General features: G+C 43.7%; 3 protein-coding genes and 1 long non-coding RNA gene across 5 annotated transcripts; 1 reads left to right on the top strand and 3 right to left on the bottom strand.

The window, feature by feature from the left end:
* Positions 1 to 31,561: 31,561 nt before the first annotated feature.
* On the top strand, positions 31,562 to 36,079 carry IL10 (interleukin 10). Of its 2 annotated transcripts, none has more exons than XM_077157623.1 (5): positions 31,562 to 31,862; positions 32,728 to 32,787; positions 33,064 to 33,216; positions 34,281 to 34,346; positions 35,251 to 36,079. In XM_077157623.1, exons 1-5 carry the CDS (start codon positions 31,698 to 31,700, stop codon positions 35,341 to 35,343), a joined length of 537 nt encoding a protein of 178 aa, XP_077013738.1. In that variant the 5' UTR covers positions 31,562 to 31,697; the 3' UTR covers positions 35,344 to 36,079. The 2 variants fall into 2 exon arrangements, with proteins under 2 accessions (XP_077013738.1, XP_077013739.1); XM_077157624.1 differs by lacking the exon at positions 31,562 to 31,862 and adding an exon at positions 31,890 to 32,406.
* Positions 33,975 to 38,268, bottom strand: LOC143680970 (uncharacterized). The gene is made up of 3 exons (XR_013174271.1): positions 37,974 to 38,268; positions 34,385 to 34,644; positions 33,975 to 34,294 (listed from the first exon to the last, which is right to left on the bottom strand). It is a non-coding gene; the product is annotated as an uncharacterized LOC143680970 (long non-coding RNA).
* Positions 38,269 to 54,507: 16,239 nt separating this feature from the next.
* Positions 54,508 to 78,860, bottom strand: LOC143680272 (uncharacterized). Its single transcript, XM_077156804.1, has 3 exons — positions 78,741 to 78,860; positions 78,388 to 78,492; positions 54,508 to 54,951 (listed from the first exon to the last, which is right to left on the bottom strand). The coding sequence occupies exons 1-3, from the start codon at positions 78,858 to 78,860 to the stop codon at positions 54,508 to 54,510; spliced, it is 669 nt and encodes a 222-aa protein (XP_077012919.1).
* MAPKAPK2 (MAPK activated protein kinase 2) lies at positions 77,382 to 143,089 on the bottom strand. Its single transcript, XM_077157622.1, has 10 exons — positions 142,613 to 143,089; positions 83,061 to 83,200; positions 82,782 to 82,846; positions 82,378 to 82,457; positions 81,729 to 81,855; positions 80,966 to 81,041; positions 80,450 to 80,574; positions 80,016 to 80,101; positions 79,816 to 79,896; positions 77,382 to 79,095 (listed from the first exon to the last, which is right to left on the bottom strand). The coding sequence occupies exons 1-10, from the start codon at positions 142,892 to 142,894 to the stop codon at positions 78,952 to 78,954; spliced, it is 1,206 nt and encodes a 401-aa protein (XP_077013737.1). The 5' UTR covers positions 142,895 to 143,089; the 3' UTR covers positions 77,382 to 78,951.
* Positions 143,090 to 144,179: the final 1,090 nt, after the last annotated feature.

Here is a 144,179-nt window from a genome sequence, read left to right as displayed (position 1 = left end):
AAGGAGAGGCAAATGTGGATTTTTTTCTTCTGGGTATTTATTTATAGGGTTTTTGCAATCTTTTAGTTTTAAAAATTCCTCCCTGGATTAATCTAAGAATTGTTCTTTTATTAATGTGCTCAAGATGTTGTTATTTTTGAATACCCATTTCCCTTTGTTGTGGGATTAGTATCCCCATTTTCCTATAAGAAACCGTCTCTCCCTTACTCACAGCCCATGTGTATTCGGTAGGACTGATCCACCCCCTCATTCTAGAAAAGAGTGTGTTGCTAATGAAATTACTGCCACAACCCTCTTCAGCAATACAGATTGATTTCAAGTGCGAGCACATGACCCAAGTCAGGCCAACCAGAGTCAGTTAGAATTAACTGGAAATATTTTGCCACGAAGGCTGGGAAGGAAGGACTCTTTCCACTGAAGTAGTATAAGCTAGGAGAATGTAAATCTGGAGCTGTGGGGTGCCAGCCCAAAGAACATACCAAGAATAAAACCACCCAAGTGGAAAGCAAGGCTAAAAGAGCTGGGGAGATAGTTCCTGGTAAATTCTTGAACTTCATCAGGTAAGTCAATGAAATTCCTTTTCTGCTTAAGCCAGTTTGAGCTGGGACTCTGACACAACCCAAAAAATCCTGATTGATATAATAAGCACACAATTATTGTGTCTTTTTTGCTCATGGCCAACACATTTTCTATAAGCACAACTTCTGCTCCAAATGTTTTTGCTAATTATTTTAGAAACTCCTATCGTTTATGGATTGGTTCTCTGATATCTACCTGTGATGTTTATTTTATTCTTTCATTTTCATTAATCTTTTGCTTTCATATTCTAGGAAATTTATCTTAAGTTTAATCACTAATTCAGCTTTCTGCAGTGTCAATTACAAGTCATGGCTTCCATTTTAGAGTTTAATTCGACGATCATATTTTCCATCCCTAAGGAAATTTCTTTTCAACTTAGATCGTTTCCTTTGTGTCATACCTTGCTCTAGTCACGCAGACGTAACCTTATGCACACACAAAGCCTTCTAAAATTTTCATATATTTATATAATAAATCTACCACTTGAGACTCGGCAGAGCTGGCTTTGTTGACCTTAGTTTTATGCTGTCTTGGGGGTGTAGAAAATTCTAAGATTAGCTGCTGGATAATGCCCTTGGAGTGAAGCAGCACTCTTTCAGTGTTGGTAGACACATCACAAAGTCAAGCCCTCTGGGAAGTTTCCTTCTTTCTGTTCCTCTGCTCTGGTGTAGCTGCTTAAGAGACAGGAAAAGGACAAGACGCAAAAAGGCTTCATGTCTTTGTTGAGCTTCTGCTATTTCCCAACACCCTTGTACGCTGCGAGGAAAACACTGAAAGTTCACTTTTCTTGACATGGCGTAGAGAACTTTCAAAATCTGATCACATGATATTCGAGCCATTGATTGTACACCATGTATGGAATGTTTGTATGTTAAGAATGCATGTGCATGTACTTTGTGGCATCAATAAAAACTTAAAAAAAAAAATCTGATCACAAAGTAACATTTTCAGCCTCATTTCTCACTCCTCATCATCTAACCCAGTTCTCCAGGAACCTAACCAGCTCAGAGCTTCCATGCGTCCACACTTAATCTATATTATTCCTTTATCCTCCTCACCTAGAGAGCTCCCATTTAGTTTTCACTGCCCAGGTCAAGTGAGAATTCCTCTGACACTTCTTCCCTGAATTATCCAGGAAGTAACAGACACTTTGTTCTGGAGTGCCCACAGCCCGGCAGCCTTAACTCACTACTTTATGTGTAGTTGCTCACAGATTTGTCCTTCCAACAAAACTATGGACTTTCTGAGGGCCCACCCACACTCATAGCTAGAACTGCATGTAGATTCACACTTAACTTTTAATCCTTACCATTTACCCCAGCATCTATCATATACTGTTCTTCGATAGAAAATCTAATTGAGTGGTCATTCATTTTCCTGATCAATCATTTCCATGATCATACTATATCTCCCCACCTCACCTCCTCATCCCCCTCTGCTCCCCTTAGCCTGAATCACACCCACACCTAACATATACACACAGTTTATTGTCTGTCCTCCTTCCTCACTGGAAGGTACCTAGAAGAATACCTGGCACAAGTTAGTACTCAATAAATACGTATTTGTTGAGCATATACACGGATGAATAGGGATGGGCTCCCACTCTTAATTTTCTCATCAATTAAAGTCAAACTAGTACAAAGAGCTCAATAATCATTGAGAAGATCCAACTAGCCCAAAAAGCTGATAATCCAAGGCAGCTCATCGTAGCTGTCAGAAACATACATTGAGCCGGGTGAACGGTACAGATACAAGTGTGTACTCAGGAATTAGAGCCAGATGGGGGCATGGAGAGGCCAGTTCGTGCTCGAACGCCCAGGACGGCAACCCAGAGGGTCCGCAAACTGAGCGAAACTTAGACGGAGGGATTTGATTTGGAAAGGAAGGGGGCAGCAGTGGCGGCTTCTTCCAGAGCACTCCCTTGGGATTCAGATAGTTCTTGCCAGGAGAGTTAGTACCCATACCGACTCCGAAGGCATGATTTCCTATACTGTAAGAGAATTTCAGCACCCAAACAGATTGAAATTCCCAGCCCATCATCTACCACTCCATCCCCAAATGAAGGTGCCAAAAGCAGCCAAGGAAACAGGTTGAAGGAGATTGCTTAGAGGGTTACACTATTGCTTTCTTTTTGAACCCTGGGTTGTTCTGTCAAGCCTCTCTGATCAGGAACACTTTTAAGCACCAACTCTCTTTATTTGGGATTGTACAATGCCTGCAAAGCAACAAAAGCTCGTTATTGCGAGAAAATAAGCAGACTATGACTCAAATGATACAATTTGGGGAGATTTCATGCTCTCTAATTTCTTGCGTATGTAGTCACTTTCAGCTTCTCACTACCCAAATGATTTCAATGCACCCAGACTGGGGCTTATCCCTGCATGGGAAATCTAAGTAGTGCAGAAAACAAATGAAAATCAAGAAAACAAGAATTTAATGGTTTAACATTGAAGCCAGGAGATGTCTGTGTTGGAAAGGACCTCAGAGTTCATTGGCCCCACCAGTGCAGGGACCCCCTTCACTGTGACTCAGACAAATGTCATCCAACTTCTTCTTCCTTGTCATCTGCAAACTCTGCAAGCAAATGTAAATGGCAAGTAACCATATTTAAATGTACCTCCGGCCCTTCTGGATTTTACACACCTGCTTCTCCCTTTGCTGCCTTGCCAAATAAATGGAATGAGAAGATTTTTTGAGTCTCCTGGGAAGAGTGGGAAGAGAAGGGAAGAGACAAAGACAGGGCAAAGGAGAGAAAGCATGACTTGATATTGTAATTTTCAATCTGAAATGATATTCCCTCTCACCTTAGTGTGGCTCTTTCCAAATGCTAGTCTCTGGACGAATACTAGGCTGGCTGCTCCAGAATCCCTAAGAATGTTTTTACAGATTCCCAGGCCACACTCCTGAAAGTCTAAATTTTGTAGATCGGGGTGAAACTTGAGCATCTCAATTTTTCAAAGCTTCAGATCATTTTGAAGAGCATCCGGGTTGAAATTCACTTCCTTAGAGTGTGCTGGTCTAGACCATTCCATCCCTATTATTAAAAACAAACAAACAACTGTGTGGTCCCTAAAACTCAGATAAGCAGATCACTCTGATGTCCTCAAGCAGTGCTTTCTGAAAGCACAGTAAGGTACCGTTGAAGGCAGTTCAATTAGTCCCTGGGGCAATAATGCTCTCCTCCTCTCCCCAGACAGCCATACTCAATAAGATCCCAGGGCCCGGTGTCTGGCCCCCTCTATCTCAACACTGCATCCAGCTGGCCCTCTTTGTTGCAGACCAGCAAAGATGCTGACAGTAACAAAAGCAACTTGTTTTTGAGAGTAAAGATACAAGCTATGACTCAGATGACGCACAAGTTTTTGTGGAGAGAGACTCTCATATCCGACCTACCTTCTTCCGTCCACAGAAAGTCACGTTGCTTCTCTAACCACATGAATAATTCCGAAAGATGGGGACTCCTACACAAGGCCCCAGGTCAATGCCTCTGAGTGAGCATTAGGTCAGGGTACTGGAAGGTGTCCAACCCCAAGTTCCTGGAACCCCTATTTCTCTCAGCAGCAATCGCTAACATCTATGGATGTAATTGCACAGGAGAAGGCCAAGTTCTCTATTTGTAGAATCTCTGGGGTCCTTGTTTAAAAAGCTTTATTCTTGGGCCTCCCTGAAGACTTTCCCTATCTAGGGAAGGGCCAGGAAATTTACCTTTTGAACAAGCAACCCCAAGTAAATCAGAGCAAGTTTGGTATTTGAACTTTACTCATTCAGGACTAAATCACTGAAAAGTAAGTGTCTGGAAGCTACCTCCTTCCTGCCCTTCCTGAAATCATTCATTGATACATCTCTTCTTGAGATCTTGGTTGCATCTCCTATTTCTTTGACATTCCCTTCACGTTCCTATCCCATGCTGTCTTCCAGAAGATTGGTCTTCTTTTAAGGCTCGCAGTTAACCTTGCTTGGGAGTCAAGTTCTATACATTTGGGTAAAGGGGACAGAGTAAGAAGGCAGAACTGAAGAGGGAGGGAAGAGACAGGGAGCCTAGCCTTAGAAATTGCCTATGGACAAAAAAAAAGGATACTAATTATACCTGTACCCCTATTATGTCATTTAAAATTGAATTATTAGGTTGTGACTCTCCCATTAAGCTCTTTCCCAATGAGACTGGGTTGTGGAATCAACAGACCAGGATTTAAATCATGGCTCTACCACTAATTGACTGTGTAAGCAAATTATTAGACCTCTCTGAGATTTAATTCCCTCTCCTATAATATGAGGATGAATACTAATACAGCTGTTGTTGATTTCTATGAAGTGACATATTTAAAATGCTTAGCACAGGTTTTGGCATGGGCTAGGCAGTTGAAAAAAAAAGTTAGGTTTTATTAATAATATAACTCTGTAACGAACACCTTTCCCCACTCATTTCCTCTTCCTGGCTACTTACTCTAGGCTCCAGACAACCTCAATTACTTACTGTTCTCTAAGGGCCAAATAAACCATAGACTTTAGAGTCTAAGAAAATTGGTCTAATTCTCTGTGTACCACCAACTAATAACCCTATGATCTTTCTGAGCCTCACTTTCTTCCTCTGTGTGTGAACAATAACAGACACCTCACCACATTTTGTAAAAGCCTAGGGCAATTATGTACATAAGGAGCCTGGCATCATTGCTTGGCACTTGACATCCTTCCAACCTTCCCTCTTCACCTCCAAGCTCCCGTATATTTTTTTCCCAACTCTGTGCCTATGATCACACTGTTTCTTCCACATGGAATGCCCTTACCCTTTTTCTGGTTATTCGAGTTCTTCCAAAAGCTATCTTCGTACTGCCCCAATTCCAACAGACAAAATATCCCAGATAAACCACACCTCGTTAACAAGAGAATATTTATTAAATCTATTATGTATTGGGTACTGTGCTATTGCTGGGGATACAGAGATGATTATGGTCTAGTCCCTGACTTCAAGAATGTTCAGTGTTTTATTTCCCTAGGCTACTCAAAACAAAAACTATGAAATGGTTCGACTTGAACCATGGAAATATATTCACTTATGGTCAGAGTCTAGGGAAATGTCCAAATCAAGGCATCTTCAAGGGGATGCTTTCCTCCTGAAGACCAGCTGCCGGAGGTCCTTGGCTCCTTTGTCACCTGGCAAGGAACACAGCAGTTCTGCTGGTCTCTCCCTTCTCGTTCAGATTTCATTGACTTCACCTTCTTGCTGCCATGGCTTTTTCTCTCTTTGTCAGAATTTCATTTTCTTATAAAGACTCCAGTAAGAAGATGAATACCCATTCTGATTGAAGTGGGCCACACCTTCTTAACTGAAGTAACCTCATCAAGGGGTCCTACTTACAATGGGTTCACACCCACAGGAATGGATTAGATTTAAGAACATGCTTTTCTGGGTTACATATAGCTTCAAACCACCACAGTCAGACTACTTCAAATAAAAATGAATAACTGTAATACCACGTGGTAAGAGTAGTAATAGAAGTCTAAAGTGCTGGAAAGGAACAGAAGAGGGAGCTCTTAGGTCTGACTCAGATGGTGTAGGGAAACCGTTCACAGGGATAGGAAACTTTGGGTTTGACCTGGAAGGATGAGTGATGTTTGACAGGAAAAGAGGGAATGGGCTGTGAAAGACAGGCTCAGAGATGTGAACATTTGAGATAGGCAGAGCAACCAGCAAGGTTAGAGGCTAATCTGGGGGAGGGGAGATGGAAATGTTACTGGAAAGATAGGAGGGGACTAGAACCCTCCTAGTCTTATTGATTAAGGGACTTGACTTTAATCAATGAAAAATCCCAGAAAGTTAGCTCCGTTCCACCCATTACCCAGGCACATTGGTACAGAGAAAAGCAGACATGTGGTTCCATGAGGAACATTACAGGGAGCCCAAGCTGGAGAAATCTTTTCTCTCTAGAAAACTTTTATCATCTCTATCCCTGCTCATATCACTGGCTAAGGGGCCATAGGGTTAGGATTGCAATTCAAATGATGTGGGATTGTAGAGACCCACTTCTGCTGGCTTGCTTTTTATTTTTAGCTACAGACAACTTTTCTTTTGATTTCTTAAAGTCAATTGCAAAATTTAGAAAATCCCACTCCGCACATGAGGAGTGAAAGTTGGCAGTTTCAGTGCCTTCTGAGATAATTTGCAATTCCGGAGTTAAAAATTTCACCAACATTTCACCCACCCAGCCATTGCTCTTCGTGAGCCAGAGGCCAACGAACAGAGGGCAGGAGTGGTGCCTCGCCCTGGGACAGCGCAGAGTACGTCTCCGGTCAGGAGTGATGGCTTTGCCGGGCCTCTGCCCCTGACGTGGCCAACGTCATTGATCTCCAGACCCCAGGGCAGCTGGTGGTTGATACTTACCCAGCGCCTCCTGCGCTTAGCATGCAAATCCAGGCAGTGTCCATGACCAACTCACCATTCCTTCTCCTTACACTCCTCGCGATCCAGACACAGACAGGCCCTTTCACAATGCTTGAAATTTCCTTTGTGTGAGCTTTGTCTGGAAGGGGCTGATCACTGCCATCTCCTTTCCGCTGTCCCCACCCCTCCAAACACACACATGTATATTCACATACCCAACTCACACTCTCCCTGACGGACTCCTACTCATTCTGCAAATTCAGCCACATGCCACTGTTCTCAGTGACACCTCCTTTAGCCTCTACGCCTTTTGTCACGCCTTCTCCCACCAGCACTAATTCACTCTGTCTTTTGGGGGAGGACTTCTCCTCTATCCTTGTGATAGTACTGTCCTGCTGTGCGGTAACATACCTGTCCATTCATTTATTATCTCTAAGGAAATTAAGCTCCTTCAGGGCAGTACTGGAGACTTATACATTTCTATCCTCAGCACCTAGCATATAGTTCAGTTCATTGTAAACCCTAGACATTTGTTTACTGATTGCTTCCACCACACTAGGTTGGAAGCTTAATGGTGTAAGAACTTTTTTCTGCCTTGTTTAGTGGTGTATTCTCAGCAGCCAGGATACTGCTTGTGCTGTAGAAGGCATTCAATAAAAATGTGTGGAGTTATCTCCAATCAAGTCTGCCCTTACCATCGCTCTCCTTTTCTCTCTACTGCAGCTGATGTGGTCAGAAGACTGCACCCTTCCCATCACAGAAGGAGACTTTTCCCTGGTGAACCACAGATGATGGTATCATCCAGCTCTTTTTTCAGCCTCTTTCCTCCCACTTTACCTGGGCCCTTTCCTTGGTCTGCATTATGCCAATGACAAACAGACCACTAAGGCTGGGATTTGGGGGTAGGCAGCAGCAGTGGGGAAGGAGGCTGCTTCTCTTTGGTCAATTTTTCTCTTTTTCTGGGAAAACTCTAATGATCTCCCATTTTTCCAAGGTGGTAGTTACTCTAGGTGACTATAAATAATGCTGGGATCCTTTGCATAAACACTTGGGCTTTTCCCAAATCTTGGAGCTCAGCAATTTCCACCATAGCATGTGCTGTTCCTACAGCCTTACCCCCTGTGCTGGTTTGAAACTATTATGTACCCCAGAAAAGCCATGTTTTAATCCTGGTCCAATCTTGTGGGGTGGCTGTTTCTTTAAATCCTGATTCAATATTGTAGGGCAGAAACTTTTGATTAGATTATCTCCATGGCAATGTGGCATGCCCAGTTGTGAGTGAGGTCTTTTGATTAGACGGAGATGTGACCCTGCTCATTCAGGGTGGGACTTGATTAGTTTACTAGAGTTCTTTAAAAGGGGAAACATTTTTGAAGAAACCTCAGATGTAGATGCTTGGAGAACAGTTGCTTCAGAGCTGAAAGAGACAGGGATGTTTGGAGATGCATGGAATGTCCACAGAGAGAGCAGATGCCTAGATATGGGCAGAGCCCAGCAAACGTCACCATGTACTTCCCCATGAGAGGCTAAGCAAGCCAGAACCCAGAGCTGTGTCCTGGAGGAACTAAGTGAAGGCCCACAGATGCTTAGAGAGGAAAACATTGGCATCAGAAGCTGGAAGCAATGGAATCGGGAACAAGGAACAGCAGATGCAGCCACATACCTTCCCAGATTGGCCTTCCTTAAGCCAAGATATCTTTCTCAGAGGTGCAGAGGTCTGGAGAGAGTGTAAGATGCAAGGGCACCACAGAAAGGAAAAGCAGGCATGTGGCCTTAGCGAATGGAAGGAAGAAGCTGGTTTTCTGAAAACTTTCACTTCTGCTTCCAGCTCCCTGTGGCCTGTGGCAGTTCATGAATATTCTGAGACACCCCAGGTCCTTCCAATAAATCCTCCCTTTTTGCTTAAGTTAATGGAGCACTCCACTGCAGCCAGAAATCCTTATTAAAGGTTGTGTAGCTATGAAGAAGTATGTTATGCTATGATGGGATTCCTGGGAAAGGAATAAAAATGGACTCAGGCCCTTGAGGAGTGAGAGCACAGTTGATCAGTTCTTCCATCCCACCCCACAATTCCCTCACTTCTCTTCAGTACCTCCAGTCCCGGTGACCCTCCATTTCCTCCTAATCTGGTTGGCTGCTTAGCATTGAGGGACTTGCATGGCTTATGCAAAGGTAGTCGTGGAAATTCTTGGGTGTCTAGAACCTTAGACTTTCAGAGCCCCTGAGTAAACCAGACATCCCTTTTCCTAGAAAATGACCCGACAGGATCCCTGTAACAGAAGCAACTGGCCACATGGAACCGAGCCGAGCTCCCCTTGTTCTGATGCGTGCTTATGTGTGTCCACCACAGGTGGACAGTGAGGAGCACACAGATTTCCATGTCAGTGCTCTCTGGGATAGATCTTCTTGGAATCATGTCTGTGTATGCAAGCACCTCTGTATGGAGAAAAATCATAGAGAGTCATCATTACAAAGAAAGTATACTAAACTCCAACCTTCTCGTGGCTTTGAGGTCTGTAAAAGTGCACACACTGCAACCTCTTTACAAAAAATTAACCCAACTATTCTGAGCCGAAGCACACCCTCAATCAATGCTCGTACTGTGTGGGAGGGGACCAGTGGGAGAGGGGTCCGCAGCATTTCTCAGAGGGTTGTGGGACTCTGACATTTGGCTTGTCGGGTGGGGGAGGGGAGGATCGGGAGCAGATCCAGATATATATATATATATATTTTTTAATATATTGTAAATATAAGCTATGTACAGGGTTTTAGAAAGGGCTGGTGGTGCAAATGAAGGATCCCGAAGCATAAGCTTTATTAACTTCACAGTAAATTGACTGTGGGATGGGGGCACAGGAGTTCAAACTTAAACATTATTTTGCTTTCTTCTGTCCTTGTCATTTCCATTCAAGTTGAAGTCCCCAGAGGATCCTGGTTCAACAAAAGTGCCACTTTCTTCACAGAGGTGATGCCTGGGCTGTAGTGCCAACTTGGGCAAGCCCCCTGCAGGCTGTAAAGGGCAAGATTGTTTGAGAGGGAGAGAAATAATCTGTGTCTCCCTCCTTCTGGCCATTCTTTTAATCCCACAGTTCCCAAATTTCTTTAGCTTTTCCCTTTCTTATCCTTTCACCTGTACCTCTCACAGATTTGACCCCATTCTTGACCCTCTCCCCGAAGTCACACAATCCTTCGCTTTGTGGGGGCAAGGAAGAAACTTGTGCTCACCTTACAATCACCTATATTTCTAATATTTGTATTGCCACCCCGTCAAGATTTAGGAGGCAATATAACTAAGAATGTGAGCTCTAGAGCCAGGCTGCCTGGGCTTGCACCCAACTCTGCCCCTTAGTAGTTGGGTGACCTTGAGCAAGTTGTTTCAGCTTTCTCTCTGACTTTCAGCTCCCTCTCTAAAACTGAGATAAAATTAAACCCAGCCTCACTAGGTTATTGTGCGAATGATGCAGAAAAAAATGCCTAACACTATATAATGTAAGGTCATAACTGTCCACCTTTACCACCCAACAACTACTGGATTTGAATGTTCTGGCCTCTCCTGACCTCATAAGGATCATGTTCTCTTACTGGAGAAATCTCTTCCCTCACCACTCTCTCTGAGGAACTTAAAGCATTTCTCAAATAAACTGCCTTGGCATCTCAGTTTCTTGGAGCAGTAGGCAAGGAACTTGGGAAGACTTTCCCATGTAATAGTTGGCCAAATTTGTGAAGTCCCCTTGGAGGATGGGGGAGATGGGAGAAAATATTGAACTTCCCCATATGGGGAGTTCCTGATGTTCTCACAAGCAGTGGGGAGGGTTAATTCAATGGGCTAAGACCTTAATCTTGGTGTTCACCCCTATGAAACTTATTCTTGCAAAGGAGAAGCTAAGCCTATGTATAATTATATTGGGAATCACCCCCAGAGAGCCTCTTTTGTTGCTCAGATGTGGCCTCTCTCTCTAAGCCAACTCAGCAGGTGAACTCACTGCCCTCGCCAGTGCATGGAACATGACTCCCAGGAGTGTAAATCTCCCTGGCAATGTGGGACAGAACTACTGGGATGAAGTGAGACCCAGCATCATAGAATTGAGAGAGGCTTCTTGACCAATGGAGGGAAGAGAGAAATGAGACATAATAAAGTATCAGTGGCTGAGAGATTTCAAACAGAGTCAAGAGGTTTTCCTGGAAGTTATTCTTATGCATTATATAGATATCCCTTTTTAGTTTATGGTGTATTGGAGTGGCTAGAGGGAAGTACCTGAAACTGTTGAAGTGTGTTCCAGTAGCCTTGATTCTTGAAGATGATTGTATAACTGTGTCGCTTTTATAATGTGACCATGTGATTGTGAAAACCTTGACTCTGATGCTCCTTTTGTCTAGGCTGTGGACAGAAGAGTAAAAAAAAAGGGATAAAAAATAAATAAATAGTAGGGTGGGATAAGGGGTAGGAAAATTGGGTAGATTGAAATGCTGGTGGTTTCTGGGAGGGAGGAGAGAGGGGGTTGGGATTTTTTTCTTTTTTCTTTTTGTTTCTTTTTCTGGAGTGATGCACATGTTCTAAAAAATGATCATGGTGATGAATGCACAACTATATAATAACGTTGTGAGCCACTGATTGTATATTATGGCTGGACTATATGTGTGTGAAGATTTCTCAATAAAAATATTTTTAAAAAGTAGTTGGGCAAGATAAGGCCTGGAGCCTAAGGGCAGGGCCAAAGCTTCAGAGAAAGGCAAAGGAATGTCTTCAAGTGGAGCCTCAGTACCATTCTTTGTGCTGGGAAGAGGGATGGGATGGGCTTCACAGAAGACTTTGCCCTGCCTGGGACCCTACTAGGGAGGAAGGGTAGCAAGTGGTCCAGAAGAAGTCACCTGTCCCCATGGCCTGCAGTAGATGTGTTCTGCTTCCTTCTTCAAACCCAGCTTAGCACAACCAAACATAGATGGTTCTGGCTTCTCTGAACAAGGACTGCGAGTCAAAGTCTGTGGCCCTGATCCATTTCCTAGCTCTACCACTAGCTAGCTCTGAAGTTTTAGCTCTTTCATCCATAAAAATCAGGGATTGGGCTGAATGGCATCTAAGGTAAACTTCTACAGAATTTGCTTCATCTCAAAGTCTCTTAGAGAAGGAGCTAGAAACCAATGTCCCAGAATGCAGCACCTCTTCCCAACCACTCCAACTTCTTAGGGCTCCCATCATGCCCGAAGCGTCCTGATCCCTGAGCAGACATGGACTGAATTGGCCAGCTGTCCTCACCCTTTTGTTATGGAACCTCTAGTGATTGTGTGTGATAACAGTAGATACAAAGAAGGCAGTTGGAAGCCTGTTTGGGCCTAGCGCAAGGAAAAAAAATCAGGAAAGTGAGGTGTAGAGCAATTTTTCAAGTAATTTTTTTTCTTTAAGCAAATGAGCATAGGTATTGCCCATTCCCTTATTTGCCAGAAAGACAGATTGGCTCAGGATCAAACTATAACAGCATAAATTTCGACTTTTGTAAGAATAGCTGAAATTTCTAAGGCATGAGATGCCAAAAGAGGTGACTACAGGAAAATATGGAAACCCCTTGATGCCTCTACCTTGTATGTTTTCTGTCAAGAAAGCTGTTTAATGTGACCCTCACCCCATCCCCTGCCATGGGTTCCCTAACTGCCTGAGAATTCTAGAATTCTGCATGAGTTGAGCAAGCATAGTATAAAAGAAGATTGATTTGGCAAAACGGGGCATTGGTGAAAGGGGCAGGTTTGGCAATGAATACGTCACAGTGTGACTCTAGAGAAGTGACTTAACTAAATCATGCAGTAATCGAGGATGGTAACATCCTGTCCAGGAACAAAACCTCAACATGACCCTTACCCTTAGACGCTAACCCCAGCAGAAAGGTCAGGGAAGGCTCTTCTTCTTTGCAGTCTCATTCCAGCCTCATTCTCACAATAAAGAGGTTTTGTGACCTAGGTCATCTGGCAATGCTACCCACCTCCTCCACTGAGCATCCTGAGTTAGAGTTCTTGGACTGGACCAATGACAAATTTCTAGAGAAAGAATAGGCCAGCCTCTGCTTTCTGGGCTCCTAGAATGATGGAGGAAGTAGTGGTCTATGAGCTCTGTCCCTCAGGAACTGCCAGACTAAGGAGGATGATAAGGAGCACATTGAATTAATCCTACAGGAACTCATGGAGAAATGCCAGACAGATACACAACACAGGCTACCCACCAAATAAAGAGTGGAGAATGAACTGAATTAATCAGAGAAGGTTTTTTGGAGAAGGTGAATCAGTCACAATTGATAGGATGAGAGTAGCAGGGCTTCTGATTATGGAGCATAGCCTAAGGACAGACTCTGAGTTAGGAGCAGACAAGCCCATGGTTATCCATGCAAAGAAACTATATGAGCTCATGACAAGTTACTCCCAATCCCTGGGCTTATCTCCCTATCCATAGGACAAAAGGGCCAACTAGTTTGTCCCTACAGCTCTGTATAGCTTCACCATTCTGTATTTTATAATCCTAAATTATAAGGAAGAGTAGGAAGATGAGTTGGCTTTGGGTGAGGTGGTGAATAGGAAGAGAATGAACCAAGTATGGCAAAGTCAACCCTACCCCTAACCAACCATCATTCAGGACTGGTCCTTATAGAGCAGTCCTGAGCAGAAGGCATCCTGTGTATATGACAGAATCAACCCTGCTGGATGCAGAGAAATTAAAATGTGCCAAGAAGGCAGGGCTGTTCTAGAAGGAAATTAGAGCTTTGAGATGACTCACCCATCCCCTCTATCAATCGACCACTGTCCACAGACTATTGCCCGTCTGAACAGTACCAGCCCTAGGTGTCAGGTGATTCTCCAGTTCCCAAATTCTTCAGCTGATCCATGTATCTGGAACTAGACTGGCCCCTATGGCTAAGCTGTTTGCACAGAGAGAAGGAGGCTCCTGAAAAAGACATGGGCCAGGAAAGGACAACCAAGATTGCTTCATTAGGTGCAGGGAAATGGAGGTGAAGTTTGGAGAGGTCCTTAGATGTTCTGAAGAACACAAAGAAGTGTTTGGACCCGTCATCCAGCCCCAAAGGATGTACTCCTTTGCCTTTACCTTGAAATTTGCAATGTTTTCCATTCTTTGCCAAATCAAATGGGCGGCATAAGCAAAAATGGGTATGGAAAGTGAAGAGCATGGAGTGTGGAAGGATTACAGCTTGACAATGGCACAGGACTGGTTACATGTCATGAAGCATGCCCAGGGAAATCCCCAAACAGAAGTGCCCCAGCTGGTTTCCCCATCACTTTAGGTAACTTTCCATTGCCAATCCCCCCTCCCCTAGAACGCTACTAAAGAAACTACTTCTCACTTAATGAACCGTTAGGTGTAAAAATCAAAAGAAGTAATGAATTCAGTTCCTTAACTTGAGAAGCTACACATGCGAAGACAAAACTTACACTCATACCACAAGTAGGGAGGACTCAAGAGAGGATACTGTGATCAAGGGCCAAACTGCAGTATAAGAGGCACAGAAAAGGGTATGGCAATGAAATCTGGAGCAGTGAGAAGAGACTTCATGGGGGAGAACCATCTAGTGAATAATGGTGGAAAACCAGTGACTGCATGGGAGGCAGAAAGGGCTGGTTTAGGGAGCAAAGAACAGAACACTGGAGCATACAATGGGGACAGAAAGAGAAAGAAAGTGGAGTGAAATAAACTGCCATTTGTTGAATGCCTACAGTATACTACATGCTGTGCCAGGCATTTTCTATTTATGATTTCTTATTTATCCTCCCAACACAAGTGATAGTATCTTTATTTTCATTTTATAGCTGGAGAAACTGAGGGGTTTAAATGAATTTAGGCTTGTCCTGATGGCCAATGAGTAGCCAAACTGTGAAGGAGCTTGATGGTAACAGCAGTAGTGTGTGATAAGCTGGCACTGGCATCCAGGATGAGGAGAAAATTGTCCATCTACCACAAGAGGAGACATAAACCAGGAGTTCCCTAGGTATCTTTGGGCCATTGAGGATGTTCTCTGACCTGGGGATGCACCCTCATGATTCAGGTGCACTAATCTTAGCCTTGTCCCCAAGAGCCTTTACCTACACCTGATTTCAACCCTGTCTCCACTCTCTTTTCTTTGGTACTCAGTTTCTCTTTCTTGTCAGCAAGTGCTCTCCTTTCTGATCCTTCCCAGGGGTTGGCTGGATGATGTAATTAATCATCACTAACTGTTAACAGGCCAATGAGGTGTTATCATCACAGCCACCCAAACTGCAGCTATGACTAATCAGGTGGTGTTAGAGCTTCAGAAAGCATTGATAATTATTATCGTTATTTTTTTCAGCCTTTATGTTTTTCCTATTTTTGAGTTTCCAGATGTGAGATGGAGAGTGAAAGGAAGGCCCAGCCTTTCCTGGAATTGAGAGCATGCACGGTTTTGTTCAGCCTCTCGCCCAAAATTGTGGTGAGTGACGGGGGTGCCTGCCAGGGTCCTATTTGACTGTCCAAGCAGCACCTTGATGAAGGTCTAAGCATCACTGAGTAATCTAGGGGCTAGATTGAGTCAGGCCAGAGGGGGGAATCGGAAGCATTCTACCAGAGTGCAACTGCCGGGGCATACCATCGGGGAATCCCTCAAGGGAAACTTGGACCCACGCTTACCAAAGACAGCCTGAAGGAAAATCCTGTCTTGCTACATGACTCCTGATTCATGACTTTTCCCTCCCAGGGTTTGGCTCACGTGCTGCCCCTGAAGCAGCCACCATCAGCTGCCTCATATAATTTTTTAAAGTCACCCCCAAAATTCCACAGTCAGCAAACCCCACCTGAAATAGTGACTCAAGTGCCAGTAACCATCAAAATCATCTGCAGAAGGCCTGGTTAGGACCCCGCTCTGGGTATGACTTTGCAGGCCAGGCTGACCTCCCCATGCAATCATCCGTGGACAGCTCGGTACCCCACAAGCACATTCATATACACAAACACTAACACAAATCCTTCTGGCTCTGTAATTGATCCTGAAAGTCCTTCATTCCATGATTATTAAAATACAAGCCATTCCCAATAGGGGGACAGAAAAGGGGTAAGGGAACAAACATTTATTAAGCACTTCCTACATGCCAGGTACCATGTGGGGCATTTTAAGTACTTCATTTCAATTTGTCTTCACACAAGCCTATGAAATACTCTTTGATTGGAAAGCATTTCACACTCTCTTTGACCAGGCCTCTTGTCGTGTCACTTGACTATGATCCTACGACTCTTTGAGAGGAAACTGAGGCTCAGAGTTTTCGTGGTGTACCCACAGCCACCCAACAAAAGCTAGCAGAGCTGGAATTAGAACCTAGATGTCTTTGATTCCAAAGCCCATGTTTTCTTAATATGCCAACTCACCCCCTACCCCCACTCAACCCCCGTCACTCTGTAGCCACACCACCTGAGTTCAAATCCTGGTTCTGATACTCACTTGCTGTGTGAGCTTGAATTAGGTACATAACCTCTCTGACCCAATTGTAAGACAAGGATAATGGTGGTAACCACATCGATTATATATTATTGTGAGGATCAAAGGAGTTAATATATACAGCATTTAGAACTGTCTCTGATATGTTCCAAGGGTTAGCTGTGGTTTTGTCTTTATTACTTATTCTAAAAAAATACATGCTACCCATATCAGACTCAGTCCAGAAAACAGTTCTTAAAAAGGGAGGGAACATGAACATGCCAAACCTCAAAGGGAAAAAGCAGGGCATCACTTGTTCACAATTATCCAAAATTTCCTAAGGTAGCCGCATCTGAGTACATACATCACTAAATAAATTTAGCTTTTAACTGGGAGCAAGTAGGAGACTGAGGCCATGCCCTGGTTGGGACTGGGGAAGGAGAAGATGGTCTAAGGAATTCAGATCTGCCTCCAGGCTTAGGAACATCCAGCAGTGTTTACTCAGGAACTAGATGAGTGGTTGGTTGGTTTGCTTGTATATTATTCCCAGGGTGGACTTTTCATGCAGTTTCCCATGCTTCCTTAGAAGCCTAGAACAAAGAGAAGGCATCTCAATCTCCAGAAGCCCCAGATATGACCAGGATGGGGCAGTTCCACAGAGCGGGGCACCTGCCTGTGACTGATGCTGTTCATCTTTCATATTGGGAAAAACAGGTGAGATGATTAACCCAACCAGCCTGGGAAAGCCCAGAGCATCCCACCACCGCCACTCTGCCCTACACTCAAGTGTGCGCACACACACACGTATGCATACACACATAGAGCCAGGAATGTGCCACTTTATTTGATGTTTTGTCTGGGACGCTATCAGTTAAAAACACAGGAATTTTCCTGGGAGGGTGAGAGCGTGCAGTCATAGCCTAGTTCTAAAAGTGTCCAGCTAGTCAGTTACCATTGAGAAAATGGAGCTTTTGCTAGGACGGGACAATGGAGCTCTTGGTGAAGGGTGAAGCTCTATGTGAAGAAGTCTATAACTGAGGCTTTGGGATCCACAGAGCTGGTGAGAGAGCTCTGGAGGCCTGGTCACAGCATAGGAAGAGGAGAACCCAAGTTAAAACCTAGGGAGCCCCTGGGCTGACTTGGTGGCAAGACTACTGAGGATTTGTCCAGCCCTGTCCTGATAATCAAGAAATCATTTTCAGTGGGTAGTTGCCTCTCTCCAGAACCACAACTATCCCTTGAAACAGTCTCCTTCCAAGGGAGTAAGTGGAAGAGGTCACTCTGGGGCTCCAATTGGGATCTGATGACTGGTGGATTTGCTGGGCACTACTCATCTTTCATATCATGAGTAGCAGATGGATGGCAGAACGCCCTTGCCCACAAATCTCTCACACTCACAGCATCATAGAAGAGAGAACAATGTAGAAGGAAAGGACAAAGAAAGACATCAGATTTCATCTATCAAATCATCCTCAACCTCCTGAATCTGTGCTAAGGGAAAACCCTGTGGAATCAAAGGTCTTACCTTCTCTCTTTCCTGAACTGCATTGTGGCTGTGAACACACATTAAGGGGATTCTGGAGATGACAAAACTCTAACTCCTTTCTAGCACCTCCAAATTCTTTGCCCCAACTGATATGGCCTTGTCAGAGAGGGAAGGGGAAGTTGGGGCTAAGGGGATGAGGTGTCTGAAACAGGAGATGGGTTCGTAAACCCCCAGACACCTGCCAGAGTCCTAAACTTACGTCAGAGTCTGTCTCCATCGAAAGGAAAGAGAGCAAGGTGCCACAACCAAATCACAGTAGCCCGAGTGGAAAATATAGCTCTGACACGGGCCGTTGGCTCTGGGGAAAATTCTGCCGATGAACCATATTGAGACTCAAGGTTGTTTATCTAGTATGGTTGCCTAGATTTGATTCTCTCTCTCTCCCTCTCTCTCTCTCTCCCTCTTTCTATTAGGGAGGTTGGGGGTATCTTCCTTTCATTGTTGCTGAGATGGCTGCTGTGCATGCCCCTGGGCAGACCACATACAGAGAAAGAGGCTGGCTGCCCTTGGGATGGAAGGTCATGGGGCTCAGGTTTTCTTCTGGGATACTGAGAGGATGAGAACCACAACTTTTGTGATGCTATTTTAACCTTTTAAATCTTATTGAAGCTACGTTTTTCATCTTAGCACGGTAATATGGGTAAAGAAATGAACTGGGTATCAGGAGACCATGACTCTAATTCCTACCCAGCAAGTCCCTTTGTGGCTCTGGACTTCAGTTTCCTCATCTGAATAAAAGAGAGGATTGATATGGAAATAATGTGGACAAGAAATTCCAACATTCCTTCCAGTTCTGATAGTTCTAAACATTTAACTTGGAGCCAAGTCTTAACTCTGACACATTCTGGTTATATGACTTTGGGCAAGTCAGCTATATTAGAAAAGCTAAACTCTAATAAGTTTAGAATATTTACTATGCTATAAAATGGGATTAATAATAGTTTAAACTCTTGAGAGTGTTGTAAAACTTAAAATGAAATTTAAAAGTGCCCTCGTAAAGTAAGAACTCAAAGAGCCTAGAAAGAGAACAAACCAAGTCAAGTAACAGTTGGCTACAGGCTCCAGCAGGGGTCCATGGGCTCTGGGCTTGGGGTCAGGATGTGTTGAGTCTATGGCACAGAGTAGGAGCACAATCCTAGTATCAGTTGGCATTAATTAGTCATAGAGGACTTGCAAATAGTCACACACACACACACATACACACACAAGCACACACTCACACTCTCACCAGATAAGATTGCTTAAGCTTGCCATCCCCGGGATTGAAAAGATGAATAACAGGTCTGCAGACCAGCGTGGTTCCCCAACCATGTCACAAGGAAGGAAGGCCTACAGGATTCCTGCGAACCCTGGGCAGTGGGGGATTTCAGAAGGAAGCTTGCTGAAAAGTACAGATGTCTATGAATGCGGCTGGCCGAGAGGAAACTGAGGCCTGTCTGACTGTACCACGTGGTGCCATGGAGATGCTAGTGCAGCCCAAGTAAAAACCAAGTAGCTTGATGGTGTGCCACACAGCTTCAGAGGGGAAACTCCTGGGTCCTATTCATGCTGCTGGCACAGGGCAAGGCCACCTTGCCTCCCTTCTTAAGTCAAGAACAAAGACCACAAAGTGGCTAACTCTTTGGTATTATTAGCTAGTTTGTGGCATTAAAGCATTTTGACTTATTGGCAATCCTCTTTGATCTCGTGCAAGGGAGGAGAAAGGACTGAGGGGTCTCCCCATTTCTCAGAGATGGAAACAGGCTCATTCACCATAGGAGCACAGAAGAAAAACTAAAACTGAGGTCTCCTTTTCCTGGACCCAATCTTTTGCCATTTGAGCATCTTCATCTGCCACCCTCCCCTGGCCAAAATGAGCAAGATATTCACACCAAACAACATTGTCCCTTTTTTTTCACTTTTGCCAGAAACATAGGTCCAGACCCCAAGGACAAAGTACACATGTACATATGTGCACGTATGTGTATGCACACATACACACAGACACACACAAGAAGAGATAACTCACAATTCTAGGTAGTTTACCCCAAGTGCTGCCAAGTATGGTCATAAGTGCTGGATGAAAATTTCAGGAAAAAATGAAAGCTTGATGGGGCCAGGTTGGTGAAGAAAGTCTCATGGAAGAGGTGGTGCAAAACTGGAAAAATTCTGTTGGATAGAACAGGAATGGGTTAGGGTGACCTTTATAGACAAAACGCCACGAGAGACAAGGAAATGGGAGAGTACAGGGCAAGTTCTAGCAATACGTAAGAACTCTCTTGTTTGAGCCAGAGACTTTGTGCAGAGAATTGTGGGGAACAAGGCTGCAAAGACATTTGGGGTTCCAAATGCCAAACTAGGATAGCTAGGCTCTGTTTTGAAAGCTCTGTGCTGTCAACAAATGTTCATGAGAATAGAGGTTTGGTGATGAAACTGGTGCATTAGGAAGATAAGCCTGGTTTGGTGTGCTGGAGAAATCCAAAATGCCTAAAAGAATGCATTCAGTTCTCTGGGGTCCTGAGTTATGGAAGGCACAGTGAAGAAAGGAGCTAACTTGCTGCCTCAGAAAGGTAACAGCAGTAATACCAGCTTCAGTTGAATCTACATACTGCCTTTAGCTTTGCTAGGTTGGAAGGTACAGGGACCAAAGTTGGGGGGGGGGGGTGCACAGTGAAGAGCTCAGTAGCCCTTGTGCCATTTCTATACACCCAGATCATGACTGCAGAGGTCTAGCAGCCTCAGCCCAACTATCCTTCCACTACAGCCTGTGCAGAAGCAAACTCAGTGTGGTCTGCTGCAACCCAGCCTCCTCCTCCCTTCTAGTTTATTCTAAGGCCCTCTGCTTTTACATGAAATGACCCAGAGGTCCCAGCTGTGGTCATCACGACCAGAAGCTCCTGGGTCCTCTTACCCAGCTCGTCTGTCTCTACCACAGGCCCTACCAGCTTAGTTTCCAGCAGACCCAACCACACAGAAAAGACTCAGGGGTAATAGCAACTCTTTCTTCACTTATACCAACCTTTGGATGTTCAAAGTCATTTCAGCAAGCCCAGAGGGAAAGCAAAATTCTTGTGGTATCAGCAGCAGTAGTCATTGTACTTCCATTGGCCATGTAGTTGATGATCCTACTGTGATTGGATCAGTGTTCAGTCAGTGCCAAGCACTGTGACATGCATTTGTCCCATTTTCTCCTTAAAATCCAGAGGTGAATATTACTAATTTTTCCATTTACAGGTATAAGATTTCCTAGGTAGAGGTACATATGGGGCTCTGAATTCCAGTTGGAGAGATATGACGAGGTTGGTATGCACCAGCACCCCTCTACGGATGTCCTATCATCCCTCCCCTTCCACCTCTCAAGACCCAAGCCCCCATCACCACCACCCCCAATCCATATCTTGTGAGCCCTTAGACCAGGAACATATTTATGCACTTTAGTGCAAGCAACTTTCAACTTATGCACAGATGTTTGTTAAGTCACTTTTTTTGGAACCTGGAAGAGCATCTTCACAGAAACTCATTTTGTAAGTGCTGATTAGTTCCTAGCCTACAATGCAACTGGATTATACTAGAAATGGCACCAACCTCAGGTCTGGTTCTTGAAAGCTTATTCTGTGAGATTTACAAAGCATGGTTTCTTTCTCCTAGTAGACATACAACCAGCCTTTAGCAACATTTGAAACCAAAAAAGTGGTCTTAAGTAACCTCCTATCACACTTTACTCCTTCTTCATGAGACCCCTCTCTGAAGGACCCTGTCCATTCTTTCCTATGAAGTGCTTTAGGTCCCCTAGTGAACCCCTCAGCCTTCCTTCCTGTTTGGCAAAAAGAGACAACTTCCTCTCCTTCCCACCTGTCCCAGCTCACAACCCAGCCCTATCTGGGGCTCACTACCGGGGTCAGCACACCTGAGAGATTCCTGCCTCTAGCGCATGGCTTCTTTCCCACCTTTGAACCTGACCCAGTTGGCTCTCTAGAAGCTTTTATGAAATAAAGCCTTCTTCAGAGGATGCATAAGGAAGATTCAAGAGTCGCCATATAAATCTATAGAAAACAGGCATCTCTAAATTGGGGGGTAGCTATATATTCTTTTGCACTCTGTGCTCTGTAGGTCTTCAGCCTACTTGCTCCTTGGCTCTTCCTTCATGGAACCATGAATCTGCTGATTTGTAGCCTGCTTGAGGTGAATGTTCATCCACAGTGATTTCTCCACAGTGGTCAAATATCCTGCTTCTGGCACTAGCCTTCCCTACCCACCTTCTCTACTTTTCCTCACAGGATACAATTAAAGGGTTGGGGAATTCACTCAATGCTTCCAAGCCTGTAGCAGCTGGCAGCAATCCCCAGCCGTGAAGCATCGCTCTAACTGGGTGCATTGGGGTCTGTCACTGGAACCCAACACTGATGTGCGCCTCCATCAAGGAAACCCTATTGTCTGAGTCCCATTTCGTGAGCCAGCCACACCAAGACACTTCCTCCTTGGTGCACACCTGCCCTATGACAGACATCAAAATGACACAGACATTTTACCACACGGTGCAAATAATTTTTTGAAACAGTGAAGGCCCTTCTGAAAGAGCTATGAAGCGATCTCTAGGGCTTTCCAGTAATATTCTTTGCTCCCTGAGACAGTCAGTGTGAGAAATCCACTTCCGGAAAGTGATCACTTTCCTCCCACGCCCCCTCCGCCCCCGGCCACGCTCTTGAGGAAAAGGCAGATCACCTCCTCCCTGCCAAGCTGCCAAGCGGGAGGCCCCTCTCATTTCCACTGCTCTCAGCAGGACTGACTCACAATGAAACTGCAACCTCAAGAACTGGGGCCAGGATTGCGAAAAGGAAATACAGGTGAACACACGTAAAAGCTGCCTGAGGAAAAGATTTTGCTTCTCTTACAGAATGGCACTTCCAGGGCTGGGCAGATGCCATGAATTGGAAGAGGCTGAAGGGGTGGGTGCTGGGCTGAGTTGGTGGGTTTGGCAGGGAGGAAAGTATGCCTCAGAACCACTTCTGCCAACCAACCTCTGTCAAGGGTGGGGGGGGGGAGATAGGGGAATCACAGAATTCTAGAATGTTAAATTTGGAAAATATCTTAGAAAACAACTCCGTCAAGCTTCCCATTTATAGGTACAGAAAGCAAAGATGGAGGGATGTAAAGTAGTGTGTCTAGAGCCTCAGAATGACTTTATGTTCAAGGTTGGAAGTCAGGTCTCTTAAACTCCTCAGCCAGAGATCTTTCTATTATGGGATTTGACTTCTCTGTCCCTCTAGCCTCCTCAGACAGTATTGGGGTTGACAACCTATCCTGCTCCACGTCATCTATGAAGAAATACATCCAGCTGTAGCAGCTGAGCATTCCCACAGAAAAGCATCAACTACAACTCAGAGCTACTTGTTGCTTGCTATGTGCCAAGTGCTCATCTAAATACTTGTATGCATTCATTTTTTCATTCCATCCTTATGAGAACCCTGCTGTGCCAATCATCATCTCCAATTGTAGGTTGCGCAGCACAGGAAAACTCAGAAATATTCCCAGCATCACACAGGTGGTAAGTGGCAGAGTTGGGCTGCAAATTTGGCCTGGCTCCAAGACCCACACACTTGACCATGAAGCTCTGCTGCAAAAACATCAAGTGATGTCCAATGAGAGACACTTGGACCCAGGGTCACCAGTTAGCAAAGTGGGGAGGGCAGGCCTAGCTTTTGCTGCCTGAAGTATAGGAGAACTGTCACCTCAAAGAAATTTCAGTGCCCAATCCATAGCCACTTTTGTGAAACTAATCAGTGACTACTTGAAAGAATAATATTTTTAAATGCATTGATATAATTATAAAAGAAATAGCAGAACTTTGCTGGGCTTCATTAAACTTACTTTATAGCTCAGTGGTATTTTTTTCTTCTTAATTTTTATTGTGGTAACATTCATAAAAACACAAAATTTCCTATTTTTAAGCATACAGCTCAGTGGTGATAATTACATTCACGATGTTATGCAAGCATCATGGCAGTGTTTTAATTTAAACTCCATTTGTTCGTTAGAAGAATTTAAGGTCCTCACAAGTTCTTAATCCAACGCTAGAAAAGGAGTTTCTGTTTCCGTTCACTCTGAGGAGCCTTCATCAAGGATCCAAGGAATCAAGCCTTAATTTGAACACACATTGTTTGACCTAGTTCCTAAAAGGGTGTCCACCTTATCAAAGCAATTTCTAAACTAGCCAGATCAGCAAGTGCCTTCCTCTTGCTCAGCCAGTCCGTTTTGCCTTGGGCGAGAAGAGGATGGAATGCAAATTGAATTGACTGGATTGCACAATCCTGGCCAGGTGAGCTGGAAATGTCCCTTTCTTTTTCCAGGTCACTCGAAAATTTGAGAAAGCCCAGGGCTGACCAAAGAGAAAGTAGGGTTTTTGTTTTTGTTTTTTTAAACTCCTCCCCAGAATTGAGAGGAGAGAGAGAGGATCAAAAGTGGAAGTTGGAAGGAGTGTCCAAAGTAAGCATGCAGCTGAGCCCTCTAGTAGCGCTGTGCCGTCCAACCCAGTCCAGCTCCAAAACCTTCTCTTAGACCTGGTAGCCCTTGGAGAAGGGTATTTACGGCAGTAGGTAGGGCACTGCATATCAGCTCCCAAACTCCCATAGGTTCTGACTTGAAACCACAAACACTGCGTGGGAGATACTTGAGCTTCCATGGCATATGTATGTTCACAGGGGCTGCTGAACTGATGGACTGCTCTGGCTATTTGGAAACTGAGTAAAGACAGCAGGGGCCTTCTCCCTTCTCCTCCCAGCCAGATGCCTTGTGGGCATATCTCCTACCTCTTCTTCTGAGGCTTAATGTCATCCTCCTCTCACTCATTCTCACCCAGAGCTTTTTGCTAACCACTTAATGCAGCAGTTCCCAAAGTGAGGTCTGAGGACCCCTGAGAGGTCTTCCCTTTTCCAACTCCACGTGTATGTGAGGCTGGATCCTCTTCATATACTTCAACCAAAACCACATTTTGCAATAGATTAAATGTAGGAGGTGGTGTGAGAATCCAGCCTCTTCTATTAAACCAGATATTAAAGAGATTTGGGGATAAAACGGAAAACAATGCCACTCAACTCTAAATGCTTTTTGTTTTGGTAAGCATAGTTCTTTTTTCATTAAAAATACATATTGTTTATGTTAACATGTAATGGAAAATGCTGTAATAAATAGGTAGTTTTAAAATTTCTCCATTTCTGTTTCCAATATGGTAATATCAATAGCTATAAACCCACATAAGAGCTCTTTTGTGTCAACAATCCTGAACAGTTTAAAGAGGCTCTGAGTCCGAGTAGTTTGAGGAGTGCTGACATCAGGGAAACCAGTACTGGCTGAGCCGCTGCGGTCCACACCCAGGGCCTGCCCCTGAGGCTTTGTGACCTAATCCCGGCACGTGTGAACCACGAAGGCACAGGGAAGCCGAGCCCGGGTCCAGGGCGGGAGGAAGCCCTGGTTCCTAACATGTAATGCAGATGAGCACACCACATCCTTTCACCAAAAAACACGTCTCTAAATAAAGTCTCAGTGGCTGAGAGATTTCAGAGTCAAGAAGATATCCTGGAGGTTATTCTTATGCATTATATAAATATCCCTTTTTAGTTTATGGTGTATTGGAGAGGCTGGAGGTACTTGAAACTGTTGAGCGGTGTGCCAGTAGCCTTGATTCTTGAAAACGATTGTATAAAGATAGGACTTCTACAGTGTGACTCTGTGATTGTGAAAACCTTGTGTCTGATGTTCAGACTGCATGTGTATGGATATTTCTCAGTAAAAATGTAAAAAAAAAAAAAAAGTATGTGTCTGTGGCTTAGGATTTAGGGTCAGAAGTGCATTTAGGGATCTTAGGTTTCTTGAAGGTGATGAGATGAATCTTTAGGGATAACTGAGGCGGGAAGACTTGGAAAGCATGATTTTCATTGCAGCTGCAGCCATGTCTCAGAGACAAAATATAGTAGGAGCACTTTCATGTCTGAAAATATTCCAAGGCTTGAAATATTTCCCTGAGACAAAAATATCTAAGCCACCTTCACTCCCACCCCCGGTTCCAAATCACAGTGCTAAGCACACAGAGTGCGCACAATGAGACATAATTGTCTGATGGATGGAAACTTATTGTCGCAGATTTTCAACCTCTCCTCACCGCCACCACCCCACATACCACACGCATCTCAGGCAATTCCTCCCAGTTGTTGGTGCGGGCCCAGAGGATTCATAGTGATTTGATATTCTCAGTGATTCATGAACCTTAGCTCTGATTAGTTCATGAATTCATACTGATTTGATAATAATAAAGAGAATTGGGTTTGGATCCTACCTTTGCCATTAACCATCTCTAGTTACTGGGGAAAACCACCTTCTCCTCTGGGTCTCAGTTTGACCATCTGTAAAATGAGAGGCATAGACTAGACCATGTTTACAGCCCCTCCTTTTCTGACACCCTATGACACAGGCCATTCTTAACCCTCCAGCAACCATGGAGGATTTGGTTAACATTGCCTGACTATTGACTAGTAATCAGATCAATGATAATTTTTAAAAACTGGAAAAGCTACATGTGAATAGGCATAGACATTATGAGGATAGCTTTACACTCAAGGGAATCCATCCCCCAGTTTGCATGAGCTGTAACCATGTATAGGCTACACAGAGTGTGGTAAGCACAAACTCACTCAATCAGCCAATGTTAAGTAAGAGCCTTGGATGTCCCAGAACCGTGCTAAGTATTGGGAAAACAAGGATGAGCAAAAACAAACATTTGTGCTCCCCTTATGGAGGTTATAGCCTTAAGGGGAGAGAGGGTGATCAGTTAAATGATCACTTAGCCAAATGTATAATGACCAAGTAACATAAGGACTAGAAAGGAGAAGAATAGATGTTTTGAGAAGATATACCCAGAGGACCTGACCCAGTCTGGGGAATCAAGAAAAACTCATTTGAGGAAGTAACATATGAGCTGAGTGTTGACAATTGGTGAAAGGGGAAAGAGTAGTGCAGGAAGGGGGAAATACATGTGCAAAAGCCCTGTGGTAGGACAGAGAGCATGGTTCGTTTGAGGAAAAGAAGAAAGCCAATGAGGCTGAAGTACAGAGGGAAATGGAGAGTGATGAGAATGAGAGTTGACGCTAAGGAGACACGCAAAATCAGACAATAAAGGGAATTGTAGACCATATTAAGATTATGGGTTTTTATTTTATCAAACAAAAAATATGTGAGGAGTTCTCAAAGGGTTTAAGCACAAGAAGAGTGCTGATCAGATTGGTATTTAGAAATAACCATTCTGGCTACCAAGTGGAGAACAGTTTGGAGAATGAATATTAGAATATCAACTAGGTGTTTATTTTGGAGTCTAGGAGAGATAAGGTGACAACTTAAATCAAAAGGTCTTTGCTGCTGTTGATGAAGATGAGACGTGCACAGATGACAGAGGTATATATGAAGAAAACTTTAGAGAACCTGGCAACAGATAGAATATAAGGTGGTAAGGGAGAAGGAAGAACAAATAAATTATTCCTAGAATCCTGGCTTGAATGATGGGTTAGATGGTAGTGCCATTTACTGGGTCAGGGAACACTGGGAGAAGGTGAGGCCAGGGAGAGAGGATGATAAAGTCTGTCTCAGATACAGGATCAACTACAGTGTAAAATGAAAACATAAGGTCCCATGTTCAAAACTCATTAAAAATTTCAAGACAGTAACAGTAATAGCAGCTGCATGGATCTCACCCCTACAAAGCCATCCCTGCTCAGATCTGCTGGGTTTGAGGTAACAGGCACCCAGTGGAAATTGGAGTGAACTAAACTCATCAGGGGGATAGTCCTGGAGCTGAGAGAATCTACTTTCTTTTTTTTTTTTTTTGCCCTAGCCTACAATTTATTCTGGGTTGTCTTAGAGACAGAACAGAAACAGCTGTATACCCTGGGTGTCAAAAACTCCAACACCTGGGGTCCTGGCCCCTCATAAGCCAAGTTTCTCATAGAAGTTACAGACTACCGTGTCCATGCCCTAAGGAAAATCCAAATTGCTTGATTTGGCGCCACAATTACACAAAGGGGAATTCCATGTTGGCTGTCCAAAGATGAGCCCTTCCGCTGTGGTTTGCAGCATCTACCAGCCGCAATCCTCAGAAGGGTGTCCAATCCAGTTTACATAACTCTCGCTCCATTCAGTCCAGGGGACGGCCCCAACTTAGGCTCATCATCTCATCCACAGGCCTTTTTTCTGGGGTACCCCAACCACAAGACCTAGTCAGGGAAGCCCAGACGAGGACAGCACCCACAGACCTTTTCCCCCAGGCCCCCACCCGATGCTGTGGCTCTTGACCGGGACTATTGCAGCACAGCCACTGAAGATCATTCTGTCCAGGGAGCTGAGGAAGGTTATTCAAGGGAATACTAGAAACTTCAAACTGGGGAAACTATTTTACATAATAAATGTCCCAGATAAGAAGAAATGAAACTCCCAATATCAGCCTTAAAATTATAACTTCTAATGGCAAGAACCAAGACACAAGGAGATTCTGTGCCACAGCATCCAGCTGATCGCTTGAGAAAGCAGGGTCCCCCTTTTCGCAGGTGGGTACCATCCCACCCGTTCTGCCTGTATCGCTGACCTGTGCTCCCTCTCAGCTGACTCTGTAGCCCGGCAAGACCAGAATCCTCCGACTTCCCTTTGCAACTCTACTGCAGTGCCACAGGGCTGGCTTCCAACCTGTTCCCGGTACTTGGGTCTGACTCGCATGATTACTTTAAGGTGCAGGACAGCTATATCAAGAAGGCTGCCCTTTGGCTGAGCATAAGGGTAGCTGGGAGGTGGATTCCTTATAAAATTCTGTGCATTGTAGATTGGGCCCTCCAAAAATCTCTTCACCTACACACAACACACCTGCAGCTCTTGCCTGACAGTTCTTGTCGGTCTTATGCAGCTAAGGTAGGGGAATCCACTGGGTGGAACCTCCCAGAAAGGTTACTAGAAGGATCCCTGGGCTGGCATGCCTTTGAATCTTGCCTTTACCTATCCCCCTTCACCCTGACATCTCGCAACAAAGGATAAGGGAGCAGCACAGCAGATAAAGAAAGCCCTGGGTGACGTATAAGAGTTGCTATATCAGATAATCAAAAAGTATTGGCAAAGTCCCTTGAAGGATAGGAGGAAAAATATGGAACTATTAAACTTTACCACTGGGGAAACCCCTAATACTGTCTCAAACATTAGGGACCCACAAGTCAATAGGCCTTGATCTTGAGGCTTGCTCTTGTGAAGCTTATGTAAGATGCAGAGAAACTTAGCCTGCTTGTAGATATGCCTAAGAGTTACTTTCAGAAGACCTCTTGTATTGCTCAGACTTGGCCTCTCCCTCTCTAAGCCCAACTCTGCAAGTGAAACCATTGCACCTCCTCCTATGTGGGGCATGATATCCAGGGGTGAAAGTCTCCCTGGTGGCATGGGAGATGACTCCCAGAGGTAAGCCTGGCCCTGGCACTGTGGGATGAACAATTCCATCCTGACCAAAAGGAGGAAAAGAAGTGTAACAGATAAGATATCAGTGGCTGAGAGAGCTCAAATGGAGTCGATAGGCTACTCCAGAGGTCACTCTTACGCAAGCTTCAGTTAGCCATTGCTACTTATCATAGCTTGCCAAACCCCAACCAAAACCATTCCTGCCAATCCTAAAGAACACCTAGGTCATTATATAAGATTCCACAAAGGTTCCATGCACTCGGGTAACTTTCTAGAAACCTACAACTTCCAGATGGGTCCCCAGACCAGCTAAGTCCTGAAATGCAGAGAGCCCAGTCTCTCCAGAACATCAGCTAGTTCCATCCCCCCATCCCATATTATTGACAGCCCCTTCCAACATGAGAAAGTTAGAATGGGCATAGCTCAAATATCCCTAAAGAATGGGAGAAATCAAAGGTGATGGTGGATTTACACAGAGAAAGTACGGTTTAACAAATGAGTAAGATTGCTGAATCATTATATTGGTATTTCTTTTAATCTCCAGTATCTAGAAGTAGAAACCTAAAATTGTGGAATTGTAACCCATACCAAACTCCGAAGTCTGTTCTACAACTAATTGCTGTGATGTGCCTTGAAATTTATTGCTTTTTTTATGTATAGAATTTTTCACAAAAAGGACAAAAAAAGTCGATTGTGATGATAAATTTATGGAAAATAAAATTAAATTTAAAAAAACAAAAGAGTTGCTATACCAGCCGTGAACTGCCTCCCTCTAGACTTCTTATTGGGTATGACAAAAAAATTAAATCCTTTTCTTTTTAAAGCCATGCTTAGGTTTTCTGTAATTTTCAGCTAAATACAGAAATTAGGAAATATCTTGAAGCAGGAGTGGAAGAGAACAGGTCTTTCCTCACCCACAGCCTTTCTCTGCTTTCCCACCTCCAGGTCTGTGCTCTTCCCAGCGCAGCACTGTCCTCGCTGCGAAGGGGGAGGAGCCCCTCTGGAAGGCAGATTTCAAACAATGGCCAAAGGACCCTCAGAGACTTTCAGATACTTGAAAAAGCCCTGATGTTACTGCCACTGTCCTTTCCCAGCTAAAGGTAGAGCAACACTGCTCCGTCACCTGGCTAAGCTGCCCCTGCACTCACACCCACACATACCTAATCCAAAACAAGATTTCTAAGCCTTTTTTGGGAAGGAGAGGGGAAGAGTAAGAGGAAAGAAAGGGACCTGCTATGTAGACTTCATGGAATCCTGACTTAGTTTCCTTGCTTATCTCTACTTCTCCTTCCCCCTCTTTGAAACTTAAGTTGGAGACTTAAATAGCAGCTTACTGTTAAAAGAGACCCTAAAACCTGTTTAATCCAACCGTTTCATTGCGCATGCTGGGGACAGTGTAGAGTTGGGTGGGGAGCCTGGGGTTGGTGTCAGGTAGGCCTGGGTGCTAATTCTGGGTTCCCAATTTTGGTAACCATGGGGAGGGTACGTAACAGCTCTATACCTCCATTTCCTTATCAATAAAACGGAGATTAGAGGGACAGAGTGAGGGCTACCCCCTGGCCTGTAACACCTTTCGGCAAGTGTTTACTATTATTCCTGAGAATCTAATCGAGGCTTGGGAACACCTGTGACCCTGCCTGTCCTGTGGGAAGCCAGCCTCTTCACGGGCGGTCCTGGTTCATAAAACAGGAGAAAGGGATGGGAGCTTTGAGGATACCAGACTCCTCTCTCATTTTTCACTTGGGGAAATCAACGGCCGGAAACTGAGGTGACTTCCCAATTCAGCAAGGAGAAACCCTGGATATTCAACCCAGGTTAAGGGAGGACCTAATTATTTCTCAATCCCAGTGTATTCCGGAATGGCCAATTTGTCCACGTCACTAACCAAGGCAGACGCTGATGGAAGTCACAGCTGCGGGTCCCCGTGCACAGGGCAGCTGTTCTCCCAGGAAATCAATTTTTTTATTAAAAGAAGCTGAAAAATTATTTTAAAAGAGAGAGAGAGAGAGAGAGGTAACCCATCCTAAAAATAGACAATGCAGAAGTTCATCCTCAACCAGACTTTTGCTTATGATGCAAAAATTGAAAAACTTTAAGAGCAAGAAGTTTAACCAATGCAAAGTTGAAGAGCACTAGGGAAGGGAGGGGCTTTAATCAGAAAAACTTTTGCCAGGAAATTTATGACTTTGTGGCTTTTTTATAAATGGGGAGGCCCCACAACTATGTATAAAAGGGGGACACAAGAGGTGAAGGTCTGCACATCAGGGGCTTGCTCTTGCAAGACCAAACCACAGGGCACTCTCACAGAAGGCAGAGCACCACCATGCCCCGCTCAGTGCTGCTATGTTGCCTGGTCTTCCTGGCCAGGGTTGGGGCCAGCTGGGGCCAGCATGCCCATTCTGAGAACAGCTGCACCCATTTCCCAGACAGCCTGCCCAATATGCTCCGAGAGCTCCGAGGTGCCTTCAGCAGGGTGAAGACTTTCTTTGTGAGTATGATTCCCTCCTACCCTTTCTCTCTTCTTGGGACTCCCAGAACTAGGTGTTCTGCTGGAGCTATGAAAAGAGTTGTCCTCCTTCCCCTCTCTCCCCAGCATGCATAACCCCAGACTTAAATTCTTAAGACAGTCCCAGTTCAGGCCATGGATTCAGTGAGTTAAATGAAGCCAGAGGATGCAGTAGATGGGCAAGAAAAGCTGCCTAAAAGATAAATGTGTTCTTTCTCTTACGCTAAGAAACTTTTGTAAAATTACATAGGAGCTCAGATACTTTGTTTGCTGGGAAAAATCAAGAAGGGTCTGATTCAAGATAGAGATGTTCCCTTACCTGGTTTCAGGGAAAAAACAAATTATCTTAGATGACTTCTAGAATCTAAAAGAATGATGGTTTGGGGAAGCTCCAAACATGGGGACATCTACATTAGCAGATGCTTCCCGTTCCCAGGCCTCTTTTGGTGCTGGAGCTGGATTGCCAAAGTAGAGAGAAACAAAAACAAAGAGAAGGACACGAGCAAAGGGCACCAGACACTGAAAGGTTGGTGTGAATGGCCCTTTAAAAGCTGAGTGCAACTCTGCAGGGGAAAACAAAAAGAAAAGACCAGAACTGAATCAAGCTTCTGCCTTCATTTCAAACCCAACCAGATTTTTAAAATAACTTGATCCTGACGGGGAGGGCCTGATTTAACTAAGGGTTCCAACACCATTGAATTTTCTATTTAAAACTCTCCTTTCAGTTTCTGGAGCCAGAGTTGCTTTGATTAAAAATCAGAAGCTCTATAAATAAAAGGAGATCAGGAAGGCATTCATTTCAGGTATCTCCCTGGACCTCAGATTCACTCTACTTTTGTCCTTACAGCAAAAGAAGGATCAGCTGGACACCATGTTGTTAAACGGGTCCTTGCTGGAGGACTTCAAGGTGAGAGCAGGGATGGGTAGGGGCAAAGCACGGCCGCCCGGATTAAGGGGAGGATGGGGCTTCCTGACTGCAGAGCTGGGTCTGCTTCCTTCACTTTGAAAAGGAGAAGTGGGAAGATCTTAACTCAGCACACAGCCAGCAGCTGGGGAGTTACAAAGGGCTCGATTCTGGGGGGAGGGAACTGGTTAAGGAGATCCGTGAGGACAGAACTATCCTCAAGAGAGTGGCCACAGCCCTTCCTCCCCAGTCACCCCAGCCCCCTGCTCTCACCCTTAGGGTTACCTGGGTTGCCAAGCCTTGTCGGAGATGATCCAGTTTTACCTAGAGGAGGTGATGCCCCAGGCTGAAAATCACGACCCGGACATCAAGGAACATGTGAGCTCCCTTGGAGAAAAGCTGAAGACCCTCCGGCTGAGGCTGCGGCGCTGTGTGAGTAGAAGACCAGGTCTTTCCCTGGCAGCTCTCTCTGAAACACCTCTCCTACAGACGGGCAGGGACCCTCACATCCCAGAGACACACCACACAAGCCAGAGACACAGAGACACAGACTGACAGGGGCCAGCCAACTCGGAAGGGCACAAGGAGTCTTGCTCATTTCTCTCTGAGCAGAGGGTGGGGGGAGCTGCTAAGCATCTTACATGTGAAGATTTGCAAACAGCTTTCCTGTTATTTGTGAGTCATTTGTGAGTTATTAACTACTCGCCTCTCTCTCATGAAAGGGGCCCAGAGCTTCAGTGAGGGCTCCCTTGTCCCTTTGGACCTGAGCTCTGGGCCTGTCAGGAGAGACTTCAGAGGCAAGACTCCTGAACAGGTGAAATATGACTCACCTCTTTTTCTCGACCTTTTGAAAGCAGAGCTCCAAGGGGTGGAGGGGCCTGAGTGACAGGAATCCCCCACCCTTCCCCCACTGAGATTTTAGAAGGGCCTGGAGGCTATTCAGCTCTAGGCTTGAGTACCTGTGAATAATTCCCCCAGATAATTTATTTCTCCAACTGAAACGAGAGCCTCAGCACTGGTTTCCTCTGTTCTTTCACTGATATGGAAAATCTTGGGATTTGCAGGACAGGATATGCAAAAGGTTTCCATTCCTTGGGGTCTTAGAAATGATCCTCAGTGGCTGAGTCTGAAGGAGAGGGAGAGGACCGGGGTGGGGGGTGGGGGGGGTGGGGAAGGACAGACCAGAAAGTGCCTAACTCAGCACACTAAGAGACACTGGGGCGATCTCCGGGAGGAAGCGCCACGAGCCAGGATTTTCATCAAGCTCTGCAAACATCTGAGTGTCTCCTAGAGAGTTGCACATCCTCCCCCCTAGCCTAGGTTTCTTCTCTGTCCCGTGGGTGAGGATAAGGGATGGCCCAGCTCCCCCAGGGAGATGTGCGGTGGGGTGGGAGGAGGCATTTGGGAAGAGTCTGGTCCCATCTTGGTGCAGCTGCCAACTCATCCCCCAAGAGCTAAGAGCCAAGGTCATTAACATCTTCTGTTGAATTCCACAGCATCGGTTTCTTCCCTGTGAAAATAAGAGCAGAGCAGTGGAACAGGTGAAGAACGCCTTTAATAAGGTAAGCTCAGCTGGTGGCAGAGAAGGTTTGGGAAGTACAACCTCTGTCCACTCCCCAGAGGATGATGAGGGCCTGGGGGAGGTGGTGTGAGGAGTGGCAGGTGCTAGGCAGGCTCAGGTCTTCTCTCAGTGGGAGTGTGGGAACCTGCCAAACGGTGTGACCTCTTCAGCAAGTGAGGAGCTGCCACTTTGGTTACATTTGTTTTCTGTGAAGTGTCTTTGGGGGTTTCTAAATGACTGCTCCTCGCCTTTGCAGGCCTGTGGGTTGGGCCGCCCAGCCAGTCTTTGAACACCGTGAGCTGGGTGGTGGGGAGAGTGACAAAGGAAACAGAAAGTACAGAAAGTAGCTTGTTGGGAATCCAGGCTGTACCCACACGTGCAGAAAGCTGGCACGTGAACGAGCACATTAAAAACACACCCAGGGGTTCAGACTAGACTCCCCAGAACTCAGAGCAGGAAGCAGAACGTTCCCTTATCTACAGTTGGCTCTAGCTCACCCTCCATCTGCCACTCACACCTCTGCAAGTTGCCTGAGAATGTCAACTCCCAGACCAAATGGGGGTTTTATGCTTCCATCTGTCCATGAACTTCTGGGAGGTTTCCTGGAAGCCATGTGGCCCATGTTTCCTAGAAGCCATGTGGCCATGTTCTCCTTGTGGGCTGGGGACAGATGCTGGGCAGGGTTCTACTACCAGGCGGTGTGAATCCCTGGAGGGTAGGCACAAGGGGAGGGACAGGGCAGGGCCTGCTCAATTGTTTGGTGGGACTTCAAAAGGTCCTCCAAACATGAGGAAGCAAGTAGTCCTTCTGAGCCCCAGGGTCATACCTCACCCAAGTTGGGGAGAGGAGGAATGACATTCCATCAGATGGGATGTTAATTAAATACTTCTTTTCTCCCTACACAGCTCCAAGAGAAAGGTGTCTACAAAGCCATGAGTGAATTTGACATCTTCATCAACTACATCGAATCCTATATGACAATGAAGATTAAAAACTAAAACATACTAGGGACCAAAAATCCAGGATGGCAACTCAACTAGACCCTAGGATGTAAACTGGAGGTCTCCAATCTGATCCAGGGTTCTGGGAGCACTGAAACAGCTCTTGGAAATCCCCCATCATACCTCTCTCCTGGAATATTTATTATACCTCTAATACCTCAACTCCAATTTCTATTTATTTACTGAGCTTCTCCATGAACTACTTAGAAAGAAGCCTAATATTATATTTTTTTCAATATTTATTATTTTCACCTGTGTTTAAGCTGTTTCCATAGGGTGTCACTCTATGGTATTTGAGTGTTTAAGAGAAATATATATATATATATATATGGAAAAAATGTTGCGTGGGGAGCCAACTGAAGCTTCCATTCCAAAGCTGACCACACTTCATGACTGTTGAGCCGTTCATCCTGATCTGGCTCTGATTTCTCTTTCTCTGAGCTTGGGGGTCCCAGAGCATTACAAAGACTATTTCCCTCTTAGGAAGGGAAGCCAGGGAGCCCCTTTGATGATTAGATTCCAGTAGTTGGGAGGGGTTCCCTTGACCTCATTCGCCAACCCCTTCATTTGTGAAAGCTGTGGACAGTCTTTTATTTATAACACCTTAAAGTTGGTTCTAATAGAACTCAGTTATAACTAGAAGCATTTCAATTCCTCTGGGAATGTTATATTGTCTGTCTTCAAAGCAGATATTAATTTTTAATAAATAAATGCATCTTATTAAAATAATGTTTTGGTGTCAGTTGACTTCTCTCCAGCTAAAATTGCTCCCTCAAAGCTTCCAAAATAGAAGAAAATAGGCAAGTGATTTCTGTATACCGGAGAGGGAAAGCCAGCTACCCTTTCCCAGAAGAGAGAGTAGTTTCCACATCTACTCAGGCGGAAAAGCTATTCTTTCTTTAAAAGCCAACAGCAAAACAACCATGGATTTTCCCATAAATTCAATTTCCTTTAAGAAGATATAAGATCACGCTAATTTTCAAGACTAAGGACAAGACTTGTACATACCAAAATTATCAGCAGGGGACATTTTTTTAGCTTCTTCAAGTTTCAAAAACCCATGAGTGAATACTTTCTTGCCAGATTTTTCCCTTGGAGGGTAAAAGTGAGGATTAAGTAATATAAAGTGCTAACATAGCTCAACCACACTAGAAGGTGGTACCAGTGCACACAGTTGGTTGTTTCTGGTATTCACAACTAAAAACTGAAAAACTCCTACCAAATCCTTCTTGAGCTGAGATCAGAGACAGCAGGGCTAGACTCAATCGAGTGGGATAAAAGCAAATTAGCCCACCTGGCAGGATATGCAAGTGCTCAAGCTGCAGTCACTCTTCTTGTCCCTTCCCAAGCCACCAGAGAAATGTGAGAATGGCTTCTAGCCATGGTCTGTTAGAAGGGGTATGATAACTAGGGAAGCTCTTTGGTTTGGAGGACAGAGAGGGGAAAAAATGGGCTGAATAAACACTGACCCCCTCACGCTCTACCCAGGCAGCCCTGCTCCGGGGAAGGGTGGGAGCTGGCTGGCTGTGGTCAGTTTTTCAGTAAGACCTGACTCACTTCGGTTAAAGTAACCATAGGAAGGAAGTGGGAATCATCAAAGCTCAAATTTTGAGATGAAAGATTAGGGTTAAGAATTGAGGCTAGCAGAGACAATGGGAGAGGGGGACTGCGGCTGTCTATGCTGAACTGGAGAAGATGTCCTGAATCCCTTGGCCTGAAGGATTGTCCCCCAGTCAATGCATTCTAATTTAAGATTGAAGTTGGCACTTTAGGTAAGGGAAGTGGGAACAGGCAGAAATTCACCTAGAGGAGCTGTTGGTAATAGCTACAATTTGTTGAGCACTTATTTTGAGCTGGTCAGCACTAGGGATATATGTATAAGGTATACTATATGGTGTGCTTATTGCTTTTTTATACAGGAGGAAACTGATGCTTAGAAATGTTGATTTGGTTTGGCCACCTGGGTGATGCAGATAATGGAGAACACTTTTGCCTTTGTATTCATTCTCTATTACTGCCTTCAAAAATGTGATGGCTTAAAACAACACACATTTATTACTTCGTAGTTTCTGTAGGTCAGGAATGTGGTAGTAGCTCAACTAAGTGGTCCTGGCTCAGTATGAAACTGTGATGTACCCCAGAAAAGCCATGTCCTTAAATCCTCATTCAATATCGCTGGGTGGGATCTTTTTTATTGTTTCCATGGAGATGTGACCTACCCAATTGTGATTAGGTGGTTTCCATGGAAATGTGTCTCCCCCCATTCAAAAGTGGGGTTGCTTACTGGAGCCCTTTAAGAGGGAACCATTTTGGAAAAAGCTTCAGAGCCAACAGAGCCCATACAGCCAGAGACCTTAAGCAATGCAGAAAGAAAGCATCCCTAGGGAAGCCCTTGAAGAAGCCATAGAGAAAGCTAGCAGATGTTGCTATGTGCCTTCCCAGCTGAGAGAGAAACCCTGAACATCATTGGCTCTTTCTTTGGAGTCAAAGTATGTTTCCCTGGGTGCCTGGATGCTTTAGTTAGACATTTCTATGGCCTCAAAACTGTAAACTTGCAACCTAATAATTTCCCTTTTTAAAAGCTGTTCTGTTTCTGGTATATTGCATTCTGGCAGTTTAGCTAATACCAGGTCTCTCGTGAAGTTGAAGCAAAGGTGTTGGACAGGACTGCAGTCATCTGAAGGCTCGGTGGGGGTTGGAGGAGTCACATCTAACATGGTTCACTCATGTGGCTGTGGCTGCAGACAGGAGACTCAGCTTCTCCCCAGTCAATGGCAGACAGCCTCAGGTTCTCCACACATGAGCCTCTCGACAGGGCTTCTGGAATGTCCTTATAACTCAACAGCTGCTTCCTCCAGAGCCAGAAGTCCGAAACAGAGAGAGTGAGCAAGGAGGAAGCTACCAGGTCTTTTATGACCTTGTGTTAGAGATCTTACATCACTACCTCTGCCAGGTTCTATTCACTAGAAATAAACTACTAAGTATAGGTGACACATGGGGGGAGGGGAATTCATTTTTACCTTTTGAAAGAGAGAGTGTCAAAGAGTGGCCAAATTTTAAAACCACCATATTCTTCTAAGAATTTCACTCTTCTAAGAATGGCATATCAGGCTCCTGGATTGGGGAATAGAGGGTTGGGTGGGCATCAGTGTGAATGGATGGGTCATTTTCTTGGACACCACCCTGCTTTAGGCCGCTCTCTTTTAGGCAAAGTCTAATATAGTCACTTTTCTGAATCTCAGTTTCTCATCTAGAAAAGTAGCAAAGCTTAAATTAGGATTTAAGGGATGATTTTGATTGCTGAATCATTATACAAATATTTCTTTTTGCGTCCTGGTACATTGGAGAAGACAGAGGGGAATACCTAAAATCCCTAAACTATAATTCGGCTGTCCTGATATCTGAAATGATTGTAAAAGCCCTTATCGTGTGTCTTCCTGACTGTAAGAGCTGTTGCTCCTTTTATCCAGTCACTTTCTTGTAAGGCAAAGGCCCTAATGCTAATGAAGAATTTGAAGTCAGCCATTAACTAGTGCCAGGCCCCTATATTTGTAAATTGTACCAGCTACACTCTGCTCTTGAAAAGAGAACTTGCCTCCCTTCCTTTCAGCTTCTACCTTTAGTATTGAAATGATAGCTCTGCCTCCCCTCCTTTCCAATTACATTCTCCTATTGAAATGATAATAACACTGTCTTCTTTTCTGCTTAGAACTTGCTATTTGAAATTGTAATGACCTCCTTTCCCATTACTGGAATCTATAAAAATCTTGAACACCCTAAACCCATGGAGAGACAGGTTTTAGGCCAATAGGCCATCTGTGCTCCTACTACCTGCCTAGCAATAAACTCTTTCCTCTCTTTGAAACCCCAGTGTCTTAGATATTGGTCATTAGAGTACATTGGATAAAAGAATCCATGGCCTTTGTCTGGTAACATTTCCATCCAGGTTGGATATAAGGGTTAAATCTTGAGTCTAAGTATAAATGTTCTGAACAGAGTGTAAAGATGAGGGTTGGATGGGGCCTCCTTTTTGGTCAATAAGCCTTTCTTCTCCGAGGAGCGTGGTCACCTCATCTCCTCTCGCAGCCCTTCTATCCTTTCACAACCAGAGTTTGGACAATGGAGAATGAGAACTTCTGTTTAGATGTGGTCCCAGGTGCTGAGGTGAGGAGGGTAAAACCAGTCAGAGAAAGTTCACAAAATCTATGACAGTGTGGTTAACTTACCTAGCCATGGACAGAAAGCATGCAAGTAAAAAGCAGGGAGCTTCTTTTACAGTAGAAGTGAGACACATCCTGGAAGGAAGGGGATGAGAGCAGAGATGAGAAGAAAGAAAAGAGAGTAGCACTGAATCAATGGCAGAAGCTGCTGATTGTAACAATTTTCTCCCTCGAAACACTCGTATGAGTGGATTTAATTGTGGCATTCTGGGGGCCAGCTTTAGACTCGGAACGATATGGAGAAAAGCAGACATAGCACAGCAATGATGTTGGAATTGTATCAAAAGAACATAAACCCAGGAATTAAAAATGACAAGCAGAACTTTGAACTCTCATAAGCTATGGAACTGGCTACAGAATAAACCAGTAATCTCTATATCTCTAACAGTCTAGTGGGTCCTGGTGTAACCAAGAAATTAAGATTTAACAAATACATATGATGACTAAATCATTGTATAGACGAGTTTTATTACTTTCCACTGTATTGTAGAATAGCCAAAAGAAAAATACCTGAAATTACTGAAACCCAGTGAATTGCAAATTGTAAAAACCCAGTAACAGGCCCTACCTGTACCCCTTTATCCTGACCTACAACTTTAGAGTCTTATGATCACAAAGACAACTTCCTAATGTCAATGAAGGAACTTGACTCAGCCCAGAACTAACCTCTGGCTACAGTGAAGTTACTTGTTATTATAACGGTTACTCTTGCTTACTCTATCTTAGTTTGGCTTCTTTACACTTGTAAATTATAGTCCTTTATACTTGTTATCCTAATGGTAACAACTCCATCTCCCCTTGTTTGCATTCATAAGAACCCTAAACTCCTTAGACTCTGGGAAATCGATTTAAGGTCTACAGGCCATACCTGTTCTTGCTTCATGTTGCAATAAACCCTTCTCCCTTTGGAACCCCAGCGTCATAGATTGGCTGTTACATGCATCGAGCAGAAAATCCCGCATTTGATCAGTATCAATTCGGTGATTCTGGCCAGATGTGGATGTCCGTAGAGAATAAGGAGCCTGACTACTCAAAGTTCTGAAGCCCCAGCAGGGCAGGTAAGCACAGTGATCAAGCCTTTTGTGGCCACTAGACCCTTTTAGTGTACAGGTACAGCAACGGGGTTTTCTTCGGTCCTGCTGGCATTCTGGCCTCCTCGGCCCTTTACAGCTTCAGATGGAGAAACAATCCCAGAGTTCCAGGTCTGGACATCGGATTGGGTGAGCAAATCAACAAGGTGGAAGTGGATGGTGACGTTCCTGCGATGGTTTGAGTCTCCTGGACCTGAGTTTGCAGCCCTGGGTCCTGCTTCCAGAATGATCCCCCTTGCTCTGACCTCTACACCTTTCTAATTTACTATTCTGTACAGGATTCAAGGCCCTGACCTGAATTTGTCTGCTGAGTATATTCCTGAAATAGAAGTAATCCAACAATTCATTGGTATTTGATGAAATTCAGTGTTTAAAATCTAATTGCTAATTTGTGTGTTACTTAGATATAGTGTTTACTGTCTTTACTGTCTATTTGCTTGTTAATTGGTGGGTTACTCAGATATAGTATTTAATGTCTGTTTAATTTTTAACTGATGGGTTACTTAAATATATAGTAAGTGTTAAGTATATGTTGGTGTTTTACTGAAGTAGTGAAACCCCGTTTTCCCAAGAAAGCATATGTATTGTTCAAGTGTTCCTAATTGGCTAGTGATTACTGAAATTCTTTAAATTGGGCTATATTTTGAAAAACTGAAAAGATTTTAGTAACAAGCCTATGAAAAAAATAGTGTATTTTTGTGACTGTCTGGCCTCAATATGATTTAGAATCATGAGAGAAATGGCCTGAGAATGGTTCTATAGGAAAGAACACTGTATTATAGTTTAGAGTTGTTCTATAATTAAGAGCAGAAATGGAATGAGATGATGTATAGTCAATACATTATTTGCCTCTCAGCTATCAGTGTTGATGAAATAATGTAAAATTTTCCCTGTAAAGATTATTGGAGAAAAGAAAAATTGTCCTGCCTGATTCAAATCCTGAGGATCAAACAGGGCTTTTATTAACTCCTTCATCTACTCTACTAACACCCTATAACGTAGGGGCTCATAGTCAGGAAAGAAGGAAGCTTCCCTACCTCCACCTCCTCCTTCTCTGCCTCACCCTTTAACAGAGGCACAAAAACCTGAGATAGAAATGGTCTCCCCATCTCATAGCCATCAGGGTACTCAATTTAGTCAAGCCTGCTCTCTGAAACTGCAGCCGAGCCTTGGCAAAACTTCTACCCCTCTGGCAAGTGTCTTTAGGAGTAGATAAATAGGGAGGTCCAAGAAGATTTGTAGGTGTGCATACCCCATTTTCCACACTGGATTTATTATAATTAGAAAAATAATGCCTCACTCTATAAAGGATCCAAAGAAAATTGAGAGCTTAGTTTTTCCATATTTGCAACCCATAATCTAAAATTGGGTTGATGTTCAATGCCTTTATAGCAGGAGAAGAATGAAGAATGATAATGGAAAAGGAAAAACAAGAAGCAGATAAGAAACAAGGAGAAAATCCTGGCAACCCAGCATATGCTAAGCAAAGTTAGCAGCACCAATAAGAGATCCTGAATAGAATCCAAATAGTGCTAATGATTGGACCAAATTAGAGCATTATAAAAAGTATATTACTGCAAGTCTGCAAAAAAAGGGTCCCTAAACCTATAAACTTGCAAAAAATTAATGAAATAATGCAATAACCAAAAGAAAGTGCCTAAGCTTTCCTTGAAAGAATGTATACTACTTATCAACAATGTACTAACACAGATCCAGAAAGATCAGAGGCAGCCAGTTAAATATGACCTCTATTACTCAGAGTTTTCCTGCTATAAGGAGAAACCTACAGAAAATAGACAAACAGCTAATGATACCTATTTCTAAGTTAGTTAAAATTGTCTTTAAAGCTTATTACAAGAGGGGTCAGGTTTTTAAAAAGACCAGTACTTCAAAAAGCAAGCAACGATCCTAGGGGCTGTAGTTAAAGAAGCACCACTTCTCTCAATCTCTCACCAGAGGCCGCAGGTAACAGTACAGGTGGGAAACCATTCATTGACTTTTTTAATCGATCCAGGAGATTAAATTAGAAACCTAACACAATTTCCAACCAATCAGCTACTATTACAGGGATACCTGGTAAAAATGCAAAGAAACCATTTCTACAGCCACTAAACTGTCTAATTAAAACAAAATATTTAAAGTATAGCTCCCAATACATACCTAAAACGTCCAGTTCCCTTGCTAGGGAAAACCTGTTAATCAAGTTTGATGTCCAAAAAATTTTTCTCCGGATTGTTTATCAACAGGAGTGCCTCCAGGACACACTTGTGCGTTACCAGGTGGCACTGTTGTCCACTAAGAAAGATAAACTAATCACCCCTATCCCAAAAGAAATCTTTTAAAACTATAAAACCAGAAATCTAAGCTGATGGAAAATCAGGATGTGCAAAATAATGAGACCAGTTCAAATGAAACTCCAAAAGCCAGGCGCTTCATGTCATGTTAAATAATATCCACTTAAACTAGAATCCAAGAAAGGAATTATTCCATTAATACAGTATGTGGATAGTTTCTTAATTACAAGTCATACCAGACAAGAAGAAAAATTATAGTTCAAATTAATAGGTTTTATATTTCTCTATTTCTTTGTCTGTATGTGTCTGACTTTCTATTCGTGTCTATCTGGTCAATATATATTTTCCTACCTCCAAATGGTAACGCCAAATTAACAAAAGTCCTTAAAAGAGCTCTATTCAAATTAGTCAAAGATAAATAAGTGCTTATATACATCACCTAATCATAATCCCTCTACCCTTTTTATTTAAACCTATAATTTTCAATTTACTTATTAAGCTTATTTTTCGGAGACTTAAAGCCCCTGAGTTGTTTCTATGTGCCAGTTAAGCCCTGAAACCCAGAGGTACCAGTCTGTCCAGGAGCAACCAGTTTCATCCCTTTTTCCCAGAAGTTCAATGCCCCGTTTCAGCATGAAAGAGTCAGAGCAGCCATTGCCCAGATATCCCTCAAGACTGAGGAATGGACAAAAACAAGAAAGAGGAACTGTGACTGAGAAATTAAGATTTAATAAATACCCATGATGACTGAATAATTATATAAATGCCTTTTTCTTACTTACTGGTATATTGTAGAATAGCCAAAAGGAAATGTCTGAAATTACTGAAACCCACTGAATTGCAAATTGTAAAAACTTAGTGACTGGTCCCACTTGTACCCTTTGTCTTATAATCACAAAGATACTCCCTAATATTAATGAAAGAACTTGAATCAGTCCAAGACTAACCTATGGCTACAGTAAAGTTACTTGTTTACAATGGTTATCCTAGCTTAATTCTAGGTTAGCTCCATTCCTTTACATTTGTAAATTGTATTCACTTATTAGTGTAATGGTTATTCAACCTTAGTTCTAATTAGCTCAACTCCTTTACATTTGTAAATTGTAATCATTTATACTTATCATTGTAATGGCAAAAATTCCATCTCCCCTTGTTAGAATCCGTAAATACCCTAAACTCCTTAGACTCTGGAAGATAGGTTTCAGGCCCATAGCCATATCTGTTCTCCTTGCTTCACATCACAATAAACTTTCTTCTTTGAAACTCTGGTGTCGTAGACTGGTTGTTATGTGCCTTGGGCAGAGAACCCCGCACTTCGATTGGTATCACCACATGATATATGTGTTCCATTAGTCAATATCCATTTTAGAGACTAACTCATTGACTTTGGAAATTTTACCTACCTTGTCAGGGCCTTGGGTTTCCTAAATAATAAAATAAGGAGGCTGAGTAGGTCGGGATCAGTGATGCCTAACCTGGGGTCACTAGACTCATGCAAGTTCATGAAGGCACTCATGGCAGGTGTTATGGATTGAATTGTATCCCCCAAAATGATAGGTTCAAGTCCTAGCCCCTGGTTTCATGAATGTGATCTTATTTGAAATAATATTTTTGAAAATGTTATTTGTTAGATGAAGACAAACTGGACTAGGATGGTCTCTGTGCTGGTTTGAAAGGATATATCCTAGAAAAGCCGTATTTTAATCCTAATTCCATTTTGTAAAGGCAGCCTTTTCTTCTAATCCATATTCAGTATTGTATGTTTGAAACTATAATTAGATCACCTCCTTGGAGATGTGATTTAATCAAGAGTGGTTATTAAACTGGATTAGCTGGAGGCGTGTCTCCACCCATTTGAGTGGGTCTTGATAAATTCCTGTAGTCCTATAAAAGAGGAAATATTTTCAAGAATGAAGGAGATTCGGAGAGAGCAGAGAATGCTGCAGCACCACGAAGCAGAGAGTCCATGAGCCAGCAACCTTTGAAGATGAAGAAGGAAAACGCCATCCAGGGAGCTTCATGAAACCCAAAGCCAGGAGAGAAAGCTAGCACATGATTCTGTGTGCCCTTCCAGCTGAGAGAGAAGCCCTGAGTGTGTTCGCCATGTGCCTTCTCACTTGAGAGAGAAATCCTGAACTTCATCAACCTTCTTGATCCAGGTATCTTTCCCTGGATGCCTCACATTGGACATTTTTATAGTTGTTTTAATTGGTACATTTTCTCAGCCTTAGAACTGTAAACTAGCAACTTACTAAATTCCCCTTTTTAAAAGCCATTCTGTTTCTGGCATATTGCATTCTGGCAGCTAGCCAACTAGAACAGTCCCTGATACAGTATGACTGGTGTCCTTAGAGAAAGAGGAAATTTGAACACAGACAGAGAAGACAAGCATGTGACAGAAACAGAGATTAATTTATACTACAAGCCACAGAATGCCACGAGTTACCAGCAAGCTACTATCAGAACCCTACAGATGTCAAAGGAAGCATAGTGCTGCCAACATCTTGATTTCAGATTTCTAGTCTCCAAAACTGTGAGACAATAAATTTCTGTTTGTGTGGCCATAAACCAGAGAAGCCATAAATTCCTAGATAAGGGAAAAAAACACAACAACCTCTGTCTGTGCATCTTACAGCACACAGACACATTCCTAAGCATGACATCTGTACTAAACTACTCCTGTTACTGATCAGTAACTCCAAAGAAACACATTTACAATTTTGCAAATCTCGATTTGGCTCTGTGCCTGCCTTGTTCTTACCCCTTATAACCCCTGTAACCTCCTGGGTGGCATGGAGCATGGCTCTGAATATGCTGCAGCAGCCCAGGACCACTTCCCAGTCTGTAGGTTCCCTAATAAAACATCACAATTTTGCCCATCAAACTTGGGGAACCTATTGTGTGGGTTCATGGCCAGACGCTGTTGTTTTAAGCCACCCAATTAGTGGTACTTTGTTATGGCAGACCCTAAGAAATGGGATGGGGGATATTTTTGAGCAATTTCCGAATTTTGAAAAAGCCCAATAAAAACTGTACACTTACCATCCCCACCTCTCATAAGTCTGCACAGCCTCCTTAAAAAGTCATTTCTCCGTAATTGGCTGGAGTTATATCTACTTTGTGTGGAAAGACAGGTTGCCTCATGCTGATCAGAAGTCCTAGTAGTTCTCATATATTGTAACGTTGATTTAAAAAAACAGACATATGAATTATTTCCTTAAAAAATGCAACCAGCCAAAATACTTCAAAACAGACAAAATTAATAGTAGCAGTCCTTAGTGATAAATGATTAAAAATTCTAGGCTCCTTTCAAGCTCATAGTTCCCAATTCCCAGCATCTGACTCCTTCAGTCAGCCTGGCCTATGCATTGAACATCTGGGGCACATGCATATGTCTACAGGGTCTGCATGGGGTCATTTTTTCCAGCCATTTCCCAGTCATCTATTATCAACAGCCTTCCCCGCCCCCACCGTTTCCCAGCGAGGCTGAGCACCAGTAAGCCCTGAACTTCCAGACACATCCTTGGCACTCCAGCTGGAGAGGACATGGGGGAGATGGAAAATCTGAGGAAAAATAGCACTGTTTACCTCATATCCCACAACACAGTGATGCTGTGTATTGTCCTGGGGGCTCAAAACCCTGGCTGCCACTCCCCAGCTGCATGCCCTTGAGACACCACCTACCTCAATATTGTCCTCTATAACATAGAGAGAAAAATGATTCCCTGTAGTTGGCTAAATCTGCCAGGATGCAACACAACAGAGATGGATCAACTTTTAACAAGGAAATTTATTTAGTTAAAAATTTGTAGTTCTTCAGAGGAAAGGTAGCTAGCTTTCATCTGAGGCTCTCTGTCACATGGGAAGGCACACATGACATCTGCTGGCCTTCTCTCCTGGCTTCTGGGTTCCAACAGCTTTCTTCAGGGTGATTCCTTTCTGCATCTCCAAACCTCTGGGCTGAGCTGCAAGAGCTGAGGTGAGGTATGCTGAGCTCCTGGGTTCTCTTCCGACCTCTCTCTTTTAAGCCTCCAGCTAATTAAGTTAAACCTCATTCATTGTGGAAGGCACTCCCCTTAGCTGACAGCAAATGTAATCAGCCATAGATGAATTTCACATACTGATGATTTAAGTCCACAGAAACAGAACAACAGGACATCATCACCTGGCCAAGTTGACACCAGAACCTAACTACCACAGGTGGTGTTGTCATAAAAAAGAAAGGCACGAATGCATGTAAAGCTCACGGCACAGAGTGAGTACTTAATAAAAGTAACTCTATCCCTTAGACATTTGGGAAAATGCTCATGTGGTACTAGATGGAGAGATGGTTGTTAACACCATGAAAAACAGTTGGATACACTTTGTGCTTGTGCCATTAGCTAGACCTGGACCTCTCCTTATGCATTCCATCTCCCCACCCATCATTTCTGGATGAAAGGAGAAAATAGCCCACCCCTGCACTTGGGAGGGAAAAAAGGTAAACAATATTCCTCGAGTGCCTACTTCCAATTCCCTGAAGGTGATCTCAGAAATGCTTCACTTGGTAAAGTAAAAGAAATATGAATTACAGCCACAAGAGTTGCATAAATCCAGTGAACTTCTTAGCATAGATGCCAAGTTGCCATTCAAGGCAATAGTCATCAGATATGCCATTAAATATATATTAGATTAACTATGTAGAAAGATTTATTCGATTACCACATTGCATTCTATTTGTAATGCTTGATTGCTATCAGTGTTGCTTATCTGCTAGCAACCTGGAAAATTAGAATTTAGGCTACCACTCTGCTTTTTCCTTCCCATTATTCAAGAAAAAAAATATTTTCCAAAGTCACTGAATAATAGAGTCCATAGTTTGTCCAATATACAACCCAGAATTTCATGCCTATTTGACAATGTCTTCCTGGATTATTTGAAAGAGGAGTATGCTACTTCCCAAAACTGACCCTAGCATACTCCCTCTACTAGGGCCAAATTTTGAACTGTGGCTTGTGCACAGCATAAATAATTAATCTAGTTTTCTTATATATTTATCTCTACATTCATGTTTGACAGTGGTAAGACCCAATCAAAACAGAGTTACACTGGCTTCTCCTTGGCCTTTACCCCAAATCAGAGTGTTTATAAAGTACAATTTATTCACTCAGAACCTACTAGGTACAATTATGATGATTTCTAATGAGAAATAGGAGCTTTTAAACAGAGCAACTCACCTAGACTCAAGTCTGGGGACAGCCTTCCACGATAAGGTGACATTCAGCTACACACAAAGGCTGAGTGGAGGTTAGCCAAGTGAAGGAGGTGACAAGAATCTTAGGGAAAGAGAACCACTTATATAAAGACCCCACGGGAGCTCGAAGAACAGGAGGGATATTTCTGAAGCAAGGGTGGATTTGTGCTGATACACAACAGAGCTGGCCCTGGTCCCTTGATAGGACCCGTTGACTGTTCTCCCTTCTCCCCCTTCATGTTCCGAGGCCCTGAAGTAGGAAGCAGCTTAATATGTTTGAGGAACTGAAAGATGAAGCACAGCAAGTGAGGGTCATTCTGAGTGAGATAATGAGATTTAAGATGAACTTGAAGAACTGTCAAGGGCCTAACCATTCAAGGATGATAGATCACGGTAAAAAGTTTGGACTTTAACCAAAGAGCAAAGGGAAGCCATGGAAGGTTACTAAGAACAGAAAAACATACATGTATTCAGTATGAGACCATTTAGGTGGCATTTTCTTCCAGTCCAGGCAAGAGGAAATTGTAGTCTGGACTAAATTGGTAATGAACAGGGCCGAGAGAAGTGCAAAGTGTCTTAGTTCCTAGCTATTAAAACAACTATCATACAATGGCTTGGTTTAAACAATAGAAATTTACTGGCTTCTGATTTTAAGGCTAGGAGAAGTCCAAAACCAGGCATCAGCAACGCAATGCTTTCTCCCTGAAGACTGTACCAGTCTGGGTGTTGCTGCTGGCGATTTTTGAGTTCTTGCTTTTCTGTCATATGGCAATATACATGGTGAGGTCTTCTTTCTCTTCAGGGTTCCCTGAACTCCCACCTTCTGGCTTCTCCCATGGCTTTCTTGCATTATTTTAAAATTTATTCTGCATGCAAAGGACTCCAATAAACTGGATTAAGAACCAACCTCATTCAATTAGGCCACAGCTTAACTAGAAATAACATCATCAAAAGGTCCTATTTACAATGGGTTCATACCTACAGGAATGAATTAAGATTAAGGACATGTTTTCTTGGTGTACAAAATTCAACCTACCACATAAGAGTTCAAATATCTAAGGATTATTTAGATAGGAGTTGTAAGAGAGTATAATTGCCAAAATGAATCTCAGATTTCTAGCCTGAATAATTGTGTGGAGAAGCAGGTTTGAAGGAGAAGATGATATGCTTGACATTGGCTCTGCTAAGTTGAAGGTAACCCTGAGACTTTGAGTGAAAATGTTCAGAGTGGCCAGCTGGACATAGAGATCTAATGAGGAGATAGATATGTGGGTGTCATTGATATAGAAATAGCAACTGAAGCCATAGAAATAGATAAGATCATCAAGGGAAAGAGTGTGGAGTGAAAAGAGAGCCCAGAACCAAGTCCTGAAGAACCCAGAGATTATAAATTCAGAGCACGAGAAGCCGGAAAAGGAGATCAATGAACAGTGGCTTGGATGGTAAAATAAATGCCAAGAGAAAGTGGCATCCTTAAGGACAAGGAAAGAAGGACTTTTAAGAAGGAGGGAGTAGTCAACTGCACCAAATGCTACTGGCTGATGAAGAGAGATCAAGACAAAAGAGCTCCCACTGGATATGGCAAACAAGAGTCATTAATGACTTTATCAAGAAGGGTACAGGTGAGTGTATAGGAATGCAAGACAGTATGCGGTTGTGTATTAATTGCAGGGTGAGTAAAGGTAGATGACAAATGTGGACAACTTTTTTAAAAATTTGGGCAAATAGAGAAGAAGTTGAAGAAAGAAAAGTGAGATGGGAGAATTAATGAAATCAGGTAGCACAAATCAGAAGGGGAAGGGATTCAGTAACAAGTAGAGGAAAGGATGACCTTTGAAGGTAGGAGGAAAATCTTCACTGAGTAATTGGAAGAAAGTAGAAACAGAGGGTACAGAAGATGGTAGGCTTGAAGATTTGTTGGCAGGAAGTTAAGGTAGCTTTCATCAGATTGTTTCTATTTTATCTGAAAAGTATAAATAAGGAGGTGAGAATACTGGGAGATTAAAGGAGAGAGGCAAAGATTTGAAATGATGTTTGCAGAGAAATGGAAAGCAAACAACCCTAGAGAAAAATGGTGGATTTCTAGGAAGAGCTGAGAGCCCAGTTTAGGGAGATGATCATGAATTGATTTGGTCTACCAGATAGAATAAGTTTTCTCAGGTTTCTCTTGGTAGCCTGTTGTGAACACAAAGAAGGCAAAATTAGTTTGCCCCGTAAGCATAACTAAAGGACAAGGAGGAATGGAAGTTGAGAGTATAGTAAGTGCCTGATTGGAAAGATGGAGCAAGGATTCAAAGATGAATAACAAAGGAAGTGAAGGCAGGGTTAGCTGATAAAAAGGGGATAATGTAGGTGATTCAATGGACTAGGCTCTGATAAGGCCAATAAACAGTTGTGACGGGAAGATCTGAATCACCAAGAAGAGAAGTTATCGTCAGAGAGTAGAATGTCTGAATGGAGAGATTTTGTTGGTCGGTCAGCGTTGAGGGATGATAAAATCCATGCTCTGACCATTACAGTAGATGGCTGAGTAGAGGCAGAGGAAAAGTTCATTGGAAATATAAAGGTCATGGAAATGAAAAGCTACATTTTGGATGCGTCATACACAAGGACATTGAAATCCATCAGGCACATGACATTTTAGGAGGGATAGTACAAGCAAGAGCATGAGATATTCAGAAGTGTGAATATCCCTGGCAACGTGGGACAGGACGTCAGGGGATGAGCCAGGACCCAGCATCATGGGCTTGAGAAAGACTTCTTGACTGAAAGGGGGAAGAGAGAAATGAGATGAAATAAAGTTTCAGTGGCTGAGAGATTTTAGGGTTGAGAGGTTATCTGGAGGTTATTCTTATGCATTATATAGATATCCCTTTTTAGTTTATGGTGTATTGAAGTGGGTAGAGGGAAATACCTGAAATCGTTGAACTGTATTCCAGCAGCCTTGCTTCTTTTTTTTCAGGTTGTCATTTGTATTTTAATTTTGTAACTGATGTTTTTGATGTTTCAAAATATAAGAGACTTATGTAGTCACAATACCCATCTCTAAATTATATATATATATTATAGGAAGTCCAAAGTTTCTTTTTTAGGAATCAATTGGGAATTAATTTTAAGGTAATAATAAGGGTTGGGTATCTAATCTTATTGTCCCCTCAATGGTTTGGTTATTTCCTCCAGTACTGAACAGTGAACAAAGAATCTTTTGTGTGAGGGGCCATTAAATGCATGTGCACGCTTGTGCTTATTTCGTGACTTTATATTGTTTCATTGACCCTCATTTCTGTCCTTGAACTAATCCCATCCTATTTTCAGGATTGCAGTTTCACACTAGTTGCAGTAACATGGCAGATTGATTTGTACCACTCTTCTTTTTAAAACCTTTCAAGCTTTTATTCTTTCATCTTAATCTTAGATTCAGATTTGAAGTTTGGGAGCATATCCTGTTGGAGTACTGATGGAATTGCTGGACAGGTACAGATTAATGTAAGGACTGTTGAATGTTTATGATGTAGAGATGGATACAACTCTGTCATCTCTCCATTTATCCAAGCCGTTTTAGAGTGCTCCAAGTAAAGGATATAGTTTTTACTTTCTTCATTTATGTTCTGCAAACTTCTCATTAAACTTGTGTTTAGGAACTTTGTGGTGACAGTTTTTTCTAATTGGGTCAGCTGGTTTATAGGGACGTGACCATGTCTAGCAGTTTGTTTCGTAATTCAGCTCTTCCTTTTGGGCTACTTCCGAGATAAAGCCCAGCTCACTGGCCATTGGTTCCCTTGGCTTCTGGCCAGGTTCTCTCACAGCAGTTATCTCAGGGTATGGCTGTCCCTTGGAGGTGGTCCCACCTGGTTTCTAGGCCAGCTCCTGGTCCCACCTGTCTAAGCACTGAGGGCCCTGACCCATTTCTCAGGGGCCGTCCCTGCCCGTGGGTGGCCCTGCTCCCCGGGGGCGGGGGTGGGGCGCCTTCCACGCAAGTCCTGCCCTGGCAGGACCCGGACTCCTAGGAGAGGGTGTCAACCTAATCTGTCCTGCAAGGCACAGAGCTCAGGGAGTGGGAGCTGGAGCTTGGCGTGATTCCCGAAACGTGGCCAGGAAGTGCCGCAGAGGCTCCCAGGCGGCCACCGAGAATCACTGAAACCAGGACCCCACTGGGGACCGTGGCAAAAGCAGGCAGCCAGGGTCCATCGGCAGCGTCCATCCAGCCGGCCTCACAGATTTGCTGTAATCTCAAGGCTTCCTAACCAGCTGGGTGCATTTTGGGAGGCGGCCGGGTACCCTCCATGCCCTAGAGGGGGGCATATATTGGGCTGCCTGGGAAGAGCCGGCCAGGCATATGATCCTGAAACCCCAGTTGCTGAGTATATACCTGGAGGAACTGAGAGTGGGACAAGAATGGACATTTGCACATTGGTGTTTATGGCAGCAGTGTTCAGATATTTGCACGCTGGTATTTATGGCAGCATGTTCACGAGCCACATAGGATGGAGGTGGCCTAAGGGTACAACGACTGAGGAATGGAGGGGGAACTATAGTGTATATATACAATGGACTACCGAGCAGCCACAAGAAGGAATGAAGTAGTGAGGCATGCAACTAAGTGTATGAACGGTAAGAACTGTATGTTAAATAAAATGTCAGGAACAAAAAGACAAATATTTTCATGCCCCAGTCTTACGGACTAACTATAATATAAAAAGTCAGGGAACGGAAGTCGAGAGCATGGGTTATCAGGTTGGGGACTATTACAAAGGGTCCTAGATTGTACGCTCTTCCAGCAGTCACATGTATTCAGGAGGTGTAACTGCTATTTCTAAATTCTGGGACACTGAGCTGTTTGTTTATGGTATATCATTCCCAGAAACTTCAGGGATTTATGTGACACCTGAGACTCAGAGTTAGGGCTTTGAAGCTATGAAAGTTAGCATCACCCCATACTGGAACTGTTTAAAAAGTTGAAAAGGGGATCAGACTTCGAGCAGAGATTTGAAGGAAGCTGATCTGGATAGGAGTAAGGTAAAGCAGAATAGAGGGTAAAAGATGATATGGTCCATATTTTAAAACTTCAACTTGTGTGAGTCCAAAGGGAGAGATGTTTTATTTGCTGCAAAATGTATATGTACATTACCTAATTTAATTTGTATGGTCTGTTTTATTAAATACCATAAGTATATGAAATCTTCAATAGGGCATGAAATTTTGTTGGTTTGTCCAGGTTAATGGGATGTCCCAATATATCCCAGAGTAATTTGGGCAGTGAATAAAGAAATATTTCCAAAGTCCTCTTGGAGGACTGGATAGAAAGAGGAAATATTCAACTTTTCCATTTGGAGAATTTCTGATATTCTTGCAAGAAGTAGGGACAATCAAATCAATAGGCCGAGCCCTTGATCTTGGGGCCCATGAAATTATTCCTGCAGAACTTCTGGGATGAGCCGGGACCCAGCACCAAAGGATTGAGAAAGCCTTCTTAACCAAAAGGGAAAGAGAGATATGAGAAAAATAAAGTTTCAGTGGCTGAGAGATTTCAGAGTCGAGATGTTATCCTGGAGGTTATTCTTATGCATTACATATAGATATCCCTTTTTAGTTTATGGTATATTAGAGTGGCTGGAGGGAAGTACTTGAAACTGCTGAGCTGTGTTCTAGTAGCCTTGATTCTTGAAAACCAATGTATAAAGATTAAACTTTTACAATATGACTGTGTGATTATGAAAAGCTTGTGTCTGATGCTCCTTTTATCCAGTATATGGACAGATGAGTACAAAAATGTGGATAAAAATTAAATAAATAATAGGGGATAAAGGGTAAAATCAATCGGATAGATTGAAATGCTGGTGGTCAATGAGAATGAGGGGTAAGGGGTATGGTATGCATGAGTTTTTTCTTTTTATTTCTTTTTCTGGAGTGATGCAAACGTTCTCAAAAAGATCATGGTGATGAATACACAACTGTGATGACATTGTGAGCCATAGATTGTACATCATGTATGGACTGTATGTGTGTGAAGATCTGTCAATAAAAATATTTTTAAAAATTTAAAAAAGAGTAGGTTGGGGAGTGCCATGGGCCAGCAGCCCCCTCCTCAGCACCCACGGCACTCTCCATACCCACCAGCCACAGGTCTCAGCTGCCGTTGGGCAGCCCCTGAGGAACAGGCTCTTCCTGGCAGGAGGAGGGGTTAAGGGGAGAGTGGGGGTCCACTGCCCTTCGGAGGGGCTTCCTCTGGGTCTCCGGGAAGGAGAAGAGAAGGGTTCTGGCCGCAGGCAAAGGTGAAGAGAGGCAATGGCAGCTCCGAGGGAAGAGGGGCCCAGGCCTGAGACTCAGGGAGTTGCCTGGGTTTGGGGAGGGGGACACTGGTCATGTACGTTGAAGACTGGGGCTTTCTCCAGGCAGAACTTCCTGACATACCCAGGGTACCACCCCAGCCCTTGTGGGTCCTGGTACATTCTTCTTGAAGAGCCTTGATACTGGTCTTGGAGCGCCATGGGGTGCACCGTGAAGTTCAGTTCTTCCCACAGCCCTTCTCCCCCCCAGAACAGCATGAAGTCCACAGCCCCGCTGTCCCTGGTCCATATGGAGTGGACAGAGAGCCGCACAGGGTCATTCAGGGAGAACAGTTCGGCATCGCTGGTGGCCAGCCTGATGGTCAGCCAGTGCCCCTCCACCTTCTGGGCATCAAAGTTTCGCTGCAGCAGCACCTCTTCCAGCATCCTCAGGGGCCCAGGCAGACCCAGACTGAGGACCAGCACACAAGGTGGGGCTTCCTACAGAATCGCATCCACATGCTCAAGAGGTCTCTTGAAGACGATTGTATAATGATAGAGCTTTTACAATGTGACCGGGTGATTGTGGAAATCTTGGGTCTGATGCTCCCTTTATCCAGGGTATGGACAGGTGAGTAAGAAAAAGGAATAATAATCGTGGAGAGGGATAAGGGGGGACAATTGGGTGGATTGAAATACTATTGGTCAATGAGAGGCAGGGGTAAGGGGTATGGGATATATGAGATTTTTGTTTTGTTTTGTTTTTTCTCTTTCTGGAGTGATGCAAATGTTCTAAAAATGATCATGGTGATAAATACACAACTATGGGATGATATTATGAGCCATTGATTGTATACTTTGGATGGAATGTATGTGTATAAAGATAACTCAATAAAAATATTTTTAGTAAAAGAGCATGAGATAGAGGCTCAAGTCATTTGCAAATGAAGAGAAGAGAAAGAAGATATTTGAGCATCCTAAAGCTTCTGCTGGATTCTAATTTCCACATATGGGGGATCCTGAGTTTTGAACACTGGACAAATGATCATTCTAGATTTCCTAAAACTTAGAGGAAAATAAAATCTAGATTCTTCAGTAGACTCTTTGGTATAGATTTCTTGGAATTTCCTAATGAAAGGACCTATATATTTGTAGATATATATCACCAGATTGAAGTCATTTTTACGTCAGAATAATAAATGTCCAAGCATTAACCTCACGCAACCCTACAGTCATTGAAATCAAGAAGCTCATATTCTTGGCCAGGATGAATCATCATCCAATGACACATCCAAATGGGAGTTATCAGCAGTTCTCCAAATGCAGACCTTTCCTTTGGTGTGGAGGTTTTTAACCTCTGAGTTTCTTTTATCTCATATATCACCATTGAACTCGGTCTCTTCCTACATAGTAGGAAGATAGAAAATCACCATCAAGAAATCGTTTCCTCAAGTCTAATGTAAGTCTCATGATGAAAATAGAGTCCCTATGAAAACAGCAATGCAAAATCTAACTTCTTTCTTCGAAGTGAGATTCGACATTACAACCAACTATTCTCTCACATCTTCTCAGCTGAGGCGTCCAAGCATTGAACATCCTTAGCTGCAGTCTAGAGAAGAGTACAGAGGCAGAAAGCTGCCTTAAATCAGTGCTCCCTGAAGACCAGTGCTGGTCCATGAACCGCTTGTTACCAGGATATAGAGAAATAAGTACAAAAATTAGGAAGTGTTTAGAAAACTCTATATCAATTTGACAGAGGATATTTGCATGTTAAATTGAATTTAAAAAGTAAGTCTTGTATTTTGTATATCTTTATTTTCATTTCATTTTTCTAGTCACTTTTTAAAAATATTTTTATGGTAAACAACAAACAAACATTCTTGACATACAAACATTCTAGACATGGGTACAATCGACATGTCACAGTATCATCACGTAGTTGTGTATTCATCACCACGATCATTTTTTTTTAATTTGCATCTCTTCAGCAAAAAAAGAAAAAAGAAAAAACTCATACTGCTATACCCCTTACCCCTCCCTCTCATTGACCACCAGTATTTCAATCTATCTAGTAACTCTTTTGATTGTATTTTACAAATGTGTTGATCCATCATGGATTAGAATTTTCTTTGGCTGAAGACAGTTTGAAAAGCTCTAAATCATACTCCCAGGCTTGTTCCCAGACTCATGCGCTGTCTAAATTGGAAGAAAAATGTAGTGAACACTAAGTGGGAGAAGTATACATTTTATACTTAAATTGGTCTGATTTCAAATCCCCACTCTACCACACTGCTGACTTTGGGCAAGTTATCTAATATCAATTCCTTACTAAAGATAAGAATAATAACCCTTGACTTGGACATTTGAGACGAGGATTACATAAGGTGCTGCGCTATGGGCCTAGCACAGGCCGTAGTAAGGACCCTGGTAAGGACTGTGAGTTGCCTTAAAGATCATCTAGTTGAATGTGCCCCCTACTGCTCCAGTGAGAATCTCAGGTCTCATCAATAAATCAACTACAGGTGGCCCAGCACAAACAGCTCATCCCTACTAGGACTCTTAGGTCAAGCAAAGCAAGCAGTATTGACCATGTCATCTCTATCCTTGTCTCTATTATATCTAAAGAATTTAGCATCCTAACTAGAAAGGAAACGTGGCAATCCCTGTTGGCTGCCCACCCAACAGCCATTCTCCCCTTCTCCCATGACGAAGACCCCGATTTTGCTAAGGTATCAGACATCCATGTGCTTCAGGGGAACTGGGTCCCTCCCACTGTAATTCCATTTTCCCAGTCCAGTCCCTGATTTAGGAATGGGTTTGTGCTAGAACCTGGCCAATAAGACTTGAGAGGAGGTCGAGTGGGGAATTACTGGAGAGTTTTCCCTGCTCCTAAAAGCAAGAAAATGAGCTCATTGTCTGCCTCTGGATGTTTTCCACATTTGAAGCCTGGAATTGCCAAACCCTTCTTGGGTCCCTGAGGGTACCCAGCCTAAGAGCATAATTCAATAAGTAAATGGAAAGAAGTAAGATTCCTGATGGTTCCATTGAACCCATGTAATAGCCAACCTCAGATCAGAGCTACCTCAGAATTTTTAATACATGAGATCATCATTTTCCTTTTGATTAAGTCGCAATTAATTGGGTTTTAAGTTACTAATACCAAAAGTATTCTAGCATATATATGAACTCTTGGGTTTTAAACAGTAAGGAAACTTCAATACTGGGGCTTCCCCTGCTCCCCTCCTCCTCCTGAGCAGCTGAGTCACCTCTGATTCATCCAGTGAGCCCCAAATATTTGAAGGAGTTCAGGACAGGCAAGGGGCTCATTCCCTTTTACCACACAGGACGTGACATCTGAATTTTAGCAAATTCTCAGGCCAGCCCGCATTCTATCTTCCTCGTGGGTTCCATCTAAGGACACAAGAGCTCCCTAAGAGCTCCACTAAGTGGCACATTCTTACGCTTTGTACGAAAGGTGTAAGGAGCACAAACCTGAGTATCTGCCCCACATCTGCTTTTCTCACAGTGCTCTACCATCTCACCCCCAGCCTCCTGAGGTGACCCTCCTCTTCAGATTTTTCCCATTTTCTAAAGCCTTTTCAAACCACTCTTCCTCTGCGAAACCTTCCAACATAAAACTAGACCACATTCTCAACCCTACTCACTGACCAAACCACAGTACCACACATGCGGACACTTAGTGACATTCTGTAAGCTACTGCCTTATTGTTTCCCATGAGCTTGGCACTGTCCCTCAAACCTGACTGGGTGCCTTTGAGGTCAGGGATGAGTCTTGCAATCTTATATTCGCTATTAGTTCCAGGCACAAATAAGGCATTAAATAAATGCTTCAGCTCAACTGAAAAATACACTTGCCTTACTGTCATAAAATCAAAGACATTTTGAGTTAGACCCATACAGGTTCTCTTGTCCAACTGCTGCCTACAGTGATCTTAACAGATGGACTTCCAGCTTATGCATGAATGCTTTCAATGAAGCAGAACTTCATTCAAACCTAGCCCAGTTCTGCACAATTAAAAGGTAAGTTCTTTCAATTTTATTTTCGGGTCCAAATTTGGTTCCCTATAACTTGCCTTTAGTTGTTTAAATTACGCTTCCTGAGATGAAATAGACTATACTTATTCTATTTCAATAAGTATATCTATTTTCATATGATAGCCTTACAAATTTTGAAGGTGGCTAATATACTGTTCTAAATCTTAATTTGTCAGAGCTAGACCTTCTCAGTTTTTATACTATTCTGTGAAAGGTATGGTTTCCAGAATTTTTTTCCATTCCTACATTTTTCCTTATATGCACTTTAATTAGTCACATCTCTCTTAAAACCTCATTTGTTTATTGAATGAATATTGATTGAGTTCTTAACATGTGCTGAGCTTGAAGCCCAGGAAAGAAGACAGTTAAACACTGACAGTGAGGAACCAAGTGTGCTGGGTCACTGCATTGCTCAACTTCAGGGGTACCATCCACACATGATACAATACAAATGTCACCCCTTGGCTTGTGCAATGTGGCAGACCTGCCACTGGCGGGAACAATTTGTGGATCAGGAAAGTCCTCCCTAGAAGAAAGACCAATTAAGCTGAGACCCAAAATATGATTATCAGCTAATTAGATAATGAGAGTGAGGAACTGTACCCTGGGCTGAGGGAGTAGCATATGTAAAGATATGAAGGAGGAGGAAAGAAGAGGGAATAGAGAAAAATGAAGCTTGAGAAGTAAGCAGGGTTTGGGTCATGCAGTTTCTATTAGGCCATGTTAGGGAGGTTGACTCATATCCTAAAAAGGGTGGGAATCCATCGAAGGGTTTTAAACAGGGAAATAACATGATCATATTTGCATTCTGGCTGCAATGTGAAAAGTGGAGTCAAGGGGAATAAGACTAAAAGTTTTGGAGGCCAATTCAAAACCTGTTACAGTAATCCAAGGAAAAAGGACAGTGGCTTAACCCAAGGTAATGACAGTGGGAAAAAAGGGGGAAATTACATAGATGGTTTTGCTAGATAGTTCAGACATCGAATCTGTAAGGTTTGGTAACTGGCTAGATGTGGGGAGTAAAGGAGAGGGAGAAATCAAAGATATCTTAGACAAATTAGCAATCTCGGTGCCATTTACTGACTGGAAATACTAAAGGCCCAGGTTTAAAATTAAAAAGTAGGAAGATTAAGAGCCTAATTTTGTATGTATTCAGTTAAAGAACATCAAAATATCCAAAGTGGATATCACCTCATTTTTATATATGTGGCTCCACTTTTCTAAAGAAAGAATGAGAAGGCTTAAGGCACCAAGGAATACCATCATTTACTGGTTCAGTTGAGGAAGGGGTATCATCCACAGAGACCAAGGAGGAACAGAACGAAAGACAAAAGGGAAAATGGGGGTGTGTTGTCATGAAAGCCAAGGGAAACAGAAGCAGCTGTTCAATGGGCCATGCACAGCTGAGAGGTCCTCTAGATGTGCCTGGCCTAGGCAGAGAAGAACCAGCACCCTCTTCCAAGATTATCAATCATGAGGCAACCTCACCACTATAATGCAGGTCCTTTAGCAGCAACCACATCTCCTTGGTTGTTCTTGGGTCTTTAAAATTTCAAGTTTTTTATTTTAATTATGATCAAATGATCTCATCTGTAGATTGAGATACCAATGATCAATGGAAGGGAGTGGTAAGGGGTATAGAAAAAAATAGGGGGAACAAAGGTTAAAACATATTGTTTAGATGGAAATACTAGTGGTCAATGAGAGGGAGGAGTAAGGGGTATGGTATGCATGAGTTTTTTCTTTTTTTCTTTGCATTTCTTTCTCTGGACTGATGCAAATGTTCTAAGACATGATCATGGTGATGAATATACAACTATGTGATGATATTGTGAGCCACTGATTGTACACCAAGTATGGAGCATTCATATGTTAAGAATGTTCATGTTTGTACATTGTTCTGTTTGGTCAATAAAAATATTAAAAAAATGTTTTTGCATGAGGAAGAACAAAGGAATGCCAATATTTCAGGGTGTTGAAAAAAGATGATTATTCATATTTTAAAACTTCAATTTCTTGGTGAGACTAAAGCAAAAAATATTTATTTGGTACAAAAGTCATATTTTGACTAGTGCATTTCCTAATATAACTTATATGGACAGATTCATTAAACACCATAAGTACATGAAACCTTGAACAGGGCATGAGATTTTGTAGGCTTGTCCAGTGTGATAAACTCCAGAGTGATTTGAACAATGAATAGAGAAGTATTTGCAAAGTCCCCTTGGGGGAATGACAAAAAGGGGGTAAAATTCAACTTCCCCATTTGGAGAATTCCTGATATTGTCACAAGCAATGAGGACAACCAAAGCAATAGGTTGAGCCCTCAATCTTGGGCTTTGTTCACATGAAACTTATCCCCACAAAGGACAAGCTAAGCTTACTTAAAATTAGGCCTAAGAGTCACCCCCAGAGAACCTCATTTGTTGCTCAAATGTGGCCTCTCTCTCTCTCAGCCAACACAACAAGCAAACTCACTGCCCTCTCCCTCTCTTCATGGGACATGACTCCCAAAGTGTAAACCCTTCCTGGCAATGTGGGACAGAAATCCTAGAATGAGCTGGGACTCAGAATCAAGGGATTGAGAAAACCTTTTTGACCAAAAGGAGGAAGAGAGAAATGAGACAAAATAAAGTGTCAATGGTGGAGAGATTCCAAACAGAGTTGAGAAATTATCCTGGAGGTTATTCTTACACATTATATAGATATCACTTTTTTAGTTAAGGTATATTGGAGAGGCTGGAGGGAAGAGCCTGAAAATGTAGAGCTGTGTCCAGTAGCCATGTTTCTTGAAGATGATTGTATAATGATATATAGCTTTCGCAATGTGACTTTGTGATTGTGAAAACCTTGGGTCTGATGCTCCTTTTATGGTACGGACAGATGAGTAAAATATATGGATTAAAAATAAATAATTAATAGGGGGAACAAATGTTAAAATAAATTCAGTAGATGGAAATGATGGTGATCAATGAAATTAAGAATGTTCGTGTTTGTTGGTTGTTTCAGTTTGTCAATAAAAAAAAGATTAAAAAAATGATCTCATCCTAATCCTGTGCTGTACACTTAAATTTTTTAAATGAAATTTATGACTTATACTCCTCCCTATCAACTTTACTCCTTAAGTATTTGGGGTAATCAGTCTAGCTTTTGACAAATTTGGCTTGTATACCTTTGCTTAAGTGACTGATAGAAAATTAAAAATGGTGAGCCAAGCATATAGCACATCAGATATCAATTAAGGTCCTTCTCTCCACTGAAAATAATAGACAGCTGTATCGTACCCACAGATCCATCACATAAGACTTTCTTAGATGCCTTAGTGAAATCCAGATATGCCAAGCTTACCGGAAGTACATATCTATCAGTCCAGTGTCCACATAAAACAAGTAACTTGTATGGGTCAGAATGATTTCAAATCTACCCTCCACACTAGCTAGGCACCATACAAAAGCATCCGTTCAGTTTGTTGAACTTTAATTTCTCTACCTAAGGCAATCTGACCCACTGTCAATGCTACTTTTCTGTTCCTATATCAAGCCTCAGATTTGAGGCATTTTTGTCTTCCCAGGCACGACTTTGAGGCTTCCCTCAAATCTGACTTTGCAACCTCAGTTACAAACTCCTCCTGACTCAGGGGTCTCCCTAAGAAAATCCCCACAAATAACATTCACAGACTTTTTTGAAGTGGGACCTAAACAGTGAACCCATAGTAGATCCTAGTGATTGTTGCTTTCTTCTTTATTTGCTCACACATCGTTGGTTTAATCTAGCATTCCACTCCAATCCTAAAGTAGAGAGAACCAGTGGTGGGGCGGGGAGGCAGGTGGGGGTGTCTTCTGCAAAGAAACTGAGAGTCAGTTTCCCAGTTGTTAAAACAAGTACTATACAACAGGTTGGCTTAAACAATGGGCATTTATTGGTTCATGGTTCCAAGGCGAAGGGAAGTTCAAAATCAGATGTCAGCAAGGAGATGCTTTCTCCCCTAAGACTGGTGTCTGGAACTGGCTGCAGGTGATCTTTGGATCCTTGGTCTTTCTGTCCCATGGCAATGCACATGGAGATGCCCTCTCCTTTCTCTTCCGGGTCCCCTTAACTTCCAGCTACCACTCTTTCTTGTGGTTTTCTGTCCTTATGTCTGAATTTTGAAGGCCTTCAGTAGTCCAAATTAAAGCCCAATGTGAATTACTTGGCCATGCATTAACTAAAAGCATCTTCAAAAAGGTCCTATTTACAACGGGTTCATACCCACAGGAATGGAACTAGGATTATGGACATGCTTTTACACATAATTCAACCTACCACACCAGAAGTGGGAGACTAAGAAAAGAAAAATGAATGCATATCAGGAACTCTTTTGTTGGTGCAAGAAACAGATGTCACAGAAGCCAAAGTTTGTTGAGTAGATGAACTAGTATAATGCCATGTTTATTGCCAGAAACCAAAGCTTTGTGTGAAATCCTGACTTTATAGTCAGGAGGGAGGGTGGGGAAGTGTGTACCTAACTGCATCCACCCTTCTCCTCCTTCCTGACCTGCAGGGCACTGAGCAACAGTGGGCTACGGGGACCTCGTCACCAGGTACATTTATTTGATAGCTGATTTTGCAGTACTAGGATCTTCCTCTCCCTCCCTTCCCCTATTATTTCCTCTTACATGTCAACCCTCTCCTCCCTCCCCTCTTTTTTCATGGGAAAATACTATGAATGAAGACATATTGGTACTGTAAAACAAATAATCCTTTATTCCAGAATTACAGCATCTTCATACTGTATTCTGTATCAAATGGCTTCTCCATCCACCATCTCTTTGCTAGGTAAAGAATCAGCACCTTCTCTCTAAACAGAAAGGATAATAGCCAATGTTTTATATATATAAGATTTCAGCTAAGATACTTTCGATATTGGGATTAACTAGCTAGAAAATGATTAGAACTAGAGAGTCAGCTTTATCATCAGAAATTAACACTAACTGGTGTAACAGTTAAACCCTGAAATCTCAGTGGCTTAACGCAACAGTTTATTTCTCACACCCCAAAAGACTCATCAGCACTGTGTGTGTGGAGGGGCCAGGAGGCTGGGGGGTGGGGATCATAGGGACTGGGACTCTACTCCAGAGTTATTCAGACTGATGAAGGCTCTGCAGACAGCACAGACGCCTCCCCCCAAAATTTGATTTGGACATCAAGACCAGTGATGCCACTACACACACACCAAGAGGGCAGGAAAAGGTTCATTACTTAATAAGGCTTTCTGGGGACAGCAGTGCAGGCTCCAAATCAGCTACTAGCATGAGAGTGAACAGGGAGGGGTGACCAGCTTGGGGTTTATAATGGTTGTGGGCTGGGGCTGGGGCTGGGGTGATGGTTCCCTGGAGCAGGCTGGGACTTGCGTGGTTTGAACTTCCTATCAGCATGGAAGGAGGGAGCATGCAGGCTTTCTTATCAGTTTTGTGGGGCAGGAGGAGAAAGAGGGTGGTGAGCTTGAAAGCTACCAGCAGCCAAACATCAAAATGGAGCCGGACTTTTTATTATATTTTGCTGTGATCACGACATGGCTCCAAGGTAGTCCTGGATGTCCACATGCAGCCAGAAGATAAGGAAAGGGAAAGGAGAGGATTGCATGGGAGGTTTTAAAAGATCAGCTCTGATTGCTGAATCATTACATTGATATTACGTTTAGTCTCCAGTGTTTTAGAGCTGCCGGAAGTAAAAACCTAAAATTGTGGAATTGTAACCCATACCAAACTCTGAAATCTGTTCTACAACTAATTGTTGCAATGTGTTTTGAAATTTATTGCTTTTTCTTGCATATGCTATATTAAAATAAAAAATAATTTTAAAAAGTCGATTGTGATGATAAATGCACAGCTATTTGATGATATTGTGAACCAATGATTATACATTGGACGATTACAGGGTATGTGAATATATATCAATAAAAAACAATTAAAAAAAAAAAAGTCATCCTTCTCCCTCATTCTGTTGACTAGAATCAAGCCACTTGCAGGCAAAGAAGCTGACAAATGTTCTCTCTGGCGGGACGGTCACTCCCAGCAGGAACTACAGAAGGGGGCAGGAATCTTTAGTGGACAGCCAGCTTTTTCTGTCCCAATGGAATATAAGCAGCAGTGGATTTAAGTTTTGTGAGCCCAAAGTTTGACTAATCTGGAAGCTGCTTTAAGAAAAAAAAAATTAAAACCACAGATTCCAATTTAGAAAAGGGTCCAGGTAAGCCAGGGCTGTGAAGCTTACGACTTAATTATCTTCGCTGTACAGGTCTCTCCTTAGAAGTCGTCAGAGGACAATTCTAAAGAGATCATCACTGGCTGCTTTTCGTGTTCACTGAAGACGGGACAAGAGGGAAGAGGTGTGGTTTCTGATGTGGCTACAGAACTCCTTCCTGGAAAGGGGTAATCCCTGGGACTGATGACTTAGGCTAGACAGTTCATGAAATTTGAGTCTAGATCCTATGAAAACAATGGTACATGGGAATTGGGAAAAATAGTATCTTAGAGATTTTGTTAGTGAAAATAGAGAAAATGTTCCCTCTTTGTCATCACAATAACTAAAGAAGATACATCCCCTCGATTTCTGTTCTACATGGAATTATCTAGGGGGTTGGGGCGGGAAATGTAAATAAAAGGTTTTCAGGAATAAAGCCTATAAAGCATTAACTGGAAAGTTTGAAAACACACACCAGTACCCCTTTGCGGACCTCTAGCCTTGAGATTCTGAGATTCAGGGATGTCCCCAGAATGCCTACTGCTCAACCTGCTCTCTGTTCGTGGCATCTGGTGCAAACTCAGTCCCCTAGCTCCCTAGTAAGAACTGTCACATTCCATTTCCCTACAGGTCCCACGAAAGGACAGTGGCCCAGGGTTGCCCTCGGAATTGCTCATTAGAGGAGCCGTGAGGTAAGTGCCTATGACAGCAGGACTTGAAACGTCTGGCTTTCCACTGTACTAGGCCCCCTCGGGACAAGAGTTTTGGAGGCACACAGTCCTCTCCTTACTTTCCCATTTCTATTTTCTTGATTTTCCCATTTATTTTTGTTCAATTATATTGTCCTACATTGAATACAATTTTGGAAGATTCTATTTGGGAAAAAGTCTTAATCGTAGCAATAAAATATTGAGTACAAATAAGATAAAGTGAAGTAACAACCAAAAGTTTGTTTAAATGACATCATGTGTCTAGACAGAGGTTAGATAATTAAACCTAACTTCTCAGGGCGTCATTGAATCCTCACCTTCTTCCATCCACCCTTTTAATAATTCCTTAGCAAGCTCTCTGATAGGGCCTGGGATAGTGTCTCCAGGATTTCATCCTACTCCAAAACTCAGCTGTTTTAAGCTTGCCCCTCTTAGGCTGCACAAGTTCATAGGCAACGTGTCTGTCTGCAGCAGCCTCTGTTTAACCAGCTGGGACACTGGGTTGAGGAATGAGATGGGCTGGGATGGTTAGTGCGGTTACTGCCACAGGACCCACTGAGGGCAGAACAAGAGGAAATGGGTTAAAACGGCAGCAGGAGGAATTGGGGTTTGACAGAGGGAAGCCCTTCCCCTCATTCAGAAAAGGAGGAGCTGTCTCAGGTGACAGGAGAGCTAAAAGCACCGGATGGCAGGCCAACCTCCCCCCAGGAAGTCTGCCCTGGGTCTCACAGATCTTTAGGGACCTGCTTCAGCCCAGGGCAAAAGCTGCTGTCTCTGCCACGCCCTTTGGCACTTACTCATACAGTGTCTTGCGTTGCTCTCTATGAAACTGTAGGTCAGCACAAGCAGGCATTTGGTTTTGGAGACCTTCTCTGCATAGTGTATTGCATGCCACTTAGGTTCCACAAATATCTGAAGACCTACTATGTGCCAGGCCATGGGGATATGGCCATGAATAAAACAGAACCACATTGCAATCATTATAAAGAAATTAATTGTGCCAATTTTTACAAGGTTATCAGTTCTATGGGGAAAAAATAGAGAAATCTTTTATTGTACTTTATACTGCAATCAAAGTGCTTTATAAAAACAGAGCTTAAGTATGGGGTCTAGGAAGGGCCCAGCATGGGGAATCAGGGGTAGCAAAGAAGATTGCAGTTTTGATAGGGCTTTATAGGGTGTGGCATCAAAAAAGTGTCATTTGAACAAAGACTTGGAGGATTTTGTGCAGGATCCGTGCTGATACTGGGAGAAGCAGCATTTCAGGCACTGAGAGGGTGAGGACAAAACACATCCACCTGGGGGAGCCAACAGAATGCTCAAATGGCCTTCACTGTGCCTTGTAAGCCCTTGAGGATTGGAGGCCCCTAAGTTGGGGCATGGGTACCACTAAGTGACCTTGAGCTTATCTGGGCCTCAGATACTATGGCTGACTCTTCTTTGCCTTTGGGAGTTATTCCAAAGAGACTATAAGCTCTGCTGGACCTCGGTGTCTGGTACTAACAAAGGTCATAGACGACAAGGACATTGTTTTCTAGGTACTCAAGCTGAGCCTCGGTTTACAGATCTATAAAACGGAGATACTAATATCACTACTTTAAAGTATTATTGTTGCTCAAATACCCAAAACCAAAGAGAGCAGTAGGGCACAAAGGGAAACCAGGGTGTCTGGGCTGACCTAGGGAGCTTCTTCACAGGGCTTTCATTCACTCCGTGCCAGGAACTGGGCTGAGGGTTTACACTGACTAACCCACTTAATTCTCACAACTCTATGACTAAGATGTTCTTATATCACCATTTTACTAATTGGGAAATTGAGGCATAGGGAGGTTGAATGAGCAGCCCAAGGCAGCCTGAGTTAGCAAGAAACAGAGCCAGAACATGAAGCCAGAGCAGGAGTCAAGGCCCCCCCCCCCCGGCACCCCCCACACCGCCCCTCCAGAATCATGTAGGTCAGGTTTTCTGTGGTAACGTGAGCAGGAAGGACCATGTTCTGACACCCAAATGAGATACAGTTGTTCTCACGTTTCCTCCCAGTCAGCCTTGATCTCTGTGGCCTCCCATGCTAGGCTAGAACCCAGTACTTTTCTTCGCTAAATTTTTAAAAACAGCAATACCCCTGAAGCCGGACCACAGTCCCCTGATTAATTTTGGCAACTGTGGGAAGGGAAGGGAGGGGAGGTATTCTCAGAACTGGAAAACCGAGGCGGGGCCTAGTGGGCTCCACTTTCAGCTCATTCTACGTACCGGGGCAAGGGTGCTTTGAGAGAAACCCTGTGACTCACCCTCAGTGCTCGTGGTCCCCATTTCACTCGCCGGCATGCTGTCTTCCCCTCCTCCCTCGTGTCCCCTGCCCCCTTCTCTGCCTAGCTGCTAACCCACCCATCTAATCACCCTGCCTCCCAGCCCAGCATGGTGGGCCGAGAGTGGGGTCCACTTTACCCAGCTAAAGAGTCACAAAGCTGGCGGGGGGCATAGGCTCCCCCATAGCAAATCCGGGGTCCTGGATGCACCAGGCATTCTGCTAAGGGTTTTTACATGACTTTTCCTCACAACAATCCTATGAGGTAGGTGATATTTTATTAGTCTGGTTCCTCTGAGGAGATCAAAATGGGATTAAATATGCAAGAGTTTTATGAGGGAAATGTCTTTGTAAGAGAAAATAGGGAGGGAGCTGAGCCAGGCTGGAGAACCATCAGTCTTTGTCTGACCCCAGTAAAGGAGAGAGGGAGAAGAGAATGGGTAGAGGGGTGCTAGTTGACTGGGCAGCCTAAGGAAGTTTCAAGAAAGCTGTCAGGGAATTCCCCAGCCAAAATGGGCCATAGATCAAATCCTGATTCTCCTAGGACCAGGTGTGCCCAGTATCCCTCTGTCCGGGAGGGACTGGCTGGGAGAAGGCTGAGGGAAACAGATGTCAAAGCCCAGCAGCTGGGGACCCTGGACACATATGCTCCCTATTACTGGACATCTGTGGGCACATTCTCATGGGGGACACAATGATTATCCCTATTCTACCGGTTGGTAAACTGAGGCTGAGAGCGGTAAGCCATCTGACCATGGTTTGAACCCAGTTAAGTATAACCCCAAAGCTTTCTCCTGTGCTGTGTACATCTGTCTGACCTCCTGACCACTGCACAAGCCTGATTCCTTGTCTCTGAGCACACGATCAGTATCCCATAAAGGTTTTTGGGGCAATGTGACTGAACTCCTGGATAATAAGAAAAAATTCTTGCACTTGTGTCTCCTACAGCACCTAAGACACTGAGCAAGAGTCACATCTTCCAGCATGCGCTCTTCCCTGATATCCCTCAGAAGAGGGGATCCCTCCCCTGGACATCACTCTCCAGAGTCTGCCTCACACAAATGTCATTTGACATTTATCATCTCATGGTATTCTGCAAGGACACCTGCTTTCTGAGAGGCAGGGCTGGTAGCCTGCTCCAGATCAAACCCCAGTAGGGGCCAAAGGGAGACCTGTCTTTGACCTACACACCCAAAATATATGCAAATAACTATCACTGAATGAGCAGAGCCACTGAGGTGGGAAGAGGACAAAGGAACGCCTTGCCCCCTTCCCCATCACCAGATCTGATTTTCCAGTTGCCCACAATGCCAAGAGTATGAACCTACTAATTTGGAGAAGTGCTTCAAACATCCTCTTACCACAGCTGAGTTAACCTATTCCCAGACTGCCCCTCTGCTGCAACAAATCCTTTCATAGACCCCTCATTCAGAAAGCAATAAGCAAAGCATATTCATTCATAAATTGATAATCTTTTTGGTAGTCTCTATCAGAACCTAAAATGTACATATCCTTTGACTTAGGTATTCCACTTCTAGGAATCTATCCTACAGAAGTCCTGGCCACATGCACAAAGATGTTCACAACATTTATATTAATAATAAAAAAAACTGGAAACAAATTCAATATCCACCAATAACAGAATAGTTAAATAAATTACCACACATCCATACTATGGGATACTATGCAGCTGTAAAAAGGATACAATAGCTCTTAGAGAAAGTTCCTTTAGGAACTTTCATACTTCATTCTCTCTATATATCTGTATGTAAACTATGACTATATACACTCTCTATAGTGTTTGAATTACTGAAATTGTGTTTATATTTTTTAGGTGCATTCATCCTACAGATAAGCACCTGCCCTGAGTCAGCTGTCATTTTCAGAACCTGAAATGAGCAGATATGACCTGATTTCATATCTGCCCTCTTCCTTGTCACCTGGCTTAGAGAATGGCCAGCTTCATCTCCCTTGTCCCTCCTATCCTTATCCCTCCAAGGGTAGGCGGGGTGAGAAGTATGAGGACCATTTTCTTAGAACAAGTTTATGACCAGAAAAGGAGAAAACTGAGTGTCAAATACTACAACTATGAGCTCTCTCTGCACTGCAGTCAGCAGTCACATCTAACCAAAGTCTTGAACTCAGACAAAGATTATGGTTTCTTTAAAAAAATCTCAGACTGCTGAATTCTGAAAGGGTTAGGAGAATGCAGCTCATTTGGAAACTTGAGGCCCTGTAGCCCCAGAAGGCTCTAACTGGAACCAGGGTCCCACAGCAGTCTGGACAGAGGAAGAAGCAAGATCAGGTTTCACAGGGACTCAGAGTAGTGACCTTGGGCTAGCTACTGTTCAGGGCTTGGGCCAGAGCCACAAAGACTGGGTGCTCATTTACTTGACCTTTATAGATGCTTTGCAGATCAGGGCCCCAGGGAACACTGCTACCTTAGGATCAGAGAGGTTAAGGCTAGTGATTGGTCACACAGGGCCAAAACCACGGAGAGCACTTGTGAAGGAAGGGAGATGGCAATGGGGGAAAGCCAGTCCAAGTATTTCACTTGCAAATCCTGACAGGGGGGTGGGATGGGGGCAGGAAACTGTTAAGTCCCTTAGAGCAAGAAAGTCATGCAAAGGAAAGCATTTGCATGGCAGCCGGCCTCCCTCAAAAGGACTTAACACGCACAGGTTCCACCACTTCTCAGGAGCAGTCACTGCCCCACATGAAACCCTGCAGGTTCCATGGTGCAATAACTTCCCAGCCAAAGGCTTTGGATAGTCACTTACCTTTAGAGTAATTAATTATTCTAGCCAGAGGGTGGATGGAAATTTCGGGTAATCCCAGGTTTTAGATGTTGGTGTGTTGAAAATTATAAGTGTCAAAGTTTAGATACATTAAAATTTGTATTTGTAAAAGGGAGGCCCCCAAGAGCTTCCCTTTTAATAGACCGATGTGTAAGGACAATAACAAAATTGAGGATGAGACTGGCCTGCAAGAGCTAGGGCTTTTCAGTGACATACAAAGAAGACGACCACTCATCCCAGTCTTCCAGGAGGGTCCCAGTTTCATGTCATGTTGTAACTGGGAAGAGATAACAAACGATTATGATTACTGAATTATTATGTAGATGCCTTTTTACTTTCTAATACATTGTAGAATAACCAGAAGTAAACAGCTGAATCTACTGAACCTCTCGGAACTGTAATCCAGATGCCATGATCTTTGATAATGATTATATCTTTCCTCGGTTGTAAAAGCCTCATGATAGCACAATCCTCATGACTGGCCTGCTCAAACTCCCTTATCCTACTTCACAACTTCAAAGTCTTGTCATCACTACACAGCCCCTTACTGTTTGTTCATGAAGGAACTGGAGTCAGCCCAAAACTAACCCACCCCAATTCCTAAGCTATCTCTCTAGACAAAGCTAAATCTAACCAAAATTAGCCCACCTGACATGCAGTAGCTTAAACTGTCACCTGTACCTCATTATAATACTGAATATCATGCCCGTCTCCAGCTAAGACCCCTATTTTCTTATATCTATTCTGTGGCTAGGCTGTGCACACTGAATAACTCGGTCATCTCTAACATCATCATCTCCAGCCACTTATACTCATTATCCTAAAAGCTGCCCACCTTTTAATACTACAAAACTCTCAGAGTTACTGCAGTTCAGGGAGACAGATTTTAGGCCCATAGGCTATCTGTTCTTCTTTCTCCCTTTGGCACCCCAATGTTTCAGGAATTGCTCATTTGTACACACTGGGCAGAGAAGCCCTGCATATGATCGATGTATGGTGCCCTGATACCCATACCCCCTCCTTTTAGGCTTTAAAGCCGTGCTTTAGTCAAGGTCAATGGGCAAGAAAGTAAACAATCTCCCCAGAGAGGGAAGAATGTAAATACAGATGTAAAAAAAAATGGTTGAATGTATCTTAGTCTTAAACACTAACCTTAGTAAACATCAGGTCTTAGGCCCCTTTAATGATTATACTAGAGACCCACTGTCCTCCTACTATATGGAATGTCTTTGTTCTGAAATCATATCTTGCCTTCTGCATTTCTGTTCCCCTCATGCAGTGCTAATCATCTGTCTGGCTGTCACTGGAAAACTCCTAACCATAAATCCCAATTAAACCACGTCCACTTACTTCTGTGCCTGGTATTTTTCAGTCTTGCAACTGCCCCCTCCTGTGCTCTGCAGGTGTTTAGTCTGAGCCTGAACACAATGTTATCCTTTTCCTTAATTATTTATAAACTGTATACTCAAATAATCCAAGCTTTATATCTTTATAGAGCTTAAAAAAAAAAAAAAGAACTCAAAAGTAAATGGGGAGGGCAGACCACAGTGGCTCAGCAGGTAGAGTTATCGCCTGCCATGCTGGGGACCTGGGTTCAATTCCCGGTGCCTGCCCATGCAAAAAAAGAAACAGGGAAATTCCTGCCAGACTAAGGTCCCAAAGACTGGTTTGGGGAGGCATACATAGTCAACAAAGGGAGTCTAGGTTGGAGGAGCTCAGAAAAGGAAGGGCACCGAGCAAAGGAAAGTAAATAAGATTTCTGTGGGCAGAATCCAGCGGGCCAAGGGTCAAATGGACAGCAATTCAGAGCAGAGGGCAGAAGGGAGGAACCTAGAGCAAAGAAGGAACTGGCTCATGCAGTGATCAGAGTGGAGCTCTGATGGGAAAACCTTCCATGCTGTACCCTCATTTTCTTTTCTTTTTTTTTTTTGAACATCTTTTAATTGTAAAATATGACATACATACAAAAAAGTACTAAATTTCAAAGTACATTGTAACAGGTAGTTATAGAACAGATTTCAGATTTTGTAAGGGTTACAATTCCACAATTTCAGGTTTTTCCTTCTAGCTGCTCCAAGACACTGGAGTCTAAAAGAAGTATCAATATACTGATTCAGCAGTCATACTCATTTGTTATCTTTTCTGTTATAACGTCTCCTTCTCCTTTGATTCTTCTCCCCATCTTTAGGGATATTTGGGCTGTGCCCCTTCTAACTTTTTCGTGTTGAAAAAGTGTGTCAACAATATGGGATAGGGGGATGGAGCTAGTTGATGTTCTTGGACAGGCTGGCCCCTCTGGGTTTCAGGACTTACCTGGCCTAGGAAACATCTGAAGGTTTTAGGTTTCTGGAAAGTAATCTTAGTGTGTGCAACTTTTGTGGAATCTCAGATAGAGTCCAGAATAACTTATTGACTTGATTTGAACTCTCTTAGCCACTGATACCTTATTCTGTTGCATTCATTTTCTGCCTTTTGGTCAGGAAGTTCCTGTCAATCCCACAGCGCCAGGCCCAGGCCCATTCCTGGACATGATGTCCCATGTAGAGGGGAGGGCAGTGATTTTCCTTGCAGAGTTGGGCTTAGAAAGAGAAGCCACATCTGAGCAACAAAAGAGGTCTTCTGGAAGCAACTCTTAGGAATAATTGTAGGTAGGCTTAGTTTCTCCACCACACAAGTAAGTTTCATAAGAACAATCCTCAGGATCAAGGGTTTGGCCTATTAGCTCAGGAGTTCCTAACGTTTGAGAGAGTACCAAGAATTTCCCAAATGGGAAAGTTTAATAGTTCTATAATTTTTTTCTCCAGTTCCTCAAGGGACTTTGCCAATACTGTTTCATTACCTGCCCAACAGAGTCTGGATATATCTGGGTATTAAATTAAACTGTACATAATTACAAGCCCTTGTTCCCATTCTGAGCTCCTTGTGTTTGGATTGCTAAAATGAGCTCTTCGGGCAGCTTGAGTTAGATTGTATGCTACAGAACATTTAGGCTTTCAACGAAATAAACCTCTCTTCCTTTGGTCTCATACAGTAGGTGAAGTTCTAAAATACAGATATCATCCCTTCCCCTGTATTCTGGTTTACCTTAATCCCAATTGGATCATCTTCGTTCTTATCTCTAATTGAAGCCAGATCTCTCTTTAATTTCTTTAGCAGTTGTAGGTAACAATGCTGACTTTCAGAGCTGCAGAACTCCAACTCTGTGTCTTAGGTGTCACACAGGTACCCAGGGTTCCAGGGAATCACCAGGTTATACACATACAGCCCAGCCTCTCAGAATCTAGCCGTAACACTTACGGCTCCGTTATAAATGTGACCCCTATTCAAGTCTATAATCTAGGCCCCGATTTTCTTAAAAGGCTTTTCTAAAAGAGACCATACAATATTTGTTCTTTTGTTTTTGGTGTATTTTGTACAACATAATGTCCCCAAGGTTCATTCACTGCTGTTGCATGCCTCATGCCTTCGTTCCTTTCTGTATGTACCCTCATTTTCTACCATCAACACTGTCCTTAAAGAGCCAGCGCAAAGGGCTCCTCAGGAAGGTCTCCTGAGTCTCTAAGGAAACAGCTCCAGCTTCCGAACTGCAACCACCTACTCATTTCTACTTCATAAAAGCATCAATTTGCCCAATTTCATTTATATGAGTGTGTCTACCCACCTTGACTATGAACTCCATGGGAGCTAGACCCACATCTTACTAGGTATCCCCTAAAATCCTTTCGCACAGGCAGGATACAGGGCATTCTTACTTTGACCTCACTCCTCTCCCCAAATCAGCACCTCCTGGGCTCCAAGAGGCTGCCCTGTGCCTCCCGGGCTTGGAGGACACATTGCTGCCTTTCAGAGGAGTTGCTACTCAATCCATTCAGAGCATGAAGGCTGGACCCAGATCCAAGGGAGCAGGGAGAGGAAAGACAAGTCCTCTGTTTCCCACAGGTATTTTCTAGCTCCTTGACTGGCTCCCTAAGGGGAGGGGCCAGGCCTTATTCTTCTTTCGTTTTTCCTAAAGCACAGAACAAAGGGTAAGAGCCTGGAGAGTTAGTGGTCTAATGTCGGGTGTTCTCACCACACCAGTGTGAACTGAGTATGGGGGGGGAGGAGAGGTTGATGAATTCACCAAAAGGACCCCCAGAACTGGGACCTGAGGTCCCCTCCGAAGAAAGGCCACTTCCAAACTGGGCCAGCCTAACCCCGTGTGGCTGGAGCCTGTAAACACAGGCTCCAAGAGACCAAGCCAGGTTGGGCCTGGGGACCCAGAGGTGGGCGGCCAGGGAGACTCAGCAGTACTGTTTACATCTACCTGTGGGAGGAACAGTCACTTTCCCCAGCCTCACCAACTGTGCCCTCCTGCCTTTAGTAACTGAATTTCCTTTGCGCCCTGACCAGGCGTGACCTACCCACACGTCATTCACAGCCTTCCACATTTCCTGTCCCCAGCCCAGTCAAAGGAAAGCCCTAGATTTACTGCTATTGTTTACCAACCCAACCGTCTCCTTGCCTCAGAGCAGGAGCCTGGACCCAGCTCAAACCATGGATTCCACCCCCAGCCCAAGGCTCCCTGTGTCCTCCCTGCCTGCAGATACTGGAGGTGGAACTCTAATGGTGATCAAAGCCACCTAGCACCTGGCATTTTCTGAGGCATTTAAATCCATCATCTCACTGGATTCCTTGCAGTAGAACAAGGTATAGGAATATCACCCCCATATCACAGAAGAAGAGGCAAAACCTATTCAGCTGGAGGGGAATCCAGTCTGTATTAGCCCCCTCTCTTATCAAAAGGATTTTCCACTTCATGCTGTTAAAGAAATACATAAAAGCAGGAGACCAGGTCCAATTCACTCAGTGTGTGACCTTCTCTGCACCTGAGTTTTCTCATAAGTAAATTAGAGACAAAATAACTCATAATCGTGGAGATGAAAGGGAATAATCCAGTGTAGTGGCTGCACTTGGCAGGTGCACAGGAAGTATTCACTGAACCCGGGCCTGGAGTACCTGTAAGCCTCTCCTTATCTCACACCACTTAAAGGTGCTCTAGAATCACACCCCACCCAGCCCTGCACCAACGCCAACCAGCATCTGCCTCTTGGTACAGAAGTTTCTGTTTGCATTCCATTCAGAAGGTGAGCAAAATGAGATTAAGTTCTCTCTGTGGAGGGCAATCAGAAGCCAGTGTGGAAAGTTAGGGTTATGGGGGCAGATTGGAAAGGAATGGCAAGATCAGGCTTGCCAAGTCATTCCTCTCTGCTCTGCCCCTTCATGCCAGCAGCCATCTTCCATGGTAGCTCCAGGCTGGATCCTCACTGACCACAAAAGCATCCTCCTGAGCTGGGCTGACCAGAAAACCAGACAGGAAAGAAAGCAAAAAAAAGAAAAAAACAGAATAATGTGTGGGGAAAGAAGGTGAGAAGCTGAAATACAGGCCTCTGTGGCAGAATAAGGGCCCCCCAAGAATGTGTGTGCTCTCATGTCCCAGAACCTGTACGTTAGCCTCACATGGCAAGAGGGAGTTTTGCAGATATGATTAGGGTGTGGCATTTGTGATGGGGAGAGTAGCCTGAATTACCCATGTGGGCCCAATAAGATCATGAGTCCTTAAAAGTGGAGAATCCTTCCCAGCAGATCAGAGAACTGTGACGACGGAGGAAGGCCAGAGAGATTCAATGTTGCCAGCTGTGAAGACAGGGGAAGGCGTTCTGAGCAAGCAATGCAGGAAAGCTCTGGAAACTAGAACATGCAAGGAAATGGATTTTCCCCCAGAGCTTCCAGAAGCTTTGATTTTAGCCCAGTGAGATTCCATCAGCCTTCTTGACCTAAAAATCTATAAGATGACAAATTTGCATCATTTTAAGTCACTGAGTTTGTTATGGCAGCAACAGAAAACAAATACAGCTTCCAACCACAGTAGAGCTCTGGCAACTTCCTCTTTTCCTGTCATCCCAACTCCCTTCCCACTACCCCCGCCTCTTTCCCCTGAGTTCCTATTACTTCTGACATCTCCATGAGCTCAGAAAAGAGGCAGGGCCTCGGGACCCATGTCAGCACCACCACAAGTCTCAGGGTCCCGAAGGCCCAAGAGGCTCAAGCTCTAGTCCACACCAGTCGGCATGTGACTTCCAACACATCAGTTCCGCTCCTAGTCCATTTCCTTACTCACAAAATAGGGACAACAATCTTGCCTTGCCTCTCTCCACTGGACGCAGTGAAGACTGTGAGAAAGAATGTATGTGAAATTATCTAGGCCACATTAATTTCTCCGCCTGACTGGGAGAGAGAACAGGGGCCTGGCAGATCCGTTTCTAATCCAGGTTCTACCCCAACCAACTCATTGAGTGATCTCAGGCCCATCATCTCCCACCTCTGGGACTCAGTGTTTTCATCTGTAAACTGAAAGAAAAGGGTTGCATGAACCCTGAGGTCTCTTTCAGCTCTGATGAGGAATGTTTTGGTTTCTGCCTGACCCCTATAACCTCCTCCTGGAATTTCCAGGTACGACACCAACCTAGTCCCCTGTTCTATTCCCCAGGATTTGAACAAAATCTCCACTACCATTTCCTCCCCGCACCCCATGCCAGCCAGCTTCCCCAGGCTGGGGCTATGGAGGTCAAAGAATCTTATGCCAAAAAGCAACCAGGTTCCTGATTGGCAAGAGGTTGTGCTCCCCAGCCCCCGATGCCTCCTGGAGCTCTGCTCTACAGCAGGTGCAGGCACTGGCTGGCTCCCTCCTCCCCTCTCCCCTCCCAGGGCACCCAGAACTCTGCCCTTCCTAGCACATAAAGCTACTCTCCTCCTGGGGGAAAAGGAGAGGCAGCGGTGGGGGTGGGGCTGAAGGAAGAGAAAAACTTTGAACTATTAAATCTGTTTAGTAAAGACAATTTCAATCATACAAAACAACAACAGTTTACAACAATTTGAGTGCTGGACACACCATTAGAGACAAGGGAGGTGCCTGGGGCACTCCGAGCCCTTCCCCATGTCCGGAGAAGACCCCGTGCCCTCGCCACCCCACCCTGAAGGAGATGAAAGCTGAAGTACTACTGCCACCCATCCCTGCAAAGGGAAAGGGGCACAAAGGGGCTCCCCCGTGCGGCTCCTCATTAACACGAAGGGAGGCCCACCCCACTCTCACTGGCCTGACACACGAAACTGAGTTGTTTTTTTGTTTGTTTGCTTTTATTTTGGGGCGGGGGGGGGGAGAGGGCAGGGGTGTGAAGTGGCTAATGAGGAAAGGGACAAAGTCAGGACATCTTTGGTGAGAAGACTCCCCCACCCACTAGGCCACACAATGGAAATCTGAGGGGGGAATCACAAAAGTGATCCTGCCTTTACCCAAAAGGGGTAACTGGCCAACGCCCCCAGAGCCAGGAGAGACACAGGAAACGTAGAAACTTCATGTCCCCATAAATTCCCCAGGCTCATCCAGGTGAGCTAAGGGGCAGCTCACTGAAAAATGGCTAAAATTTTAAGAAAAATAAACAGTGGGTTAACCATGGTGGGAAGTAGTGAGGTTACCTGGTAGATCAGCGGCTCAGGGGATGGAGGCCCAACACTAAATGGGGAGAAGGGGGTCCAGTCTTCCTGACTGCTGTGCCAGTGCCTAAGTCACTCCTCCACACCTCCCGGCATCCAGCGAGCGGAGAGAAGCCACAGAGGGCCCGGTCCAAAATCTGGATAGGCTGCCCAGGCACTTCTATGAGCCCACGTGGGCAGGGCAGGCCCAGGGAAAGAAAAGGGTCTTGAGCCACAGCAGGCCCCTCCTGCAGCCCTGCCTGCCCGGCTCCAGGCACACACACACACACACACACACACATACACACACGCACAAGCACAGGCACACACACACACACACACTGGTGATGCCTGAGGGCTCGAGGCAGAGGAGTGGGGCAGCATCCAGGGCCCAGTCCTCCGAGGCCTGGAGCTCCCGGGACACCTGAGCCGGTGGGACCTCAGGCTGTAGTGGGGAAACAGCGGGGGCAGATGGGATAACACAGGAACACTCCCTATAACAGTGTCCACAAATACCCTTTAACAAATCCCCCAAACCCTTGCAGTATCCTGGGAGGAAGGGGTTTGGGGAAAAGGAGGAGAAGGGGGAGAAAAGACAATAAAAGAGGTTTCATAAAAATTCAAAGTCAAATTACTGATAAAACTGCAAAATGAGCACAGATTCAAGAGCATCTTGCTCCCTTCTCTCCTCACCCTCCCAACTTCCCAGCCTCTCCAGGGTTGGCCAGAATCAAGGCAGGTGATGGCCAAAGGGTCAGAATTCTGCTGCTGGCAAGGTTCTGAGCTCCACACCGCAAAGAGGAAGGGAGGCATAAGTGGACAGGTCTGCGTCTCTTCTTTTAAAATTATATTCCTGTAGAGAGTTATTGCTTTTCCTCCAGCAGGCAGGAGGGTGCTCGGAGGTTCAGTGAGCGAGGGCTGCAGCCTCCAGGGCCCGAGCTTTCTTCCGCCTCTTCAGAAGCAGAGGGTTGGACGCGTCTTCGATCTTTTTTATCTTGATCTGCTCATAGTCGACACGCATTGTGGCCAAGGCACTGGTCATCTCCTCCTGGGTGGGGGCAGGTGGACCAGAAGGGGACCAAAAGAAAACCAAAGGACAAGCAGGAGAGAAACCAGGAGAGAGAGAGGTGAGAGACACGAGACACACGTAAAGACAAGAAGAGGGTGACGGGGCGGGAGCAGAGAGAGACGAACAGAGACCAATTAGTGGGTCCACTAGCTGACAGCAGCCTCACCCCAAAATAGACCAGTTAATGGATTCACTTGACTGATGGCAGCCTCACCCCAGAGCCAGGTCAACAGAGAGCCTGGCCACTACACTGCTGCAGCTCTTTTTAGACGCTGTCCAAAGACTCCACAGGAGCTGGGAATGAGTGCAGAAAGAGCACTGGGCTAGGAACCAGGAGACCTGGTTCCGGCGTGTGTCAGCTAGTCACACTAGCTGTGTGACCTAGAAAAAGTCATTCTCCCTCTCTGGGCCTGTTTTCTCATCTGCAAAATGGGGAGATGGTGTCACGTGACCTTTAAGGCCCCTCCCAGAGACCCAGGTGGGAGAGGGCTTGCAGGAAGCAGCAAGAACAGACTTTGGACCAGAACAGAGAACTCTCTGGACACAGTGTGGTCAGGGAGGTGGCTCAGAGTCACAAGCCCTATAACAAAGACAGCCATAGGGTGCGAGAACACAAGCCCAAACTCTCCCCCACGAGCACCACCACTCAGCGTCTGGGCACACCTGGGCGAGCAACCCTCTCAGCCAGGGTTCCCTCACCTTGACATCCTCCCACCGCTCCTTGTCCTCCTTCAGGACCCGGCTGGTATGCAGTGGAGTTTGAGGGACATTCGTTGATTGCTGAGAGGAGAGAAAAGGGGTTCAAGTGAAAGCCTGGGGCAGGGCAGAGTTCCTGGCTGAGCTCCACTGCTGAGGGGCAGCCCCCTGGGACCCAAGTCTCCTCAGCCCACCATATTTACCATGATCCAGGGGTGATTCATGAACTCCGTGATGGTCATTCTCTGAGTGGGCTCTGTTTTCAGCAGGTTCCGAATGAGCATCTTTACTGTGGGGGTGATGCAGGGGACAGGGACAGAAAGCTCAGGGGCTGCTCTCCCTGTCCTGCTCCTTCTCACAGTTTTCAGGAGGAGGGCAAGTTCAAAGGCGGGGTTTCACATGGAGGCCGACAATCCAAGGAACCAGCCCCAAGTCCCCTTATGGTTATGCCACTTGACAGGCAGCACAAGGCCCCAGGCCCTGGCCCTGGCCCCGCCTCAGGCCCTTCACAAAGGCAGGACGTGCCCAGCAGGTGTGGGCCCACGTGCAGACCCACAGCTAGAGCACCCACACGAGAAGAGGCCCACAGGGCGCAGGCACCCACACATGCCCCTTTCCTGAAATGCTGGGTGCCTACCTTCCTCTGACACTTCTGACCATTCTGGGTTGGGGAATTCATACTGGCCCATTCGGATGCGACTCTTCATGCCCGGAGAGATGGCGAGGCCGTGGTTGGAGTAGAAGGGGGGGTACCCACATAGCCTGAGCCACAAGAGGAGACAGGGAGAGGAAGAAGGTGGAGTTGGTATTTTAGAGGACCTCCACCAGGAATAGGGTGAGAAACAGGTTCTTCCTCTCGTAAAGGTCACAGAAATAGGAACTCATCGATACAGTCACACTATACAAAGTGAAGGACAGGGCCCCGAATTTAACACACCAAGCATCTAAATCTCACGCTCCTGCCAATTAGCTAGTTTATACCCCCATTTAGTAACAAAATCCACCAAGCATTGAGAAAGGGGGCATGCAGGGGATTCCCAGGGACGCCCCCACCTAAAAAGGGAACGCTAACATCTGCCTCTTGCTCTTCTCCTGGAGAGGTACAGCCCTCCTCCTGCCCCCATCCCAGCCCTCCCCACCCCAGCACACTCACAAGATGTACATGATGACACCCAGAGACCACATGTCACAGGACTTGTCATACTTCTCTGGGCCCAGCACTTCCGGAGCTGCAAAGCAAAGGTCAACGTGGGTGGGCCTGGACCTGAGAGGACGGGATCTGCCAGAGTCTCTGGATGAAGCTTCCCATCCAACTCTTTAGCCCACCATCGTGGGACAGCAACCGGGGGTGGGAACAGGACCAGCCAGAGCCCAACCTTCAGTTGGAAGGAGGAGAGCAGAAGACCCTCCACCAAAGAGCCAACCCAAGAGCTAGCACCTTAGCTAGAGCTAGAACCAACCCAAGAGCTAGAAACTTAGCTAAAGCTAGAACCAACTCAAGAGCTAGAACCTCTTCCTGGACTGCAAGAGACTTTCAGATGCTCACTGTCCATTTAATCTGACGAACATGTTTGGAGAGCTTATTCTGTGCCAGACAACTAAGGCTCCAGAATCCAACCTAGGTTCCAGACTCCATTTTGATGGAAATGATGCCTCTTCTCATGGAAAAGTGCACATATACAGTAAATTCTGCCTATAATCTCAGGCAGATCATTTCCTACGATTCCCTTAATCATGAGGGAATCTCAGGTTAACTCTGATGAGCCCTGCTTCTGATCAGGATCACATCAGAACCAGTGCCTGAAGAGGCCATAAGGACATGACTCCCCCAGAATCTGTGGCCCCCTGAGTCCTGTAAGAAATGGGGAGGAAATTGCTGGGGAGAAAACTGCTCTCTGGGTCTCCTCTGGACTTACCCACATAGTATGGCGTATAACAAGGAGTGGTCAAAGAGTTGTGGCTGGTGGTTTCCTTGGCAAAGCCAAAATCAGTGAGTTTCAGAATGGCATTGGGCCTTTTAGAGGTGTATAAAAGATTCTCGGGCTACAGAGAGGAACAGAGAAAGATAAATAACAACCTGAATCTGTGAGGGGCTATCAGAAACTAAGAGGATAATGATTCATTCATCTGTTTACTCGTTCATTAAACAATCAAGTATCTAGCCCCTACAATCTGGATGTCATGAGGAATAATGGGCTTCATATGACCAGGTTCCTGCCATGAGGGAGCTGACGGTATGCTCGAGGACAAGAGACAAACACACCAAACAAGCAATGAACTCTACAGGGTCATAAAAAACCAAGACCGTGGCTGTGAGGTGCTGGTCACCACAGGGCCAAGTGTAGCCAGAGGAGGCTTCCCTACTTACTGGGTTTGTGGGTTTGCCATGGGCAGAGAGGGCAGGGCCCTGCAGGGTGGAAAACGGGACCCTACCCCATTCTGGTCCTAGGAGCCAAGCACAAGGCACAAGACAACTCTGGCACTCCAGTGCTCCTCCTTAGGGCCTCTGAGGCTCTGGCCCTCAGCCCTTCGCAGCACCTGAGCAGGGGAAGAAGCAGCTGGTACCTTGACATCCCGATGAGCGATGTTGATCGAGTGCAAATACTGGATGGCCTCACCGATGCTCTTCATGATTTCTGAGGCTTCTGTAAAGAGAAAAAGAAGGTGGGAGCAGGAAAAAAGTCATAAAGGAGTGTCTTTAGGTTTGAAAACTCAATGCTCCAGTCCCACCAGGCACCTCGAGGCTCCCCACATCCACCACCATCCCTGCACCAAAGAAAGGAAGAGTCACCCTGGCCTCAGCGGAGGGCAGCACTGCTGTGGCGAGTGGGAGGAAGCAGTAGACCTCGAGATTTTTCACTGAGAGCAGGCACTTTAAAAGGCACCCAAAACCCTCCAATTTAGAGGGCACCCAAAACCCCAGCTGCACTGCCTGCCTGAAGACCGACCCCACAACAGACCCTCTCTACCTCTTTCTGTGAACGCTTGATCTCCTCGGTCCTGGATTCGGCTAAAGAGTTCTCCACCATCCAAACTGAAACAAAGCCACCATTAGATACAGGAAGAGAGCATCCCCTCAACCCCACCACCATTCTCCCCTGCTGCCAGTATTCTCTAGCCCCAAAAGAAATCAAGCATTTACACCTGAAGCTTCAGAGTCCAGGCACAAGCTGTGCCCAGAGGGTATGGGGCCTGAGTAGGGAGTGGGGGCAAGCTGGGCCAGGAACCAGCTGTGCAGAGCTACTTACCACTCCATGACAATCAGCAGGCACTTTCTCCCCGCATACAGGTTCTCGTAAACGTCCACGATCCTGACGATGTGTGGGCACTGGGAGGCCCGCCAGTGCAGCTCCACTTCTCTGCGGGCCTTGGGACAGTCCTGAAGCATCTGCAAGGCAAAAAGTCTCCTGAATAACTGCACTGTCTCTGCAGGGGGACAGCTGACTTTTGCCCCACATGGGCCTGTTAGAAGCCCTGGGCCCACGTGCCCTTCTTACATGCCCACTGATGCCCACTGATGCAATATACACTCCCTGCCACCACTGGCTGGCTACCAGTCCCCTTGGCACTTCCCTGGATCTTGAAACTCCCCTAACAGAAAAGTATATACATGTACAAAATTCTGCCTATAATCTCAGGCTTGTACAGGTAATTTCGGTGGCACTCCTTTAGCTGCCCTAAACAAAACCTCTATTTGATCTCTATAAGATCAGTCCTCAGCTTATCCCCACAAAGGATAGGCTAAGTCTACTTAAGATTAGGCCTAAAAGCCACCCCCCAGAGAACCTCTGTTGTTGCTCAGATGTGGCCTCTCTCTCACCCAACATGGCAAGCAAACTCACAGCCTCCCCCTTTCTATGTGGGACATGACTCCCAGGGGTGTGGACCTTCCTGGCAACATGGGACAGAAATCCTAGAATAAGCTGGGACTCAGTATCAAGGGATTGAGAACACTTTCTCAGCCAAAAGGGGGAAGAGAAAAATGAGACAAAATAAAATATCAGTGGCTGAGAGATTTCAAACGGAGTTGAGAGTTTATCCTGGAGGTTATTCTTACATATTATATAGATATCCCCTTTTTAGTTTAAGATGTATTAGAGAGTTTAGAGGGAAGAGTCTGAAAATGTAGAGCTGTGTTCCAGTAGCCATGTTTCTTGAAGATGAATGTATAATGATACAGCTTTCATGGTATGACTGTGTGATTGTGAAAACCTGTTTCTGATGATCCTATTATCTACAGTATGGGCAGATGAGTAAAACATATGGATTAAAAATAAATAAATAATGGGGGAACAAATGTTAAAATAAATTGGGTAGAGGGAAACACTAGTGGTCAATGAGGGGGAGGGTAAGGGGTAGGGTATGTATGAGTTTCTTCTTTTCTCTTTTTATTTCTTTTTTCTGGAGTGATGCAAATGTTCTAAGAAATGATCATGGTGATAAATATACAACTATGTGATGATGTTGTGAGCAATTGATTGCACACCAAGTGTGGAATGCTCATATGTTAAGAATATTTGTGTTTGTATGTTGTTTAGTTTTACCCATAAAATTTTTTAAAAAATACCATAAATAAATAAATAAATAATAGGGGGAACAAATGTTAAAATAAATTGAGTAGACTGAAATACTAGTGATGAATGAAAGAAAGTGGTAAGGGGTATAGAAAAAAAATAGAGGGGACAAAGGTTAAAATATAGATGGAAATACTAGTGGCCAATGAGGCAGAGGGTAAGGGGTATGGTTATGTATGAATTTTTCCTTTTTCCTTTTTATTTCTTTTTCTGGAGTGATGCAAATGTTCTAAAAAAAATGATCATGGTGATGAATATACTACCGTGTGATGACATTGAGAGCCACTGATTGTTCACCATGTATGGGATGTTTGTATGTTAAGAATGTTTCTGTTTGTATGTTGCTTCGGTTTGTCAATAAAAATAAACAAATAAAAGATCAGCCCTCAGGCCATTTTATCCAGCAGGGCATGAAGTCCATTCTAAAAGACAGCCAGCAGCTGGTTATTAGAAGATGGGGAGGTGCGGGGCACACAAGGAAAAAGACAGACAGAAAAAAACAATAAATAATGGAGAGAGGGCTAGAGAGAAGAGAGATTCCAGAAGCAGTAGGAAAAAGTACTTCAAAACCCAGGACACCACGTCCAGAGCAGTTTATTTCAGCCAACCTACAGAAGGCCTCTGGAGTCAGGAAGACACTGATGTGAACCCCAGTGTTTACTAGGTTTGCAGCCTTGGGCAAGTTCTTAACGGAGCCTCTTTCCTGTCCCCCTCTACTTCCCTGGACCAGGTGTCCAAGGGCTTTAAAGGCGGATGCGGAATTCACCAGCTTCAGGGACTGAACCTTGACCAGTCCAAGCCAGTTCCAGTAATTCCAGTTCCTTTGCGAATAACTGGCTAGGGAAAGAACCTAAGACTCAACGCTGGCCAAAAAGACCTACACAGGAAGTCTGATGAGGGGCCTCTTAAAGGATGCACAGGGAACCGCCATCATCTCTCCTGCATGTGCTTCTACCTGGGACCACAGCAGTCTTCCTGGCACCCTAAGGTGTAAGGTGGGGGTGGTGCACAGCCTGAGAGCATGAACCAACACACTGAGGAAGGCACCTGGGAGAGGGTATAACTCTCTGGGCCCTCGCTGTGCTGGTGAGCATCCCTCAGGACTACTTCTTCGGTAAGATAATAAACTGTCCTTACTGTTCAAACTGTTTTTAGTGTTTTTTTTTTAATTGACTGAAGACAAAAACATACCAATACAGCCCCAGGGATAACAGTTCCCATCTCACTGTCTTGTTGTGAAGATTAGAGAAAATTCATACTTCTGCAAAGCACCTAGCAGAGCTTGATATGATCAGTAGTAATAGCTGTCGTTTCTAATACAGAGTGCTAGCTACAAACACGGCACAGAGGTTAAATAATTAAGACACGGATCCTCACAGAGTCTATCATTTCCATGGGAAATGTGCTACACATCCAAGCTGCTCTGGACAGTTAAAGGACTGGGGTGGTGAGCCAGGCTCGGAAGGAAGGGACAGGCCAAAGGGAAGATATCCAGGAAGGTAAAGCTGCAGAAATCAAGGCACAGACTGACCGAGAGGGAGTGGCTGTGGGGACGGGTGGGGCAAGCAGTAGGGAATGCTAAAAGACCTGCCGGGAAGAGCATGAAACCTGGTCGGTGAGAACAGGCAGCCAAGATAGAGCTGGGATGCAGAGGGCTGAGAAGGCAAAGACAAGCATTTTCAACAGTAAGACGATAACGTATTCATGTGGCCTTGTGACATGCTGGGCCTTTTCCAATTCTCAACAATTGCCATTTTGGTGATGAGGATGAGGAAAGTGAGTCTCAGAGAAGTGATGCGTCTGAGGCTGCGCTCCTGGAAAGAGGCAATGTTAAGTTGGAATCCAGGCCTGGTGGAATTCAAAGCCCAAGCCCTTTCCACTGTACCACCCAGATTTCAGAGCAGACATAGAGACTGAGACTTGTCAGCCTCAGAATGCCAAGTACAGACTGACTTTGCAGAGGTGATTCCGCAAATAGGTGTCCAGAAGCCAGCACAACCAGATAACTCAGAGCCTCGGAGGGAGTAGGCAGGAGGCTGGGGCCCCATGGGGTCACGCTGCCACCTAGTGGTCATCCGAGGACATGGCACAAGTCCTCGGTTCTGCCATCTTCACCTCCTTCACTAGGAAAAACTTAACTTTCTTTCCCATTCTCTAAGAGGAGCAGGGAGGGGACAATGGGCTGATTTCATCTGCAGGTAATTAAAATTCAACAAGCATCCACTGAATTCTTACCATGGGTCACACATTACACTGAATGCCAAGACCAGGGGACTAATGGCCCAGAAGAAAGAGCTCAGACAGAGGAGAGAGAGGGTACCAGGGGAGGCAGACACAGAAAATTTTCAGAATCCATTAAGATACGGTCCCGCCATGGTGATCACTAGTATCCATGCCTTTGTGTGATCCTCTCCACTTGACTGGGAACTGGACTTACTGACTCATTTCTTCCTAATAGATTGCAGTAACTGTAATGGCACTTCTGTGAGTTGGTTACAAAAGTTTTGGATTTCCTTCCTACTTGTGCACTGTTGCCTTTTAGTCTGGATGCTTTGATGAAGCAAACTCACAGAAGAAACTGAGGGCAGCCTCCAGCCATTGGTCAGGTAGAGAGCCTCAATTCAACATCCCAAAAGAACTGGATTCTACCAGCAACTATGCAAGTGAGCCTGTGAGCAAGTATTTTTTCCACCCAAGCTTGGAGATAACTGAGACCCTGGTGGATATCTCTCTCGAAATCTTGTGAGATACTCTGAAGCAAAGGACCCTCTTAGTCTATGTCCAAATTCCTGACCTACAGGGAGTATGAGATAATAAATGTGTTGTTTTAAGCCACTAAAAAAAAAAAAAAAAAGATACGGTCCAGGAGCAAAGGTTACAACAGCTAAGCAGAAAAGGCCTCTATCGCCCTCTATAGGCACACAGGAGTCAAAGCCCAAAGAAGACACCAAGGGATCCCAGAAGCAATGTGAGATCATGGGTTTACAGGAGGAAAGACTTGGGCTCCAGCCTGGAATTCACCACTTCTGGCTGACTAGCCTTGGAGAGGCCATTACCTCTCTGAGCCTATTTCCACCCCCATGAGATACGGGTGATGCTACCTGCCAGGCCCTCTCCCTCACTGAGTTGGTGTGCACATCCAATGAAATAGTAACTCTCAAGGTGTTGTTATCAGAAAGGTGCTCCTCACTGGAAGCCAGTAAATAGTAGCCTTACTGCAACAGCACAAGGGCCCCCTCTCAGTGGCCATACTGAGTTGTGGCTGCAGTGCGCTGATGTAACCATTACAGGACACTGTAGCTGTGCAGGCAGAACTGCAGGCTGGGTTTCTGTCTGGAATTAGCTCCCAGCTCTAACCAAACAGAGTTGGGCTAAGTGAGGCTGCCCCCTGGCCCCCTCCTGAACTCACAGCACTCGCTGCAAGTTCTGCTCATGCTACCTTATGACAATTAGAGTATGTGGCATTAGGCTGAAGAGAAGTTGGAGTCAGAAAGCCTGGGTTCACATTCTACTTCCAGACTGACACAAATTCCTCATCTGTTAGAGGAGATGGATTAACGTAGTACAAGGAACCTGAGTTTTGGAATCACATACAACTGGAATCTCGGTTCTGTACCTCCTATCTCATAGCAGGAAAGCAAACCTACCTTTGTGAAAATAATTTACTCATCTGTACAACTGGATTAGACTTAGTGAAATAGTATCCTTGAAGGTTCTTTAGAAACTCTGCATAGGTTACTTTTCAGTTTTTGAAAATTTACCATCTGGCATGCCTCCCCAACTATACTGAGTACCTAGAATGTAATATCCCTCCCTTCTCCTCTCACCTAGTGATTTTTTTTCTTTTTTTAATGCTGTTTGGTGGGTTCACATTTCATTATTTTTCCATGAGAGTATCTCGCTATTGCAGCGTCATTTTGTTGAATTTTTGTTGTTGTTGCTTACTTGCTTTTTTATTGTTTGTTTTTGCTTGCTTGTTTGTTTTTTGGGGAAGTGCATGAACCAGAAGTCGGACTTGGGTCTCCCACGTTGCAGGCAAGAATTCTACCACTGAACTACCCTTGCACATCCCCCCACCCCTACCAGTGATTTTTTTTTTTTTTTAACACGGGCAGGCTCCGAACCGAACCCGGGTCTCCAGCATGGCAGGCAAGAACTCTTGCCACTGAGCCACTGTTGCTCGCCCAATTTTTAAAAACTTTTTCCTACAATAGGGGAAAGGGACTTCTGAGTCAATGGACCTCGTCCTATTGCTTCTCATCCCTAAGTATCAAAAGACTCTGCTTCGCAGTGGCTCCTCTAAAAACGGATTGGGGTGAGCCACAAACCAGGTCCCACTGTACTTGGAAAGGGTCATATTTTTAAAATCTTTGAGAAATGTAACAAGAATTTCCCATAAAGACTGGCAATTGACATTATAGGCAAAAGTTTACCAGAAATCCTTGAATGGATATGAAAACCAATCCCAGCAATGCAGGCAACGACCTTCAAACTGGCTGGGCACGCTAGCAGACAACATGGGGCAGAGCCACAGAGAGCCAGAGGCCTCTTAGTAACTGGGAAACACAGGAAACCTGGAGAGCAGAAATCAAGAATGTGCTAATCTGGAGTACACGGCTAAGTGAGGCACAGCAACAGGTTCACCCAGAAGCCAGGAGAGTCAAACAGGAAAGTTTCTTCCTCCTCTGGGGATGGACAAGGACAGCGAAAGCCAAAGGGCCCAGGAACACAGTCTTGAGGGCGAAAGGCTGAAGGAAGGAAAGGTCTTGTGGCAAAAAGGCAATAGGCCTCAAGAAATGCCTAGAACTGGAGGGAAGTACCTGAAACTGTTGGACTGTGTTCCAGTAGCCTAGATTCTTTTTTTTTTTTTTTTTTTAAGGAAAGACAGAGAGAAGGAAGGAAGGATAGAAGGAAGGAAGGAAGGAAGAAAGGGAAACATTTTCTTGTTTTATTGTATTCTGTTTCTCCGTTTTTGTTACATGGGCTGGGGCCGGGAATCGAACCGAGGTCCTCCGGCATAGCAGGCAAGCACTTTGCCCGCTGAGCCACCGCGGCCCGCCCTGCCTAGATTCTTGATGACAACTGTATAAAGATATAATATTTACAATGTGATTGTGTGATTGTGAGAACCTTGTGTCTGATGCTCCAAATATTCAGGGTATGGATAGATGAGTAAACATATGGATAAAAATAAATAAATAAATAAATAGGGGGACAAAGGGTAAAATAAATTGGGTAGAAGGAAACATTCATGGTCAAGAGTGGGAGGGGTAAGGGGTATGGTATATATGAGTTTTTTCTTTTTTCTCTGTATTTATTTTGCTAGAGTGATGCAAATGTTCAAAAAATGAACATGGTGATGAATATATTACTATGCGATATTGTAAGCCATGCGACATATGGAATGTTTTTATTTCAAGAATATACATTCAATGTCAAGTTTTTACAATAAAAATATTAAAATAAAAAAATAAAGAAATGCCTGGAAGGGATTGTTCAATAATTTAAACCCACACTAAACCAGAACAGATCATGTGATAGGCTTCAGCTCCATGTAGTAAGTGTCTGAAATCCTCTTGCAATGAGAAAGGGTCAATCACTGTGTCTGCTCAACTCCAACAGGGGAGGGGACTGGCCACAGAGCCACACGTCTGGGGAGGAGCCTCTCAGACGGTGATGGCAGTGAGGGAGATGTGGGAGCTCTCCCCAAATACTGCTCCATGGTTCTTTTTGCCAGAACCTGAAGGGAAGAGAGATGGGACCCCCAATTCTGGATGCTCGTGCTCCTCCTCAGATAACCCCACAAGGTCTTCCGGCATGGAAGAAAAGAGCACCGGCAGCATTACAAGCCTAACCATGCCAGAGAAAAGCAAAAGGACCATGATGCCCAAGAAATGGAAGGAGCCAAAGGGCACAATGGCTGAGAAGCAGAATGGCAAACAGATACATTTACATGATGGAGTATGGTGTGGCTGTCAAAAGGAAGGACATCGGGCAGGCCATGGTGGCTCAGCAGGCAAGAATGCTCACCTGCCATGCCAGAGGACCCGGGTTCGATTCCTGATGCTTGCCCATGTGAAAAAAAAAAGTAAAAAAAAAAGGAAGGACGTCGAGAGGCATGCAACAAATTGAATAAAGTTTGGGGACAATGTGCTGTGCAAAATAAGCCAGAAACAAGAGACAAGGATGCTAAGGCCTCTTTCAGAAAATACTTGTAAAAAAAATAGGAGCTTAGATTGTAAGCCCTCATAGCAGGAACACTTAGTCTGAAGTTTTAAGTGTATTTCTAGATTCTGAGACACTAAGCTATATATTTATCAACAGGTATTTCCCTGGAACTTGGAGCAACTCTGTGACACCTAAGATTCAGAAATGGAGTGCTGCAGCCCTGAGAGTTAGCATTGCTACATACAACAACAGTTTAACCAAAAAAGAGATCAAGCCTCAACTAGAGTTAAAAAACAAGCCAATCAGGCTGGGTCTAAGGTAAACAGAAAACAAGGTAAAAGATGAAGCGTATGTATAAGACTAAAGGCAGAGAGGGTTTATCATATCTAGGACCTAAATTTTCTGTAACCCACAATCTAAATCAACCTGTCTGGATAGCTTATCTAAATAATCCAAACTCCTGGAGTCCAGAATGGGAATGAGGCCTTGTAATTCTGTATAGCTTAATGTAATACGCAGATACATTTCGGTTTATAGTGGGCTAATAATTAAAAAGAAGTATAGAGTTCCTTGAGGGTCTGAAAGAAAAAATACATAGAGATAGTTTAATACAGAACTATTAAAATTTCCCATCTGGGGAGCCTTGAGCACCTTCTCAACCACTGGGGACTCCCAAGAAAACAGGCTAAGCCCTGGATTTGAGGCTTGCCCTTATGAAACTTATTTCTGCAGTGGAGCAGCTAAGACTACCTATAATAAGGCCTAAGAGTTGCTTTCAGCAAACTTCTTTTGTTGCTCAGTTGTGGCACCTCTCTCCCTCTAAGCCCAACTCTGAGAGGAAAATCATTACCCTCCCATACGTGGGCATGACACTCAGGGGTGAAATTCTCCCTGACAACATGGGACATAACTCCTGGGGATGAGCCTGGCCCTGGCAGCAAGGGATCAACAACACCCTCCTGACCAAAAGGGGGAAAAAGTGTAATAAAATAAGGCATCAGTGGGTGGAAATACCAAGTAGAGTTAAGAGGCTACCCTGGAGACTACTCTTATGCACACCTCAGTTAGATAGTGCTAAATGCCACTGTTTGCCAAACCCCAACCAACATCACTCCTGTTAACTCTTAAGAAAGACCTAGGGCTCGAAATGAGACTATACAGAAGTTTCATGTATCAAGTTTGCATTCCTGGAAACTATTAATTTCTGAGAGTTTCTAGGCCACATAAACCCTGAAACCCAAAGGGACAAAACTCTCCAAGAACATCAACTAATTACATCCCCCTATTCTTTAGTGTCGACACCTCTTCTCAGCATGAAAAAGACAGAACCGGCATTGCCTAAAGATCCCTATAAACTGGGAGAAGGATCAAAGGAAAGGAGGAGCTATAACTGAGAAACTAAGATTTAGTAAATGAGTATATCTGTTGAATCACTATATTAATATCCCTTCCAGCCTCCAGTGTTTTGGAGCAGCTAGAAGGAAAAATCTGAAATAGTGGAATAGTAACCCACAACAAACTCTGAAATCTGTTCTTCACTACCTGTTGAAGTGTACTTTGAAAGTTATTGTTTTTTCTTTCTTTTCTTTGTATATATGTTACATTTCACAATAAAAAAACCTTTAAAAAATAAAATAAATTTAAAAAAAGAAAAAAAAAAAAGCTAAGGGAGAGAAAGGCCTGGGCCAGAGGTACTGCTTGTGAGGCAGGTACAAGAACAAGACTGAAAAGGAACAAGCCCCAGGTTCAAGGGGCTTCACAAACCCCACCACATAACACCTGCATGCATTTGAAGAAGGTTTTAACCTCTTTGTGCCTCAGTTTCTCCTTCTGTTAAATAGGATAATAACAGTACTTTCCTGATGGGATTACTGCATTAAATGAGCTAACACACATACATGCTGTAAATTACTAAGTATGGTGCCTGGCACACAGTAGGCACTGCATCATGGTTTGCTGCTATTATTATCCCTCTCTCCACTGGGGTGGGCAGCTGGGACCCCGACATAGCCCATTTGTTTTGAGAGTGTTATTAATAGCTCTGGGCAATGGGGAGAGGGGAAATCCAGAACACTTGGAGGGATCCCAACCCTGGGCTCTCCCTCTCTACACCACCGAAATTAGACAGCTGGGGTGGGGCATGCGATGCACAGGTAATGAGAGAAGGAAGCCATCCCTTCCCAAAATTGATTCAGTGCCAAGACTGATGCAAAAGTCTGATTCAGGCACTAGTGTTGCCCCTCCATGGTGCGTATTGTTAAACAAGACCTCCTCCGCACTCCCAGGAATGGCAGAAGATGACCTTCTGCATCAAGTGGGCTGGGAATTCAGTGGTGAGAAGAGAGGAGGACTTGGGAAGGAGCACAGCTGCCGTGGGAGTCCTAGCAGCCTCCTGGGCACACAGCACTCACACAGAGCAGACAGCTGCAGCTGCACCTGGAGGAACAGGTAAAAGGGAACTCCTGCTTCCAGAAGCACTCGGCAGGAAGCATCCTATGTTATGAGAAAACCCAGGCTCAGAGAAGTTAGGCAATTCGTTCAAGTTGTCCAGGCAGGGCTGGAATTTGTATGCTGCACTTACTGCCCCCTCCCCAAACCCCCATTTCCACCTCCCCATGGTAAGGCAAAGAATGAGAATGTCCACGACATCAACAGGCAGAAAGCAGGGCTAAAAATGTACAAAATGCCTCAAAGTGCAAGCCCTCTGATTTTGAAATTCCATTCTTAGAATTTTACCCTATGGAAGTGACTTCAATCTAGCTTTTAAGATATGTATGTTCCAATAGTTATTTTTACCTTAATAAGATATGACAAACTTATTGCCCAGCAATAAGCATAACAGACTGTTTAAAAAAAAAAAGTGTGTGTGTATATATATATATATATACACACACACACACAATCTGTAATCGTTAATACAATGTTTCTGAAAAATATTTAATAGGGAAATGGATTCATAAACGTTCTTTTGAATCTCATCGCTGTCACTGTCTGTGGTAGCATTCTATTTATTCCTTTTGCAGCACAAATCCTAATCTATTTATTTAAATTTACTTATTAGAAGTATCTGACAGTAAGGAAAAAAGCAATTTTAAAAGTTTGTTTTCTAAATTATATGAACTCAGTTCTATATGGTATATTTACATATATATACACACACACAAATATATAAAACAGTAAGAGCCTTCATGTCTAGTAAAATGTTAAAAGTAATTGTCCCTGAAGGGAGGATCACATATGCCTTCATATTCTTCACTTTATGCCTATATCTGCACGGAGCTGAGCCATCCCTGTGCCACCGCTGGGGAAGGGCACTTCCAACGGCTTCAGGCGCAGCACTGCCAGGTTGCTCCCAGGTTGGCTGAGCCGCTCTGAGCCCAAAGACCAGGAGCCGCTCTCTAGAGTCTGGAAGCTTGAACAAAAAGCCAACTCATGCCTCGTGGATGCAAGCTGCCATCTGGGGGTGAGGGTAGGGACAGGGCTTACCTACCACACTCTCCTTAAGAAGGTGCAAAAGATAAGGAAAATGAGAGCCAGGCTGATTCAGCCATTCTCTGTCCTACTCCAGCTCTGCTCAGCCCTCACCTAGCTGCTGACACAGAGCTCCCACTTGAAGGACTATCTGGCTCACATATCTTTCATCCTCTCCTTTCAGTCTGAAACCTGGGGATCTGGACCCAGAGTCCCACACCAGCAAGCGAGGAGGTCACAAGGCTGCAGGATGCATCGCCCTTATGTTAGTTTTCCCTGCTGGGTCCCTTCAGAGTCCCCTTCCCTGGATCTGGAGCCAGTGAGAGAAACAGGGAAGAGACACGCGGCTGACTGCAACACCTGATCTCAGCCTCACAGAATGCCACCACTCAGCAAAACTCGGATCGCCCAGTACGAGCCGCACACTGGCCTGGAGGGTGCTGGGGATATAACAGAGAGCATGACAAATAAGGACTGTGCCCCCAACTGTGGAAGGTACACAACAAACAAGTTAAAACATTTTTAATTACACATTGTGATTTATGCTGCAAAGGATACAAATAGGGTGCTGCCACAAAAACGGCAAGGATTAAGAATCTCTCTTCTCCCAAAATCACAGAGAGCTGCTTCAAATCTGAAGAGACTTTTCACACTTCTTTCTTCATGGCTTCCAGGGTCTAGCCCAGCTCAGGAACAAAAGAGATGCCAAATGGGTAAGTCCTGGTCAAACTACAGTTTTCCCCTATGTCTATGGTGGGGGGGAAGTCCCCCTCCTCGAGCCTCTGCAAAGCTCAGCGAAGAGTGACTGATGGTCCTCCCCTAGAAACCTGATCTAAACATAAATCCAACAACAGACTGCAATGAAAGACCCAGAAACGCTACAGCAGCGCTCTTCATTCTGACACATGCTTCTAAGCATAGCCTTGAAAGGTGAAGCGCCTTGTACCTAACTTTCATTAATGTGACCTCTGAACCTGAGCCTCAGAGGAAAAACTCTCCAACCAAAACTGAGCTAAAACTTAGAGTTGGGAATCCCAGTACCGAAGCCTTCAAACAACAAAGCCCCACAGCCTAGAGAAGCCCCTTTCCACCCAGGAAGGCCCCCCCGCGGGTCCCCCTCGCTCTCCAGGGCCTTCCCAGGGCAGCGACAAAGGACATTTTGTCTAAAAGCTAAAATATAAATATAATTTTTAAATAAATATTTGTAACATGATGGGTAAAAGGTTAATTTTCTTAATACATAAAGAATTCTGACAAATCAGGTGTAAAAATGAACATTAACACAAAAATGGACAAAGGATAGGAACAGGCAGTTCAAAGAAAAGGAAACACAAACGGCCAAAGGAAAGATGCCCAACATAACTCACTAAAAGAGGAATGCTTATGAAGACAATGATAATTCTACCAGACAGAAAAAAAAAAGTTTTTTAATTCTGGATTTATGCAAAAATTTGGGAGGAAAGACACTGTCTCATACACTTGGTAAGAACATAAACTCGTACATCTTGGGAAGTACTTGACCATATCTATCAAAATTATAAATGTTCAAACCTTGAATCCAGTAATTACCCATCCAAGAAAGCCTACCTGTACATTCAAATAGCATTTTAATGGCAAAAAAAAAAAAAAAACAAAACTAGCAACCTAAACATCTACCAACAAGAAACTGGTCAGACAAATTATGACAAAGCCATAAAACAGAATCCTGTGCAGCTAGACGAAAGAATGAAGCAGGTTCTTATCTGTCATTATGAAGAGAATAGGGTGTTACCAAATGAGAAAACAGACAATGAACAAGATGATACTTTGGCTTTATCTTTAATGCTTAAATTTTTTTAAATCAAAATGCAGTCATGTCTCCCAGGGATGAGCCTGGACCCAGCATTGTGGGATTCAGAAAGATTTCTTGACCAAAAGAAGGAAGGAAAAGAAATGAAACAAAATAGTTTCAGTGTCTGAGAGATTTCAGATAGAGTCCAGAGGTCATTCTGGAGGTTATTCTTATGTATGATATAGATAACCCTTTTTGGTTTTTGTTATATTAGAATAGCTAAAGGGAAATGCCTTAAAACTGTGGAACTGTATTCCAATAGCCTTGATTCTTGAAGATGACTGTATAACGATGTAGCTTTTACAGTGTGGCTGTGATTGTGAAAACCCTGTGGGTGACATTCTCTTTAACCAGTGCATGAACAGATGAACAAAAAAAAAAAAAATAAGGACAAAAAATAAATAATGGGGTGGGGGGCAAGGGGTATGGGATGTTTTGGGTGATCTTTTACATTTTTACTTTTATTCTTATATGTATTTTGAGGGAGTAATTAAAATATTCAAAACCTGATTGTGGTAATGAATGCACAACTATATGATGATACTGTGAACCATTGATTGTGGACTTTGGATGATTATATGGTATGTGAATATATCTCAATAAAATTGCATTAAAAATACAGTCATAGAACTTCCGGGAAGATGGCCGAATAGAGTAGCTCAAGATTAGCCCTGCTCCATGGAAAAGTTAGAGAAGGGACAGGAGGGCGACTGAGGCAGCGATTCAGGAGTGCGGCTGACCTGGGAGACCTTTCTGTACCACATGCGGCAGCCCTGATTGCAGAGGCCAAGGAACTGAGAGGCAGAAAATGGAGCTGCAGGGCCTGCGGGAGTGCACACACAGGAGCCTGGGAGTAAGAAGTAAGCCAGGCCGCATTTCTTGGGCATGCTACCCTTACCAGCACAGCCCTGTGACCAGTGACTCACCCCGCACCCCACGTACCTGAACCCCATCACCCACTCCCATTCCCTGCACTCCAGGCACCCCCATCCCACCAGCCCTCAGTGCACGTACCTGCCCCCCACCCCCACCCTAAGCGCAGCCCAACCCACCTCTCCTGCACACCTCCGGAGCACTACCTCCCCCTCCCTGTTCCCTGCAGGCTGTTGCCAACGCATATAGGTTGTAGGCACTAACCTCCACACCCAGGCTACCCCTGCCCACCCGCCCATAGGGAGGCACAGCCTCACCCCCACTTCCTGAGTTCAGCACATCCATTTACGACCCTCCCAGGCCCACGCATGTGCATGGGCTCTGAATCACATCATTCAGCTCTGGGAACAGCACTTTACAGCAGTCCTAGAACTGTGCATGTGCACGGCTCTCAGCCACACTTCACAGCTCTGAGAAAGTGCCAACCTGCAGAGCCGGGTCACAGCTGTGGCCAATCCACGAAAGCATAATGCCGATTTGCTGCCACAGCTCTACACATGCACACAAAGGGCCCCGTGCCTTAGACCAGTGCATACTAGGGTTACGCCCCCCAGACTGGTGCCCCTGCACAACTACACCTTCCCTGGCCGCTGGGCACCCACATTCACAAGCATCAGTGTAAACATCCTCAACCTGCACCCATACCTGCCCTAAAAGAAATCGCCACTCTGAGTGCTCCAGCCCATGCCCTGTTCCCTGCTATACAACCATCCCACAAACACAAGGCCTTAGACTTGTTGAAAGAAATCAACTCCCAAAGTCAGTCAGTCAAGATATTTGCACGCCACAAAGACAGCAGATCACTAAGCATTTCACAATGCAGACAGATATAGCCCTGACTAATGACCAAATTAAAACACCAGAAGAGACACAGACGTTGGAACAACTAATCAAAGATGTTCATACAACTCCACCTAAGAAAATAAAGGAGATCAAGAAGACAGTAGAAGAGTACAAAGAGGAATTTGAAAGAATAAATAGAAAAATAGCAGAAATCACAGAGATTAAAGACTCTGTTGACCAAATAAAAAACATACTAGAGGCACACAACACCAGATTTGAAGAGACAGAAGAAAGAATAGGTGATATAGAGGACAGGATAACTGACTTCAAAGACTCAACAGCAAATGGCAAAAAAGATGGAAAAAACTGAATGGAACTCAGGGAAGTGACAGACACAACAAAGCACAAAAATACAAGAATCACTGGTCTTCCAGAAGGAGAAGAGAGGAGTAAAGGGCTAGGAAGAGAATATAATGGGGGGAAACATCCCAACCCTCATTAAGGATATAAATATACAAGTCAAAGAAGCCCAAAGAACTCCAAACAGAATAAATCCAAACAGGTCTTCCCCAAGGCACACGCGAATCAGTCTGTCAAATGTTGAAGAGAAGCAGAAAATCCTGAAAGTGGCAAGAGAAAAACAATCTACTACATACAAGGGAAACCAAATAAGGCTGAGTTCAGACTACTCAACTAGCACCCTGGAGGTGAGAAGGCAGTGGTATGATATATTCAAGGTCCTGAAAGACAAAGACTTCCAGCAAAGAATTCTGTACCAAGTCAAACTGTCCTTTAAAATTAAGGGAGAGATTAAAGGTTTCACAGACAAATAAGTCCTGAAAGAATTTGTCAAAAAGAGATCGGCCCTACATGAAATACTAAAAGGAGTTCTGCCAGCTGAAAAAAAAGACAGGAGAGGGAGGTCTGGAGGAGAACTGAAGAGTAACACTAAGGGGAATTTAAAGAATACAAAGAGAAAGAGGGAAAAGAATATATAGATCTGACAAATAATATAAAAAAGATAAGATGGTGGACTCAAGAAACGTCTTTTCAATAATAACTTTGAATGTTAACTGACTAAATTTACTAATAAAAAGATACAGACCGGCAGAATGGATTAAGAAACATAATCCAGATATATGCTGCTTACAAGAGACTCATCTTAGACACAAGCATAAAAATAGAATATAAGCAAAAGAATGGAAAAAGATTTTCCAGGCAAGTTGTAACCAAAAGAAAGCAGGAGTAGCTATACTAATATTGGACATAATAGACTTTAAATGTAAAGACATCACAAGTGACAAAGAAGGACACTATACACTAATTGAAGGGCCAATACACCAAGAAGATACAACAATCATAAATTTTATGCTTCCAATCAACAAGCTCCAAAGTCCATTAGACAGACATTGGCAAAACTGAAGGGAGCAACAGATGTTTCAACAATAGAAGTAGGAGACTTCAATACACCATTCTCCTCTACAGATAGACCAACCAGACAGAAGATCAACAAGGAAACAGAGAGGTTAAATAACTTGATAAACGAATCAGACCTAACACACATATATAGGTCATTGCACCCCAAAGCACAAGGTTATACATTCTTTTTTACTGCTCATGGAAGATTCTCCAGGATAGATCATATCTTGGGACACAAAACAGGTCTTTATAAATTTAAAAATACTGAAATTCTTCAAAGCACTTCTTTGATCACATGGGATGAAGCTGGATCTCAACAACCTCCAAAGAATGAAAACATTCACAAATATATGGAGAGTAAATAACATATTCTTAAACAACCAGTGGGTCAAAGAAGAAACTGCTAGAATGAGCTGAGAGTCAGCATCAGGGGATTGAGAAAACCTTCTTGACCAAAAGGGGGAAGAGTGAAATGAGACAAAGTGTCAATGGCTGAGAGATTCCAAACAGAGTCAAGAGGTTATCCTGGAGGTTATTCTTACGCATTAAGTAGATATCATCTTGTTATTCAAGATGTAATGGAGAGGCTGGAGGGAATTGCCTGAAAATGTAGAGCTGTGTTCCAGTAGCCATGTTTCTTGATGATGACTGAATAATGATATAGCTTTCAAAATGTGACTGTGTGATTGTGAAAACTTTGTGTCTGATGCTCCTTTTATCTACCTTGTCAACAGAAGAGTAGAACACATGGAATAAAAATAAATAATGGGGGAACAAATGTTAAAATAAATTTAGTTTGAAATGCTAGTTATCAATGAAAGCGAGGGGTAAGAGGTATGTTATGCATAATCTTTTTTTTCTGGTTTCATTTTATTTTTTTCTGTTGTCTTTTTATCTCTTTCTCTGAATTGATACAAATGTTCTAAGAAATGATGAATATGCAACTATGTGATAATATCGTGAATTACTGATTATATATGTAGAACGGAATAATCATATGTTAATGTTTTTGTTTGTTGTTAAATTTTTTAAATTAATAAATAAATTTTAAAAAACACAACATCTTTCTTCTCAAAAAAAAAAACAGTGGCATTGGTACAAGTACTGATTTATAAACATGTGAAACAGAATTGAAAGTTCATAAATAAACTCTCTCATCTACGGCCAATTCATTTTTAACAGGGTTGCCAAGTCCACTAAACAGGAAAAAAAAGAATCTCTGTAATAAACAGTGCTGGGAAAACTGGATGTCCACCTGCAAAAGAATTAAAATGAAAGTTCACCTCACCTGATATACAAAAATTAACTCAAAATAGTGACCTAAATATAAGAGTTAAACTCATAAAAATAGCAGAAGAATACATAGGGAAATATCTTCAAGACCTTCTATTAGGCAATGGATTCTTAGACTTTGCACAAAAGTACAAGCTACAAAAGAAAAAAAAAATTGAACTTAATCAAAATTTAAAACTTTTATGCATCAAAGGATATTAATTTTTAAAAAGGGAAAAGACAACCTACAGAATGGGACAAAATGTCTTGAAATCATAAGGGAAACTCTTACAACTCAACTGCAGAAAGATAAACCTAATTTAAAAATGAGCAAACGACTTGAATATTTTTCTAAAGAAGATACACAAGTGGCCAATAAGCATATAAAAAGATGCCCAACATCATTAGCCATTAAAGAAATGCAAATCAAAACCACAGTCAGATAGCACTTTACACCCTCTAGAATGGCAAATGCTTTAAAAACAGAAAAGAATGAGTATTGGCAATGATGTGGAGAAAAATGGACCCTTGTGCATTTTGGCGGGGATGTAAAATTGTGTATCCACTGTGGAAAACTGGCAGTTCTCAGAAAGCTGAAAATGACCTTATGACTTGGCAATCCCACTTCTGGTATATACAAAAAAATAATTGAAAGCAGGTACTTGAACAGTTATATGTACACCAAAGTTCACGGAAGCATTGTTCACAATAGCCAAAAGGTAGAAGCCACCCAAATGCTCGTCATCAGATGAATGGATCAACAAAACATGGTATATACATACAATGGAATACTATTCAGTTACAGAATATGATGCATATGACAAGAGGGATGAACTTTGAAGACATTATGCTATGTGAAATAAGCTAGACTTCAAAGGACAAATATTGTATGAACTCACTGATATGCAATAACTAGAATATACAAATGCATAGCAGGGGTGAGGAAGGGAGGGGGAATGGAAAATTATTGCTTAATGAGTACAGAGTTTATGTGTGGGGTTTTAGAAAAGTTTTAGTAATGGATGGTGGTGATTGTAGCATAACAATGTGAACGTAATTAATACCTTTGAATTTTATATTTTTTAAAGTGGTTGAAGTGTGAACTTTTATACTGTATATGTGTTACCAAAGTAAAATTTAAAAATTAAAACACCCCCCCCCCCCTAAAAAAAGAAGAAACTACTAGTGAAATCAGGAGCTATTTGGAGATGAATGAAAATGAGAATTCAAATTATCAGAACTGATGGGATGCGGCAAAGGCACATCTATTGCCCCAAACATCTATTCTAAAAAACAAGAAACAGCAAAGACCGAGGACTTAACAGCAAACCTGGAGGAACTTGAGAAAGAGCAGGAAACTAACCCCAAAGCAAATAAACAAAATCAGAAATGAGAAGGGGTGTGTTACCACAGAGCCTGAAAAAATAAAAGAAATCATAAGAGGATACTATGAACAACTACAAGCCAACAAACTAGACAACTTAGACAAAATGGACAAATTCTTGGAGACACACAAACAAGCTACAGTGACTCAGGAAGAAATAGAAGATCTCAACAAACCAATCACTAGTAGAGATTCAATCAGTCATCAAAACTCCTCCCACAAAGAAAAGCCCAGGGCCAGATGGCTTCACAGGGGAATTTTTTTTTTATTACGCTTTTTTTTATTAATTTTTAAATTTTTAAAAAATATATAACAACAAACACAAACATTCCTAACATACGATCATTCCGTTCTATATATATAATAATTCACAATATCATCACATAGTTGCATATTCATCATCATGATCTTTTCTTAGAACATTTGCATCGATTCAGAAAAAGAAATAAAAAGACAACAGAAAAAAATTCATACATACCATACCCCTTACCCCTCCCTGTCATTGATCACTAGCATTCCAATCTACGAAATTTATTTTAACATTTGTCCCCCCTATTATTTATTTTTATTCCATATGTTTTACCCATCTGTTGATAAGGTAGATAAAAGGAACATCAGACATAAGGTTTTCACAATCACACAGTCACACTGTGAAAGCTATATCATTATACAATCATCTTCAAGAAACATGGCTACTGGAACACAGCTCCACATTTTCAGGTAGTTCCCTCCAGCCTCTCCATTACATCTTGACTATCAAGGAGATATCCATTTAATGTGTAAGAATAACCTCCAGGATAACCTCTCAACTCTGTTTGGAATCTCCTAGTCATTGACACTTTGTCTCATTTCACTCTTCCCCCTTTTGGTCAAGTAGGTTTTCTCAATTTCTTGATGCTGAGTCCCAGCTCATTCTGGGATTTCTGTCCCACGTTGCCAGGAAGGTCCACACCCTGGGAGTCATGTCCCACGCAGACAGGGGAGGGCAGTGAGTTTGCTTGTTGTGTTGGTTGGAGAGAGGGGCCAAATCGAGGCAACAAAAGAGGTTCTCTTGGGGGTGACTCTAAGGACTAATTTTAAATAGGCTGGACCTATTCTTTGTGGGGTTAAGTTTTATATGAACAAACCTCAAGATTGGGGGCTCAGCCTATCGCCTTGGATGTCCCCACTGCTTGTGAGAATATCAAGAATTCTCCACTTGGGGAAGTTGAATTTTCCCCCTTTCTCACTATCCCCCCAAGGGGACTTTGCAAATACTTTTTTACTCACTGTTCAAATCACCCTGGGATTTACTGGGGCATCACTCTGGACAAACCTACAAAATCTTATGCCTTACTCAAGGTTCCATGCACTTGTGGTGCTCAATTAAACTGTCCACATAAGTTATATCAGAAACTGCACTAGTCAAAATATAAATTTTGTACCAAATAAACATTTTGTGCTTTAGTCTCACATATAAGTTAAAATTTAAAAATATTAATTACCATCTATTTTCAACACCCTGCATTATTGACATTCCTTTGTTCTTCCTCATGCAGAAACATTTTTAAATTTGTACATTTAGTTACTATCATTATACACTCTAGGCATTCCTAGAGTATACCATCTCAGTCTTTATCATCTACCTTTCTTTCTGATTCCATTTGTGCCCCCAGCCCTCCTCCCTCTAACATTGTCACATTTAGCTTCATTCAGTGTTTTAACATAATTGTATTACAGTTAGGTAGTATTGTGCTGTCCATTTCTGAGTTTTTACAATCAGTCCTGATGCACAATCTGTATCCCTTCAATTACCCAATATCTTACCCTATTTCTATCTCCTGATAGTCTCTGTTACCAATGAAATTCTCCAAATTTATTCACTAATGTAAGTTCATATCAGTGAGACTATACAATAATTGTCCTTTTGTGTCTGGCTAATCTCACTCAGCATAATGTCCTTAAGGTCCACCCATGTTGTTACATACTTTATAACTTTATTCTGTCTTACAGCTGCATAATATTCCATCGTACATATATACCACAGCTTGTTTAGCCACTTGTCTGGACATTTGGGCTGTTTCCATTTATTCACAATTGTAAATAATGCTGCTATAAACATTGGTATGCAAATGTTCGTTTGTGTCCTTGCCCTCGTGTCCTCTGAGTAGATACCTAGCAATGGTATTGCTGGGTCATATGGCAATTCTATACTTAGCTTCCTGATAACCCACCAAACTGCTTTTCACAGTGGTTGTACCATTTGACATTTCCACCAACAGTGGATAAGTGTGCTACTTTCTCCACATCCTCTCCAGCACTTGTCGTTTTCTGTTTTATTGATAATGGCCACTCTGGTGGGTATGAGAGCATATCTCATTGTGGTTTTGATTTGCATTTCCCTAATAACCAGGGAAGTTGAAGCATCTCTCCATGTACCTTTTGGCCATTTGTATTTCTTCTTCTGAGAAGTGTCTGTTCAAGTCTTTTGCCCATTTTCTAATTGGGTTGTCTGTCTTTTTGTTGTTGAGTTGAACAACCTCTTTATATATTCTGGATACTAGACCTTTATCTGATACGTCATTTCCAAATACTGTCTCCCATTGTGTAGGCTGTCTTTTTACTTTCTTGATGAAGTTCTTTGATGCACAAAAGTATTTAATTTTGAGGAGTTCCCATTTCTTTCTTTCTTTCTTCAATGCTCGTACTTTGGGTGTAAGGTCTAGGAAACCGTCTTCTATTATAAGATTTAAGATATTTCCCTACATTTTCTTCTAACAGTTTTATGGTCTTAGATCTAATGTTTAGGTCTTTGATCCATTGTGAGTTAATTTTTGTATAGTGTATGAGATATGGATCCTCTTTCATTCTTTTGCATATGGATATCCAATTCTCTAGGCATCATTTATTGAAGACCCTGTTCTATCCCAGGTGAGTGGTTTGACTCCTTATCAAAGATCAATTGTCCACAGAAGAGAGGGTCTATATCTGAACACTCTATTCGATTCCATTGGTCAGTATATCTATCTTTATTCACAGGGGAATTTAATCAAACATTCCAGAAAGAACTAACACCAATCCTGCTCAAACTTTTCCAGAAAACTGAGGAAAAAGGAACCCTACATAACTCATTTTATGAAGCTAATGTCATTTTAATATCAAAACCCAGTAAAGATGCTATAAGACAAGAAAACCTCAGGCAACTCTCCCAAATGAACATAGATGGAAAAATTCTTAATAAAATATGAGCCAACAGAATTCAACAGCACATTAAAAAAATTATACACTATGACCAAGTGAGGTTTATATCAGGAATGCAAGGATTGTTCGTTCAACACAAGAAAATCAATTAATGTAATACAGCACATTAACAAATCAAAAGGGAAAAATCACATGATCATCTAGATTGATGCTGAAAAAGCATTCGACAAAATTCAGCATCCTTTTCTGATAAAAAAAAACTTCAAAAGACAGGAATCAAAGGTAACAACCTGAATATGATAAAGGGAATACATGAAAAACCAATGGCCAGCATCGTACTCAATGGAGAGAGACTGAAAGCCTTGCTGCTAATATCAGGTATGAGACAAGGATGCCCCCGTTACCACTATTATTCAACGTTATGCTAGAAGTTCCAGCTAGAGCAATCAGGCAGGACAAAGAAATAAAAGCCACCAAAATTGGAAAGGAAAAAGTAAAACACATTATTTGCAGATGACATATTAAACTTGGAAGATCCTGAGAAATCTACAGCAAAGTTACTTAGCTAATAAACAAATTCAGCAAGGTGTTGGGATATAAAATTAATGTGCAAAACCCAGTAACATGTCTATACACAAGCAATGACCTAGCTGACAAGTCAGTTGAGGAAAAAATTCCATTCAAAATAGTAACTAAAAGAATCAAATACTTAGGAATGAACTAGGGGCATAAAGGATTTGTACACAGAAAACTATATAACTAATAAAATAAATCAAAGGAGATCTAAATAGGTGGAAAGACACTCCCTGCTCATGGATAGGAATATGGTTAAGACGTCAATTCTCCCCAAATCGATCTACAGATTCAACACAGTACCAATCAAAATTCCAACAACGTACATTGAAGATTTGAAAATGCTAACTACCAAATTCATCTGGAAGAGAAAGAGACCCTGAATAGCTAAAAGCATTCTAAAAAAAGAAGAACAAAGTGGGAGGATTAACACTCTCTGACTTTAAAACCTCTTATAAAGCCACAGTGGTCAAAACAGCATGGTACTGGCACAAAGACAGAAGCACTGACCAATGGGATTGAATCGAGAGTGCGGAAATAGACCACCAAATCTGTGGTCAGCTAATCTTTTTTTTAATACCAAACAACACAAAGCAAATGCAAACATTTCTATTTTGATCATTCAGTTCTACATATATAATCAGTAATTCACAATATCATCACATAGTTGCATAGTCATCATCATAATCATTTCTTGGAACATTTGCATCTATTCAGAAAAAGAAATAAAACTAAAACAGAAAAAAAATTTATTCATACCATACCCCTTACCCCTCCCTTTCATTGATCACTAGCATTTTAAACTAAATTTATTTTAACATTTGTTCCCCCATTATTTATTTTTATTCCATATGATCTACTCGTCTGTTGACAAGGTAGATAAAAGGAGCATCAGACACAAGGTTTTCACAATCAAACAGCCACATTGTGAAAGCTATATCATTATTCAATCATCATCAAGAAACATGGCTACTAGAACACAGCTCAACATTTTCAGGCAGTTCCCTCCAGCCTCTCCATTACATCTTGAATAACAAGGTGATATCTACTTAATGCGTAAGAATAACCTCCAGGATAACCTCTCAACTCTGTTTGGAATCTCAGCCATTGACACTTTGTCTCATTTCACTCTCTCCCCTTTTGGTGGAGAAGGTTTTCTCAATCCCTTAATGCTGGGTCTCAGCTCATTCTAGGGTTTTTCGCAATTCCCTTATGCTGGCTCTCAGCTCATTCTAGGATTTCTGTCCCACGTTGCCTGGAAGATCCGCACCCCTGGTAGTCATGTCCCACGTAGACAGGGGGAGGGTGGTGAGTTTGCCTGTTGTGTTGGCTGGAGAGTGAGGCCACATCTGAGCAACAAAAGAGGTTCTCTTGGGGGTGACTCTTAGGCCTAATTTTAAGTAGGCTTGACCTATCCTTTATGGGATTAAGTTTCATATGAACAAATTCCAAGACTGGGGGCTCAGCCTATACCTTTGGTTGTCCACACTGCTTGTGAGAATATCAAGAATTCAACTTGGGGAAGCTGAATTCCTCCCCATTCTCACCATTCCACAAAGGGGACTTTGCAAGTACTTTTCCACTCATTGATCAAATCACTCTGGGATTCATCGGGGCATTACTCGGGGCAAACCAACAAAATCTCATGTCCTACCCAAGGTTCCACGTACTTATGGTGTTCAATCAAGTATCTACATTGGTTATATTAAGAAATGCACTGGTCAAAATATAAATTTTTGAACCAAATAAACATTTTTTGCTTTAGTCTCACACATAAGTTGAAATTTTAAAATATCAATTACCATCTATTTTCAGCACCCTGCAGTAATGACATTCCTTTGTTCTTCCTCATGCAAAAACATTTTTAAAATTTGTACATTTAGTCACTATTATTATATACTCTAGGCATTCCTAGATTATACCATCTCAATCTTTATCGTCTACCTTTCTTTCTGATTTCATTTATGCCCCCAGCCCTCCTCCCTCTATCATTCTCACATTCAGCTTCATTCAGTGTTTTAACATAACTGGTCAACTGATTTTTGACAAGGCTCCCAAATCCTCTGAACTGGGACAAAATAGTTTTTTCAGTAATTGGGCACAGAAGAACTGGATATCAATAGCCAAGAGACTGAAAGAGGACCCCTATCTTACACCCTACACAAAAATTAACTCAAAGTGGATCAAACACCTAAACATAAGAAACACCATAAAGCTTCTAGAAGAAAATGTAGGGAAACATCTTCAAGATCTGGTAATAAGAGGTAGCTCCTAAACTTTAAACCCAAAGCACAAGCAACAAAAGAAAAAATAGATAAATGGAAACTCCTCAAAATCAGATGCTTCTGTATCTCAAAAGACTTTGTCAGAAAGGTGAAGAGGCAGCCAACTCAATAGGAGAAAATATGTGGAAATCACATATCAGATAAAGGTTTGACCTCCTGTATATACAAAGATTATACAACTCAACAACAAAAGAACAAACAGCCCAATCATAAAATGGGCTAAAGATATGAATAGGCATTTTTCTGAAGAGCAAATACAGATGATGCAAAAGCACATGAAGAGATGCTCATTTTCATTGACTATAAGGGAAATGCAGATCAAGACTACAATGAGATACCACCTCACACCTATAAGAATGGCTGCTATTAAACAAACAAGAAACTATAAATGTTGGAGAGGATGTGGAGAAACTGGGACGCTTGGGCACTGCTGGTAGGAATGTATAATGGTGCAGCCACTATGGAAGACTGTTTGGTGGTTCCTTAGGAAACTAAATATCGAGTTGCCCTATGACCCATCAACAGCACTACTTGGTATATACCCAGACAAGCTGAAAGCAACAACACAAACAGACATTTGCACACTGATGTTCACTGCAGTATTATTCACAATTGCCAAAAGATAGAAACAAACCAAATGCCCATCAACAGATGAGTGGATCAACAAAATGTGGTATATACATTACAGTGGAATATTATGCAGCAGTAAGACAAAATGATATCCTGAAGCACATGGCAAGATGGATAAATCTTGAGGACATAATGCTGAGCAAAATTAGCCAGACACAAAAGGATAGATACCGTATGATTCCACTTTTATAACCAGCATAAAGATATAATCAGAGGCTCATAATACAGAATATAGGGGACTTAGAGATACATAGACGCTAGAGATGAGTGAACCATTAGCTAATGAGGTTGAACTCCAATGTAAGGAAATAGACAAAAGCGAAGGTGATTCTCTAGTGGGTCTAGAAGTAATATTACCGTATTGAAGATGAACAAGAAAGATTGAAAGGGTTGTATAGACCTACGCGTCCCATGGATTCATACTAGAAATATGAATGAGTTCTCACAAGAATTACTTCAAAGATATGATTCTTGTACAAAGAGTGTTTAAGTACAGGGTACAGGGGAAAAACTGCTATTGCACGCTATGAACTATGTTCAAAAAGAAACCATCAGCAGTACCATAGCAACAGCAGAGGTAAATAATGGGGTGAGGGACAAGAGTTAAGAGGAGGTTTAGATTTCCTATTTAAAGGGTGTGCTTATTGGTTTTCTGTCTCTCGGGAACAATGAAAGTATCTAAAATTGGGAATGCTGATGGACTGTGGACTTTGGGCTTCTACATGACGCCCGATGAATGCAGGTGGCTGAAGGATGCGCTGAAGGAGAAGTAGATTGGTAAACGATGGTTTATACTTATAAACAAAGGTTGTACTGCTACAAAAAGGAACAACATTGTGAGGCATGCAATAATGTGAATGAACATGTAGGACATTTGGTGAGACAAAATAAGCCAGAAACAAAAGAACAATAATGTATGGTCACCTTTAGAAAATGCTTATAAAAAAAACAGGGGCTGAGGGCGGGCAACGGTGGCTCAGCAGGCAAGAATGCTCGCCTGCCATGCCAGAGGACTGGGTGCGATTCCCGGTGCCTGCCCATGTAAAAAAAAAAAAAAGAAAAGAAAAGAACATGAAAAAAAACAGGGACTGAAATCGTAAGCTTTTAGAGCAGACACATTGGAGTTGTGATTGTTATTTCTGGATTTTGAGAGGCTGCTTCATACATAACCTGATATTCAGAGATAAGGGCAAAGCCGAACAGGTTGGGTTTAAAGTAATTCTGAGCACAGAGGTAAGGAAGACGGTGTCTGTATTTTAGAACCACACATACTCTTTGTGACCAATAGAAGAACGGTTTATCTGATCTGGAACTGAAGTTTTCTGTAGTGCATAATCTAATTCAATCTATCTGTATAGCTCATTTGAACAACTGAAACACAGTACGCACAGAATAAGAAAGAGGTCCTTTAATCCTGTATAGATTATTGTAATGCCTGGATACATCCTAGAGTATATTAAGCAGATAATAAAAAAGTATTGGCAAAGTTCCCTGAGGAAGGGGAGAAAGAATATGGAACTATTAAACCTTACCATCAGGGAATCCCCTGATACTGTGTCAAACTTAAGGGACGCCCAAATCAATAGGCCATGCCCTCGATCATGAGGCTTACTCTTGTGAAGCTTATGTAGGTAGTGGAGAAGCTTAGGTTACCTATAGGCATGCCTAAGAGTTACTTCTGGAGGACCTCTGTTGTTGCTCAGATGTGGCCTCAGTCTCTCGAAACCCAACCCTGCAATTGAAATTATTGCCCTCTCCTCCTACATGGGACATGACATCCAGGGGTGAAAGTCTCCCTGGCGACGTGGGAGAGGACTCCCAGGGATGAATCCAGACCTGGCACCGTGGGATCAGCAATTACATCCTGACTAAAAGAGGGAAAAGAACTGCAATTAATAAAGTATCAGTGGCAGAGAGAGTTCAAATAGAGTCGAGAGGTTACTCTGGAGGTTGCTCTTACGCAAGCTTCAGGTAGATGTTGCTACCTATCATAACCTGCCAACCCCTACATTCCAGCCAATCCTAAAGAACACCTAGGGCAATATAGAAGATTCCGCAGGATTCAAAGCACTAGAGTAACCTTCCAGAAACCTACACCTTCCAAATGGGTCCCTGGTCCAGATAAATCCTGAAACCTAGCCCAGCCTCTCCAGAACATCAGATAGTTCCATCTTCCTACCCCATAGTAGTGACAGACACTTCCAATACCAAATATTTAGAATTGCCATAGCCCAAACACCCCTAAAGAGAGGGATGGAAAGATCAAAGGTGATGGTGGAATTATACATAGAAAATGAGACTTAACAAATGAATATGAATGCTGAATCATTAAATTGATAGCTCTTTTAGTCTCCAGTAATTTAGAGCAGCTAGAAGCAAAAACCCAAAATTGTGAAATTGTAACCCATGCCAAAGTCTGAAATATGTTCTATAACTAATTGTGGTGCTGTGCTTTGAAATTTATAGCTTTTTTGTATATATGTTATTTTCCACAAAAATAGAAGGAAAAAAGTCGATTGTGATGATAAAAAAGTATTTAAGCCCTCTAGCCTCCTACATTCTGGAGCAGCTAGAAGGAAAAATATGAGAGGATCATATGGTAGCCCATGACAAACTCTGGGATCTGTCCTATAACTTCTTGTTGATGAGTGCTTTGAAAACTATTGCTTTTTTATTTCTTTGCTTTGTATATGTTATGTTATACAACTAAAAAAAAGCTAAAACAAAATGCAGTCATATTACATAACTTTTAAAGTATATTTATAAAGACAAGAAGCAAGTACACCAAAACATTAATTACTGTTAATTACAAATGGTGATAATGTGGATGACAGTTTCTTCTTTTCTGTGTTTTTTAGATTTCCAAAAATAAAAAAAGAAGTACTGAAGAGAATATACAATACAATACAATTTGTAGTTTTTGTCTGTTTTTAAGGCAGATAGGATATACAGACTTGTAGATGCTTAAAAATTTTCTGGGTGAATTTATTTATTTTTTTAACACGGTCGACCAGGAAGGAGTAGGTACCGAGGGAAACTTGTATTTTTCTTTTTTTCTCTTTGTAGTTTTCATTTATACCTTTCTGTATTGTCTGAATCATTACCATCTGTATGTTTTTCTTTTTAAAAATTAAGTCAGATTCTGAGATGCAGTATGCTTCACATCGCATACTTGACTCCTGGCCTGAGATAGCAATCCAATTACATATGTATGCTCAAAATACAAGCTGGACTTCCTACCAGAGAGGGAGGAAGAAAGGGCTGGTGCGACTGCCTCTAAGGATGAGGGGAACACAGCTGATGTAAAGGCTTGGCAGCTTTCTGCAAGATGTAAACAAAATATGATAAAGAGCAGGATGAGGTCCCAAACCACTGCAGGTGCTGTTGACTGCTTCTGCCTTACACGGAAATTAGGCAGGGCTAGCAACCACTCTCAAGCCTTGGGTAGGAAACTGAAAGGCTGTGGGACACAGATATTTCTGCTTCTTCGAGGAGATGACTACGACTGTGAAAGAGAAAGGGGAATTCTCATTTATGTAGCAACAATCATGTGCCAAGTGCATTTTTATATAAAAAAAAATGTCACTATATTTAAACTCCTAACAATCCTAAGAAGTAGAATCTATTGCTGACTCCATTGTACAGGTGTGGTAACCAAGGCCCAATGAAGTTAAGCTACTTGCCTAAGGTCACATAGCTAGTACACGATAAAGAGGATTCAAACCAATTCAGACTCTAACCTCAAGGCTTCATCCCCCCCCCCCCCGCTACAAAGTAGGCTTTGACAAATAAAGCTGCACTGTTAATATTAGCTTACTGTTGACCTGTCTCCTTCCATCTAAATGTCTCCCTGGCTCCCTTCCCAGCTCTTTCAAAGGTCTGCCTCATTTATCTCTGCATCCATCAGGCCCAGGAGAGGCAATAGCACAGAAGTGTCACAATATACACTAACTGATCAATTGGTCAAACTGCATCAGAACAACCTTTACAGGCCATGGCTTGCTAGAGGATACATGGCATCTTATCCTGAAAGACAAGGTAGACTGTAGTAGGAAGGAAACACACTAAACTCTCCAAGTTGTGAGGCAGGAAGAAAAATACCATGTTCTTTGTAGTATCTGGATATGGCTTTAAAAAACCCACAGACATGGACAAATTATCAAGAGATATTAAGAAGGAGGAATACTGTTTCTGGCTGAAGAAGCCTCCATCAGTTTGACCTTCTGTGACTGACAAAGCATACTTGAAATTTTAACTGGAAGTGATAAACATAATCACATTTTCATCACCTCAATTTAGAGGCATGAGATTCATGGAATGCGTAAATCTAATGGGGAGGGGGAGGGATATTATAGGGGAAGCGGGAATGGCAGAAGGGAGGTGAGAGAGGAAGTGGAAAAAAAAAGAAAAGACCTACAAATCAAGAGGGTAATATTCACACGCAGACCCTATTCCTATATAGAATTCCACACATCAAAGAACAGTGGGATGAGGAGAGAAGGGAAAAGAACCAATCATTACTGTGGTAAGAGAGGAGAGCATGCATGGTCAGAAAGAAGAGATAAAGAACCCTGTCCTCTAGGGTTAGAAAAATGGCCCAGATGCAAAACAAAACTTGAGACACCTAAAATGAAAAAGATGTGAGAAAGATGTTAAGTCTTTTCTGTTTTGAGCAGGAGAACTGAAAAATTCTTGTCTTACCTTATTAAAAACTTTGCTTCTCACACACCTGAAGATGCAATGAGGGAATTGTTACCCGGAACTAAACAGGAAGGAAAAGCTAGTAAATTACGTAAAAAAGAAAAAAAGCAAGCAAACAAACAAAAACCCCACCTTAGTCAGCAAAGCTAACTAACACAAGAATACCACATTGAGAGGAACCTATCCTTGTCATTTTAGAGTTCAAAGAAGGGAAGAAAAAAAATGGAGACAAAAACAACTGCTTAGCCTGGACTTCAAGAAAACCAATATTTAGATATCAAAACAAACAAGCAGTATGACACTATAGGCAGAGATCCCAAAAGGAAATGCATTTTGTAAGATAATGGCAAGGATCTCTACAGGCGAAGTCTAATCATCGAGAACACAATAATCCTCCAAAGAACCTAGAGGTGGCAGCCATGGATGACAGGGCCACAACACAGGGAGCTCTGCTGAGCTCAGATATTAAAGGGTGAGTCCAAAGACATGAGCAACTGCCCTTAATCCAGGGCAGACTCAAAAAAGGTGGCAGGGACTCATAAAATAATGAGCTGAGTTTGCAAAAATGCAAGAACTACTAGAAGTGGGATTTTTTTTGCATGGGCAGGCACTAGGAATCAAATCCGGGTCTCCGGCATGGCAGGCAGGCGAGAACTCTGCCCACTGAGCCCTAGAAGTCTTTTTTAAAGCTATATCCAAAACTATAAGAACCAGGGAGGAAAGAAGCCCCTGTTAGGTAGAGGGTCCAATCTACAAAAATGATAGAGAAGGAGAAAATGTTTATTCCCAGTACGCTCTATCTTCTCTAGAAAGGAGAATGCTCTTCAGACTGGAAGAAGCTAAACATTTATACACACTCAGAAAATCTCAAAAACAACATACACCAAGAACCAAACTATAATCACCCAACAATAACTGAGTTAAAAGTTCCAACCTTAGGAGAATCATATCCCAGGACATGGACCCGTAGTGTGATTTCAGAATCACTGCTGGTAACCCTTTAAGAGCTAAAGAAAAGGGAGAAGACAATACCCCGCTCTTCTGGCAGGCACACATTCCCTCAGTACCTATTATGTTCCCAGCCTGGTGCCAAGTACTTGCAGATTCAGTGGTTCACAGGCTAGTAAAGGAAACAGATATGTAAACCAAACTGTTAATGAAGTGTGACGAATAAGAAGGCTTTAAGGAACTGGCATGTTTTGTTTGTTTGTTTAGAGCAGAAGGAAGGGATATAGAGGATGAACTGCTTAACAGAACATTCGTGTCTGGCAAAGCTCTAGAACAGAACATGAATTGGGAATCAGAATCCAGCCTGGGTTCACTGAGGAGCCACGACAAACAAGTCTCATTCCACTTTTTAGCAAGGTTACTAAATTATAGATCAAATGAATGTCAGATACAAAGGACCTTGACTTCTTAAAGTATAGGGACAACGTGTCCTGCTGGACTTTGAGGATGAAAAAGAAAGGGGGTAAGATGACAAAGCATTTAGATAATATCTGTAGCTGTTATAAATGATCAATGGTAAAGTGATATTTAATAGATCTAGAACAAGGCTGCTCATCAGGCACCAAAGTGAACTCACTGCCCCCTCTAACCTGCTCCCTGATTCCAATAAATGACAATTCAATCACCATCTAACCAGGCTCCCAGATATAAATCTGAAGTAATCATCCTCAGCCTCTCTCCTCTCCACACCCACAGAACCAATTCAATTTTGTCTTCAGAAATATCTCTCAAATCTATCCTCCCTTCTCCAATCTTGCTACCACTTCCTCGGTTCTGACCTCCCTTTTCTTTTGTTTGCAAACTGGTTTTTAGATGGGAGACTACTCCTGCTACAATGCATCCTAGGTCAACACCTGAAAAGCAAATCTGAGCAGGCCATTTTCCTCTTTAAACATCTCTACTAGCTAACAGAATAAAATCCAAATTCCTTATTTTGGTCTTTCCTAGCTCCTACCCATCTCACTCTACTCTTACCTCCGAACACATTCCTTATGCTTAAGTTACATTGAACTTTGTTCTGAAACAACCCATTTCTTCCATGACTTATGTCTTAGCATCCCGCAAGAACCAGGCAAGTGTCATCTCCTCTGTGAAGACTCTCTGACCATTTCCAGGCAGAGCTGGCCCCACTTTCCTCTCTGTTCCCACAAGATTCACTAAACTACTTCAGCACACCAGGGTTATTTGTATGACTGTCCCTCTTCCTGCTGTAGATCATGTGCCTCTTGAGGGTAGAACCATTTCTTTCCCATTTTTTTTATTCCAAACCATAAGCCTAGTACATGGCATTCAGAAGGTACCCAATAAATATTTGCTTGCTGACTAAACCCACAGAACACCTCCGGTGACTAAGCAAAGAATGCTACCCTTGGTATTGTGTAGTGTTTTACTAATAAGCTGATTAAAGTCATAGAATACATAAAGCTTATCAAGCTTGAAAATGACACACAAAAAAAAACTAGGAGGGAGGGATAGCTGGTATGCTAGGTAATAGATTTCTTAAAAGATTACAATAGGTGAAAACATGAGCCAAAACTAACAAGACTTATTAGGAAAAACAAACAGTCATACGTCAGGATTCAAAAAATCACCTACAAAAGCACAGGATGGAAGGCACCTTTCTCAAGTTAGAACCATACAGCACAATAGCGGAAGGAAGGCTCTAAAGACAGGCTGCCTGAGTTCCTCACTTCACTAATTGTGGGACCCTGGACATGCTTTTTTTTTTTACATGGGCAGGCACCGGGAATCGAACCCGGGTTCTCTGGCATGGCAGGCGAGCATTCTTGCCTGCTGTGCCACCGTGGCCTGCCCTGGACATGCTTCTTAACGTTCTTTTACCTCTAATTTCCTTACTAACACAAAGTATATAATAACAGAATCAGCGTCATAGGGCTGTTATCTAGCTAATAATAATAATGTACAGGACTGAGACTCGTGCTCAGCTCAACAAACCCTAGCTATTTTTATTTTTGTTGTTGCTAAAAGCTGCTTCTAAGAAAAAGGAAGAGAAGGTATGGTTAAAAGCACAGGCTCTGGAATTAAACCACCCCAAGTTTAAGCTCCAGCTCTAAACTTGGTGCTACCTGATCTTGAAAGTTATTTTACTCTCAAAATCTTCCTTGTCCTCATCCATTAAATGGGGCTAATAACAGTATCTATCAAAAAATATTCACTTCAGCATTATTTCTAATCATTAAAAAAAACAATTGGAAATAAACTAACTGTCCAAGAAGAGAGAACTGGTCAATTATGACACACCCATATGATAGAATAATACACATTATCAGAAAGAATGATGTAGATATATATATCAGAAGTTCTTCAAAATGAAGATACTGATAATGGTATAGGACCATTGCACACCCATTAGAATGGCTACTATTAAAAAAAAATGAAAAATAACAAGTGTTAGAGAGGATGTGGGGAAATATAAACACTAATTCATTGTTCATGGGAATGTAAAACAGAGCAGCCACTATGGAAGGCAGTTTAGCAGTTCCTCAGGAAGTACAGAATTACCATATGACCTGGCAACCCCACATTCAGGTATATTAAAAAAAAAAGTTCTTCAAAAGATAATCTTCCATGACAAAGGTTGTAGTCTGGTACATATAGTCTGATCCCATTTTTGTAAAAAAAAAAAAAATTTATGTTGTGTATGTTCTTCCTCATTTGTTTTGTAATTTGATTTAAAAACATAAACTAATCCAACTCTTTTGTTGCACAAAAGAACCATTCTTTGATGTACTCAAGATAAAACACTTCAATAAAAAAGTGCCATGTATACATGTGTGTATTCTCCCACAACATGTGTAAATATAGGCAGTCCTTGCTTTATATCAGCAGTGTGGGACAATGCAAGCAAAGGAAAAAATTACGATTGTTCCACAACTTTTATATTTTTGCTGAAACAATAAAACTCTTACTGTTAGTTATAAGTAAATAGGGAAACAAAATATAGTCAAACTAATATTTATTAATATTTTAATAACACATTTAAAATTTTAAATCTATACCTTAAAATATTAGCGACACTAAGAACTAAAGTCTTTTATTTCTTTAAAAAAATTTATCCATGTGACTGCGTGATTGTGAAAGCCTTGTGTCTGATGCTCCTTTTATCTACCTTGTCAACAGACGAGTAGAACATATGGAATAAAAATTAAAAATAGGGGGAACAAATACTAAAATAAATTTAGTTTGAAATGTTAGTGATCAATGAAATGGAGGGGTAAGGGGTATGGTATGTATAATTTTTTTTTTCTGTTTTCATTTTATTTCTTTTTCTGTTGTCTTTTTATTTCTTTTTCTGAATTGATGCAAATGTTCTAAGAAATGATCATGATGATGAATATGCAAAAATAAATTAATTAATTTTAAAAAATAGCCTATACAGTCCCTGCTTTCCCTTTTTGTTGTTATTGTCACATATCACCTCTTTATATTTTGCAGCTTCATTATAAAAAATATGATTAGTTTTTATTTGACTGTATTCTAAATCTTATAGTAAATAAACATTAGAGTTATATATTGAGGGAAGAAAAAAAATTTATCCAGCGTAGTCTGAACAGTGCTTGCCTTCTTTTCCTTGTGTTAGTTGACAACACAGAGCCAGCATCTTTTCTACACCATGGAAAATCGTCATATTCCTTTCTAAGTTTGGATCAGTTTCCAAAATTTTATCCAGAGTCACTCTGATGTGAAGATTTCTCCCCATGTGACTTCTTCTAGGACATCTTTAGCCTTTTCACACAATCACTTACTTCATTTATTTCAATAAGTTTGTTTTCACTAAGTTCCTCTGGCCGCGTACATAAGAGCCTCTCGAATGGCAGTAGTATCAACATTCCCACGGTCGGCTATTTCTTCTATAATTCCGTTTATGTTCGGCATGAATTTCACTTCCACTGTTATCACTTCTCATTTCTTTGCTGAAAGTTCATCTTTGTAGGCTAATTCCCTCCTTTGATAATGCATTTTTATATACTGCCCTGTGGGTTTATCAGTGGGAGATACGGCTACCACTCAACTCCGTGCTTGCAGAGCAGACTGAATGACAGACACACAGTGACTAGTCATCAGCAGATTCTGAAAGGAATGCAATGGTTGGTCACTGACCACGATGTGCCTCTGTTATTCACACAGTGATTTGTGGACTGAACAGCCAGCAACAACGTTTGTTCTTCATGCAATCACTCACAATTAATACGCTATGGTGAAATCTGAACAGCATTGCTGGGGACAAGCGTTATTTAACTAACACATAGCAACTGCAATTTGTGAATACTGGTATGTGCAACATCAGAACTGTCTGTACAAAGAGTGCAACTTGCAACGATATCCACTAAAGAGTTAACAATGGTTACCCTTGGGGAAAAGCTATATTGTTTAAATTCTTCTGTGACTAGATTCTAGACCTTGGCATGGTTCTCAATCAGAGGTGATTTTGCACCCCCAGGAGACATCTGGCAGTGGCTAGACACATTTTTGTTGTTACAACTACAGGAAGGGACATACTATGGGTATCTGGTAAGTAGATGTTAGGAGTGCTGCTAAACAGCCTACAAAGACAGGACAACTCTCACGACAAAGAATTATCTAGTCTAAATGTCAGTACTGCCAAGACTGAGAAACCCTGTTTTAAACCTGATTTTTCTTGTTATTTTTAATCATACGTTTCTCAAGACAGTGGCAAAGATGAAATGAGATGATGGCAAGTAGTAAATATGGTATAAACGCCATTACTGTCAAGGGTTCTATGACTTCAAGTTGAATGGATATCTTAAGACCATCTTAGATTTGTGGCAATTTTACAAACATTCCCTCCTTTCAGTGCTATGATGTGGCTGCCAAAAACGTGACCATCACCTTCAGCTCACTGAAAGATCAAGTACCTAGATCAAACAGGATCCAAATCCAACCACACTCTAGACTTGAGACACCCCATCCAGAATCCAGTTCCTACTTCTGGACAACATAGTTTAAGAGTATTATATTTCTGAAGGAGGGCAACCCATATGTAAAAAACAGTGTTTAATAAACTGAGGCAATTAGCCTAAAGAGAAGAAACCCTGAAGGATTAGATGCGATAAAATGACAGCTGAGGGATTAGATGTGATAAGAGGCCTAAAATTCTATAGGGCTGTCACAGAAAAGAGGACTAAATTAGACTTGTCCTTTGTAGTTCCCCCAGGTAGAAATTACAAAGACTCCCCCACAATAGTAGGTGCCTGGTGAGGTGAAGCTCCCCGATCCTGGCAGCATTCAAGCAGATACTGTCAGGTGACACTCTCAAGAGGATTCCCACGTTGGGCAAGAGATTAATATAGATGGGCAATAAGGTACTTGGATACCTGGATACAGAATACAATGAGAAGGTTGGACGGAGAGAATGAGACAGGAACAAGAAGAAATAGTCTTTATGACCCAGCAATCCCACTGCTAGGTATTTACTCAAAAGAAATGAAAACATTATGTCCACAAAAAGACTTGTGTAAGAATGTTCACAGGAGCGCTAATATTATAGCCAAAACTTAGAAACAACCCAAATGTCTATCAACAGGACAATGGAGAGGTAAACTGTAGCACATCCATACAAAGGAATACTACTCTGCATAAGAATGAATGAACTACTGATACATATAACCACATGGATGAATCTCAAACAAAAGAGTTCATACTAATGATTCCACTTACATGAAGCTGTAGAACAGACACAACTAATCAGTGACTACTGCCTAAGAGGAGGTAGGGGATTGACTGGGAAGGAACATAAAAATTTTTATTCTGTATCTTGAAAGTTTTGGGCTGCAGGGGCATAAGCATTTATAGAAACTCATCAAATGACACATTTCAGATTTGTGCATTTCAATGTTAGATAAATTTTACCACAAACAAAGCAAAACCCGTACACAAATATTGAACTCTAATGCTATGTATGCTGAAATATTGAGGGGTGAAGTTTACTGATTTCTGCAACTGACTATTAATGGCATTCCCCAAAATAAAATGGACTGATAATCGGATAGAGATGGAAAGATGGAGAAATACATGATAAAGCAAGTGTAGGAAAAGGTTAATGGTGGAATCTAAGTTAGATTCCAGGTGGAATCTGCACTTTTCTTCTTTCAACTTTGTTAAATACATGAAAATTTTCATAATAAGAAGTTGAGGGAGAGGAAGTAACAGCTAGTAGCAAGTACAAGAAGGAAAAGAAAAAGTAGCTGGAGGATCATGGAAAGAGAACAGTTAGGGGAAGAAGAGGGACTATTTCAACCAAGTGCAGAGTTGCAAACAGCAGGCTGCCCTGGGAACAGCAAGCCCTAGCCAAGATAGAGCATGCGGGAGGCTGGTGCTTGAATCTTTTCTGTCCTAAATTCTTGTTCCTATGGAACCAGTTTCTAGGGCCATATCTCTCTGCGGCCCAAGATAAGTCCCTGGTCGTCTCTGGCCCTTGATTCTTTCCCCCTGTTCAATGAAGGGATCAGGTTTAGGGGATCCCTAATGTGCTTTCCAGCTTTAACAGTCTACTGTTCACTGTATCTGTGGAAACCACTTTTCTCGACAGGAGCCAAAGAATGCAGAAATGCAATTACAGCTTTAGCGAGCTCCAGCCAGTTGCATATGAGCCCACCGGTATACTGATGTGTCCTCAAAGCAACAGGATGGGTACAACCAGTTCTCTCTCAACTGTCTGCACATGGATTATTCACTTTGTAGATTAGCCTCAGCAAACAAAGAATCAACGGGAAGGAACCACCTACCTCCCCATCCCTATCCCCATCCACTCCAAGCAGTTTCTGAGACACTGACATTATGGAAATCCAGAACTACGATGTATTTGCTGGAGGGAAAAATCCACCAATACTTTAAAAAGCCCAACTTCAATCATTTTTAAATTATCTACTCTAGTACCTCCCCTGCCTCCGACCTTCTACTCCCAGTGGCATGAATAATTTTAACTTGATTGCATCTATAACTATAGATCATCTATGGTATGGTTTATTTACCCTATGGCTCTCTATTCCAAGTACAGGCATCCTGGAATTTGCCAAGTGACAGAAGGATGCACCAGAAAGCTGACTGACCTAGTTCTAATCCCAGTTCTGCAATTAACTTGTTGAGTATCTTATACAGGTCATTTTTACTCCCTGGATTTTGGTTTTCTTGATTATAAAAATTCAAAATATGCTTAGCCTACCTAAAGTCTACAATTTCTTCCAACTCTAAATTCTTTGACTTCTATGATTCTCTCTTGCTAGGTAAGTAATGGTGCTAATGTTTTATATACTCTCTAGCCCTTCCATGTATAATATTACCTTTACACTCATAATCTGGGTAGACCCAATGTTAGACCCATTTTCTATCATGTGGAAACTAAGAGGCAGCACATTGAAGACGTGTACCAAAGTGAAAACAGCTGGCTGATGACAGAGTGGGGGCTGCAACCCAGGGCCCTGGGCAGACTATGCAGATTCCCAGGAAAAGCACCCCTCCTGGATTTCAGTAGTTATAACCAGCTCCTTTTCTCTCTCTTCCCTTTAACACTCTGATTTCCATGGAAACAAGAGAGTTAGTACTTCTGGCCCCAGATTTTAAAGGGGAGGGGAACATGTATCTATTCCTCAAACCAGAAACTGTTACCTCACAAACTAGCAGACAACCTTCTGGCAGGACTTCCTTCCCGCCATTCTAGTTGGCGGGAGGAGACATGGGAGGGGCTGACTGCTTAGAGATCAAGACCCGGAAATGGGAGCCTGGGAGCCTGGATTCTCTGCAGTGCCTGGGGGCGGAGAGAATTTCCAATCCTCCCGTGGAATAACTGTTGAAATCTGGGATCCTCATAATGGAGGACAACAGGACACCCCTCTCTAGATCCAGATGTGCCATGGATGCAAGCTCGGCCATGACAGGAAACGGAGCTTGAATAAGGAAGGCCCTACCTGTGAGAAACTAAAAAGCGAGATATGCCGTGTCATCCCCAAATCCATTCATATGCCAACTATGCACTAGGCTAGAACCACAAGTACCTGTCAAGCTGCTCTGGTGAAGATGAACAACCATGCAGGGAGTACAAACAGGGAGAGATTACAGGAGTGAAGGCTCAGACAAGCTCTGCCTTCTAGCTTTGAGGGGGGGCCGCAGCAGGTAAAAGGCTTCATGTCATACTGCCAGGACCCTGAACAAGGAGAGCCCCACCCCAAGGTAAGAAAGAATTTCCATTATGACCAATTGTCTAGAAGAGGCCTGAATGTCTTCCCAGCAGTGGTGATACATCCCCGGAAGGAGGGAGTCATCCCCCAGTCTTCTATTCAGTAGACCTTGTCTCTACTCTTACCCAACAGCCACCTCGAGTGAGCTCAGAGGTTCCTGGCAAGGGCCCAGGACTCCCTCCCTGGGGGTCACTGCAGTCCATGGGGGTCAGAATTGCTGGGCCCTCTGGGAAGGCTGGAGCCTGGGAGTTATCAAACACAACCCAAGTTGACAGCAGCAACTAATACTATGGCTTCCCAAGCCATAGCCTGGCCCACCCAGACTTCCTGTTCCCAGGGGATATCGAGGGAGGGCATCTGCCCTTTCTCCATTAACACTGGGAAACAACCAGAGCACTGGGCTTGCCCCTCCCCCAGCTGAGTGACTTGGCCAGGTTGCTGTGGCGATGGCTGAGAAAGGGCAGGGAGAAGGCCAAAGGACACCTCATCCTAATTCCCCCAGAGGACTGACTAACTCCACTCTACTTGAGAAGGTCAGATGGGGGAAAGCAGCATAAAAATAACAGGTAGGAAATCCTGGCCCTGTCTTAACTAATCACACTGAAGTTTCCCCAAATTGTAAGTGGATAATCCCCAGGAAGAGTGGCTGATATCCACCCCACACCCCTACATTTCCATTTTTCCCAGTTGCTGATTTTGTTAGAAATAACTATGGCCTCCCAGCAAACTTCTCTGGGAGAATACTGAAGCCTGCAATACGCACTGGGAACTCACTGGGCCTGGGTTTCTTCCCAGCGAAGAATCCAGAGAGGTCTCCCAGGCATGTCTCAAGGAGCCATCTCCAGGACAAGATCACTCACATCCACCTCCCACCACCAACAATCTGAAAATAATTCTAGCCAGGACTCTCGAATTCTAAAACTCCACAAACTTTAGTAAATCCATTTTATAATTCAGAACTTTTCCTTAAATTTAGACCAAAATGCCTTCTTTTAACTCCTCTAAGTAATGGAAAGCTAAGTGCCATTAGGCCCTGGGCCAGTGTCCAGATGCTGTTTGGTTGGTGGAGAGGAGAGAAAATATCTTCCCAGGTCACTCTCAGGTTCGACCCCATCTTCCCTGCAGGGAGGGAAGAGGAAAATGCAGTGAGAAAAGGGAGCTAAATCTTTCCCCCCTCCACTTCCAGGATTAACAAACAGCTGTCTCAAGATCACCAGCCCTCCCTTTTCCAATACCTTGGAGCTCTCTCCGTAGGTTGGGCCTCAGGCAGGAGTGTCTGCTGAGTGCTCGTTCCCCTTCCCCATGCTGCAAGCTGCCGCTTCCCAGGTATGACAGATGCAGCTCCTATTCAGTATTCTCAAGTCAGGACAAAAGCCTTCTCCAGGAGCACAGTGCCAACAAGGACGCAGACAGGGCTAACTGCAGTAGAAGCCACCTGCTGTGGGAGGAGGGGGGCCTTCTGTGCCACACACACCCCCAACACACACACACACACACACACACACACACACACACACACACCCCTTTATCAAGCCTCTCAAACCTGTGTTGACCCACAGTCAGGTCAATTTTTCTCTGCATCACTGGATGGTTCTCCTCCCAGAGCAGGGGGATTGAACTGCAATTTCTTGAATAACATTTCGTAAGATGTTAATAATTGATAAACAAAAAAGGGGCCCTATATATGTCAGACACACCAGGTTAAACAAAATTAAACAGACCATTTCACTGTAAAACGTCTCAGAGCCTTTAATATGTTCATGTGCACTGCAAAATGTTTCCAAAATTTATTTGCTCGAGCATCTCACAGGATTAGTGTTCTACTGACATACTCTAGGTCTCTCCAGCTTGGAGAAATGAGTGGCTCCTTCCTTCCTCAATGTTTACCTACTCCCCTCTATATAACTCTTCTACCATTTGAAGTATATAAGAAATAGCTGCTTATGTTTCTCCCTCAGTACATTTCCAGTGAACAGATCAATGAGTGCTCACATATTTGCATTAGCTTTACCATTTAGTCCAGCAGATGATGAAGCTGCTCCAACGACCATGAGAACTTCTTAAAGTGGACTGAACCACACTCACTCAAGCCAACCTCAGCTGTATATGATCTGTGCTTATGTCACCAGGACAAGGATTCCACCCCCAGATGACCCAGTTTTTACTCCTATATCAAGTACCCCTGTACCTCCCCAGCTGCTTTGCATTTAGCTATAAGGGTTAACAGGTGACTATGGGGTGACTGCACTCAATGTACACACCTGTGGCTAGGAAGAAGTCACCCACCCACCGCCATCATACACGCACTGGGGGGGCTCAGCCCCCAATGCCACTAGTTTCAGCAGAGAAACCTGAAAGAAATAGTAGGAAGGCTGACCAAGCTTGACTAGCAGGGTGGTCCCAACACTTCTCACCCAACCCTCCTTCCATGATGGACCAGATAACAATGAGTGGTAGACACTTGGACATGTCAAAAATCTTCAAAATTTCCCACAAAGTCCAATATTTTCATATTCAAACTACAAGTCTCAGATTGTTTCTTGGATCTGAAAGTGATGTCCCGCCCCCCCTTCCCCAAAAAATATAAAGAAACAGACAGATCCTAACTTTGGACTGGAAAAAATATCATCAGTGCTCCCCAGGGTGAACTTGTGGAAAAGACCCTCCCAGTAGCCTCTCAGATCCACTGCGGTGGGCTTTTGTGCCTCATTCATGATGAAGCAGATCCTGAAAAGTTGTCTCCTACTGATCTCTGCAACCGACTACAGAAGCACGTGTCCCAGATGAAGGGAAATTTTGGGACCCCCACCCCTCACGTAGGAAGCCTCTGCCTCTAGAGTAGGCTCCCCTTTTTCTGAAGCCGCAGGCTTTTCCTGGCATGTATGTTTCTCAGAACACCTCCAGCAGAGATGGAGTTTGTGGTTAGCATCTGGGTACCATCAAAAGGCTGGGGAATTCCTCACGCTCTGGTTCTGAGCTAGGAAGGGAGGAGCTCAAATGTCACCTCTCCCTTCCTACACACCCCCCTGGTCGCCACCACCAGTAGCATCAGAAGAAAGTAAGGTGAGCTCCTATAAGGCAGTACGAAACGGTCTCTCTCAGTGCATACAAAAAGTGTTTATTCCTACCCTATTTTCCCCAATTTCTTTTATTTTCCATTTGGCAAAATTAGTCCAACCTACAGAAACTGGAAATAAAAGGAAGCACTGACAGCCCTTTCTGGCGAAGCACCTCACACACACGCTCCAACCAGCTCCAACCCCACCTCAGAGACACAAACATGAGAGGTCCCCTTCCCAACTCCTGCCAAGCCCCCCACCCTCTGCCTCCAGCCTCTTCCCAAGGCTAGGGAGAATTATTTGGCTTGACTCATTATTCCAATTATCTTCTCTAACTGGGCTGGTTTGTGTTTGGATCTAGCTGCCTCTGGAGCTGACACTTTAATTCTTGATTTTACCAACTTTATTGTTTAAATACTGGTTTTGCCTCTGAGGCAACTAAGCCACTGTACCCAGCTTGTTAATTATGGGCTACGGTAGGGCTTTTCCCACCTGAGCTGATGAGCCCCAGGGCTGCTGAGGGTAGGAATTCTGAGGAAGGGGCTCTGGCTCCTTAGGCAGTCTTATTTGAATCCAAAAGAGGATACACCCACAGGACACTTAAGTGGGTATTTATTGCACCTCAGCTAAGTGCCAGGCACAGTGGTAACACAGGGGATTCCAAAACACCAAAACAAAAAGAGATTGTCCTTGTCTTCAAGGAGTATAGAGTTTAGGAGGGGAGGACATGGAAATGACTGTAACTCAGGTCCACGGCAGCCATGCAGGCGATGATGAATTGCCACAAGTACAAAGGCAGGAATTAATTCTGCCTGGAATGTGGGGGTGGGCACGGGGGACAGGTAAAATCTAAGATGAGCCTCAAAAGGAAACACAAATCTACCAGGAAGGATACAAAAGGATGAACAGTTGGAAGGCACTGCAGAGTGGGGAGAAGTAATCTCCTGGAGCGGTATGCGTGTTAGCAGGGAGGGGAATGGCACAGGGGGCTGGCTGGACAGCAGGGAGAGTGAAAGGTCAAAGCCAGCTTGTAAAGGACACTGAATTCCACACTTAGGAGTTCGAGCTTTACACTAGAGGCAAGAGAGAGCTGCTGAAGATCTCTGACAAAAGTGACAGTTTTGGTTGGATCTGTCTGGGAATGGATGGCTGAGTCTTTCAATGCTAGTGAAATCAGATCAGAATCCCTGAAAAACAAATGTTTTCATGCAAAGAAACAGAGATGCTTTCCTCCACACCAGGCAGAAAGGCAGAGGGTAGGCATGGGCCGAACCAGCTGGATAGCCTTTGGGATTCTCCACTGGGCAGGGCCCACCGATACCTGGCCCTTTCCTCAAGGCCTGAACGTAGAAAGGATGTGGGAGTGATACTGCATCTTTGCATCCTTCTAGAGCCCCTGACAGAACAAGCATACTGAAAATGTGCCATGACTGCGGGGTGGCAGGAACCACACCCCAGCTGTGTTCACACATACGCTAAGAGGCAGAGTGTGCAGAAGTCGGAACTGATGCATTCTGTGCTGCACTGGGAAATGCAACCAGCATTAAAGGAGGTCACGGAATCAATTTTTGGACTCAATAAACATAAAACTTGAACAATAGCAAAAATTTTTTCATATAGTAAGGTTATCTTGAAAAGGGGTGTGCTTCCCCATCACTGGAGGAATTTAAGCATAGTTGAGAAAGATAAGTGACTGCCAAACCCAGATAAATTCATCACTTGGCAAGCATTCTAAAAACACAGATTCTTGAGTACCATCTCTGCTGTCTCAATAAGGTACATGGAATGGGGCCCAGGAATCTGTATTTTCGAAAGCTACCCACAGGTGATAATCGACTGGTTTGGGAGTCACTGGGCTGGATGACCATCTGCTTAGGATGTAGTCCTAAACAAGCCAAACTAAATACTTTTAAAGTCCTTTTCTAAGTTATTACCTTCTCACTAGGGCCTTAAAAACCCCTCCTCACTTCCTATTTCAAATCCCCTTCTAACTCAACTAAATCTTTACCAGGGTATGAATGACTGCCTCAAAATCCAGTATTGTCCAAGAGAACCTTCCATGATGGTGGAAATGTTCTCTATCTGCACTGTCCCTATGGTTGCCACTAGCTAGATGTGATGACTGAGCACTTAAAATGTGGCTAATGCTTCCGAGGAACTGAATTTTTCAGCATATTTAATTTAAATTTACATTGATGCAGCCACATGTGGTTAGTGGCTACCACATTAGCCAGTACAGCTTCCTACAAGAGAAGACTTATGTATTCACTATGGGATCCGGGCAAACAAGCAAATACAGACTCTCCTCCCTCCACTAGCACACTCAGTGAGTTCATCTGTAAACTGAAGATAGCTTCCTGTTGACAGAGATTAAGTTCAAAGAAAACAGCAGGAAAGTAGAAGCTCCAAATTAGCTGTACCAGAGGCAGCAAGGTAGAGAGAACAAAGAGACTGAACAAAAATTCTCACCCCTAAGGGTTTTGTCCTTCTTTGCCCAAGAAAGTGATTAACACTAGCAGGTACCAGCAGCCTGGCCCATCCCGGGCAATGTGTGTGTGTGGGGGGGGGGGGGGGGGTATGTGTGGGGGGCAGTGTTGCTGTGCCATTCCCAGCTTCCTCACATCAAAGAGACCTCATTCTCAGGGATGATCCAGAACATTTTAGTTGTCTAAAGGTAGTCTCCACACTGGCTTACACTGGAACTCTTCGGCTGTACTGGAGTGTAGAAATCTGAGGAAGAAGAAATGAATCTCATATACACACAAAGAAAGTCCCACATTTCCAGACCTCAAAAGTTTTCACTAGGAAAATACATCATCTGCACATTTCCAAATACAACTGTGTTCTTGCCGAGACACATGCTTTGAATCTACCAAAGGGTGGTTACCTGGGTAGACAAGTATCGCCTCAACAGTCTGAGATACCAAATGAACACAGAACGAAGCTGTGGGAAGAGTGGCCAAGTAAATATCAGGAACCACCAGTTGTAATTTTTTTTTTTTTAAACATGGGCAGGCACCAGGAATCGAACCCAGGTCCTCGGGCATGACAGGCAAGCACTCTTACCTGCTGAGCTACCGTGGCCCGCCCACCAGTTGTAATTTAAAAGTTGTGTGTCAAGGGAAAGGTGACAAGGCAGCTTTCCATGAGTGAGTTGGTACAGAAGACACCTCTCACCTGGAGGGCAAGGGACAAGGAGCTTTCTCAAGGTACCCTCGGTCCAAATCAACTCCTTCCCTCCTTGCAGACACAGCTAACTGGTTGCAGAGAGAAGGAAATGGAGGAGGTATGGATGGGAGAGAAAAGCAGGAAGAAAGATCACAAATAAAAAGTGCTGTGGGGAGAAAAGGGGCAATAATGACCTACCAAAGACCAGATACTTTTTCTGGAATTTACTAGAAGATTTTTTTTCCTTTCGAGTTCTATAAAAAGAAATAAAGGAAAGAAAAAAAAATGTTGCAATTTCCTCTGTCACAGCACATGCTCAGGAAAAAACAGACCCAACTTATTGCTTCACTTTCCCATCTGCACCAACGGTCATCTCCATCCTGAGCCCTGGCTTCTGTTCAACAACTCCTGAGATGTAGGTAGCAAAGATGACCAGAATTTGGGGACAGAGCCTCCCATCACCCTACCTGCTGCTTGCTCATTTCACCCAGGAGGCTAAACACTTCAACGGTGCAATTCTTCAGAGCAGGAGAAAAACCCTGGAAGCTCCAAACTAGGAGAAAAATAACCTCTGCCCTGTTTCAGCCGGGCAATTCTTTCTCCTTAACCCCTACCTGGCTCTAGTAATGATCAGTTAATACCTGACCCCAAGCGTTTCCTACTACCAGAAAGATCGCTGGGGAGACATCATCTCATCCCATCACTTGCCAAACAGAAGATGGGGATATCCAGTTAATGGTACACCCTCACACCATTCCTCAGAAACCCCATCTTCATATTTTTATCTGCATCCTCCCCTGGAGTGTGTCACAGGTGTGCTTCCATGAAGTGCCCCCTGCCCAGTACACACAAAAGCACCCCCCCACAGCCCTGATGAGCCCATCACATTTATGCTTATTTATCACTCCATTTCCCTAACTCTGCCAGTTATTATCTACCACCTACCTGAAGTGCTTTCTCAGCAGGTGGGAAACAGACCACCTAGACTACTCTGTCAAAGAGGTACTGTGAGGGGCAAATGGGAATATGTAGAGCTGGTATAATCCAAATTTGGGACTTTCATTTATTTTTTACACACATGTTCACTTCTCCTCTAAACAGTAAGTTCTCAGGAAAGGCCCACATTTTATTCGTACCATTATAGCAACTGGACAAAATAAGCATTCTATAAATATTTGACGTTAAAAAATAAATTGCTAGGTCAACTAAGTACTGAATCATAATGGAGTCAGAGAAGGAGTTGAGCTAGGCAGCCCTTTAAAGTTAGAGCTAGACACCCTCCATTCACTAGCCTCAGGGCCTTTGCACTCGCCGTTTCTTCTGCCTGGTGCTCACCAAGGCTCATTAGAATGATCACCTTCTCAGTGAATTATTCTCTGACCCTATTTAAGACTGCAACACCACACATGCTTGCAACATTCCAGGACCTGCCTCCCTCCTTTTTTTTCTCCGTACCTATCACCATCTGACAAGCTATATCATTTAATTGTTTGGGTCTTGTTTGTCTCCCCCTACCAAAACACAAGCTTGATCAGGAAGAAATTCTTTTTGTCTGTTTTGTATATTGCTGTATCCCTGAGGCTTAGTAGCACTTAGTAAGCACTCAATAAGTATTTGCTAATGAATGAATGATTGTGAACATGTTTGAATATGTTCCCCCTTCTGTAAAATGGGGACTTTAACTTTGCTGTTATTTATGGATTAATGATTATATAAGTAAAACACCTAGCACAGTTTCTATTTATAGTATCTGCTCAGTAAAAAACTGTTACTAATCTGAGAAACCTTCATGGTGTTGCTAAACTTTGAACAGTGATCTGAATGAGGCAGAAGACGGAGACTGTTATATGTATTAAATTCAATCTGCTGTTCTGTTCTATCCAAATCATTCTTGGCACAGCTAATTAATTTTCTTGAGTAGGAAGCTGCTTTGGATCTCAAGAGGATAGAAGGCACCCTAAGGCAAATCCTGCTTAGAAAGGCAGAAGTCTAGTTTAAGCTGCCAGAAAGAATCAATGCTCATTGTTCTAAATTCCTCTCATCTCACATAGCAGAGGTATTAAAAGGGTCTGAACCCAAGGGGATGACCCTGATTCTTCTCCCATTCTAGGTTAATCCTGCCATCTGGGCCTCCTGATGGCCAGTGAGCACGGAAGACAGGAGGCAGGCATGGAGGGATTAAACATCTAAACTCTGGTTGAATGGCTGAAGGAGTAAAATTCTACAGCCAGGAGAATGAAATAACACTAGCCTGTGGGACCTGAAGACAGTGGGGACCCAGCTGATCATTTCCTTCACAGCATCAGGTTGTTTTCCCAGCTGCAGGAATGGATGCAGCAACAGTAATAAAGAAGGACTTTCAATGCCAGAATTTTTCCAGGCTGATCCCTTTGTTTTATAAGACCAGGAAACTGAGTGAGGTGCAGGCAGGTTCCAAGACTTCCTCAGGGCCACACAGGTAAGGGGAAAACTGAGATCTCTCCAATCCCAGTCCAGTTCTGGCCCACCTGCAAATGTGCTGTGGTATGGAGTTAAATGGCCCCATGGGGTCCAAATCTCTGACCTCAGTCCCAGCAATGTGGTGGTCAGGACTGGCACCTCTTACAATACACAGAAGCAAGGGCCACAGATAACAACAGACTGCATCTGGGTGCTTCTGCCGTGTCTGGAGCTAACTACAACATGTCAAGGCCTGAAGGGAAGCTGGCTTGTTCCAGATCTGTTCCTGTTCCCAGTTACTGCCCTCCAAGGGGCAGACGCTTCATCTCTATAAAACGAACAGGAAAAGGGAGGGGCCCTGGAACAGGGGTGAGGAAGGCAAAAAGCCTTAATGGGAAACTGTGGTCAGGGGCCCATATAAGAACAAGAACTCGGGAGCAGAAACAGAAGGTGCCAGCTTCAGTTAGCAGATCTGGGCAGGCAGAGGGAAGAAATGCCCAGAAGAATGTTTTGAGAGCCACAACCAGCAGGGGTGGGATCTCTTCACAGAAGTAAGAATGTTTTTTTAGAAGAACAGGGACAGTACCTTCACTATATCCCGGGATCAGGCCCTGACAGCCCCGGGCCAACACTGTCCCACCCCAGCACCGTCCCACCAGCAGAGCTGCCACCAACCCCCAAACACTAAGGATCGCTCCTCGCACCTTACATTCATGTAAGGCAGCATCCACTGTTTTCCAATTACCACACCTCTGTTAGGCAGTTATTGTTAGGCAGCTTAGCACAGTGCCAAGACGCTATATGAAAATTTTTTTTTTGATGAGGGTGTATGGTCACAACACAGAAATAAATGGCTACAAAAATAATGAAGATCTGGGTCTTCAAGGAACTTACAATCCAAAACAATCTCTAGATGAGCACCCTGCACATGGAGAAATACATTTAAAAAGAGAAAGAAAAGGTTTAAGAGTGTCTTGGCAAGTTTGACAGGGAGGGATGGGGAGAACTACTTTGGGTGTGGAAGGTTTCATTTAAGTAGCAGCATTTGTGCAGGGCAGAACAGGAAGACAGAGACAGGAACACATGGTTAAAGGGACACATATCATAGGCAAAGCTGTGGGGATGGAAGAGCAGACTCATGTAAAGGAACAACATATATGAGCTACTGAAGCTGAGACAAAGCATGCATTCAAAACAAAGCAAAATAAAACAAAAAACAGATTTGGGCTAGTTCCACAAGGATTTAGACAGCTCATGTACCCAAACGACACAAGGAACCCACTGAAGGATATTAAATGAGAAGCTACATGCTCAGAGCTGAGCTTTAGGGAAACTAATCCCCCACTGCACTCCCAAGAAGGAGAGGGGAAGACCTTCATTTCATGGGTGACGTTCCTTGGAGTCAGCCACATATTTCTACTACCCCCCCCCCTCACTATCTCATTCCTTCTCTAATTATACTTCAAACTCAATTTTATTTTATTTTTAAAGAAGAATCTGAGCCATGATAACCAGAAAACAAGGTGGCGAAATCAGGACAGTCTGAGACGTGGGAGAAGAGGCCACTCACACCCACCCTCCTCCTGCCCGAGAGCACTACCCACCCCGGAAAGGGGAGCACCACCGGGGGAAGGGGAGCACCACCGGGGGGAGGGGAGCACTAATGGGGGAGGGGAGCGCCACGGGGGGGGGGGGGAGCACCACTGGGGAAGGGGAAAACCGAAGGGCAGGGAGCCACTGAGAGCCCCAAGGAGGCTCTGGTGGAAAAGAAATGATGCCAGTGGGCTGGCAGTTAGAGGCAATAACAAAAACTCCCCATCTTCTGTAAATGTGAGCATTTATAAAACAGGTTAATATACTGCTCATTGTAGTTCTGTGGGTGCATGAAAGAAGAGGGCAGAGGAAAAGGCACAGGGTGACCCCTTGCAACCTGCCTCTCCACACAGCAGAGCAGCTGGAGCACTCCTGCTCTGGAGCACATAGACACATGGGCCTCCTGCCCCCAGCCCACCTGCATTCCTAGGATGCTCTGCATTCCACACAGTCAAGCCCAGGACCCCCTCCCTACCAGACCCTCTGAGCGCTGTAGGGACCAGGCATGACAAGCAATCTGCAGACTCTTCACTTGGAGAGGTCTCCCTTCCCAGTTCCTGTGAAGCCTGGCCTTTCAAATTCTACTAGCCTTCCTCTAAGAATTATACAAGCCAGGAAAAGAGGCCCAGGATAGGGAGAGAAAGGGAGGGTATGGCTCTTCCAAGGACAGGGGCTCCTTCTGTCAGAGTTAAAAATAAACTCTTAGCAATTATACCCAACTCCTCCCCTCCAGGGACCAATGGGCCCTGGCAGATAAATCCCTCCCTGTAGAGGAAATGAGGCCCCAGGGGGACAGAAAGGAGAAGGCGATCATGGAGACAGGGACCTGGGTATGTAACTCTAACTGAAAAGAGAGGGTCCCCAAGTCCTACCTCTTGGCTCCTATCACTCTCTCACAAAAGCCAACACAGAACCCTCCTATGCCACACGTAGTACCACCACCTGCTCCACAGATTGGAAAAATCAGAAAGAAGAGAATGTCAAAGCCAAAATAAAGGAAGTATCCTCCCAGTACCTATTAGCTAAGCAGGTATTCCAGCTACGTGAGCCCCTTTCCTCACTTGGCTCTCTGGGCCGCCGGGACCCCTAGGCAGTAGAGGAAGAGGTCATACCCTGAAAGACACAGACTACTGATACCCCTGACTCCCATCCCCAGCCCCCAGGCAGAAGGCAAAAGAGACCCATGCTCTGTTTTCTGAAAGTGGCAGAGATGGAAGGGCCAGAGGGGGTCATGGCCTGACGCAGGAAGGAGGCCCTGAGAGCCCGGTTATTCTTGGAAGCCAATGAGATGAGGTCACACTTTTGAGTGTGGCAACCTAGAGCCCCACACTGTGGAGGCAGCGGGTAGAGCAGAGCAACCCGCAAGAGTCCTAGGCAGGCAGCACACTCAGCCACCAGGCAGGCAGGGTGTGGGCCAGGGCAGAACATGCCCCACGTGGCACTCTCCTACTCATCCCCACAGACGTTCTGGAAGTAGGCCTGCTTAGGGGTTGAACTTAGAAGAAACCAGTACTGAAGGCCAAGACTGTAGAAAGTCTCCTCAACTCTGATGAACTTATTCACCCTCTTTCTTGTCTAACCTTTCCTCTAATGGTGAATAAATAAGGCAGCTCCACAGACCCTTTATACACATAAATCTAGATAGCAGGAGAAGCAGCCACCACAGCTCCTCTACCAACACTCCGAATATCAAATTGGCCCCCAAACACCTCCCAAGTAGAAGAGGGCAAACAGAGAAGACTTGGAAGAAAAGTGAGATAAGCAGTTCTACAGCATGACAGGAAGACTTGGGACAGATATCAGGACCTGGGCTGCAAGGGAAGACTGCAGCAGTGGCAGGTTTATTTTTAGCTGTTAGGACAGAGGGGCTGAGTAACAGTACTGGGCCCTGGGCAGGAAGCCAGGCTGCAGATGTCCAGTGTGGGCTGGGAGACTTATTACAATATGGATAATCAAAATGGCAGCAAAGTGATCAACTTAATCATCTGCCTGCTGAGAGGCAGGAAGGGTGAGGCCCTGAAGGAGAGTGAAGGAGGAGTAGTCTACACGGGGACAGTAGAACCTTCGCTTCAGGCTCAAAGAAAGAACTATCACGGAGACAAGGCAGATAGAGAGAAGGCATCAACAGTACAGCTCTCTTTGTTCCTTCATCTTCTCGGAGACAGAAAAGGCTTCCGGCAGATGTCCTCACAGCTCTCTCCGTTGCTTGCCACCCTTCGCCTCCCAATCAAGACTTGGATGAACATTGGTCATGTCCTTCAAGAGTAAGATGTTCTTTCATGTGACCCTGTTGGAGGGCTCAGGTTCCTAATGGAATAAACACATAGTTCGGCCAGGGGGCTGGTCTTGGAGGGGAACAGTGGATACAATTAGGAGTTGACCTTGAGGCCCCGTCCCAGCCTCTACCACCTACTGGCTGGTACACAGAGATGTTTACTGGATCACAGAATAAAGACCCCCAGGACTCTACACTACCAGAGGATGGCAACAATCTTATCCTTTCCACTGTGCCTCTCTGCCTACTTCATCCAAATCGGATGGCCTGGCACACAGGACCCCACAGTCCAAAGACCTAAGGACTGATACCATTAGCACTGGCCTTGGGCGGGAAGAAGAGGAAAGAGAACAGACGTGATCATCCCTCCCTTTCTTCACATCTTCCTCACACTCCTGAAGTCTCTTCTCACCCAGCCCTATCTGGGAAGCTAACTGCTACCTGGATACAATCCTAACTTCCTTATCAGCTCTGGGAGTCAGTCCCCAACTCTCCCCTCAGGACAGTGCATTCCAACATCTCTGGGTGCATTAGAAGAAAGCATCCCTTTGGGTGGACCCAGTCACACACCAAAGTAAAGCTTGGCAAATGGACAGTGGGCTAGACTCCAGGCCTCACTCATGCCCTCAGCCAGGTACTCCTGCGCAGGGTACAGGCTGTACAACCACTCAGCAGCCTTGTTTTGCCCCATGACTTCAAATGAGAAAAGAGTTGGAATGAAGAAAATAAAGAATTTCTCACATCTATCTTTTGTCACCACTACACTAAGATTCTTCTGATTTCAAGAGTTACACAGCCCATTTTTTCTGCAGAGTCACCGGCTAAAAACTTCACATATGAGAAGGAGCAGCTAGTCAGTGATGATTATTAATTAACTGGATACAGGCTGCCCTGGAGTCTATCTGAAGGGCATCCACACCAGGCCCAGTTACTACTGGTGGTCAAACGTGGAGAAACTCAGCTAATGATCCTCCGGTTCTTGGCACCTCTTGCCCCCAGCACAGCCTTCCACTACCCAGCACTGCCAATAAGGTGCTAAAAGCACAACCCTCTGATCTGTACACTGAGGCCTAGAAAGTTCAGTTTACTTAGCTAAATCAAGGTCACACAATTAACAGAGCACGAAGACTAGAACTTTTTTTTTTTTGGCTTTCTAATCTAGCTATAGGCTATCGCTAATACTTCCAGATATTTATATCCACATACACTTAATATACAAAATATCAGTATTTCCTTAAAAAGGAAAAGGTTCATCAATCCGATTTGGGTTATATACCTGGTATACATTAAACTGACCCAGTGATGTGGTCTCTTCTCCTTCTCGATGCCCCTCATTTCCAAGGTAGCATAGGTTGATGGAGTCCAACTTTGCACTGCCTAGCAGGTCTGCAATCCCAGAACTACCACCGCTGGTACCCAAAAAAACAAAGAAACCCAGACAAAGAGCAGTCGATACCAGGTCCCAAGTCACGACTCTGATGCTGGACCATGTAAGACCTCGGTAGTGCCACTGGACCTCTGTGGCCTGACCCGGCTTCTTCCTCAGAAACAGGGAAGGGGACAAGAAAGATGCCTTGTGAGTATCGGCTCGGAGGTGCAAAGAAAAGTGTGGGACCCTTTACCTGTGGGCCTTAAATCATTACTAAGAGCAGCTGCAACTCCTTCACGACAAACAACTCTGCCAGACTCTGCCCTGCCCAGCCCAGCCCCTGCCCCCAACCACCACCCCCATCCCCCAGGACACAGAAACTCTGGAGAGGCACAGGGCAGGGAGGAGGAGCAAAAATGAGACCCAAGGTTTTGTCTGACACTTCTTTTATCTATGGAATGGACAGATGAACACAACATATGGATTAAAAATATATACATAATAGGGGGAACAAATGTTAAAAAATATATACATTGGATAGATGGAAATACTAGTGGTCAGTGAGAGGGAAGGGTAAGGGGTATGGTATGAATGAGTTTCTTTTTACTTCTTTTTCTGGAGCGATGCAAATGTTCTAAAAAATGATTATGGTGATGAATATACAATTATGAGATGATACTGTGACGCATCGATTGTACACCACGGATGGACGGACTGTTTGTATATTAAGGATGTATGTGCTTGTACATGGGTGTATAAAAATTGAAAAAAAAGAGAGAGAGCCCCAAGGTGACCTTAGGAAGAGTGTGAAATGGAACAGAGGGAGGCGGGGAAGTGTGACTGCTGTACTACAGCCATTGGTCCACTAGGGAGAGTCCTAGGTGGAAGCACAATCGGCTGCTGAGGAACTGTGAACTGGCTCAGCCTCAGCTAACAGTGCCCTTCCCTCTCCCAGGGGCTCCCAGGGCTCTGCAGGTGACAGCACATGGCCAGGGATGAAGTTTGCCTCCAGCAGTCCTGAGGCTTGGCTTTCCAGGTTCTCCCCGGAATTCCCAGCACTTGTTTAAATAGCCATCAACTGTTGATGGCCCTACTCCTCACATCTCCAGGTATCCAAACACCCTGGATGTGGGGCGGGGATACTGATTCCTCCATCTTCCCCAAAAGGAGCCCCTTTATTTTCCAGACACCCACCAATATCCACAGTCCCAGCTACTGGAATGGCCTAGGTTGGCTTTTCTTTCACCTTTGGCAGCCACTGATACATCTTAGCTGAAGATTATTTTCAAGCTCTATCAGAGCTCCAAATTCACAAGTGAAAAAAAAACGGGGGCATAAACCAACCCTACTTTGATCCCGTCTCAGTGGATGCCAAGTGCCCAGTTGCAGTCCAGGAGTCACGGCCAGGGCCAGGGCAGACTACGGGAAGCCTCCTCCCGAGAGAGGGACAGGTCTCTGAAACCAGAAACCAGACCCTTCCCTCAAAAAATCACAAGCTCCAACCTCAGTCATTCCAAACATCCCTTTATGACATCCTGTTAGCCTACTTAGCCCACCAAACACTGTAAAACTGCTTTTCACACAAAGACTCCAATTCTAAGCCACTTCGCCCCACTTACTCAAAACTAACCTCGTCTCTTGCTCTCCCCCTCAGCTCTAGCCTGGGCCAACTTGACCTCCTGCAGATTTGCTCGTTCCCCAGATACCCAGCGATGACCCACTCACCTCAGCTGAAACCTTCTTCAGCTCCTTTAGTTCTCACAGATTTCCCCTATCAAAGCGTCTATATTCCTAACAACACAATTTAACCCCTAGACCAGGAAAGTCCAAAAGAACTTTCTGCAAGGATGGGAATGTTCTTGTGCAGTCCAACTTGGTAGCCATTAGCAGCTACTCAAACACCTGGAATGTGACTAGTAACTGAAATTTTTATTTACTTTTATTAATTTTATAAATTTAAACAGCCACATGTAGTCAATGGCTGCTATATTGGACAGTACAGGCCTAGACTACATTTGTTAGTTTTGCCTTCTCCAAATAGACTTCTTCACCTCACAATTTTTATAGGCCACGTGAGGTGTCTATATCCTTCACACAACTAAGCATAGAGTAGGTGCTCAGTGCATTTTTAGCTATCTGTAAGCATATTGGATATAAAAATTGGGACTGATCAATGAAACTTTCTTCACCTCATGTTTACATCCAGAATACCGGCCCCATTTGGTACACTGCCTCTCATCCAACCATAAGACCTATCCTGGGGTGGGCCATGGTGGCTCAGCAGGTAAGAATGCTTGCCTGCCATGCCCGAGGACCCGGGTTCGATTCCTGATGCCTGCCCATGTAAAAAAAAAAAAAAAAAAGACCTATCCTGCTCTCCAACAGGCACCCAGCATGAGGTGGACTGGACAGGACTGGTGTACTATGGGGAGGTGGAGGCTCTGGGGTTTCCCTGCACCTACAATATCATGTCCTCTTAACAATGTCCAGATCAACCATAAGAGATTGCCATCATTTCCCTTCACAACACCAAAAGAAGCCACATAGCTGTGACACTTGAGTGACCTGGGGAGAGAGGACCCCTGAAGAAAGGAGAGAAACCACAGGACCTTGTTTTCTCTAATCCATGCAGTGGAAAGATAAACAGAGATACGTAATGACAACATTCTATATTTTGCAAGGCAATAACATGCTTCAGTTATACAGCAGAGAAGGATAACGGTGCTTGCTTTAATTAAATTTGTTCAGCTAACATCTAAGAGTCACTATTACACAAGGAAGGAGCAAACAGCTAAGGAACCTCATGGAGAATACAACCAATTAATATAAAAGTGAATTGAGACAAAGTGTCCTTACCAAAGAACAGTTAATAAAATTCCCATGTTCTCATACCAAAAATAAAATAAGCTTTTTATCAAACATTCCCTTAAAAAAGGTATCTGTGTGGGGAGGGCTGGTTTACAAAAGCTGGCACTATAGATCCAAAACTCGTGAGCTGGTTTATGAGCTGCCCCTCCAACCTCAGGGGTTGTTACTGATGAAGAGGGATACCCACCAACAGATCACTCCCAGCCCACAGTCAAAGCAGGAGACAGCAGCTCCTAAGGCTGGAGAGGATCTGGGAGTAGCAGCCAGTCCCATGTCCTAGCCTGCCAATGTCACTGCGGTCAAGAAGTGGGGAAAAGCTAAGACCAGGAATGAAGCATCCTAAGCTCTAACAGATGAACAGCTTTGTTATTACCTGGAGCTAGTTATTTCCTCGCTTTGGACATTGATTTTCTCATCTATAAAACAAGAGGCTGCCCTTCCAACATGAAAGAGTTAGAATTGGCATAGCACAAATACTCCTAAAGAGTAGAAGATCAAAAGTGACGGTGGAGTTATACAGAGAAGGCAGGGTTTAACAATTGAGTATGAGTGCTAAACCATTAATCATTATACTGATATTTCTTTTAGCTTCCAGTACCTTAAAACAGCTAGAAATAAAAACCTAAAATTGAGGAATTGTAATGCTCCTGCCCCCCCCCACACACACACACACAAAAAGAGGGGCTGCACAGGATGACCTCTTAAAATCTCTTCCTATTCTGACTGGAAGTATGTGTATGATTTACAGCTTAGCAAAAGCAGTCAGGAGAGATGGTGAGGTGAGGTCATCTCAAATGTTACATCTCTGAGGTGAAGGAAAAGAAGTAGTAGGGCAAATTAGTACTACATTTCTTTTTGGCATGGACAGGCACCGGGAATTGAACTCAGGTCTCCAGCATGGCCGGTGAGAACGCTGCCTGCTGAGCCACTGTGGCCAGCCCAAGGACTACGATTTTAAGCACTGATTTCATTTATCATGGCTAAGAGCACACCAGACCACAGAGAGGGCAAGGGCATCTGGACAGTGCCATCTCCCACCAACTCTCAGAACTGCAAAATAGAAAAAACTCAGGACTTCCATCAGGGTTCCTAGGACTCTGCGTCCTCTGTAGGTTCATCAGTCCCCAGAAATGGCCGTGACACGCTATGCAGAGAAGAGGTCTTCTCCCTTTTTCTTCAGACACCTTGGGCAATCCTTCCTGCCCTACCACATTTTCCTCCCTCGGGTTATAATCAAAAGTCTCCTAGTTTTGAAAATCATCTTACTACTCAGGACCTAAGGTTAAGTTAATCTGAGTCAAGACGCAGAGCTTCCTTTTGCAAAAAGACATAGATCTAGTGCAAAATTCTTTGAACAGATTCCCCCACATCTGTAATTATGCCTTAGCCAATATTTGGATATGGAAGTACTGTTGACACTGTTGTCATTCTCTTTATGCTTCATCCCTTTTTTCTTCCTCTATTATTAAGTGTTTTACACAAAGATGTGTGGGAAATCTACAATTTAACAGTTGAGTCAACTTAGAAGATCTAAGAGCAGACTGCCTGTCAAAACAGACTCTGACTTCAATCTTCACCCACTTCTAACCTGAGCAGGATAAACTCCACTAGATTATCTCTGAGTGTTCTTTAAAACATTTCTAGATTTTTCCTTTTGAAACTATTTTTTAAAGGGAAAAGCCAAATTTCTCTGCTATTAATTACAACAAAAACCTCAACTGCCACCCAAAAGCATTTTAGAGGGTAAATTTTTGTGTGTGTGTATTTATTCAATAGAAGAAGGAATAGAAGTTGAAGGGTTTTGTTCTGAAGTCTTTATACAATATTCTCACCATCTAAGAGAATGAATAGCCAGTGTCCCAAGCTGCTGATGGGTAAAGGCAGATGGTGTCTCAGAGGGAACAGAAAATGCTCCTGGAAAGAATGTCTGTACTTGTCAATGATTACAGGTTAACCGTGGTCAAACTGCATTTACTCAATTTCATTCCCCAAGGTCAGAGCCACAGTCAGTTTGTTCAAACAATTTCTCTCCTTTCCCCAATTATGAACATGGAGAAAGGGTCTTAAGACACAAATATTAAAGTTTTCAAGATACTGACATATTCCCTGTACAACACTCAATGCTCAGCAACAACAAAAAACCCCACAGCCACAGCTTATAATAGAAACTCAAACAATTCTGAAAGTATTCAATTCAAGCTAACAGAAAGCTCTCCCCAAAAGGGAAGATGAAAGCAATAAGAAAATAATTTTAGAGGCCTTAAGAACTCTGGGAACTGGACATACTTGCTCCCTACAGCCCTAAATAGCAGTTTTTTATTACATCTGATTCTATATTCCAAAACCCACCCATAACTCTTATCTTGAGTTTTGTATTTGATTATTGAAATACAGCTAGTTGTTGGGGTTAAGGGGGAAGAGGAAAATATAACACAGGAAGTATTTTTTCTCCTCCAATCATTAAGACACCACAAGGGAAACAGATCTGATGTGTCACCTTTAGAGCTGTGGTTTGACCTGAATCCCCTCTGACGAGAAAACCTACTTTTTGGTGACCCTTGAAAGACTGGCTCACACAGTACCATCCCATCTCATCTCCCAAGTTCACTCTGCTTAACTTCTAAAACAGGTGTTCTCACTCCAATCCCTGTTCTACTCTTACTATACCCCTTTCGAAGAAAAAAGAAAGAAGGAAAGGGTGGGTTTCCTCAGCTCAAGGGTATCACTCTGTCCTGCTGTCCGTCAGTCGACCATCTCCAGGACTGAAGTGGCCATCTCGGATTTGCGGAATCAGCACCCAGCCAAGCCGTGGTTTACAGACTCGGTTTAAAATGATCAATGGAGCTATGGAAACAGCAGACACCGCGCCGGAGCCTGCTGGCCTCCCATCTGGAGCCGCGCAGGCACTGAAGAAGGAGGGGACCTGCTGTCCGATCAAAACAATCCCTCCCCCGCGCCCGGGGGGGGGGGGGCGGTGTCCCCGCGGAATCTCCAGCCCTGCACCTCCCGGGCCAGCGCGCCCCAACGCTGCACCACCGTACTCGCGAGGCCCAGGGAAGTGAAATCACACATTCCGGCTCCCAAATAAGGAGCGAGGCTAAATAAACCTCTGAGATACGACTTCTCCAAACCAACCGACCAACCAGCTCAATGAGTAATGGGTCTTTTGTGCCCGCAGAAGGAAAGAAAGGAGGTAGAAGAGGATGGGGAACCACAAGCCCCGAAAATCACTTCCTTGAGACGGGGTTAAAGCAGAAGTGGTCTCGAAGCCAACCGTCCCGGTCCGGCTGGATCCCGCTCAAACCCCCAAAGAGCAGAGTCCGCACGGGTCTTCTGGAGCCCTCGCCACTCACCCGGCGCGGGTGCCGGGAAACTCAGTCTCGGCGGCGTGTCGGCGGGACCCGACCTTCCCGGCTCCCCTCCCCAAAGCCGCGCACTTCGCACCGCTCCGGCGCCCGGGACAGCCCCGCCGCGGCCACCGCTCCGCCGGCCTCGCAGCCGTGTGGGAGCCACGGGTCGCTCGGGCCGGTCCGAGGGCTCAGGCTCGTCCCCGGCAGCCGCCCCTCTCCCTAGACTCCCCTTCCCCGGGCCCCACACCTACTTTGAGGGCGAATTTCTCCTGGGTCCGCTTGTTGAAAATCTGCAAAACTTTCCCGTTGATGCCCAGTCCCAGGACCTGGGTGGTGACCTTGTAGTCGTCGGTGATGGCGTTCTTCTTGATCTGCAGGCTCGGCTTGACATGGAACTGGGGAAACTGCTGCGGGGGCTGCGGCGGCGGCGGGGCCGGGGGGTGAGCCTGGGCCGGGGCGGGGGGCTGCGGCGGCGGCGGCGGCGGGTTGGGGAACAGCACCGGCGGGGTCTGGCCTTGGGAGTTGGACAGCATGGTGCCCGGAGACGCGGGCGCAGAGGCGGGGGGGCTCGCGGCCGCCCCCTCCCCCGGCTCCGGACGGGGTCCCCGCCGCCCCCCGCCCGGCTGGGAAGTTTGCTCCGGGTTGGAGCCGGCTTCCCCGCCCCGGCTTGGCTCCAGGCTCGGCGGGTCGCGGGGCTCCGTGGGTCCCGCCGTCGCCCGCTGGCGCCCACCGGCCCTTCTCCCTCCCTCCCTCTCTCCCTCCCCCCCGGGGGCCTGGCGCTCCGTGGAACGCGGGACGGCGGGGGCCCGGCCGGGGGGAAGCCGCGGCGCGACAATGTACCCAGCCCCGGGCCGCCGGCCGCGTCACAGCCTCGTCTGCGTCCGGGGCTGGCCCTTAAAGGGGAGGGTCAGAAGGGGCGGGGCTTGCGGAAGCGGGGCGGAGCCGGGGGGCGTGGGTGTTGGGGAGGCGCAGGTCTTAAAGGGGAGGACTCGAGGCTGCTGGGTTGTCCAGCGCCCCGGTCCGCGGCCAGGAGATAGGAAGAGGAAAGGAGAAATCCAGTCCTCAACCTGGGTCACACAAAGAGGAAGGGGAGGCGTATGAAAGTAACGTAATTCAGAGAGAAAATCCACTTTTCTCCAATTCTCTGGATTTTAGACAGCAGCAGGGAATTGGGAGAGGGGGGATATATTTTGAAGGAGAGGTATGGCTATCAAGGATCACCTAGATGAGAGCTCAAGGGTGAGTTCAATTTACAGGGGCCATTCATCCTAGAGACAGGTGTGATGCAAATATTAAATATTTTCTTAACCTGAACTTTCGTATTTTGCATTTCTCATAAATTTATTGTTTGTCAATCAAGATGATTTATTATTAACAACAATTTAACAATTAAATTTTTAAATATTTTTCCACGTAAATACATTTAAAAGCATATAGGGTAAGAAGAGGTTACACTGAAATTCTGATTACCTAAATTCAGGTAAGCCTTTACCACTGCTATCTGTATGATTCTGTGCAAGCCATTGCCTCTTTCTCTATAGTAGGAAGACAAGTAATACCATTCTGGTAGGGTTGTGGAGAGAATCAGATGAGATAAAGTAGCAAACAGAAAGGTCTGGGACTGGTTTCTGATCGCCAATGTGAAAAAATTAGTTCTTGAACCTAGAGTCATAAAGAAGAGTGAGTATTTTTGAAGGAGCTGGGTTCTTCTAGTCTAGGTTAGTCACATATTTCTCTGGAAGATGCCGAGGGGCAAACTGGACCCATAGCAAACCCAGACCAGGTCAGGAGCTTGGGGTGGCCCTGAATATAACTGCC

The sequence above is a fragment of the Tamandua tetradactyla genome, chromosome 4 (genome assembly GCF_023851605.1).
Source record: "Tamandua tetradactyla isolate mTamTet1 chromosome 4, mTamTet1.pri, whole genome shotgun sequence".
Classification (NCBI taxonomy): Eukaryota; Metazoa; Chordata; class Mammalia; order Pilosa; family Myrmecophagidae; genus Tamandua; species Tamandua tetradactyla.
Note: the sequence above shows the minus strand (reverse complement) of the source record. Positions and strands in the feature narration are given on the sequence as shown.

What these genes read in the sequence shown, in the direction of transcription:
- IL10 (XM_077157623.1), top strand. Translation starts at nt 31,698, where the DNA reads ATGCCCCGCTCAGTGCTGCTATGTTGCCTGGTCTTCCTGGCCAGGGTT. An exon ending in GGCTGAGGCTGCGGCGCTGT is followed by an intron (nt 33,217 to 34,280) that starts GTGAGTAGAAGA and finishes TGAATTCCACAG; the next exon opens with CATCGGTTTCTTCCCTGTGA. An exon ending in TGAAGAACGCCTTTAATAAG is followed by an intron (nt 34,347 to 35,250) that starts GTAAGCTCAGCT and finishes CTCCCTACACAG; the next exon opens with CTCCAAGAGAAAGGTGTCTA.
- LOC143680272 (XM_077156804.1), bottom strand. Translation starts at nt 78,860, where the DNA reads ATGCCTCCCTTCCTCTTTGCGGTGTGGAGCTCAGAACCTTGCCAGCAG. An exon ending in GAGGCTGGGAAGTTGGGAGG is followed by an intron (nt 78,493 to 78,740) that starts GTGAGGAGAGAA and finishes TCCCCACTACAG; the next exon opens with CCTGAGGTCCCACCGGCTCA. An exon ending in AGCCCTCAGGCATCACCAGT is followed by an intron (nt 54,952 to 78,387) that starts GTGTGTGTGTGT and finishes GCGATTCTGTAG; the next exon opens with GAAGCCCCACCTTGTGTGCT.
- MAPKAPK2 (XM_077157622.1), bottom strand. Translation starts at nt 142,894, where the DNA reads ATGCTGTCCAACTCCCAAGGCCAGACCCCGCCGGTGCTGTTCCCCAAC. An exon ending in AGGAGAAATTCGCCCTCAAA is followed by an intron (nt 83,201 to 142,612) that starts GTAGGTGTGGGG and finishes TTTGCCTTGCAG; the next exon opens with ATGCTTCAGGACTGTCCCAA. An exon ending in GTCAGAAGTGTCAGAGGAAG is followed by an intron (nt 80,102 to 80,449) that starts GTAGGCACCCAG and finishes TCACCCCCACAG; the next exon opens with TAAAGATGCTCATTCGGAAC.